The sequence below is a fragment of the Monodelphis domestica genome, chromosome 2 (assembly GCF_027887165.1).
Source record: "Monodelphis domestica isolate mMonDom1 chromosome 2, mMonDom1.pri, whole genome shotgun sequence".
Taxonomy (NCBI): domain Eukaryota; kingdom Metazoa; phylum Chordata; class Mammalia; order Didelphimorphia; family Didelphidae; genus Monodelphis; species Monodelphis domestica.
Window position 1 is genome coordinate 252,998,632 of NC_077228.1, and position 144,179 is coordinate 253,142,810.

The 144,179-nt window shown below is 36.6% G+C and overlaps 1 protein-coding gene across 1 annotated transcript; it reads right to left on the reverse strand.

Moving 5' to 3' along the window:
- Positions 1-39,519: 39,519 nt before the first annotated feature.
- On the reverse strand, positions 39,520-118,418 carry NARF (nuclear prelamin A recognition factor). The gene is made up of 11 exons (XM_001368153.4): positions 118,129-118,418; positions 117,090-117,170; positions 115,943-116,086; positions 86,605-86,737; positions 77,686-77,820; positions 66,114-66,232; positions 62,581-62,710; positions 52,259-52,322; positions 49,632-49,769; positions 48,722-48,879; positions 39,520-42,964 (listed from the first exon to the last, which is right to left on the reverse strand). The coding sequence occupies exons 1-11, from the start codon at positions 118,153-118,155 to the stop codon at positions 42,723-42,725; spliced, it is 1,371 nt and encodes a 456-aa protein (XP_001368190.1). The 5' UTR covers positions 118,156-118,418; the 3' UTR covers positions 39,520-42,722.
- Between the last annotated feature and the right edge of the window lie 25,761 nt (positions 118,419-144,179).

The window sequence follows — 144,179 nt, forward strand, 5'->3', positions numbered from 1 at the left end:
TGGGTAGCTCAGTGGATTGAGAGCCAGGCCTATAGATGGGAGGTCCTAGGTTCAAATCTGCCCTCAGACACTTCTCAGCTGTGTGACCCTGGGCAAGTCACTTGACCCCCTTTGCCTAGCGGCTAGCCCTTATCACTCTTCAGCCTTGGGTTAAAAAATAATAATAATAATAAAAGGATTAGGAAGGGAGGATTAAGAAACAGGGGTTCCCTAACACTATGAATTCTCACTTCCCTCTCCTTCTATGTTTCCTGAATGGGAAAGCTTTTGTTTTTCTGGATGCTCCCTAAGTCCTTTCCTGTCTCTGGCTATTTTCCCCAAGCTCTCTCTATCTATATCTGACTCTAATTAATTCTTCTTGTTGGTTTCACAAGATGTGATAGTTCTCTAAAATGACTAGGAATGAACTCTTGATGACCGAGTTCAACCCAGCTTGGCCAGGACCTGAGGTTGGCCTCAGCCTCATACCAACACTCTTTCTTGATTAGATCAGGCTTGATATTATAAAAGATCGTCTTTGATGTCTCTCTTCTAGTAAGGAAAGGTACTTCCCAGAAATTCCAAAAGTTTCCCTTCAGCCTCACTACTAGATTTGATATCAGCAGAACTCGGTTACCTCCTTTCCTCTCAGCTCCAAGAACCAGGAAGCAAAAGCCCCTTCAGTTGGTCAGTACCCCTTCAAATCCTCTCTCTCTGGACTCTAGAATATCTGGTCATCTGTTTCCTAGCATGCAGCCAGATCAACCTCTGCAAAACCATTCCTCTCTCTGTCATTTCCATCCTAATAGTACTAACAAATAAATATGCTAATATCTATCAATCTCCATTCAACATTGTTGGTTTATTCCTTCTTCTGCTCCATATCCTCTCTACAGAGTCTCATAAAAATTTCCTTTGAAGGCAAAGGGAATTTATGTTGTCTCTTTGAACTATAATTCTTATAAGCCAATGCAGCCATTCTCTGGAACCTAGCAACATTTATTCCAAAGATTTTAAATTGCATAGTTCCTCACAAAATTGAAAATAATTGTAGTTTACTTGACATGGAGTATAGCATCAAAACAAATATCAGCATGTAATATAACAAGGGTGACTAACCCCATGTACTAGGTGCTATTTACAGCAAATATGTATCAATAATAGATGCAACAGATATAGCACAATATAAAGGATTATTCAGTGGGCTGATTAAAAAACTACAGGTCTAAATTATATTCAGGATATAGTACTTGCACAAGCCACAACAATATATATATACATACATACAAAATTAAGGTAATAATACAATCAATAAGCCTACAAAAATATGAAGATATGTATAAAAAGCACTATATGTTGAAATATTTGGGTGTACTGAGGTGTGTGGATGTTGTTATAAGTAAGGCAGATTTGGCCTTAGCACACTAGGGACAGAGCACTAACCAGTCTTCAAAACTTCTTAGTGTAACTTCAAAACAGTAACAGGCTTATTAGTTAAACAAAAGGGTAAGGAGGGAGGATTTAGGAACTCGAATACCCTAATCTCTAAAGTCTCTTACTTCCCTCTTCCCTCTTAGTCCATGGTGAGACGGAGTCTTCTGTTTCTTGATGCTCCTGTTTCTGACTAATTATTCCCAAAGCCCTCTCTATATTACCTGACACTAAAGATCCTCCCTTGTTGGTTTATATAGATGTTATTAGTTTTTCAAGATAGATAAGGATGAACTCCAGGTGACTGAGTTCACCATGGCTGGAGGGGGTCTGTGGTGAAGACTCCAGCCCTCACACAACAACAGATTCTGGATAATACTTCTTCTTAATCAAGGTTGAAAGTATAAAGATCTTCTTTAAGTATGTTTCTTCTGTGAGAAAAGGTACTCCCAAAGAAATTCAAAAGGTTTCCCTTCTCTCCAACAGGCTTGGTTAAACAGGTTCAGCAATAAGCAGCCCCTTCCTCTCAGGCTTCAGGACAGTAAGCCAGTGTAGTTGACTGTTGCACCTCTGTCACTGCATTCCACAATCCTATCTCTAGAGTTCTTAGCATGTGCCCATGTTAGCCTCTGCAAAACCATCTTCAACTTTACTTAAACTCATTTCTATTTCTATTATAACAATATACAATAGTATGCATAAATCAAAACTATACATAATAACTTAATACTTACAGTCCAGATATAATATTAACACCAGAGCAAATAAACATAAACAAGAAAAACAGAAGCGTACTTGACATGTGAATCAATGAACAAATGCATAATGCACATATTGGACATAGGTATGTGGCAAGTACATCTTACATAAACACTATTATTGTCATTTGGTTACAAATAGCCACTTTTTCAGTTTTCCATGAAATATTATAAATTAATCTGGTTATGGTTAGGGTTACGAACCCTAAGAATTTTTATAAGTTGAAGTATTGGGCAGAAAAGATATATTGCCTTTGGGATCAGTTCACTCTCATCATTTGAACTGGCTATTGGGTTTCAGTACTGCTGTATTCACTTGAAATGCCCTTTTCAGGATTAGGCAGTCTTTGTGCATCTGGCAGATAATCTCTCTCGTTGAGTTCATTGAAATGAGTGTCCATTTGTTTCTATCTGCTCAACAAGGAATGAAAATAACTCACTTATTGATGAGATATTATTGAGGTAGATTTTCTTTAAACTGCCTCTGCTAGTCTGTAGTAATAGTTTATGTACAGGCAGGTTTCCCAGTCTCATCTCTCCAATATTAAGGTAAGGAGTAGATTTCCATTACTCTGTGGACTTGTATGTTCTATGAATACCATTATTTCTCAGCAAAATTTTATCACCTTTTTAAGTTTTTATCTATTCATATGGATATTATATTCTTGATAGTTTCTTTTGGTATTTTTCTGAGCTGGAGTTGTAGGTAGGTGCTGTTTCCTTTAGCTTTTCTGTTATGTGAGAGATGGGCTACCAATAGGTTGTGAATGTCTGTAATTTTTCCATCTTCTGAGACTCCAAAACATGTCAATAGGAAAATGTGGCTTATGCCTAAACAGCAGTAAACTCTAAAATCAACAGCATCATTCTTAGAGAAATTGTATTAGTGCACTGGGAAAGCCACATGTTGGCTCATAAAGATATTTGTTCTGGTCTCTATGTCTCTAAAATGCGCATAAATGTGTGGTTGAAACATCCAGATTATGGGTCCCCATGAAAGTGATAAGTTCTTATTCTGGATTGCTTAATGTCAATCAAAGATAGCATTTCTTTGAGCAATGTACTTCCTTTTTTTTTTAAAAACAAAATTCAATTTATTATTTTTTAAACAACCCCTCCCCCAACTTACCAATTGACCAAAAAGAAATGAAGAAATAGAAAACCCTTATCAGTCATAGACAAATAAATCAAATTTCCATATTGACCAGGGGGAAATGCATCATTCTGCATATTGGAGGTGCTCTGAAACCAATTATTTTAGCATTTTCATAACATAATAATTTGGCAAAATATTTTGCTGCCATAATTTGTTTACTTCACAGTGTCCAATTTTTTTGTTATTACAAGAATAGCTGCTATAAATGAACTCCATCTCTGTGTGATCAGGGTGATGTGGAAGAGAAAAATGCTAAAATGAAAGAAAAGACTGGATTTTGCAAAGCTATCTCAGGAAAATATGAGATGGAACTCTGTTGCCATCAGGGTATGGGAATGGAACATTCCAGCTAAGTTAAAGGAGGAGCAGTTGAGAACTAATGGGTTCTTCCCTCGTTGGCTTGAAGAGGGAAGGTACAAAATTCTTACTGAGCAGACAAAGCTATATCCACTAAAATACTTTGTGGAGCCATAGAAGATCCTGATCATTCATCTGATACATTAGTAGGATAAAGACTTTTTCCCTTTGGGGAAGGCAGTAGCCTATCCTGCAGAAGATATATTCAACCATATCTCTGAGACAAGAAGTACCAAGATCTTGAGCCCACAAGCCCACAAAGACATTAACATAGTGTGACATGGAAATCACTTTTAAAAGACTGATATATATTATTTTAAGGTCGCCAAGGAATTCAGCTATGTAATTCCTTAATGAAAACTCAAGTCAGCCGTCAACCTTTTATGGAGTTTTAATTACAAACAGGAGGAAGAAAGGAATTAGAGATAGAGAGATAGAGGGAGAGAGAAAGGGGAGAGAAGGGAATAGGGCTTAAATACCCCTTCTGTTTAGGCTGGGCCAAAAGGCCCAAGCCCTTAGATAGCTGGGGCAATGAAAGGAGATCAGTCCCTATTATTCACGTGACCAAAAATGGAGAAACAGTCTCCGGGGCCCCCACCTTCAGCTTCCTTCAGCGCAAGCTTCTCAGAGCACACCGCAACCACTCCGACAAACTCCTCCCCCTCCTCCAAACCACCTCGAGTCTTCAGACCCCCCTATCCTTAAGGAAACCATCCAAGTTCCCTCCCCTCAGTCCTCACATCTACCAATCACCTGTCCATCAATTTCCCTGTGCCAATGGAGGCTCTAGCTTAACCCAGGACCGCCCAGAGGTCTCTGGCTTTGCACATGTCTGTTGAAGGTCATATTTTCAAATAATTAAATCTTTGATCCTTTGCTACAGCCCTTTCTAAATCCTGTTAACCTGAGTAGAGTAGAGATTGGAATAATTACATTTTGATCTAGGCTGCAGCCCTTACTCAATCCTGTTAGGACTGAATAGGGTGGAGATTGATTCCAAGTATCTCCATTGTATCAATTCTAAAATCAATCATGACTCAAAGAAATTCCTGTTCTATGCTTAAGCATAGGTCAAAGTCCTTTCCATTGTTCAGCAAAAGGTTTCTGTCCTAAAGTAATCTTAAGAAGGGAGGGGGAAGAACCTCCCATGCCAATGGGGTTCACATTCCAATAGACTATCAGTAAGAAATTTTCCAAGTATGAAATTTCCCAATGGTGAAATTTCCAACATTTATAAGTCTAAGGAATTTTAAGGTTTACAATAGTCTGGGACTTATTCCCAGACGTGAGCTTCAAACCCCCTGAACTCATCTATAGGAAGGAAATAGTCAGGGACTTCCCATTTCCTCTATCCTTGTTTATACCTTAACCCTTTACCCAATAAATAGTGATTTTTACTTTATTGAAGATTTTAACATCTTCAAATTTACTAGAAGGGGAATTACAACTACATCAACTAAAGAAGAAAGAGACTGAAGGGGATTCCCTCTTACTTTTCAGCTCTAATCAGATCTGACTCCATTAATCAAATAGCTCTGCCTGGGGGGGAGGGGAGGAGGGAGAATTGGTGTTACTCTTTATCTGTTCCCTCTCTCTCTCAAGTATCTGCAAAACTTTGGTTCCTTTTTTATTTCCCCACTAGTACAGTGGTCCCAGCTCTGGCCTTCCCAAGAGGACTTAGCCCTGTCTTGAGGCCTTTCTGGGCCTTCCTGCTCAGAATGGTGAAAACCCTGGGTCTCATAGACCTCTTAGGGGGGATAGGAGTTTGGAGGAAAAGGGATGTCCCAGGTCCAAGTTGAGGGGGAAGTGAAGGAGCAAGAGGTCTTAAAGAGCTTCCCCTAGGGGCCTGATTAGGCTTGGCCAGCCAGCAATCCATTCTAGAAGAGTGGAAGCATCTGGGTATGATGGGATGTGCTGCTGGAGAACTATAAGAACCTTCTCTCCCTAGAGTTTCCAAATTCCAAGCCAAAGATGATCTCACACCTAGAAGGAGATGTACCATGGAGGGTGAGAAAGATATTCCAAAAAGCGCCTCTCTAGGTCCTCTTGGACAGGAGAGTATGCGAAACCAAAGACTCTGCTCTAAAGTAGAGTGGTAAAATCATCCAAGAAAAGACTCATAGTGAAGAGTAATGAATATAGAAAAGCCTTAAATCATATCAGTGCATCCACTAATCAGATGGGACACCTTCTCATACATCAGAAAATTCATACTGTAGAGAAACTTTTGCAATATAACTAATGTGGAAAAGTCTTCAATTGCAATTCATGTCTTGCACTGGAGAAAAACTTATGTATGTAATGAATGTAAAAATATCTTTAGACATAGGAGGACACTTATTGTATCATTCCAGACATAGCATCTAAGAAATATGATTGATGCATGGATATTGTATTGCCAGGTGCATGGTCAGACCAGTCACTTGGACATGCTGCCTTTGTCCAGGGCAAAATCATTAACATAGTGTGCAGAGCCAAACTCATTTGCAAAGTGCGGGTTGGATTTACCCATGCCTCATTACCATTTCAACCAATGTCAATCAACTATGCTTTGTTACGTATGCATTGAACACCTTCCAATCCACACCTGAATAAAGGTGAGGAAGCCTGCGCTGTTCCTTCTCTTGATTCCTATTCTCCAGCTTGGTCACCTTGATTCTCTTTTCTGAGCCTCATCCCTATCTAGGAATTCTTACTTCCATGTGTTCTCTTGTTTCTCATATTTTCCTTTAACTAATCTCCAAAGGAAAATATTATCAGGGCCAGCGCCACTCCTCATATCAATTTACTTGTCTGTGTGTCTTGATTTATCACCCATTTTTCTCAGACTCCTTTCTCCTTTTCAAGTTACAACCCATTAAGGAAAAACTTTATGTAGCAACCTCTGGTCGGACTGCTATATTTGACACCCCGGCGTGGGAATTTTTTTTTTCCTCTCCAGGTGCTAAAAAATTTCTTGTGTGCACACAACTTGAGAAGAAGTGGTGGACAGAGTTGGGAGCCAGAGCAACGGGACCATCAAGTGGCCATTGAGGTAAGCTGCCACTTGTTCAAGAAAATGGGTCAGACTTCATCCTCTCATACTTGCTATATATAATGTCTTTAATTGAAAAGAGATGTATTAAGATCTCAGAGGCTAAGATCAAAGAATTGCTTAAAGTGATACTGAAAGCCTACCCTGATTTTCCAACAATAGGGGTACTTAATGTGCATGAATGGGATCTAAAAGGACAAAAGCTCAGACAGCATCAGAAAGAGGGACAAAAAATATCACAAGTTAATTGGAACACGTGGAACATTGTAAGGATTGCTTTAACTATGGAGACATTACAGCATTCTGATGATAGGGGAGAAAAAGCTTTACTAATGCAAGAGGCGAAACCTCTTCCTTCAAACCCCATTCCCAAAGCTCTAAAGGGCTCCTAAAATAGGAATCAGCTGAGGTTACCATTCTTCCCCCGCCTTTTACTGAGATAGCTTCTGCTCTCCTATACCCCCCCAGGGCAGATGGCCACAAAAGAACCATCTCCAGAGCAAACACCCTAGCCTAATCTATTTACTATAGCCAATATAACATTAAAGAATCATCCAGATGCGATTGCATCTAATGCATTTGGCTCTCCTCCCCCACCTCCAACATTTAATTTGACTTTCCAAACATATCCTGTTCCTCCCCCCAGACCTCTTTCGCCAGAGGCTACTAAGACTGTACCAATGAGGAAAGAGCTGCAGAGAGACCCCCCAGAGGAAAGCACAGAAATTTTATCTTGCCCTGTAGTATTAAGAGATAATCCAGATAACCCAAATGAACAATTGGCAGAACACAGACTTCTTGATTACAAAACTTTAAAAGCTCTCAGAGATAGTGTGGTTCAGAACGGGAACACAGCTCCATTTACTATAGCATTGATTAAGAATCTCAGTCAGCTAATGCCCAGTGGACTTACGCGTCGGCTATGGGGGGTGGGGGGGAGGAAAAGAAAATGATCTATGTCTTTAACGAATAATGCTTGGAAATGATCAAATAAAATATATTAAAAAAAAAAAAAGAAAAGAAAAAAAAGAAAAAAAAAGAATCTCAGTCAGCAATTTCTTACACCAGATGATTGGAAAGTAATAGCTGAATCTTCGCTTAATGGTGGGGATTATTTAACTTGGAAATTAAAATTTCAGGATTTTTGTCAGGAACAGGCTACTGCGAACAGGTGAGCTGGGTTAGCTATTCCATATGGACAATTAGTGGGACAGGGAGAATTTGAACTCCTTGAGAGGCAAATCACATGCACTGAGCAGATGTATGGGCAGATCACCCTCACGGCAAAAAGAGCTTGGCTAGCTCTACCAAATAAGGACAAGGTAGCTAACTTATACAAACATTATGCAGAAACAAAATGTGAGTTTTGCAGACTTTGTAGATAGTTTGTCAGTTGCGATTAAAGGACAGGTTCCTCACGAAGGAGCCGCAGAAGTACTGTTAAAAGACCTTGCCTATAGAAATTCAAATGCGGATTCAAGAAAGGCATTAGCTCCCATTAAAGCAACTGGTACTTTGACGGATTTTTTTAAGAGCTTGTCAGGACATAGGCACCTTTGAACATCAATCTGTTTTAGTGGCACAAGTCAGAGGGCCTAAGGGTCAGTGTTTCTCATGTGGCCAGACAGATCATTTTCAAAATGCTTGTCCGAATTCAAGAGCTAAGAAAGTCCCAGGAATATGCCCTAGATGCAGAAAAGGTAAACAATGGGCTTCTTCATGCAGAAACAAGGCCCCACAGAATCATATCTATAAAATGGCCTACACACATGGCAAAAAACTAAATTACGGGCACACCTTGAGCCCAGGACAAAATCGAGGCATTAAGCAGACAAACGCTGCCAGCAACTTAGAATCGACTGTAAATTCTTATCCACCCAGCAATCTAGTTTCCCAATCATAGGGATTCTGATTTAGTAGTTACAATGCAAATGGGAGTCTTTCCGATTCCTACAGACTTTGCTTTTTCTGTGCCTCGAGGATACATAGGCTTGGTGTTAGGTAAACATGATTTCCTTGATGAAGGGCTAGAAATCCTGTCCCAGGTACTTGAAAACGAGAATGCAGACAAGCTGCATATCTTAGCTACAGCTAGTTCTACATTTAACATCACAAAGGGAATGGAGATAGCCTCCTTGCTTTTATTAGCTAAAACACCTTGTCTTGAAAAAAGCATTGAGGAGAAACACCAATTTTGATCGCAAACTCGAAGTTTATATTGGACTCAAAAAATCACTAAGGATAGGCTAATCATGTCTCTTTATGTAGAAGAATTCTGGAGCAGACATCTCAGTAATTCCTACTAATGATTGGCCGGAATCTTGGGCAGTTCTTACACTACAACAGCAGTTAATTGGCATTGGAGTACCCAAGAATATTCTACAGTCTGCCAGAGATTTATCGTGGTCTGATGATGAAGGCCACAAGGGAAAATTTAGACCTTATATTTTAGACATCCCCCAATCTCTTTGGGGCAGAGAAGTCATGGCTGATATGAATATAACACTAACTAAATCCAGTCAGGCACAGTCGGCATTTGTGGGTTCTGTGATAGACTCCACAACTAAATGTGCTGACCCAATCACATGGATTGATTCTAAACCTATATGGATCAATCAATGGCCTATATCTAAAGAAAAGCTAATACATTTAGATGAAATAATACAAGAGCAGCTACACTTAGGACACATTAGGAAATCCAATAGCCCATGGAACATGCCTATTTTTCTGGTTCCCAAAAAGTCGGGGAAATGGAGGCTAGTTCATGATTTAAGGAAGGTAAACAAGCAAATACTTGAGATGGGCACCCGCCAACCAGGCATGCCTTCCCCTAGCCCCATTCCCACGAATTGGAGCCTGATAGTAATAGATTTAAAGGATTGGTTTTTCAATATTCAGCTTTCACCACAGGACTGCCAATAGGTTTGCTTTCTCAGCCCCCTCCATAAATTTTAATAGTCCATTCAAAAGATTCAAATGGACCATGTTACCAATGGGAATGAGAGTCAGTTCGTGTTTATGTCAAAAATTTGTGACACAAGCACTTGAAGAAGTCAGGAAAAAATATGAAAATGTATATATCTGCCAATACTTAGATGATATTTTGCTAGCAGCACCATCTAGTGGCAGAGTTCAGGAACTGCTAGCTGACACCACAGCAGCTTTAACAAAAGCACAGCTAGTGATTTCTAATGAGAAGATTCAAATTGAAGCTCCTTACAAATATCTAGGCACGATTGTGTATGATCAGGAAATTAGGCCTCAAAAAATAGAGATTCGTAGGTATTGTTTAAACATGTTAAATGATTTTCAAAAGTTAATGGGAGATATTAACTGGCTTAGACCTTTTCTTAAAATTACAACAGGACAATTAGAAAACTTATTTGCCACTTTAAGGGGAGACCCTTCTCTATCTTCCCCCAGAACGCTTTCACCTGAACTGAAGCTGAAGAGGAATTGCAAGTAGTGGAAGCAGCTTTATCAGCAGCTAGATTATACAGGATTGATCCTTCACTACCTTTAGTAGCATCAGTCATAAGTACTAGATACACACCCACGGGTGCATTACATCAAGGAAAGCATATCATTGAATGGATACATGTAGCCAATCAGCAAACTAAATCACTCACTAGTTACTTAGAACTCATGATATTAATAATCACTCAGATTAGAAAAAGATCCCAGCAATTAGTAGGTGGTGACCCGGACACCATCCATATCCCTATGACATGAGAACAAGTTCAGAAGTTATTTGCACAGTCACTACTATGGCAAATTGCTCTTGTGGATTTTACAGGAAAGACTGATAATCACATTCCTAGTAATAAAATATTGCAATTTGTGAAATTAACTCCTATCATTTTTCCAAAAATAACATCTATGCATCCAATTGTTAATGCTGTGAATGTCTTTATGGATGCATCAAAGTATGGCAAAGCAGGGGCAGTAGTAGATGAGCATGTGCTGTTGCTGCACACTCAGTATGGTTCCCCACAAAAGGCTGAGTTAGCAGGGGGTAGGAGTGTACTTAAAGATGTAACAGAACCTTGCAACATCATATGTGATTCATTGTATGTAGTAAATTTAGTTAACTCTCTGGAAACAGCTAAAATTAAACCTGTCCCTGATGAAGAATTATTTCTTTTATTTCAAACCACCAAATGGTGATACTACAAAGGCAAAACAAATTTTTTATAACACATACTCATTCACATACTAACCTCCCCAGACCTCTGTCTGAGGGAAATTCAGAGGTGGATATATTAGTTGCCTCTGCATTTCAGGAAGCAGTTAATTCACACTCTTTATTGCACCAAAATTCCAAATCTCTCAAATACCAATTTGATATAACCAAAAGACAAGCAAAGGAAATAATCCAGCAATGCAGATCTTGTGCATCTTTCTCTTCAAATCCTCTTCCAGCAGGAGTTAATCCATGATGTTTGAAAGCCAACCAGCTTTGGCAAATCGATGTAACTCAATATGCTCCTTTTGGAAGATGGAAATATATACATGTAATTGTTGATATCTACTCTCATGTCATGTGGGCCACAGCCCAAACTGGAGTAAAGGTATGTCATGTTATTGCACATTTGCTGGAATCAGTTGCACATTTGGGCATTCCTAACCAAATAAAGACTGATAATGGAATTGCATATACCAGTAAAAGATTTGCAGAATTTTGCAAATTATGGAATATAGCCCATAAAACTGGAATTCCAGGCAACTCCACAGGACAAGCTATTGTGGAGAGGGCAAACAGAACTCTTAAAACTCAAATACAAAAACAAAAGGGGAGTACCAAACAATTTATGAAGGCGATATTCTGAAACCTAAGCCTATCATTCCTAACAAATTGTTTAAAATGGTATTCCTAACCATCAATCATTTCTCCATCCCAAAAGGGCTGACTGCTACTCCTATGCAAATGCATTTTGAGTGTCATGAAAAAGTTGGCACAGCTCAGCAGCCCTGGTTTTTTTGGAGATTTCCAGGAGAAAAAGAATATAAGGGACCAAACAGGTTGATAACAATGGGTTGAGGGTTTGCTTGTATCTCTACAGATGATGGAAACATCTGGACTCCCACTAAGCATCTCAAACCATGGAGAGGACCAGATCCAGATGCAGAGGGAGCAGACGAGCAACCAGAGCAGAGCACAACACCATTGGCAGCTCAAGACCAGGAAGAGAAGCAGACAAACAACACTGATGACATCAGTTAGCTACATACCAGCCACACTCCAGCCACACTGGAAGACACCAAAGTTTACACCAAAGACTGACATTACACTACTTTTAATGACATTTACTATTATCATACCAATGGACATTTGTAATGCTGAAGTCTTTTGGTCCATTATACCTAAACCTCCTATATTAAGAATGTTAACTTGGATGGACAAGCCCCCACTTGTATATGTTAATGATACTAAATGACTACTGCACCCAATTCTAGCCAGAAACATTCCTTTGGAATCTGAAGTAGCAAGTTACAATTATTCAGGCTCTACTGTATACCCTCCATCTTGTATGTCTTCTAGACACTCTCAAAAAGGGAATTCATTCTGTGTACCTCATAGGATTCAAGCTTGGATAGTAAAACATGCTAGTGACAACATTTATATAGGAATTGGTATGGGTGTGATAGGAAAAGGAGATGATACAGCTTGTCCACCATTTAAACCTAACCGTCCTGGGAACAAGAAATGATGCCCAAATCAGATAGGAACTTTACACAGGGATTTGTCATGGGCAGATTGTTCTGTCTAGGCTCCTAGAAAGGTTCAGATGCCAGGAAAAGTAAGCTTTGAGGTCTACAATTGGGGACCCAAATTACAGTGTGGACTTCATGATCAATTGACACATTTAAATAGAAATAGGAAATATGAGAAATGGCACATGCTGTGCACAACACAGCATAAGATTGAAGAATTGCTAGAAGTTGATATAGCTGGTCCTAGACTTGCTATTGAGGCAGGTCCCATTCAAAATACTCTCTCTGGTGGCACCTCAAGACTGTAATAATTGTATTTCAGTCTTGCTAGCACAATCAAATCCTGCTCCTACTGCAGCAAGTGTCTTCAATATAGCTCTGCTGTCATTACATTTAACAGCATAAAAAGGAGTCCCTCGAGGAAGAGCTTTGTACCATCTCAGATGTTTTTTTAGGATGTCACCGAGGTCAGCAACATAGAAGGCATCTTTAGAACAACATAGAAGGCATCAGAAGAAGAAACTTCATTAATTTTCTGGTCCAAAATATCCTTAGTAGTAAAGCCTTCATCAAGGAAATTGAAGTCAAATTCATCATTGCTAAAGCTGTTCATGGTTTCTTGATGTTCCTCTAAAGTGCAACAAAAGGGAAAATTAAGAGATGGAATTTAAAAGCAAGCTATTTCCAGCTTTACACCAAAGATGGTTTTCCAGGAAGAGAAAATCCTGTTAAATACAAGGCTATGATTGTGTCAGGAGATTATAATTTGATCTTCACCATAAAGTAAGATCTAATCAGGGTGGAGTAATTTAAAGTTCACAAGACATTCCTGATTTTATTAGACTAAGTATCTTCGTTGTTAAAATCAGAAGATAGCAAAATCTAATCTTCACAGAACCAATATGCAGGTAAAAAAAAAGTGGATCATTTCCTTCCAATCTTGAATCAAGGTATCTGGAAGTTCTGAGTTGCTTGGCCATCTGAGGTAAATGTGAAACATTTGTTTAGTAATATCACAATGTGCTTTTATTTTAAGTGAAAGTCACTGTGGGTTTATAAGAGTTTTGTGTAGTCAAAAATAGCAATAGTTGGTATTTATTATAAAAGATAGATCCATTTATAGGGATTTATAGAGAGATATGGGGATAATCACACCTTAAATCTCTGAAAAGAATGAAACTTTGCCATAGCTAGATGGTCACTCTCTTGCTCTTCTGTCTTCAAGAGGACTGTTGGACTTTGAATTATTTCTTTCTGTTAAACATCAGATATTTTAAATCTTTTGGGGAAGCAGGATGTTTTAAGAGAAAAGTCACTTTCCCTTGTCTCTCTGGAGAAAAAGAATTCTGTCCTAGATCTGGAATCTTTGAAATATTTTTTCCTTTAGGCACCTCTTCCCAATCTAGAACAATCTGATTCTATGGTCAGGCTGAAATAGTTTCTCCCCCAGGCTTTCTAACTAGGTTGGGTCTTCCCTTTTGTTTATATCTTTTTTATTTTATTTTTCTGGGTTATACATGTATTATCACACAAAACATATTTCCATATTATTCATTTTTGTAAGTGAATAATCTTATAAAACCAAAACCATAAAATATATACCCAAATAAACAATGATAAATCATATGTTTTCATCTGTATTCAAAGTCCAACAGTTCTTTCTCTGGAGGTAGATAGCATTCTTTGTCATAAGTCCCTCAGAATTGTCTTGGATCATTGTATTGCTATTAGTAGTGTTATGGTAGAAATTGGTCTTGATATCAATGATTGATATATTAGGGCCAGTTCATATTAGTTGGTATAGATACTACTACAGCTATTAGGGCCTAGTTGATTCTGTTGGTAGGTGAAACTGGTAGGAGACAAACTACTATAAAACCTATTTACTTAAACTATAAGAAGAAGCAGGGACAGGATACAGGATTTAGAAATAGATAGGATAGGAGTTATAGAATCTATTTATCCCTAAAATAATCAATACTGAATAAAACCAAGAACCCCTCTGTCCTGCAAAGGACTGCTTCTTCCCTGATGAAAATCAGGGCTAACAACTCCCTTTCTGTCTATTAAATATAAATATCTTACTAAACTAAGCTAATAATAATTCTTATAAAACTCCTTTAGATATATAATAGGTTTACAGCTTGACTGTATCTCTGTAACTGTCCAGCCTCAGAGATTCCACTCAACTTCGGACAAGTTACAAAGATGCTGCTCTCTCTGTTGTTCTCTACTGTCCCCTCTATTATTCCAAGGAACAATATCACCACTCTCTCCCTTTAGTTGAAAATGTTCTCAAAATCTTTCCAGATATGTTTATCAAAGGCTATCTACCATCAAATCCTCTAAGATTGTTCAGAGCCAAAACCCTAGACACCTACTCTCCATGAGCAAACTCCAGAGTGTGTCAGTTTTTCCAACTGTCCTTGAAAATTCTTCCCTCTGGCTTAAAGTAACCTTCAAACTCTTTCCCTAAACTGAAAACCTTCTTATAAACAGTCTTATTCTCTAATTAATCTAATTAATTAATTCTTATATTAGCAAAGCCTTTTATATTTGATCATTCCACAATATTTCAGTAATGGTGTAATGGTCTTCTAGTTCTGCTTATTTCACTCTGCATCAGTTCCTGTAGGTCTTTCCAGCTCTTTCTGAAATCATCCTGTTCATCATTCCTTATAGCATAATAGTATTCTATCACCTTCATATACCACAATTTGTTCAGTCATATATCATGTCCACATATAAGCTTTGAAAGACAGAAACAAAAAAGGGATCTACACCTTTCCATTCAGGCACTAGTACCTTCTCTCCAAGATTATCTTGTACTTATTTTATTTCATTATCTATAAAACTGTATACATTATTTTTCCCAACTAGACTCCTTAAACCCAGCTAATTCTTTAAGACAGGAACTGTTTGCACTTTTGTCTTTGTATCCCTAAGACTTGCCACAACATTTAGTACTTTTCCCCTTAACTTTAAGACTTTTATTTGCAGAGTAGTTTCTGAATGGCATTAGGAGAAGAGTTTCTTCATTTGGAGATCACTAAAGCCAATAAAGACACAGACTGAAACCACACCCCCTCTCAAACTTGGTACATGGTACTATTATGGGGAATATTGATCTATTATCAATATGTGTTGATAATTATTGATAAGCTATTGCATATCAGGAGATTCTGTTGATGTCAGTTGAGGAACTTAGCTGGAGACCAGTTATAAACAAACCTTATTTATCTAACTATAGAGATTCAGGGAAAGGAAAAGGAAAAAGAAAGGTATGAATTATATTAATTATTGATCTACGTACTCTAAAATCTAAAATACCTATCTACAAACCCCAATTTCTTTTCCCCAAAGAAATTCTTCTCCCCTGAAAATCAGGGCTAACCTCACTTCCTAACTATCTATAAATAATTTCTATCTTACTAGACTAAGCTCATTTAAATTTATAAGTAAATTCCTTTCCTTATATTATTCTTCAAAGAGTTAATGTAACTTCTTCTGTCTCTCCAGCCACAGACTATCAGTTACTGACAAGTTCCCAGAAGCTGCTCTCTTGTGCCCCCTGCTGGCTCCTGCTGCTCCCCTGTCTTCTCACAGGAAACCACTAAGCCAGACTCTCTCACAGAAGATTTGCTTTACAATTTCTCCCAATTTCCAGGTGTTTTCTCAAACCAACCGTCACTAACTCTTCCAAGATTTCCAGAGGAAACTCCAACCATCCACTCTCTGAGCAACAGACCCAAAGAGTGCATAGTTAATTCCCAACTGTCCCTCCTAAGGGAAGCTGGGAATTCTTTTCCCATGATCCCTTGAGAATTTCTCTATCTGAGTTAAAGGAACTCTGTACCAATCAAAACCATCTATCCAGCCCTATTACTTATTCCTAGTTATTCAGAAGCCCTAATTACTTAGCTAATCAACAAATAACATTACAGTACATACTTTTTTATTAAATTGGTATAAGTACAAATATGCAGCCATTAGTAGTCTCTTGGTAACCGAGGATGGCGATTGTCTTTGTACGTTTTCATCTATGGTGTATAGATGAGTGTGCACAAAGACACTTGTGCGTGAATGAGATTTAAGTGGAAAAGTCATTGCACAGAGACAGTCCCACTCTCTCGGCATTGGAAGCCTGGGTCCAGTGGCACGAAAGGTCATTACACCTGGAGACTTCCTCAGCTGCATTGGATGGCCATGTTGTCCTTTGTGCTCCAACACGCCCTAAGCACTCCACAGTGCTTTGCTGCGTTGCCATCTCAGCCATTGAACCTTCTTATTGGTTTCTTCTGTCTGTTCTACCGAAGCAGTCTTCACATGCTGGGTGAGCAAAGCCCTGGTTCACCAGGGGCGACCCGATGGCTACCCTCACAAGGTTTAGCTGGCTTGTTGCCATTGCCCGGGATGTGGCCACTGCCACATGTTGCACAAATATATATAAATATTCAAATGTAGATAGATCCAATCTTTGAAATAGTACAATGGTCATCAAATCTCTAAAACAAATATCTGTAGGTCTTACCTTCTCAAGCAAGGAGACTTACTTAATCATACTTTAATAGTCTTTATAATGGAAGTTGTTCCACCTTGGTATCATACTATAATACTTAGTATTATGGACTCTGTGTCCAGTAATCCAAAGTTTATGACTATTTTTAGGATAAAACAAGATTGGAGTTGCCTGATGTTTATTCTTTTGCATCATATTGGAGGTGTTAAATGAGACCAAGGACAAGTGCTTTGTTTTCTAGAGAATGCAAGGGTCTGAAAAGAGAGTGCATCATAGCTTTAAAGACAGAAAGGATCTTAGAGGTCATCTAGTTTTTATTTTATAGTAATAAATTTTATAGTAAGCATCAGAGGTGTTTTTTGAACTCAGGTTTCCTGAGTTCCTTAAGTTTTACAGTTTGGCTAACGACGTTGGTTGTCACGAAATACCTTCAATATTCTTAACTTTCCTAAAGTTCAGCTTTTAATAGCTACTGCCTAGATTTTTTTTTTAAGCCACATTTCTCCAAGGCTTTTTAGCAAGCCTCTTGGCTCATTTCACTCCTGCTTCCCGGCTCCCGGCTCCAACCCCAGGTCCCAGCTCTGGCTCCTGCTCCTGGCTATTGTGCTCACCTTGTCCTGGCCCTGCCCACCCTGTGGCCTCTCTCTCACTCACCTGGCCCAGCTGATCCCTAACTGACCCTAGCAACTCTGGTCTCCAACCCAGATGGCTCATAGCCCCAAGCCCAGGCTCAGGATCCAGGCTGCTGGTAGCAGACCCAATTTCTTCAGGATCAAAAACCAGCTGGTAAAAAGTGGGAGGGTGATTTTTCCTTAGGCTATGATTAGCCTCCATGTGGCAAGGGGCAGGGGGTACAGGGCGGAGGGGGGGGGAAGAAAGAGGAGAAGGAAGATACTTTTCCAAACAGGAAGTTACAAGCATGGCTACTTTAAAAGGGTATCTTTTGACTGTATTAATTCTTTCACTTAGTTCACCTGGGAGTCGGGAGAGAATTTCAGCTCCCTGCAACTCTTTAACCAAATTTGAGACTCCTAACATCCACCCTTACTGGGGGGGGGGGGGGCAGCAACTCAGTGGCTCAGTGAATTTAGAGCCAGGCCTAGAGACGGGAGTTCCTTGGTTGAAATCTGGCCTCAGACACTTCCTGGTGGTGTGGCCCTGGGCAGGTCATTTAACCTCCATTGCCTACCCCTTTCCAATCTTCTGCCTTCTGACAATAGGCATCTAATTTAAAAAACCCAAGGAATTTTAAAGAGACTAGAGTTTATATTTTTAAGGCATTTCAGACTCCAATGTTTTATAAAAATCTCTGTATTTTATTGCACTTATTGTTTTGTTTAAGATTTAACTTTGTGATTTTAAGATGATATATCAATGTATTCAATACTATTCTGTTACACCGAATCATTTTAATGTACTGGGTTTGAACTACTGTAATATTCTATTGCTTTCCCCCTATAACCATACTGAACAAACATTATTGAGTAAGCCCATATAAAAAACAGCTTTTCTATTTTTGACTTTGTAAATTGTCACATAGAGGATAGATGGACTCCATCAGAAAATTGCTACAATTGTATAACAACCTTTGGAAAATTTAATGAGCTAAATATCTCCAATTGATTTTAAGGGTTCTTTAGACATGATTTTTAGAATTTTTTTCAACAATTCTGGTCATTTTGCCTGCCCCTAACAAGAGGTAAGGTCCATTTTAGTAGCTGAAGTGAAATACAACTATAATCCCCAACTCCCGCATTTATAAAAATGGGAATGGAAGCTGGGAAGTTAATCCCAGGGCATTTTACCCCATGAAGACTCCCCAAAGTGGAGCATCTTTCATTTATAACTCTTCAGCTCATTTTACAGAGGTTTGAGTTTTTCCTAGATTCCTCTGCCACATTTTTGTAATGATATCTAGATTAATTGATGATGTTCTAGACCCAAATAAGTTTTACTTTGTTTAAAAATATGTTTACCAAGGTTGAAAGATTTGCTACATGTGACAAGGAAATCACTTTAAAAGACTGATATATATATTAATTTAAGGTCGCCAAGGAATTCAGCTATGTAATTCCTAAATGAAAACTCAATTCAGCAGTCAATCTTTTATGGAGTTTAATTACAAACAGGAGGAAGAAAGGTATTAGAGAGAGAGAGAGAGAGAGAGAGAGAGTGAGAGAGAGAGAGAGAGAGAAAGGAGAGAGAAGGGAATAGGGCTTAAATACCCCCTCTGTTTAGGCTGGGCCAAAAGGCCCAAGCCCTTAGATAGCTGAGGCAAAGAAAAGAGATCAGTCCCTGTCACTCACGTGACCAAAATGGAGAAACAGTCTCAGGGGCCTCCACTTTCAGCTTCCTTCAGAGCCAGCCTTCTCAGAGCCAAACCTCTCCAACCACCCCCAGTCCTCAGACCCCTCTATCTTTAAGGAAACCATCTCAGTTCCCTCCCCTCAGTCCTCACATCTACCAATCACTGTCCATGTCTTCCCTGTGCCAATGGTGGCTCTACCTTAACCCAGGACCGCCCAGAGGTCTGTGGCTTTGCACATGTCTGTTGAAGGTCATATTCTCAAATAATTAAATTTTAATCTATGCTGCAGCCCTTCCTAAATCCTGTTAGGACTGAGTAGGGTGGATATTGTATCAATTCTAAAATCAATCATGACTCAAAGAACTTCCTGTTCTATGCTTAAGCATAGGTCAAAGCCCTTTCCATTGTTCAGCAAAAGGTTTCTGTCCTAAAGTAATCTTAGGTAGGCAGGAGAAGGACCCTCCCTACCTAATGTTGGAAATGGGGAAATTTCCAACATTCATAAGTCTAAGAAATTTTAAGGTTTACATACATTTGTAAAAAATTGTGACAAATATCCATCAGTTCATAGGCTTTAAAAATGCCATACAGCAACTAATGTGAAAAAACAATAGTGGTTTTGTTTGCTATTGTAATTAACTGGACTATTGAGAATTTTGGGGATATTGATACCTACATATTTGTGATACTATTCTTTATTAAAAAAAACAAAACTGTTTTTGTAAAATTCATTTGCTTGTACTCATGGTGGATCATGGCCAGACATGAAGAGGAAATGGATCTCATTTTTGGTGAGAAAGCCTTGTATTCTATATTTCCTTATCTGACATAGTGTGTCAATGATTATAAGCTATATTTTTATTTTTTAAACTCATTTATTATATTTTTATTGCATTTGCAATATACTGTTTCAGTTTTTTATTTTTCCTCTCCTTTTTATATTTGAAGTGCATGTCACCAGTATTAAGATTTTCTTTAACTTTTTGATTTTGCAGTAATATAAGTTTAAAGTACATTTGCTACAATGCCAATGCATGCCCCCAAAGCTTGAGACTATAAAAATGATGCCACTAATTTTTAAAAAAAAATTATGGGACTTTGCTTAATGATTCTGTCTGATTCCAGGACAAAGAATAATACAAAAGAGCCATTGCACAAGGTCAAAGAAATCAACCCATGAAGGACTGATGCACTTCTAAGCCAATACAAAGGACTTGAACCTAGTGAGAAGACTCAAGGTTGACATGCTTAACATATGTTAAGACATAGACCTTCCTTGTAGGCCTTCCTTCTTTGTGAAAATACTTACAGACAAGTAACCCAAACTTGGCTCCTAACCTGGCTCCTACAATCTAGTCCTTTTTCTGTCTTTCATAGTGTGGCAAACTTTCTGTAGTCCTGGCTACTAACTGGGTAAATGCTTACTTGCTTATATCATTTTAATTGGGCCCTGATTCAAGAACCTGATATAGATTTATTTTTCCTTTTCTTGGAATTTTTAAACATAAGACTTTGATAGTCTATATTTTCATCCAGAAATTATCTTTTTTTAATTGGGATTTCCAATTGATTCATATACCTCATAACTCAGCCATGCATCCCTAAATGATCCCTATGTTTTTCAATCACCCTCTTCAAAAGGGAATGTAAAAATATTATTATTTTAAATTGCAAAGTTTAAATTCCTTTTGAGAAGAATTTTAGGTTATGAAACATGCTACCTCTCTGAATCCAGAAACTGAACTGTTTGGAGAAGACACCATGAAGATGCCTCCAGACCACAAGCTGTACGAGAAGATCAAGAATGAACTTTGGGTGTGGTTGATTGAACATGTATTTGTATGTATACTTTCATGCCAAAGGGGACTGCCCCCTAACTCGTTTTTTGTCAATGCAGCTAGCAATTATTGGTTTTGTTCTTTTCCTCTTATCCTCAAATTATTGTAATCTTTAAGTTGATTATGTTTTCATGATCCTTTTTGGGGAAACCTTTTCCCAATAAGAATCAAATGGAGCAATGTAAAAAATGGAGAATTGAACCCCAGACTTAAATCCCCAGAAGTCCTTGGAACTTCCCAGAATTCCCTAAAATCTCACCTGAGTGCTCACCTGGGCCAACACAATTTGTATTTAAACTGACTCTCCTTCTACTTCGGGTCTCTTCCACTTCTAAGGTCATGCAGGCAAAATGTGAATGGCTGTGAATGGGCTATGTGCCTTAGAACGTGCTTTCTTATTTTTTATTTTCTTTATCCTTGATTTCTAATAATCTTTAATAAACCTCTAAATATAATACTTTTAATAGAGAAACTAATTTAAGATTTAACAGTTATCTGCACATTTTGATTTTTTAATATAGTTCCAAATTTGGTATGTAGGTTCTTTCCTTAGCTGCCTGATTTACAGTAAGAAATTAGTAACTGAGAGTGTTCTTAGTTTAGTGACAGATTATCTTCTCTTGAAATCTGTTTCCCTCATGCTTCTGCCAATTTAAGGTTGTTGACTTTTGAAATGTGTATTCCTTTAAGAATAAAATCTCTAATTATATTCAGTTCACCAGGCTACATTGCAACTTGGCCCAGTTGTTTTTCTTTTTGCATCTTTTATACACTTGACATGTACTATTTTCATAGGATCATAGATTCAGAGGTAGACTGGGTTCCTAGCTCAACCTCATCAAAACCCAGAGAAATTAAGCTATTTATCCAAGGTCACACAGATAGTAAATGGTAGGGTCAGTGTTTAAACTCTGACTCCCCAAGTAATGCTCTTTCCACTATACCACATTGGGGATGGTAGTAGAGGTAAGGGGAGGGAAACAGGGAGAGAAAAAATGAAGAGTGAGTGTGCAGCTATAAGTGTGGGTGCACTATCCCTCCTGACTAGACTGTCAGCTCCAAGAAGGCAAGGGTCTGAGGTATTTAAAATCTGTATTTGTCACAGAAGGCCAATGATCTCACCACAGTAGCATTTAAAAGATGTTCATTGAATTGAATTGTGACAAAATATGGCATGGCATTTCATCTGTTGGTCAACTTCAAGTTTCACTTAAGCACAGTACTCTAGGTTAAAAAAGGAAGGAGATTTCTCCTTTCAAGTTCCAGTCCATGGGTCTGATCTTTTCCTCAATTTTCCACTGATACCCTGCCACTATAGGTAACAATAGGTAATAGGTAACAATAAAAATAGACATGGTAAAAAGATAAGCAAGGAAATTAAAGGCAATGTAGACAACAAAATAATAAAATATATTTGTACCAAACAGCAAAGTGGCTAAATAATTAAAAGAAAAATTCATTGAATTATAGGCAATAAAACTATAATAGCTGAGAACTCCAATGTATTTCTTGTAGCCCTAGACAAATCTAACAAAAAAGATAGAGAAGAAAAAAGTTTAGACTCAAGTAGAATTTTAGAAAAGTTAGATATGATAGATCTCTAGCAGTTATTGAATGAGAATTGAAGGTATAAAGGTATAAAGAACTACAGAAAAGAAGAAATATAAATAATATTATAAATAATAAAGAGCCTTTGAAGAAAGTGTTCAATTTAAATGGAGACTGAATAATTTGTTCTTAGAACTGGATCTTGGAGACGAATCTTAGAGACAACAGTTTCATTTTAAAAATGAGATAACATACAAAACTTTTGGAATGGATCTAAAGTGATTAATTCAGTAAGCAACTTTTAAAAAGTTCATAAAACTCCAAATAAACATAAAAATAGAAATTCTGGAAGTCAAAGAAGAGATAAATTGAAAAAAAATCAAAGTGAATTGATAAATAAAACAATGAACAATTAGGTTTTTTTAAAAAAATAAAATCCCATGGAAAAGTAGAAAACAAAGTCCATTCAAAATAACTAAAAGAGTATATAAAAATCATTATCCATCTATTGAGACAAACTGGAATTCTATTAATATAGCTATGAAAGACTCTTTGCAAAAATTGAAGGAAGACATAAGCAAAGAGGGAGTTCTACCAAACTCCTTTTATGACACAAACATGGTACTGATTCCAAAACCAGGCAGGTCAAAAACCGAGAAAGAAAACTATAGGCCAATCTCCCTAATGAATATAGATGCAAAAATCTTAAATAGGATACTAGCAAAAAGACTCCAGCAAGTGATCAGAAGGATCATTCACCATGATCAAGTAGGATTCATACCAGGGATGCAGGGCTGGTTCAACATTAGGAAAACCATCCACATAATTGACCACATCAATAAGCAAACTAGCAAGAACCACATGATTATCTCAATAGACGCAGAAAAAGCATTTGATAAAATACAACACCCATTCCTATTAAAAACACTAGAAAGCATAGGAATAGAAGGGCCATTCCTAAAAATAATAAACAGTATATATCTAAAACCATCAGCTAATATCATCTGTAATGGGGATAAACTAGATGCATTCCCAATAAGATCAGGAGTGAAACAAGGATGCCCATTATCACCTCTACTATTTGACATTGTACTAGAAACACTAGCAGTAGCAATTAGAGAAGATAAAGGAATTGAAGGCATCAAAATAGGCAAGGAGGAGACCAAGTTATCACTCTTTGCAGATGACATGATGGTCTACTTAAAAAATCCTAGAGATTCAACCAAAAAGCTAATTGAAATAATCAACAACTTTAGCAAAGTTGCAGGATACAAAAGAAACCCACATAAATCATCAGCTTTTCTATATATCTCCAACACAGCTCAGCAGCAAGAACTAGAAAGAGAAATCACATTCAAAATCACCTTAGACAAAATAAAATACCTAGGAATCTACCTCCCAAGACAAACACAGGAACTATATGAACACAACTACAAAACACTCGCCACACAACTAAAACTAGACTTGAACAAATGGAAAAACATTAACTGCTCATGGATAGGACGAGCCAATATAATAAAAATGACCATCCTACCCAAACTTATTTATCTATTTAGTGCCATACCCATTGAACTACCAAAATACTTCTTCACTGATTTAGAAAAAACCATAACAAAGTTCATTTGGAAGAACAAAAGATCAAGGACATCCAGGGAAATAATGAAAAAAAAAACACATATGATGGGGGCCTTGCAGTCCCTGACCTTAAACTATATTACAAAGCAGCAGTCATCAAAACAATTTGGTACTGGCTAAGAAACAGAAAAGAAGATCAGTGGAATAGACTGGGGGAAAGCGACCTCAGCAAGACAGTATACGATAAACCCAAAGATCCCAGCTTTTGGGACAAAAATCCACTATTCGACAAAAACTGCTGGGAAAATTGGAAGACAGTGTGGGAGAGACTAGGAATAGATCAACACCTCACACCCTACACCAAGATAAATTCAAAATGGGTGAGTGACTTAAACATAAAGAAGGAAACCATAAGTAAATTGGGTAAACACAGAATAGTATACATGTCAGACCTTTGGGAGGGGAAAGACTTTAAAACCAAGCAAGACATAGAAAGAATCACAAAATGTAAAATAAATAATTTTGACTACATCAAACTAAAAAGCTTTTGTACAAACAAAACCAATGTAACTAAAATCAGAAGGGAAACAACAAACTGGGAAAAAAATCTTCATAGAAACCTCTGACAAAGGTTTAATTACTCATATTTATAAAGAGCTAAATCAATTGTACAAAAAATCAAGCCATTCTCCAATTGATAAATGGGCAAGGGAAATGGATAGGCAGTTCTCAGATAAAGAAATCAAAACTATTAACAAGCACATGAAGAAGTGTTCTAAATCTCTTATAATCAGAGAGATGCAAATTCAAACAACTCTGAGGTATCACCTCATACCTAGCAGACTGGCTAACATAACAGCAAAGGAAAGTAATGAATGCTGGAGGGGATGTGTCAAAGTAGGGACATTAATTCATTGCTGGTGGAGTTGTGAACTGATCCAACCATTCTGGAGGGCAATTTGGAACTATGCCCAAAGGGCGACAAAAGAATATCTACCCTTTGACCCAGCCATAACACTGCTGGGTCTGTACCCCAAAGAGATAATGGACAAAAAGACTTGTACAAAAATATTCATAGCTGCACTCTTTGTGGTGGCCAAAAACTGGAAAACGAGGGGATGCCCATCAATTGGGGAATGGCTGAGCAAATTGTGGTATATGTTGGTGATGGAGTACTATTGTGCTAAAAGGAATAATAAAGTGGAGGAGTTCCATGGAGACTGGAACAACCTCCAGGAAGTGATGCAGAGCGAGAGGAGCAGAACCAGGAGAACATTGTACACAGAGACTAATACACTGTGGTATAATCGAACGTAATGGACGTCTCCATTAATGGCGGTGTAATGTCCCTGAACAATTTGCAGGGATCCAGGAGAAAAAAAAACACTATTCATAAGCAAAGGATAAACTATGGGAGTGGAAACACCGAGGAAAAGCAACTGCCAGAATACAGCAGTTGAGGGGACATGACAGAGGAGAGACTCTAAATGAACACTAATGCAAATATTATCAACAAAGCAATGGGTTCAAATCAAGAAAACATGTAATGCCCAGTGGATTTACGCGTCAGCTATGGGGGGGGATGGGGGGGAGGAAAAGAAAATGATCTATGTCTTTAACGAATAATGCTTGGAAATGATCAAATAAAATATATTTTAAAAAAATTGAAGGAAGACAATTGAAGAATTGTTCATTGTTGGGCTATACTAAAATAATAAAATAATGCTATATAAATTAATTTACAGATTTAGCACTATGCCAATTCAACTACCAAAGGATTACTTCATTGAATTAAACAAAATAATAAATTTTATCTGGAGCAACAAAAGTTTCTCAAGGGAAATCATAAAAAAAAATTGGAAAGGAAGCAGGCCTTGTAATGCCAAATTTTAAACTATCTTACCAAGCATTAATCATTAAAATAAGTATTTAAAAAAAAGATAATCAGTGCTAGGAATTACAAAGAGTCCAAAGTTACTGGATTACCAGAACATATGGGGAAGAAGAATAAAGTCTAAAAAGACTGGAAAATGAAGTAGACAAGTTTGAAAGGGCTTTGAATGGAAAACACAAAGAATGAGGAGCCACAGAAGCTGATTGAATAATGTTGAGACATAGTCAAGAAAATCATTTTTTCATTTGAATGGAGTATGGACTTGAGTGGGAGAGACTTGTGGCAGGGGCACCAAACAGCAAGCTACTGGAATAATCCAGGTGTGTGGTGATAAGGGCCTGCACCAAGGTGGCTGCAATATCAGAAAGAAGAAAGGGACTTAAGTGTGTGATGTTATGAAGATAAAATGAATAGGACTTGGCAACAAATTGGATAATGGGTGTGAGAGGTACTGAGGAGTAAAGGTTGACACCTAGATTCTGAGCGTGGGTAACTGGGAAGATGATGGTGCCCTTGACAATAATAGAGAAGATGGGAGCAAAGCAGGGTTTGGGGGGCAAAGGTATCAAATTTATTTTTTAATATATTGAGTTTAACATGTCTTTTGGGATATAAGTTTTAGATGTCCATTAGGTAGCTGGGGATATGGAGGCCAAGAGAGGGATTAGGGTTAGATAATATGATTTGAAAACTATTAGCATGAAAATAATAATTGAATGCATGGGAACTTATTAGATGACTAAGTGAAATAGTATAGAGAAGAGAAAATGTAGGACAAAGCCCTGGAAAACACTCATTATTGGCAGGCATGATCCAGACAAGATTTAGTAAAGGAGATTGAGAAGGTGTAGTCATACAGGTAAAAGGACAACCAGGATGGAGTATTATTGTGCTGAAAGTTATAAGTGGGGGAATTCCATGTGAACTGGAAAGACCTCCAGGAATTGATGCAGAGAGAAAGGAGCAGAACCAGGAGAACATTATATATGAGATGGATACACTGTGGCACAATCGAATGTGATAGACTTTTTCTACTAGCAACAATGCAATGATCCAGGACAATCCAGAGGGAATTATGAGAAAGAATGTTATCCACATTCAGAGAAAGAACTGTGGGAGTAGAAATGCAAAAGAAAAACATGATTGATCACATGGTTCAAAGGGAATATGATTGGAGATTCTGACTTTAAATGATCATTCTATTGCAAATATTAATAATATGGAAATAGGTTTTGAACAATGATTCATGTATAACCCAGTGGAATTGCTTGTCAGCTCAGGGAACAGGGAGGGAAGAGGGGAGAGAAAGAACATGAATCATGTAACCATGGGAAAATATTCTAAATAAATAAATTAATCAAAAAATAAAAATAATAAAATAAATAATAAAAGAACAACCAGGATTGAATTATGATGCAAATCTAGAGAAAAGAGAGTATCAAGAAGAAGAGAGTAATTGAGTTTCAGAAACTGCATAAAAGTCAAGAAGTATGAAGATTAAATTTTTTTCTTTTCTTTTTTTCCCTCATTAAAATTTTTTTTTTTGCCTTTTGGTCTTAGAATTGATACTCAGTATCATCAGTTCCAAGGCAGAAGAGCAGTAAGGGCTAGGCAATGGGGGTTAAGTGACTTCCCTGGGGTCACCCAGTGAGGAAGTATCTGAGGTCAAATTTGAACCCAGGACCTTCTGACTCCAGTCTTGGCTCTCTATCCATTGAGCAACCCAGCTGCCCCTATATGAAGATTTTTAAGAGATTAGATTCGGCATTTCAGACATCACTGGTGATTTCTTTTTTTGGAGATAGTTTCAGTTGATGAGGTTGGAAGCCAGACAGTATAGAGTTAATAGAGGAAAGAAACTGAAAGCATTGTTTTTGACAGTAAGGAGTTCATACACTAAAATTCTCTCAAGCTATAGTAAAGCTTAGTTGTGTCCTTAAACCAAGATCTATACTAATATCACTCTTGCCACTTTTGATTTTTTATTTCTTATGAGGCATAATACACAAAGTTTTGATTTCACATGTTGATTTCACATGAATCTGTTTCAAGTGAGTTTCTTTTAAGATGTATGATTGCATTCTGTTTTCAAATCAGTTTGCTACTATTGTTTTATCAATGAATTTATTCTATTCATATTCGTGGTCAAGATGAATAAATGTATTTTTTCCTTCATTGTAGCACAGGCTCTTCCAAACTCAATTCACAATGGCAGACTAGGACAAATTATGTCTCCCCTCATGGTTCTAGAGTTTAAGGGGGTCGGGGATGATTTTTCATTTGAGGGCTGCCTCTCATCACTATTAGTTGAGTTAATTAGTTGGCCAGATGTAATTAGGCTTAATAAGCTCTTAATTACTAAAAAAAAAGCTCTTATAATATATAACATATATTATATATATTATTATATATTAAAATATATATACATATATATCTTAATTTCTAAGGAAATATAGTAAGAACTGTTGGTACAAAACATATCCTAAAGTCTTTGAAACACCCTCTCACAAGTACATACAGACTAGAGGAAAATGGTCTCAATCTTAGAGTACATGTGGCAAAGGGGCAACTCGAGAATTTTGGAAAGCCTTTTGTTGCGGTTCTTTTCTCTCCTCTGTGAGGTCCTCATGAAGTTAACTTTAGGCATGGTAGCTTTCTTCTGGACAGTCGCTTCTGATCTGGCCAGGGTCATTGCTAGAATGCTGATGAGAAACACAAATCCTCCAATACTCTGAAGTTCATAGAATCTCTTTGGTCAAGTCTCAGCTCCCCAACCCCAAGCAATTTCATCTCCATTGTGGGTGATTAGACTGTTCTCTCCTCTACACTGCAAAATGCTAGAATGCCTGGGTTCTGAAATGGTCTGCTATCCACTTCAGCTAGTGGCTTCCAAAGACCTCTCAGTCTAAGGCCCTTGATTTACTGATTCAAAAGAGGTGTTTGGGTCTTTTCCACACCTGGTTCACACATTATTTCTATGTTAAATTTAATATATTTCTTTTTAAAGAATAAGTTTTATTGATCCATTTTGTTTTTACATTCCTTAATTTCCCCTTGTACATCTTCTTTTCATGGTCCTGGAGTATCATGGCAATCTTAAAAAATATATTTAAAAAATTGATCTCTGATCAACACATCAAAAATGTGAGCTGATATGCAGTGTTCCACACCATTTAGCCCTGACCTCTATAAAGGGACAGGCACAGATATCTTCTCCTAGCTCTTCTTTAGGGCCATGCTTGCTCTTTATAACTTTTCTATTTACTTTGTTTTAGTCACCGCAGTGTACAATATATAATTTTCCTGGCTCTATTTTGCATCAGTTTAAATGTGCCTTTCCATGTTTTTCTGCATTAATCTTTTTTTTTTATGTTTCCCAAAAAATGTTTTATTTGTTTCTTTTTCATAAACTGAAAGTTTGGGGCGGGGGGAGGGGGGAGGGAATGACCAACCTCATATAGTTATATGCTAGCAGTTCAAAACAAATGCTAGAGGTTATATTTTAGTTCCATTGCTTAATTATAGGCCCTTAGGAAATTGGCTCTGTTTTTTTTTTTAAACATTATTTTATTTGGTCATTTCCGAGCATTATTCATTGGAGACAAAAATCATTTTCTCCCCCCCACCCCCCATGTATCCCATAGCCCACTTGCTATTCCACTGGGTATCACAAGTGTTCTTGATTCGAACCCATTTCCATGTTGTTGGTGTTTGCACCAGAGTGTTCATTTAGAGTCTCTCCTCAGTCATATCCCCTCAACCCCTGTAGTCTAGCAGTTGGTTTTCCTCGGTGTTTTTACTTCCACAGTTTGTCCTCTGCTTATGGATAGTATTTTTTCTCCTAGATCCCTGCAGATTGTTCAGGATCACTGCATTGATATTAATGGAAAAGTCCATTACGTTTGATTGTACCACAATGTGTCAGTCTCTGTGTACAATGTTTTCCTGGTTCTGCTCCTTTCGCTCTGCATCACTTCCTGGAGGTTGTTCCAGTCTCCATGGAATTCCTCCACTTTATTATTCCTTTGAGCACAATAGTATTCCATCACCAACATATACCACAATTTGTTCAGCCATTCTCCAATTGAAGGGCATCCCTTCATTTTCCAATTTTTGGCCACCACAAAGAGCACTGCTATGAATATTCTTATACAAGTCTTTTTCCTTATTATCTCTTTGGGGTACAAGCCCAGCAGTGTTATGGCTGGATCATAGGGCAAGCAGTCGTTTATTGCCCTTTGGGCATAGTTCCAAATTGCCCTCCAGAATGATTGGATCAGCATTCATTACTTTCCTTTGCTGTTGTTTGGATTTGCATCTCTCTGATTATGAGGGATTGAGAACACTTTCTCATGTGCTTATTAATAGTTTTTGGTTTCTTTATCTGAAAACTGCCTATTCATGACCCTTGCCCATTTATCAATTGGAGAATGGCTTGATTTTTTTGTACAATTGATTTAGCTCTTTGTAAATTTGAGTAATTAAACCTTTGTCTGAGGTCTTTATGAGGATTGTTTCCCAATTTGTTGCTTTCCTTCTGATTTTGGTTACATTGGTTTTGTTTGTACAAAAGCTTTTTAATTTGATGTAGTCCAAATTATTTATTTTGCATTTTGTGAATCTTTCAAGTCTTGCTTGGTTTTAAAACATTTCCCTTCCCAAAGGTCTGACATGTATACTATTCTGTGTTCGCCTAATTTTCTTATAGTTTCCTTCTTTATGTTCAAGTCATTCACCCATTTTGAATTTATCTCGGTGTAGGGTGTGAGGTATTGATCTAAACCTAATCTTTCCCACACTGTCTTCCAATTTTCCCAGCAGTTTTTATGAAATAGTGGATTTTTGTCCCAAAGGCTGGGATCTTTGGGTTTTTCATAGATTGTCTTGCTGAGGTCACTTACCCTGAGTCTATTCCACTGATCCTCCTTTCTGTCTCTTAGCCAGTACCAAATTGTTTTGATGACTGCAGCTTTATTATATAGTCTGAGATCTGGGACTGCAAGGCCCCCTTCCTTTGTATTTTTTTCATTATTTCTCTAGATATCTATGATCCTTTGTTCTTCCAAATGAACTTTGCTATGGATTTTTCTAAATCAGTAAAAAAAAATTTGGAAGTTCAATGGGTATGGCACTAAATAGATAAATAAGTTTGGGTAGGATGTTCATTTTTATTATATTGGCTCATCCTATCCATGAGCAGTTAATGTTTTTTCAATTGTTCAAGTCTAGTTTTAGTTGTGTGGAGAATGTTTTGTAGTTGTGTTCATATAGTTCCTGTGTTTGTCTCAGGAGATATATTCCTAGGTATTTTATTTTGTCTAAGATGATTTTGAATGGGATTTCTCTTTTTAGTTCTTGCTGCTGAGCCATGTTGGAAATATGTACAAATGCTGATGACTTATGCGGGTTTATTTTGTATCCTGCAACTTTGCTAAAGTTGTTGATTATTTCAATTAGCTTTTTGGTTGCTGCAAAGAGTGATAACTTGGTCTCCTCCTTGCCTATTTTAATACCTTCGATTTCTTTTTCTTCTCTAATTGCTCCTGCTAGTGTTTCTAGTACAATGTCAAATAATAGAGGTGATAATGGGCATCCTTGTTTCACTCCTAATCTTATTGGGAATGCATCTAGTTTATCCACATTGCAGATGATATTAGTTGATGGTTTTAGATATATACTGTTTATTATTTTTAGGAACGACCCTTCTATTCGATGATTTCTAGTGTTTTTAATAGGAATGGGTGTTGTATTTTATCAAAGGCTTTTTCTGCATCTATTGAAATAATCATGTGGTTCTTGTTGGTTTGCTTGTTGATGTGGTCAATTATGTGAATGGTTTTCTTGATATTGAAACAGCCCTGCATCCCTGGTATAAATCCTACTTGATCATGGTGAATGACTCTTCTGATCACTTGCTGGAGTCTTTTTGCTAGTATCCTAGTTAAGATTTTTGCATCTATATTCATTAGGGAGATTGGCCTATAATTTTCTTTCTCTGTTTTTGACCTGTCTGGCTTTGGAATCAGTACCATGTTTGTGTCGTAAAAGGAATTTGGTAGAACTCCCTCTTTGCTTATTATGTCAAATAGTTTGTGTAGTACTGGGATTTGCTGTTCTTTAAATGTTTGATAAAATTCACTTGTGAATCCATCAGGCCCTGGGGATTTTTTCTTAGGAAGTTCTTTGATGGCCTGTTGGATTTCTTTTTTCTGATATGGGATTATTTAAGAAATCTATTTCTTCTTCTGTTAGTCTAGGCAATTTATATTTTTGTAAATATTTGTCCATATCACCTAGGTTGGTATATTTATTGCCATATAGTTGGGCAAAGTAGTTTTTAATGATTGCCTTAATTTCCTCTTCATTGGAGGTGAGGTCCCCCTTTTCATCCTTGATGCTGTTAATTTGCCTTTCTTCTTTCCTTTTTTAAAATTAGATTGACCAGTACTTTGTCTATTTTGTCTGTTTTTTCAAAGTACCAGCTTCTAGTCTTGTTTATTAGTTCAATAGTTCTATCACTTTTGATTTTATTAATTTCTCCTCTAATTTTTAGGATCTCTGGTTTGGTTTTCTTCCGGGGGTTTTTAATTTGTTCGCTCTCAAGTTTTTTTATTTGCATTTCCAATTCATTGATCTCTGCCCTCCGTAATTTGTTAATATATGCACTCAAGGCTATGAATTTTCCTTTAAGTACTGCTTTGGCTACATCCCATAACATTTGAAAGGATGTCTCACCATTGTCATTTTCCTCAATGAAATTATTAATTGTTTCTATGATTTCTTCTCTAACCGATTTTGGAGTATCATATTATTTAATTTCCAATTAATTTTTGATTTGGCTCTCCATGTACCCTTACTGAACATTATTTTTATTGCCTTATGATCTGAAAAGGTTGCATTTATTATTTCTGCTTTTCTGCATTTGAATGCCATGTTTCTGTGACCTAGTGTATGATCTATTTTTGTGAATGTGCCATGTGGTGCTGAGAAGAAGCTGTATTCCTTTTTGTCCCTATTTATTTTTCTCCATATGTCTATTAACTCTAATTTTTCTAAGATTTCATTCACCTCTTTTACCTCTTTCTATTTTTTGGTTTGATTTATCTAAATTTGATAGTGGTTGGTTCAAGTCTCCCACTAATATGGTTTTACTGTTTATTTCCTCCTTCAATTCTCCTAGTTTCTCCATTAGAAATTTGGATGCTATACCATTTGGTGCATACATGTTGATTAGTGATATTTCCTCATTGTCTATACTCCCTTTTAACAGAATATATTTACATTCCCTATCCCTTTTGATCAGGTCTATTTTTGCTTTGGCTTTGTCAGACATCATGATTGCAACTCCTGCCTTCTTTCTATCAGTCGAGGCCCAAAAGGTCTTACTCTATCCTTTAATTCTTACCTTGTGAGTATCAACCCGCCTCATATGTTTCTTGAAGACAACATATTTTGGGTTTGGGGTTCTAATCCAATCTGCTATTTGTCTATGTTTTATGGGTGAGTTCATCCCATTCACATTCAAAGTTGATTGTCACTTGTGGATTCCCTGGCATTTTGATATCTTCTCCTAGTTCTGACCTTTCTTCTTTAGCTATAACCTTTTGAACCAGTGATTTACTTTAGGTCAGTCCCCCTAGTCCCCTCCCTTGATATGCTTCCCTTTCTAGCCCCTCCCTTTAAATGCTCCCTTCCCCTCCCCCCTCTCCTTCCCTCCTTTTTTATACTCCCTCCCCCCTCTCTGCATTAATCTTTATTCATTGTTTATCACAATAATATTCCATTACATTCATGTATCAGTCAATATCCATTTCCCAACCCAGTAGATTTTGCTACCATAAAAGTGCTACTATGGAATTTAATGTATAGAAATTCATTATGTAAGTATATTCAAGGATCTTACCAACTGTATGTTCCTGGGCAAGTCCTTTATCTTGTCTATTTCCATCTCCTAGTCTATAAAATGGGAAAAAATAATAGATCTTGCAGGGTTGTGAGAATCAAATGAGATATAATTGTAAAATGCTTAACAAAGTGTCTAGCACATTGTGACAAAAGTAAGTGCTATGAAAATATTAGTTATCTTTCTTGGCTACCCTTCTTCTCTATTTTACTCTTTCTTGGTGTGTCTCTCAGTTCTTGATATTGCTATCAGCCACCAATACTCTAGTTACCAATGGAAACTAGAGATCTCCTTACCTTTAGAAGTTTATAAGGTTATTCCTTGGTCAAAGAGTATATGGGAAGGAGAGAAACTCACCTCTAAGAATCCTTGTTGAATTTGATCATCATTTGATAATATAGCTGGCTGTTTTCATATAATGCCTAACTAAAATGTTTATGATTCTTTTGGACAGTTACAATTTATTTTCTCTGTGGTGTTTTCTCTATGCTTTTATCTAGTGATGATCAGAGCACTTTGTTCCTCTCAATATGATCAAGGACTTGTTCCCTTTTACATTTTGGATTCAAGCTAGCTAGCCCTCTGAAGTAGCTGTGATAAATTAGGATAAACCAGGACACAATTAAATTTTTTTTAAATTTTGTATCCATGCTTTAATTTGATTTTCCTCTAATTTTTTCAAAGAAACATTTTTCAGGTTTATCAGTTTTACACTCTTTTTGGTTTCCAATTTATCTATTTGTCTTCTCATGCCCAAGATTTCCAATTTTGTGCTGAACTGGAGTTTGCTTATTTACTGGTTTTACAATTTTAAAACTGCATATTGTTTATTAACCCTATTTTTCTAGTTAACATGTTTTGAAAATCTTATCCTTTTAAAAACTGCGTTATATCTCACAAATTTTGAAATTTTTTTGTGATAAGCCACAATATTTACCATAATTTCCATTCAACTCAGATTAAACTTATTCCTCTTTTGTTAGATTCATGCCACCTTCTTTTCTTCTTTCACAATGATTAGTTTTTTCCTAAAGAGATAAAGTGATCCCCCCCGAACCTAAATTCTCATCAAAATTGTCACCACTGGACTTAAATCTGATTCCACTTAAGTTGTAAAACAAATGATAATGACTGTAAGAATTTTAATAATAAAACTGGCTTATTTAAAAAAAAACAAGATGAGAAATAAACCCTGAGAATATTGATATCATGGATTTGGGGTGCAGCACTGTGGGAAAAAAGAAAAAAATTGATCCTGGATGAGATCCATACAATGTAACCTTATTGTGTCTGAGGTAAATTTATATGATCAGGCACAGATATACAGCAATTCTGCACTTACAAAATGAGTTGGGCTTATACCTTCATTTAGAGCTTCTCACCCTGTACTACTCTCACCTGAGCAGCACTTAGTGTTCTCTTCTACCCTTGAAATTTTGGGTGATTTTTTTTTTTTATTCGCTCATCACTTATTCTATGCCTCCTTTACTTGTATTTGTATGTATATCTCTGAAGATGAACTGCATTAGGTGATAAAAAGCTTGCTGGATTGTAACTCTTGGGATGCAAGACGATCCAATCCAGGCTTCAATGTTTCTAACTTGAGTCCTAATGCAGTTATACATGCTCTTCCCAGCCTTAATTCCTCCTTTAACTCCCCACCTTCCCTTTTCTTGGCTAGGTGGAATTAATATCTGCTTGTTGCGAGTGGGGCAAGTGTGGGAAAACTGTTTTAGGCCCCCTAACATAAGGCTGCCCACCCCTCACACCCCTGCTCAAAAGGGCAGATTGATTATACTTAACCAACTGAGAAGGAAGAGCTGGAGCAATGGGCAAGATATGGGGTGAATACCAAGATGGACCTCCTGCCAGTTTTATGTTCAGGTCAGAAGTCTGATTGCTCATTGTTATCTGGTGTTAATTTCTTCTTATGGGATTCTCAGCAATTATAAAGGTCTGCCATCTTCCTAGTCATGTGAACTGAAACTTTCCCCTTCCCCCCATTTTTGAGTTCAAAAGTCAAAGAATAACACAGTCCAAAGATCAGAGAAGGTAGACAGAAATAGAAAGTATTTGGCTAGCGGTGCTAAGTCCTCTTGTGGGCTATTCAAGGTAAATTTGTTTATATTAGTTGGTAGATGGAATTTCATGCCAGGTAGTAGTCAGAGACAGTAGAAGAGCCAGGACTAAAACTTTTATATTTTGATTTCAAGTCCTGTTCCAATTCTATTACACCTCCCATAAAAGTCCAAAGGGCATGTTAAATTCTTGCTCCTTAATTGCTCTTGCATCTTAATTACATACCCAAGAAAAAAAATTTCATGATGTAAAAATGGACCCAAGGGTTGTTGTAATAAAGGGTCTTGTTTACTGGATGAGATAGTATGCCAGTAAAATATTGAGTGGAATATGAGAGCAGGAACAGGATGTGAAAGAATGACAGCTCCTTCTCTCTCTCCTTTGATAACTGGCTGGCAGTTATCACTCAGAGCCCTTTGAGGAAATGGCTGAGAGGATGTGATATCTCTCCCCAGTCAGCCCACTTGTAAATGGTTTCAATGTCCTTCCCTCATGGGGAAGGCCTTAGTCTGGACCTTATCACAGAGGGACTAGTCTTAGGCCTGAGACCTTTCCCCAATTTCTTGAAGCACCCTTCCTACTATGATTAAAAACCAATACAAAAATCTGACTGCTATTGAAGGATTTATTATTGGGGTTAGGTAATTGGTTGAGGGGAGAGGGTATAGGTAGTCCTGTCAAATTTCTATGCGGTCTGTGGTCTCATGGGCCTGTAACAGTGCCCATAGACATCTCTGCCCTTCCTAGGTAAATAGGCCATTCTATTGACTTACATACTAGTATGTCCTAAAGAAATAAGTAAGAAATATATCAGGGAGGCAGAGAGCTGTGCTCTGCTTTGAGAGTCCAATCAGCCCCCCTCAGGAGTCTGAGATGGTTTGCTGCAGGTGGAGAGAAGCAACAGTTATGTATCTGGTGAGAGAACAGCAACAAGCTTGGAGAAAGAAGTAGGGTCTTTTCAGGTAGCTTCAGTGATCCTTCTGTGAACTTTAGATTACTCCACCCTACTTAGTCTAACAAAATCAGGAATGTCCACACCCAGGATTAAGTATTTAGGAGGATGGCCTATGACAGACATGTGCTAGCAAATGACAAATCAGAAACAACTGACAGACCCCTGGACTGTCCTAAGTAACGCTTAAGATATCATTGGTACATTTGAGACACAGGAAAGTGATGTAAAACCATCTATATATTTCATGTAACTTCCTCTCTTGGGCCTCTTTGACAGCAGAGAGGTGGCTGGTGGCAGCTTGCTAAGCGAGTAGGCATCTTGGCATGGCAGCTGCTACTGTCAGGGTTTAGCAGTGAATTTTCCTTGATACCATATTGGAGGAAGCCTAGAAACCTAGTTTGGTGAGGCTATTCTCTGAGATCTCTGAGTTTAGGCTGATTTTTCTCTCCTTTACCTTCCAAATACTATCCTCTTAGAGAAGCCTCTAATCTTCAAGGACCTTGTGGCTCTCCTGGCACAGGCCAGGCGGGAGAAATTCTATACCTTTTCCCTCTCTCTTCTCCATGATTTCTTCCCTATATATTGATTAAACCACCATTATTTTATTTGGGATATCCCCTGGTGACCAAAAATCAAATTTAGATTAGGTCACAACCCTAAATTATCCTTACAGTCACACTAGGATTATTTCTCTGAAAGACAAATTTTATCCTATTTTTGCATGGAATGACAGTGCAATACCTTAAACCCAGCACGAAAAGCTCCAGCTTCTATCCTCCTTGAGTTTGGATCTGGGGTCTTATGCTTTGTAAAAGCATAAGAAAAAGTAAAAGAATCAACTCCTGTCCACAAGGCACAAATATTTCCAGAAAGTTAACATCAAAGATGATTGTTGTTTAGCCTTTGGGTTCTACTAACCATCAGTGGGAGGGGGGCTAGGTCAGAGGAGATCATGAAGTTGGGGTATGTGCTAGCTGTTGTGAAGAGGATTTATTCTAAGTCAGTCCATTTTCATCCCCTGACATTAATTATTAAAAATAGCCTCCTTGATTTGTTTAAAAACAATAGAAGCATTGCTACATTGCATGAAGGCACAACTAGGTCAACTGCATATTCTTGGGTGGACACTCCTCCCTGCCACAAACTTTGACTATCAAATGTCCATCTTAATTTTTTCCCCTCCCCACAGGAGGAAGAATGGGGTTTGAAAGTCATTGGGAGGAAGTCAAACTTCCATGGCTTAGCAGCTGTTTTCCAGTGAATAGCCAGTTCTTTCCTTGGGAACTGGCAATTTACTAAGGGTGCATTTATGAATCCTGAATAAATTCTATAATAAATTTATTATATAAATAATAGAAATATTAGCAGCCTTTTGAACTTCTGACTCCTACCTACAGCTTAGCTCCTACTTCACTTAACGGCAATACTAAATGGATGGGGTGGTATAATTCTTCCCAATGTGAATAATTTCAGAAATTCAGTGTTGTGGTTTTCTCAATAGTAGATAAACAGAAGTAACATAATTATAAAAACTCAAAAATATTGGCTGTTTCCACTGGTAACTAGAAAAGGGATAAGTGTCTTTCTGGCTTTCCTCTAAGAGGTAGAAGAGTTTACCAGCTTCCAGGAGGGTAGCTTCTAGGGAAAAAGGAACAAGTAAGTTCCACTAATCTGGGAACATTTCTTACCACTCCAGGGGCTGCAGGTCACTGGCTCACTCCTCTTTCTAGCACCTAGTCAGTCACAAAAGTCCTTGCACTGCTCTGTTTCACTGGAGGCCCACTGAACAGCTGTGCTTCATGACTTCTCCCCTTAGCTGCCATCATCAGCTCTTTCCCAGAAAATTATCTCATAGCCAAAGGTAGAATTCATTGGAACTTAGAGAAAAGGAATATAGACTTTCTAAGATCTTTTTGGGGTTACATTTCAAATCTCAAACTAAAGTCTCAGAATACTAATTATATGCTGCTTTATATAATACCTATGAGGAGATTTAGGGGTCAACTATGAAGTTCTAACCTATGGACCCTAGTGGTGAAGATAGTTGATCAAAGGGCCTCCTTCACATTACATTAACAAATAGGCACAAAGCATAAAGTAGGATTGGAGAGATTCTAACTAGAATTGGGAATTCTGAGTTCTTTGCCTAGCAAAGCAATGTAATTACAGAGCAATGTAAAATAAAGTTCTCCAGAGGAATCACTCTCTTCTATCACAAGAGTGGTGTAAAGCTGAACATCTTGGCCAAAGGTAGCAGGGAAGAGTCAACTAAGATAATGAATATGAAAGGATATGTCATTATAATGTAATCATATAAGGTAGCTTATGGGGGCAATACCCTGGGCTAAGTGATATATAAGTTATCGGTCACAATTAAATGTATTATTCAACATACCTCTCATCCATTTAGATAAAGCATCAGAATTCAAAGAACAGTATATACAATACCCATCAGAGGCTACTAGAAATGTCTGATAGCACAGGTCTAAGTTTATTTTGCCTTTTTATACAATATACTACAAACACCAAAGTATACATAGGTTGTCCAGGAATCTGTAGGAAGTTACCTCTATACTCCTTTCTAAAAGATGATAAAAGTCTCCTCAATAGCTTTGCCCTACCTCTTTATGAAATGATCACAGAATATATTGAAAGTAGCACTACCAAGAATACATTATAATATAGAGGACCACTTATCTTCAAAATAATAAAATCAAAGGGGAGAAAAGCTCTATTTTTACTTTATCCTTTGTACCTAGATTTCTGTTATTCAAACAGAAGCAACAGAACATATAAAGGCAGGATTAACAATGTGGCAAAAATCATTCTACACCCCTCAAGAGATGAAAATGGAGAGGCTCTAAGCCCACTGGGCCACAACACGTTGTCTTTACCTTAGGCACCTCTATGAGGAGTAGGAAGTTGGGATATGTGCTAGCTGTTGTGAAGAAGATTTATTCTAAGTCAGTCCATTTTCATCCCTTGACATTAATTATTAAAAATAGCCTCCTTGATTTGTTTAAAAACAATAGCATTAGGAACAATATGAAGATGTTGACATGTATAACCAGTGCTGGGTTTTGATATTCCAGGACTGCTGAGAAGAGTTTACTAAACAGTTTCTTTGTCTGCTGGTCCTCTTCATCTTGTTTCCAGGCTATAGTTCTGCATGGAGAAGTCATTTGGGCCTGAATTTAAAAGATGTGAAATGCCATAGATCTGTTTTTGCTTTTCTTTTTCTTCATAATCATAGGTACTTAGAAAAGTACCTGGCAAAAAGTAAGTACTTAATAATATTTGTTGATTTGTTTGTTAAATCTGGTTCCAGGTTCCAACCTCTGCTGAGAAGAATTATATCTAAATTCAATTAAGTTCTCCAAATTTATCCCTTAAGTTTTATTAGAGAGTTGCGCTCAGAGGAAAAAAAAAATAGGACAAAACAAAAACCACGCATGTAATAGGTCCAAAATATATAATTTATCACTATATATAATCACCCATCATATGAAGAAATGCAGGTGCATAAAACATATGGATAATCTAATATCTAATCATAGAAGGTTGTAGTTATACTGAGGGTCTACAGGATCACCATAAATATAAGGATTGAAAGCAAAAGTATTTTGACAATCTTAAAAAGGCTGGTTCAGGAAATTTAGGTTTATTCATAGGTCTGGTTGTTTTACATAATTTACTGAGTCCAGTTAAAAGATTATTTGAATTGTGTATTTCCAGACTACTTTCTTGCAACTAACTCCTTAGAGCTATTATCTCCCCCCACTCCCACCCCCTGGTCTCTAAATTTCTCTTTGGGAAGAGAAAGGCCATAACCATCAGTACTTGGAGTGGATGAGAACAAAACTATGCTTATACAAATAGCATATGGAGCATGAGTAGGCAGATAAATTAATTTCACTTGCTTGAAAGAGATAAAAAAAACTTTTGATTTGGAGCCAATGGAGTGGTGGAGAGGAAGGAAGGCAAAGATGAGACTTAAAAAAAAAGTGGGACTGTGAAATAGAATCAAAATTGTTGGAGTTGAAAGGGATTTCTGAGATCAACTAATTTAATTCCATCATTTTATTGATAAGGAAATGGAGGTGAAAATGATTTGCTCATTGTCATACAGCAGCAGTCAAAACTAAGACCAAGGTTTCCTTATTCCCATACCAATGCTCTTTTCCATTTTCAACAATTGCTTCTTATTCTGACTATAGATTCTGATGGGCATTTCTTTGTGGAGGGCCTTATAGAGTATTTTAATTAAAACATAAAATTGGGAGTATTTCTAAGTAGAAAATCTAAGTTACTTTTATAGGTCCAATTATGATTACAAAGCTTTGTCCAAGTACTTTGGAGAAGCACATCTTTGCTAAAAGATAGTCAACATCTGTCTTAAATTCATATTTATTCTTTCATTTCAACCCCCATTGTCTTCTACTGAAATCCTGAGGACATTTAATTTAAGCAATCCTGCTTATTTAGTGTCTCAAAGATTATAGTGGAACCCAGGTTATTCTCCTTAAGTTATAGGATTATTGATATTTCCACTCTCTTTCACCAACATAGTCAAATGCAATGTTGACTTCGATAACTGGTTTCATGAATTATTCATTGGAACTGTAACTGCCCTCAACTTCCTCAGGGTCCTACACAGAGGCTATGTACCAAAATGGAGGCTAGGAGGTAGGTTTCGAGAGGGCCCCCAACCTCTTGGATTCTCTCCCAGTCTGTGTGTCTTCACTTTCTATGAGGTCCTTAGGCTCCTGCTCTATGTCAGTAATGCACAGCCCTATGCACAGGACCCAGGAGCCTAAACATCCTCAAACCCCATTTGCCTATTTATGACAATTCCTTTCCATACTACCCACCCCCTTTAAAAGATTTTCTACTGTGGGCACTTGGCTGAGCTACACTTTTCCTTTTCTCTGACCAATGATGTCTTCTGCCCTTTAAAAGTTGTATCTCTTCCCTTTTCAATACAATGACTTCAGAAGCCCCATATTGCCCCATCCCCTCCACCTACAGGCCCTTAGCAGCCTCTGTCCTAATTCCCACAAGCTTTCATTGTGGGCCCTCCACCTCTTTATTCCCTCTAGTCCTTGATTCCTCGGAGAAGCTCTAAGCCCCTATACTCACATCCTGTTTTCTCTTCTGCCTCATTCCCCAATGAGAGAAAATTCTTTGCCCTTCAAGTATTTGTTAATGATGCAGTTTTGGATCTGAAAATCCATTTCATTTGATAGTAAAACCACCTCTTTTATTCCTGGCATTGCATTAGATTATTCATCTTTGGGTTAAGGATTTTGCAGGGGATTACATGGAGCATTTTCAATCATTTCTCTTTAACACATTATAAGCTTCATGTTACAAAAAAAAAAAAATTTAAATTTTGGTCTTGGCTAAGGGAGCACCATTCAATGCCCTTTTATCTTGGATCTTTAATCCTTAGGACAGCACCAAGCTAATTAAGTAAGAAAATACAGGACATAAGGGACCATAGGCTTTTCAGAAACAAAACACAACAATATTTGGAATTTAAGAGAGAGAAAAAAAGCTTCTTCATACTTAAGGAAATGTACTTCCCTGTTCAAAGAAAGTGTTCCTGATTGCATAGAATTTTTCCAGTGTCACAAAAGTCCTACTGAGTAAGTTCTTTTACCAACTTCGTTGTCACCACTTGATATCCACGTTGTCTGTGGGGGGTTCAGCAGCACTGTAAGTGGTGTGTAAGGCTTCCAGGACCTTTGGGGAGTCTATACCATCTAGCCATTCTTGATATAGCCTCTGCACATGTGTGTTAGTTTCTGGGAGCTGCACAGGGATCTCAGCATATACTTCTTCCATTCGTCTCAGCAGTGCCTTATCTGGTTTTCCATCTTCAGTTTGAGTTTGGCCTTTGCCATTTAAGCATCCTTTCGAACACAAACACATACACTTGTCATGTTAGGTAAGCGCATACTATTTAAACAAACAATTTTAGCTTACAAGGGAAGGCTACTTGCTAGGATAAGGGAAGGATATAGTATCCCTCACTCCTGTACTCTGAACATAAATATAGGTGCAGATATTTAGTTTCATAGAATCCCAAATTCTTAGGGAGAAAGAGGGGGTTCTCAGGGTTATTTAACTCTTTTCTGAAACATGAATCCATTCTATATCACTTTTAGCAAATTATTTCTTTCCTATACTTGAAAGTTACCAGTGATATGGAACTTATTACTTCCCAAGGCAGCCCTTTTCACTTTGAGGAAATTATAGTTAGAAAGATCATTCTTATTATCAGAAACTTACGTCCTAATTTCCTAGGTCTATTCTTGGAGGTTAAGTAGGTAAATTTGGTCTATTTTCCACAAGTTTATTCCAAAGTTAATTATTCAGTTTCAAAAATGATTTATATAAGGAAGGTTATAAAGGATAATGGAAAGGTAAGTGTTGATTGTAAACTGGCTTATAATATATTGGCAACTATTATTTGGCATCATAAAACGACTGTTCATAAAATAAAAGCAAAGGATAACAATCAGTCAACTTGAATGTTAAAGTGGTATCTATCCAATATTAAAAAACAAAACAAAACATTAGAAGGCCTCCAGCATATTGAATAAATCTTCTTTGAAGAATTTATAGAATGACACAGACAAGAATTACACAGAATAGGGGGCAGCTGTGTAGCTCAGTGGATTGAGAGCCAGGCCCAGAGATGGGAGGTTCTAGGTTCAAATCTGGCCTCAGACACTCCCTAGCTGTGTGACCCTGGGCAAGTCACTTGACCCCCATTGCCTAGCCCTTACCACTCTTCTGCCTTAGAACCAATATACAGAATTGATTCTAAGACAGAAGGTAAGGGTTTAAAAAAAATTACACAGAATACAAAGCTTTAAAATAGAAAAGTGGCAGTCTTTAGAGGTGGAGGGAATACAATGAGATAATAGCTTGATCACGGTCAAAGTCAGATGCCATCAGGTCGAATGCAGGAGCTATTCTCTACTGGGGCACCAACTCTTTCTGGGGCATATCAAAATGCAGAAGACCATTCCTGTAGTAAGTCATTAAGCCCACGCTATCTCACATGGTAACGCGTGAGTTCTAGAGTGGAAAAGTGACTTTCTAGAAAAAAAGGCACCCACAGAACCCCCGTCTGTGTGACTTCTCTCTCTAATGGAATTGTTATGATTATTGTTCTCTCCCCAATATAGGAGAAATAATGAGGGCAAATACTTATAGGGTTAACATACATATATCCCACCTTAATCCCCCCAGATTATTACCCTAAAAGAAAATATTCACAGAATTAAAACCTAAAGATTATTACCCATTACCCCCCTCCTTTCCCTCTCCACAGAGTTACATTCACTCCCATTACAAGCCAGGTAAGCCAAGAACATCAATCACCTTCAAGCCCAGGTTGACAGGACATACTTCGCTGGTTTATGATGATGTTACAAAAGCCAGAGCAATATCTCCAAGTACCCGAGTGAAACACAAGAAAAATGTGACTTGGAAATTGAGGAAAACTCCAAATCTGGTCTGTCATTAAACTGCCCTCTGACCATGTACCTAGCTACAAAATGTTTTGTTACCTATCTCCTAAGTAACTGTGATTGATTGTGAAAGCTGAACAAAAGTTACAATGATTCTCCTAATTGGTCATCCCCTAGGTCAAGAGGGACTAACCTCCAAATCACCCTGTTTATGTCATTCATCTATTTTTGTCATAGCAACAATGTTTCATTGACTATATCCTTAGGCTTTGTGTCTTTTGTTAAGTTCTATGGAAACATGTATGTGGAAAATTGACTGTGTACCAGAAAAGCACGTACTCACTGAACCTATAAAATAAACCAACCTTGTACCATGGCAGAACACTATGTGATGCCTATGCATGTGGGACTGAACACATAGTGCTTCTCACTCCATTATTTGACCAAAATCATCACACCTGGACAGAGTGGACTCCGGACCCTCAGAAAGATCGCTGGATGGCTCTCTAAATATTCCTTCTTCCTTTTTCTACTAGTGTCAACAACTGATTGAGTTGTCAAGATGTGGCATGGAGACAGGCAGCTATTCAACTGGTTGTTAAACTACACTAAACTGGACTGATGCTAAGTGACTGCTAAGTCAGCAAGGCATAGTAGCCAATTCGACACATGAAAGAGGACATAGGTAGTATTTAGAGGTCACAAAATATGCCCTCGTGTTCTGGGAATAAAAGCACTATGGTAGATACCACTGAATTCTCAGACTACTCTTACATAAGTTTTTTTCTAGGTTCCTTAAAAGTAAGTAAGTGCTGGGGGCAGCTAGGCGGCTCAGTGGATTGAGAGCTATGCCCAAAGACAGGAGGTCCTGGGTTCAGACCTGGCCTCAAACACTTCCTAGCTATGTGACCCTGGGCAAGTCACTTAACCCCCATTGCCCTAATGCTTCCCTTAGAACCAATACACAATATTGATTCTAAAATGGAAGATAAGGGTTTTTTAAAAAAAAGGGAGCGCTGGAAATACTTTTCAATTGGGGTATAGGTAACCCAAACCACAAAGTACGCTCATAGCTCTGAGTTCAATAGCTATGGGTACTATATTTCCTGAATCAGGTAATCTGACATAAGATATTCTTCTTGTAAAGCTTTAATTAAAGTTCTTTGTCTTATGAGAAGCATTATATGAAGCTAATGCAGGATAAAGAAAATAGAATCAAAATAATAAATCACAATTTAAAAATGTAAATAAAGTTAGCTTTGAAAGGCAACAAAACTGGTCAAATACAAAACTTGATGTTAGTATTATACTGTCAAAGTTAAGAGACATAACCGTTCCGTCAATTAATAACTGAGAAATGGATTGGGGGGGGGTGTTCTTTGTTAAGAAGTTTGTGGGGAATTTTTTTTAAACTTTTACCTTCGGTCTTAGAATCAATACTATTTGTTGGTTCTAAGGCAGAAGAGTGATAAGGGCTAGGCAAGGGGAGTTAAGTGACTTACTTGCCCAGGGTCACACAGCTAGGAAGTATCGGAGGTCAGATTTGAAACTAGGTCTCTAGACCTGGCTTTCAATACACTGCATCACCTAGTAGCCCCAGGGAATATTTTTGTTAAAGTACCTGCAATGTTGACATTTTTTAAATCAATTTTCAATTTAAAAATAAAGTATATTTTCTTTTCTTGAAATTTAAACTGTTTCAAAAAATTAGGGAAATTTGGTCCTTTTATAGTTTTATAAACTACATGATAACATACCATATTTCCCCCCCAAAGGAGGGTAGGTATAAGGTGGAAGGGCCATATAGCAGCAGGAAGGGCTATGGTAAGGTCATTATTCATTTTTAATGACTTTATTAGACAGAAGAGCTAGATAGGCAGAAATATGGAGAGATAGAGCATTTATCTTATCCTTTGCCAGGAACTGTGCTAAATGCTGGGGGATACAAATTTAAGCAAAGAAGGTAGTATCTATTTTCAAGGAGTTTAAAATTCAAATAGGAGAAATTACCTATCAGAGATCTATGGATAGAAGAAGAGTTTATGGCCAAAAAAGATATAGAGAAATTCAAGAGGTAAAATAGGGTGAGGAGAGAATCACTGTAGTAACTTTTCTCTAAGGTTTAATTACTAAAACATACAGAGAACTGAGTAAAAATTAAATGAAAAGCCATTACTCAATTGATAAACTGTCAAAGGTTATGAAAAGGTAAGTCAGGAGATATCAAAGCTATCTATATAAGTTATATGAAAAAATGCTCTAAATCACAATTAATTAGAGAAATGCAAATTAAAACAACCCTGAGGTACTACCTAGCTAATATGGCAGAAAAGGAAAATGACAAATGTTGGAGGAGACATAGAAAAATTGGGACACTAATGCAATGTTGGTGGACTTGGTGTAGACCAACTATTCTAGAATGCAATGTGGAACTTCTCTCCAAGAAAGTACTAACTTTATATCCTTTTTTTACCCTGCAATATCTCTCTTAAATTTTACCTGATCAAAGATGATCAAAAAAAGAGAAAAAAGGACTCATCAGTACAAAAATATTTATGCCAGCATTTTTGTGGTAGTGAAGAATTGAAAATTGAAGGGATGTTTATTGTGTATATGGTACATACCAAATTGGTATATGAATGTGATGGAATACTATTGTATTCACAAAGAATCCATCATAAAGAAATAATGGAGGGGATAGTTTCAGAAAAAAAAATGAGAAGACTTGTATGAACTGCTACAAAGTGAACAGAGCAACTATGCATGCAGTAATAGCAATATTGCAATGATTATCAACTCCGAAAGACTTAGTAACTCTGATCCACACAATGATTCACCACAATTCTAAAGGAGTTATGATGAAACATGGTATTCATTTCCAGATAGAGAACTGACAGACTCAGGGTGCAAATTGCAGTATATAGTTTTTTATCTTTATCTTGTCCATTCCTCAGCTTTTTAACATGGTTAAAGTAGAAATTCATTTTGTATGATTGTACAATGAGTTTTGGGTCCCCTCCCCCCTTTAATGGGACATAAGTGAATTTGGAACTTAAAAAATAAAGAATAAAAAAGTCTGTGTAATAGCAAAAAAATTTTGATGGTGGAAGACAATGCATAAATAAAGGGGAACTTGGGCAGCTACAAGCAGGCTGATGTGGTGATAGAGAAGTCCAATGAGTTGAGCAGGGAATGAAGTGAGCATGAAATGGTAATCTGGGGTAGGAAGTGACCGATCAGGAGAGTGAGCAGTATGGCAGAAGTTTCTCCAGGGAGGAAGAGGGTTAAGTGAGAAGGTAAAGAAACCAAAAGGATGGGGGCAGCTGAGTGGCTTTCAGGTCTAGAGTCTGGAGATCCTGTTTTCAAATTTGATCTCAGTGGCATGACCTTAGGCAAGTCACTTAACCACCATTGCCTAGCCTTTACCACTCTTCTGCGTTGGAACCAATACACAATATTGATTCTAAGACAGAAGATAAAGAATTTTTGCTTTCTAAGGTCCAAAGTTAAAAGTTCCTGCTATAGAATAAAATTCTCCTATATTTGGTTTTGTTAATCTTAAGAATGTTTTATCAGGTATAAGGAAAGATTAATTTTCAAGGAGCTTCATATATAAAAATAATTATGGCAGAACTTTTTATGGTAACAAGGAATTGGAGATATAAGTACTCATCAATTGGTCAAACTAACTGTTATATGTGAATGTAATGTAAATTCTCTAAGAAAGTTGACTAGGAAAACAGAAGCATGGAAAGACTTCTTTGAATTAATTCAAAGTGAAGCAGAAGCAAGAACAGAGACTACCCAAATGTAAATGGAAAAATAACAAAACAATCAGAACTAAATGGTGTGAAATAATGACCATGCTTGATCCCAAAAAGCAAAAACATAGAAGACACTTGTCCTTGCTTCTTTACAGAAGTGGGAGACCGTGGGTTGGTTTGGTTACTTCTTCAGTTTTCTTTTTGCCTCTTTCTAAATTCTTTGTTATAAGAGATGTACCCCTGTGAGGAAGGTGAAGGGAGTAAAATAAAATAAAAACTTATTTTGAAAAATGTCAAGTCTTCCATGAAACTGAGAATATTCCTTATTTCATACATAGATACACTTCACAAGCAGAATCTTTAGCATAAGAGAATGCACATTGTAGAGATAGGGAGAGCTTATCCTATTTTATTTCATTCTTACCTCCAGGACAGGCCAGGACCTCTACAAAATGATAGGGGAACTTCCCCTTTTTAAGTTTTAGGACCATGTTCTGGATATTTCGAAAACCATAAGCAGCAGCAAATCGTAGCACTATTTCCCCATTTTTTTCCAGAGAGATCTCCTGGAAGTCCTTGTTTCTATACAACAGATAAAATACATTAGTTTACCCAATTTCCCCTCCTGCAATAGTGGGCCACATAATCAAAAATTTACATGGTATGGGGTACATTTGCATGATTACAACTAGTGACTGACCAGAGCCTGCTAGCATTTAATGAACATTTCTCAAATATATGCAGTATAAAAATCCCACACTCTGCAGCAAGTAAACACCAAGAACAATCTGTTTCTGTGTTGGGGGCATGGTCTCTATCCTCAAGGACCTCATGTAGTAAAGAAATGCAAAGGGCTACATTCATGTTAAATAAGATGTGAAAGTTATAAAATATAACCTCTGAGGATAGTTATTTAATAGTGGCAGTGACTTGGTGGTCAGGTCCTAATCAGGTTTAAATAGCTTACTTATTTAAAAAAAATTTTTTTTGGACAAGAAATGTGGCCAAACTGACTGCATGCTAGACAGTTGAGGATTGAGTCCTTTATTAATGTTTTTTTGGGGAAATGGCTTCTTGTACAGTTGGCAGAAGAGTGATTTTGCCACTTTATTTCATGATTCTCATCAAAGAAAAATATCTCAAACAATTATTTTGTTTAGTGGCAAATTATAGGAAGTATATTTTCATTTTATAAAAAAATCTGACTTTGGGGTGATTGAAGGCTTCATATTTGAATATCAATTGCCTTTCAAAACCACCAGGTTTTTTTGCTACCATGAGTGCTATAGAAACACTAATTAGGGAAATTCCCTATCTACTCAAACTGTACTTACTTCAGTGCTTTGTAAGTGATTTCCTTGATGTCCATATCAAATAGTTCTTTGGCTGCATATTTAAAGATGTGTTCCAAATAACCATCTGACCTGGTCCGACCATCTTGCACTATGTCTCCCTCCTTTATCTCACCAAATCTTGAGAAACAGATAGAAACAGTTCCAAAATGAGGTCAAAACAATCAATCTTACAACTCATCCAAAAAAGGGAAAGTAAATGGCAAAAAAATGAAGTTAAATAATGTTTAGATGGCAGGTGGTCTCTTCTTTATTTCTGAAAAAAAATTAGATTTTTAAAAGTTGTAGCCCCAAACTTACTCACCATTATGCGGGAGAATCTCACTTTATTAGTTTTGGGTCAGATCTATTGTGATAGTGTATTCTGAACCTCAGGTTATTTACAGGAATAATATTCATGCTTCCTACTAGAAATAATTATGAGGCCTAAAAAAGCATGGGCATTTAAGAGGTAGAATACATCTTGGAATTAAATGTTTTCATATGATCGATCATGTAGTTCGATAGGGATGTGATTAGGGTTTTGAGGTTAAAAGATTACTCTAATTCAAATATGAGTAACATGGAAATAGGTTTTGAACAATGATACACGTATAAGCTAGTGGAATTGCTTGTCAGCTCAGGAATGGGGGAGGGAAGAGAGTGGGGAAAATCATGAATTATGTAATCATGGAAAAATATTCTAAATTAAAAAAAAAAGAATTCAATGTTTTCCCTTTATAGATAAGGTCCAGATACCTAGTTATGCCAGCAAAAACCAAAACCCTAAGTCTCATACCATATTGTTTACAAAAACAGAGAAGAACATATCAGGTTTTTTGAAGACACTTGCAGTTTTCCCAACATTAATTATTTATGATTGCTTAACTCTAAAAGTGAGAAAGCATGGGTAGTTTGCAGCTAGCTATTCTTTTACTTATTTCAGTTGTTTTTAATAACTAAAGGAAAATGGACCTTCTCACAGGCAAATAAAGAGTTTCTATTCTCTTCTTCATATCATATGAAGGCAATGCTTCCTTTATTGGGTTTTCTGCACGCTGTTTTTGAATAAAGTGAAACCACATAGCCAAATCTCATCTACTGAAAGTTTAACAGGTGAAAAAACATCATCAGCCTTCATGTGATTAATAGAATTGAAACTTGCCAAACTATAACAAACCATCTGCATACTATTAAGAGTAGTCAGCAAGAATAATGCCATCAATATCTAGCGGCAACTGTCAATGCTAAACCAAAAACTGCTAGAACTTGTAGTTCAGCATAGTCTTATATTTCAACTTTCCATCCTTTATTGAGATAATAGAAAAAAGTCCTTCTGCTAGGAATCTGTGATCAGGGATAGGGAGTGCTCAGAAGAAAAGTTCTAAGAATGAGAACAAAATCACCCACTTTCATAGGTGGCACATTATTCCCTATAATTTCAGAAAAAAAGACTACTTTTTTGTTTCTTTTCCTTTTCTAGAAGTTGGGTAGGAAATAGCAATGTCTAAAATCTTTACTAACTAGGGTGGTGTCCCAAATAGATAGCACTGCTATCCCTAAATACTATAGGAATAGCCTGTTTTAAACTAGTTTTCATCTCAAAGTCTACAAATCTGCAACTCATATTCTTGATATTACTATTATGGACTTCTGCTGCTTAGAGGAGGTTCCTCAGACTGGGCTAATACAGCTAAACTATGTCAGCTATCATTATCTTTCACCTGACCTCATGAAAATTTCATCTTAAGTGTTCTAACCTAGTTGCAAGCAGATCCAGTTTGATTTTCCACTCTGAGAAATTGCTCAGAATCATAAGGAATACCTTAGTAAATAAACATTTCCCAAATAGGAGGTAGAGTCACAGACAATCTTCTTTCCCTTGTAAAAACCTAGACTCATACCCAAATCAGACAGACTAGCAGGAATTGTCTTTTTTCACCTTGCCCCTGCCCTAAGGTAATTATTCCTAATGCTTTCCCAGAGCCTGTTTTACCACTCTCTGCTCACTGTCAACATCCAAGGACTTCAGGGTTTAAAAGGTCTCTACAACAGGAAAAAGAAATCTTTATTGTCTGAATGACAGTACAGGATGGACAGATCCTCAATTGGCTCACTGAGTTTCTGTTACTCTCCATATAGCCAGCACTAAAATTATCCCCCCTTTGAGGATTAGTCCTTGATTAACTATTATGCATGCGTGTCGTTAACTTATGAGGTAACCAATAAAAGACTGAATGTTTTGTCTTCTGTTTCCCACTGACACCCTGGACCTGTTCAATCCCATGCTTCAAATTAATTTAAGCTGACTGTAGTTAATTTCCACTACTACCTCATTATTTCTTAAAGTTTTTTATATGTAATAAAGTTTTCACTTAATATGGTCAAATAATAATAACAATAGCCAACATAGTCCTTACTATGTGCCAGGCTAAGCACTTTAAAATTATAATCTCACTTAATCCTCACAACAACCACAGTTGAGCAAATGAAGGCAAATAAAGATGAAATACCTTGTCCAAAGGCCACAAAGTAAGTGTTTGAGGACACATCTGAACTCAGATTATCTATGACTCTGCCGAGCACTCTATACACTGGACTACTTGTACTTCAAAATGAAAGCTACTCACAGATTGTCTACTGCAGCTTCTTTCACCAATTCTTTTTTTTGCTCCATAATCTGGATAATTTCACCTGTAGATAAATGGGAGACAGATACTTAAACAACAATTGTGACATGATATAAGAGTCAACCATTGTTTGAAGGCTGAAGCTTGAGATTTCTCTAGACCATGTCCACTCATTCATACTTCATTTCCTCTCACAATCAATGAATGAATCAAGCATTTATTAATAAGCTCTATGATAGGCTACAGAGATACAAAGACAAAGACTTTGCCCTCGAAGAGTTTATTTTACTGGAAGGTTCATTCACACAATATTCTAACTAGAGGCAACTCTGAATACATTCTCTATAATAAAAGGCTTTTAATTACATGGTATGGAGCATGTCACATCACAGCTCCAAGTGCAATTATTTAATCAGGTTTTAGTCTTACTTCATGTCTCAGAGATAAGAGATACAAGATAAATCATCATGTCACTGAAGCCTAGCAGTTTTCTTAATATGTCCAGATCTAATTTTTTTCTCCTGAGCTATAGTCCTGAATCATCAAATTGCCTATTAGACACTTCACAATAGATAGACAGTAAGCATTTCAAACTCAAAAAATCCAAAAGGAAACAAACTACCTTTCCTCACAATCCCATTCCTTTTCTGAATCTCTACCCATTAATGCCAGTGATACTAGTAAAAGAACAATTAGGGTTTTTCTCTGTTGACACTCTTTTCCACAACATTGATTATGCTAATTTTTGCCAAAAAGGCAACAAAGCTGCCTTGACTGGCCTGGTGGTAGAACCAGGTTCAAAGCTGTCCCTCTCTTGAAAGTTTCTTGGAGTTTCTTGCTATACTGACATGATTTCCCGGTCACTTAAGGCCCATAAGGAGTCAGGACCCTTCAGATTTTGTGGATGTCTTGAGACCATGTGAGTACTTGTACCTTTCCCTGATAACCAGATGGATGGGAGTTGTGTCTATCCCTTCTATTTTATGGCTAAGTAACCTTCCTTTTGTTAACTGTTGAATTATCTCAGTAAGCTTTGCTTTATCCCAACACTGAACTTGAACTAAAAGGGTGCTGGACTGAGTAACCCTGCATGCCACTGTAAAATGAAAGTGACTATGCCTGTCATGTAAATTTAAAGATATAACAAGTTTTGGCTACACGGCCAAAAAGGTAGGAGAATAAAGATTGTCTCCTAGAAGAAGGTCTTCCCCTATCAAAGTGCCATTACATGAACTTTAAGAGGTCTAAGAGGCAGGTTCATTGGCATCCTAGAATTTCAGTGTGGCAGACAATCCAGCACTCCCCAAGAAGCAAGGAGATCCAGGTTAGCAGAAGCTGGGATAAGAATCCATCCAGTACTTAAACTGTACTACAAAGCAGTAATCATCAAAACAGTCTGGTACCAGCTAAGAAATAGATGGGTGGATCAATGGACTAGACTAGGGTTAAATAACCTCAGCAAGCTAGTATTCGATAAACCCAAAGATTCCGGCTTTTGGGACAAGAACTCACTATTTGACAAGAAATGCTGGGAAAATTGGAAAACAGTATAGGAAAAATTAATTAGGTTTAGATCAACAGCTCACACCAAGACAAATTCAAAATAGATAAATGACTTAAACTTTAAGAGTGAAATAATAATTAAATTAGGAATGTGGGAGTTAAGCTAAATTGAACTAATTTCTCATTCTCTACTCCCAGACCAAGTTGGTCCAGGGGAGAATATATCCCCTACATATTGGGGAAAATGTTTGTTCTTTTTATATCTTTGAATTAATTATCCCTTTGTAAAAGATGAATCCCTTGGGGGTAAACTTAAATTCTGGGAGAATGAAGCCAGAGTGCAGTTTGTAACTATACCATATAATTTTTTTTTCCTTTTCTGAGAAGTGATATCAGAGGGTTTATAATTCTCTCTCTCTCTCAGATCTACCTCCCCCATTACTACCCTGGTGAAGTACCTTTGTAACATCTGAGATGCTTATCCTTAAATCAAAGAGGTAATCAATAAAATTTTAGGCTTCCTCAGGAGAACCCAAGGTGGAAAAAACAATACAAGATTACTGAAGGGGTTATAGAATGATTATTTCAGCAACACTATTTTTGCACCAGGGACTTCAGAGGTAATATTAGGGTCAGGAACATAGCTTCCATTCTGACACTTCTTGTGTCTCATTTGCCTAAGTAAAATTGCTCATAGAATCCTGATACCTTCTTTTATGGCAGCTTCCTCTGCCCAAGTTTTGGTTCTCCAAGCTCATGGTGGCTTTTCAGAGGCTCTTTTACTTCCAGCTACATGTGTCATCAGTAATGGGGGTTCCCTTTAAGAAGTCCAGCTTAAACTTATTAAACTGAACTTTAAAGGTCACTTGACAAGTCCAAAGATCCAAGATTTTGGGACAAGAAATCACTGTTTGACAAAAACCGCTGGGAAAGCTGGAAAGTAGTTTGGCAGAAACTAGACATAGACCAACATCACACACCCATATATTAAAGTAAGGTTAAAATGGGTACATGATTTAGACATAAAGGGTGGTATCATAACCAAATATGGGGAGCATAGAATATTGTACTTGTCAGATTTATGGATAAGGCAAGAATTTATGACCAAACATAGAAAACATTACCAGATATAAAGATTACATCAAATTAAAAGGGTATTACACAAACAAAACCAATACATCCAAAATTATAAGGAAAGTTGAAAATTAGGGAAAACATTTTTATAGCAAGTCTACAAGAGCCTCATCTCTCAACTATATAGAGATGTAAGTAAAATTTGTAATGATAGAAATCATTCCCTAACTGATAGAGAATATAAACAGGCAGTATTCAGAAGAAGTTATCTATAAGTAATATAAAAAATTTCTCTAAATCAATACTGATTAGAGAAATGTAAATAAAAACAACTTTGAGATACCAACTCACACCTATCAGATTGGCTACTATGACAGAAAAGGAAAATGACAAACAGAGATGTGGAAAAATAGAGACACTAAAAGTACTATTGGTGGAGTTGTGATCTGGTCTAATCATTCTAGACAATAATTTGGAACTGTGCCTGAAGGCCTTTAAAAACTGTGAAGCTACTAGGCCTATATACCACAGAGATCACAGTAAAAATAAAAATGCATATGTATAAAAATATTTATAGCAGCTCTTTTTATAGTAGCAATGAATTAGAAACTTAGGCAATGCCCATCAATTGGATGTCCAAACAAGTTAAAGAGTATGTGTGCGTAAAATAGAATATTATTGAGTATATATACATTTAATATATACTAGCATGTGTATATATGCATATATGCACATATATGTAAAATTAATATAATACTATTGTACTATATGAAAAGATGAAGAGAATGGCTTCAGAAAAACTTTAGAAGAATTATATGAACTGATATAAAGTTAAGTGAGCAGAACCAGGGGTAAAATGTACACAGGAAAAGCAATATTGTAAAGATAATCTTCTCTGATAGATTTAATAACTATGATCAGTACAACCCCAATAGACACAGGAATTCTTTCTGGAGAGAAAATTGATGGCCTTAAAACTATAGATTGAACCATATTTTTTTCCCTTTGTTTTCTTGCCTTTTTTTTGCCCATAAGAAAGCTAATGTAGAAATGTCTTACATAATTTCCTATGTACAATGAGTAACATGTTTCTTGTGATTTCAATGGGTGAGAAAGAATCTGGAACTGGAAATTAAAAATGAAATTTAAAAAATAATTAATAAATGATTAATGCTATGAAAAACTATGATTCCAGAGGACCAACTATGAATTATGTTATCTCTAAACATATCTCTAAACTCTCTAAACAGAGGGGTTGATCAATATGAGATGCAAGGTGAGATAAATATTTTTGGACCTAGCCAATGCAAGAATTTGTTTTGCTTCATTGTGCATGTTTGTTAAAAAAGATTATGTTTTGCTTTCTGAAAGAGAGGCACGATGAGAGAGTAAATAAATGTTTGTCATTTGAAAAAAAATTAAATAAGAAGAATCAACATAGTTCCACCAAAAAATTGCCTTTAAAATGTTTTCAGGATGACTTTTTCCTCCCAACTGGTATCTGAGATCAGGAGAACACTGCATTCTTTCTGTTTAACTTTTCATTTGCTACAAGGGGAAGATGACAGTGATATTAAAAAAACAAAACAGAACAACCTTCTACAACACATTAAAAAAGAAACACATGAGCTTTTTATCTGATCAACTCAGTCTAAATATTTTCCTGCTATTATATCAGTCTCTATTTTCCATTTCTTTAGTACATTAAGGCTGAAGAATAGTAGTCTTTAAAGAGGAAGTTTTGGTTCCTTGGGGGATACTGGCCTAACTACAAGGGATGAGTGGTTGTAATCAACTAAGGAGGGTAGAATGATGGGCCTACTCTTATCTCCCAATGGTTTGCTACTTGGTGCTCTTTCCCCTTAATCCTTGCTTCTTTCTATATTTTGCTTTGATATTCTAAATCTTTTGTTTTTCAAATGAATTTTGTTATTATTTTGTCAAGCTCTGCAAAGTATCCACTTAGTAATTTGATTGGTATGACATTAAAAGTACAAATTTTGGTTAACACTGTCATTTTTATGATATTGGCATGGCCTAGCCATGAACACTCAATATTCCTCTGGCTATTTAGGTTGTTCTTTAATTCTTTTAAGGAATGCTTTGTAATTGAATTCATTCATTCATTTATTTATTTGTTTGTTTTGGGGGGCCCTTACTTTTTGTCTTAGAATTAATACCATGTATTGGTTCCAAGGCAGAAGAGCACTAAGGGCTAGTATGGGTCTTAAATAATTTGCCCAGGGTCATACAGCTAGGAATTGTCTGAGGCCAGATTTGAACCTAGGAACTCCCATCTCTAGGCTTGGTTCTCAATCCACTGAGCTACTCAGTTGCGCCCCACCCCCCACCTCCCAAATGAATTTAAATGAGACTTTTTTTTAAACCCTTGCCTTCTAGCTTAGATAGATACAAGTATTGGTTCTAAGGCAGAAGAGTGGAAAGGACTAAGCAACTGGGGTTAAGAGACTTGCCCAGAGTCACACAGCTAAGAGTCTGATGTTAAATTTGAATGGAGGAACTCCCATCTCCAAGCCTGGCTTTCAGTCCACATCCCCACATTTATGATATCTTGTATCTGTTCCCTTCTCTATATTTTCCCTGGTTCAGACTTTCATAACCTCTCTCCTATATTATTACAAAGGTTTCCTTACCTCTAGTCTCTTCCTTTTCCAATCCATTCTCCACACAACTGTAAAAATGGTTTCCCTAAAATGCTGATGGGACCATATCACTTTCCTATTCAATAAATTTGTATGGCTCTTTATCACTCTAAGCTCAAATATTACTTCGTTAATTCAATTTTTTAAAATGTCCATTTTTCAATGTATATACAATTATTTTATTAGTACACGTTTATAATTTATATTTAGCAAGCTAACAATGTTACACATATTTTAAAAAATATCCTCAAAAAGGTTTTATTAATGGAAGAGCATAAGCAAAAATATCTGGGGACCTTTGGTGTAAAAGAACTGTCAAACATAAAGTGAAACAGGACACATTTTATGATAATATTGTTCACTTTCCTGTTTACCATGTTAGCTCATCTTTTTCCCTCTCTCTAGATGAATGTCTATGTGGGATTTCATTACTTTCAAATAAACAAAAAAGTACAGGCTCTTAAATCTGAAAATTGGCTAAAAGGTTCAGAACTAGGTCCAGAATATGTTCAGAACTAATGTCCAGAATGAATAAAATGTGAAACAATAGCAGAAAAGGAAGATAACTTATAACTTGTGATTCTATTTGCCATATTTATCTACTAAAATTATTTTCATTTAGTTTCAGGAAATGATTCCCAGAGAGAGGCTGGGAGACTAGGTTCTGAAGATTTCTTGACAACTCCAGTTAATCCATCCCACTCCCAACCCTCTCCCTTCACCCAAGGATCATGACTGAAAGTCAGTTTGTTAGTATTACGATATGATAGTGTCCCCTTTTCACTTCCTGTCCTTTTTCCTGTGGCTTTTGAGATTTAGACCTCTAAGATAAAAGATAGAGGAGCAGCTAATTACTGGAGCCCAGGGAGAGGTATAAACACCACCCCCATATAAGGGTTAAAATAGGGGTTTGGGTTAAAGGGTTAAAATAAAAGAGCAGCTTTTAACAGTTTTATTAAAATAGAGATAGAAAGGAATATTGTAAAGGAGGAAACTATATGAAAGAGGTAGAGAAAGAAAATTTCCAAATGTCTATACTAGTTATCCTATAATGCCTATAATTACTACCTAAAACTGCCTATGTCTTCCTATAGCTGCCTATAACTCTCTCTAATAACAACAATCCCACACAAAGTTCAAACCCAATCCACCCCAAACAAAACCAACCCAACCAGTGGTTAATCCAACCCCAATTCGGTCTGTCAACAAAGACCAACCACCTCCCAGAAAAGTTCAAGAAATAAAAAAATCCCTAAGAGCCCAAACAAAAAGCCAAAAACCCCAAAGGCAAAAGCCCTCTAAAGGCTAAAGTCAAAAAGTTCTATCAGTAAGCTCAGGCTTACCTTTTATATTCCAGCAACTAAATGCCAATCACCAATCAAACAAACTCCCAGTACCCAACTTCCCTGCAACTGCCAGCACCTAACCCACTGACCAAATGATGCTGGCCCCTTTTATACCCTTTTCCTACCTCACTTCCTGTCTTTATGGTTCCTCCTTCCTGTATCTATGTTTTCTACTTCCTGTCACTGTGGGCTGGTTAATCACTACACATCTCTATATTAAGAGGACCTCCAGGTCCCCCGTTAGATTAAAAAAGGAATAAAGAATTCCTTTTTACACCCAGCAATAGCCAGATGCATCTGCACAATGAGGCAACCAGAAGTCAGTGTAGCTCTGAGTGCTTTAAAGCCTGAAGCAGAGAGAGTTGCCATAAGCCACAAAGAGAAAAGATTCACAGCTGCAAAGATTCAAAGAAAAAATTCACTGTGAATTCTTTTTTTTTTTTAAACTCTTACCTTCCATATTGGAGTCAATACTGTGTATTGGCTCCAAGGCAGAAGAATGGTAAGGGCTAGGCAATGGGGGTCAAGTGACTTGTCCAGGGTCACATAGCTGGAAAGTGTCTGAGGCCAGATTTGAACCTAGGACCTCCCATCTCTAGGCCTGGCTCTCAATCCACTGAGCTACCCAGTTGCCCCCTTCACAGTGAATTCTAATGAGAAGGTAAGCTGGAAAAATTTATTTCCCTCACCATATTCCTTGTTTTTTTTTCTTATTTTTAGCTTGTGATCTTGACACAGGAAGTAAAGGACCCTCTCTTATTCCTTTCCCACAATCTAAAGGTGAGTGTGAATAGTATTTCCCTTAACTGTGCCCACAGACCTGAAAGGACAAGAAGAAGAAGGTGGACTATGAGATAGGAAGAGGAGTCTATTTGCTATTTCATTTTGTAGTTCATTTTATTTTTCATTATATAGTTCAGTAAACTATATACTTTATATATATAAATGAAGATATATATGTACACACACACACACACACACACACACATACACATATATATCATACTAAGTCTCTGAATTCAGAAAATATAGTAAACACTGAGGAACTAGAGCCCAGAGGAGGTATGGGCTGATGAGTAGAAGATTTGGTATTTCAATATTTTGAGCAATATCCCATTTTTCCCTCGAAATTAATTTGGAAGCTAGCCAGGGAGAGGTTAATAAAGAGTACTTAGCAACAAGGTTGCAGGGAGTCTATGATGGGAAAAGCACTGGGAATATTGCAGCCTTTTAGGAAAGAGATATTTTATGCAGACACCAGATAAAGTAATTTAGAAAGTTGGTCTGGCACCTTAAATAATGCACCATTTGGTGAGCAACTTAGATATTGCTCCTACTTAATTAAATTCTCTTATTGGATAATTATTTAAGTCACAAGTCATCAACACAGGAAGTGTTGGAGCTACACAATCTACACAATTCAATCTAAAATTAAAGAACACTAAATCTATTTAGTTTATGAAGTTTTCTAGAAGTTTCCATTTTGGTATGATTTAAATTAGTTGGTTTTTTTTTTTTTTGAGATAGATGCACATGCATTCACATGCTAGTGGTTTTCATTTTAAGTGTTTATTAACAAAAAATATAGTCAGTGGAAACTATGTGGATTGGGAGGTCTTGGGTTCAAATCTGGATTCAGATACTTCCTACCTGTGTGACCCTGGACGAAACACTTAACCCTAGACCTTACCTTTCTTTCTATTTGACTGACATCAAGATTAGGGAACTATGTATATTATTGTATTATATGGAAATAAACTCTATAAATATTGTATATACTATAATTAGGTTAGTAACAGTGATAGAGTCTGTAAATATTTAGCATAGAATGTACATATATTGTATATAAAATTAGGTTATAGATTAGACTAGGGACTTAGAGAATAGTTATAATAAATAGGGAATAGATTAGGAGTAAGTTAAATTAAACATAGCACAGACAATTAATTATACTTAGAAATAGACTTAAGCTGCATTTGCAGATAGTAATATTTTAATTGTTTATTGTAAAGCTGATGCTGAAATTGTGTTTAATGAAAATATATATATATAGATAAAATAGTTTGCAAATAATTATAGATATATAAAAGAGGAAAAATGCTTATATTAGTTTAATTTAGCAAGAGTAAGTAGTATTAGCACTAAAATTTAAATTTCTTTGTAATGGTTTTGTTCAAACATTTATTGTACTGAATTTATTGTAAAACCCTAAAACTACCCTTACCCAAACTTTCCTACATAGAATTCCTTAGAGTAGATAAAGTTAGCATAGAATAGTGATAGAGTAATTGAGGGAAGTTTATTATTTGGGGGGAAGTAGTTAAGAAATTAGATTTAGTAGATTGGTAACTATAATGAAAATAAGTGACCTTGAAGGTCACAACAAAAAAAGGGGACGATTGTGGAAAGGAAAACTAAAGCAAGTTTTGGACTTTCTGCCAATCAGGTGGAACAAACAGCAGTTGGAATGTTAGAGAGAAGATATTGAAAAGGGGAGGGGGCAACTGGGAGTGGCAGTTGGTTTCCTGACTCTCTCTCTTCCTGGCCCTCGGACTGGAAGGAGCCTCTCTCCCTATCTCAGAATAGAAGTGCCTTTATTCCCAATTTTCCCAACTGTGTGCCCTACCTGGATTCCTGTGATCGTGTCTTCGAACAAAAGGACTTAAGAGAAGCAGTTTGAACTGTAAGGACAGTCTTTAGGAGCATCAGCCCAAAGAGACAGGCCCAACCAGCTCTGAAGATCAGAATTTTTCTTCCTCTTGCAGTCTACTGCTAAGATTTTGAACTTAAGAAAACTAGCACAGATTAGCACAGACAGGAATAAAAGAAACCCTCCACTAGCCTGCGAGGCCCGGCCTCAGCTCAAAAGCTGAGAGACTCAAACCCAATCTAGGGAAATCCCTCTTCCCTGATACCTCCCCAATCCAAACTTGTTATTAAAATTCATCTTTATTTAAATAACCACAGTCAGATAAGAGGACTATTATTTCAGGGGACATAGAGAGAGCTGAACCTTAAGACAGTAATTCAACTATAAATGGTCCTTATTGGACCCCTGCTGGCAACCCTGGTCAGGGGAGACTTGTTCCTCAGAGGGTCCGTGCTTACCTGCTCTAGGGTATCTTCAACATCAATCAATAGAGAAGACATCCCCTCAGGCTATCTTAGTTGGCCCATTTCTTGGGAACCCCATTTTTCAAAAATAGCCTCTTGGCAGGGGGCATATCTCTCCTTTTACTTCACCAGCAGTCATATTCCCTCTCTCTCTCTTCTACTCCTCCATTCCCTGTTACAAAACCTTCCATATCCCCTGTTCTTCAATCCCCAACACATTTTTCCTATAAATATTACAGGTTCAAATCTGGACTCGGATACTTCCTTACCTGTGTGACCCTGGACAAGACACTTAACCCTAGACCTTACCTTTCTTCTGCCTAGGGAACCAATGTTTAGTATTGATTCTAAGACAGAAGGTAAGGGTTTAAAAAAAATTCATATAGACAGGGGTGTAAAAATACCATCCTTGGTTAAGAACAACTGGTCTATCTTATAAACTTTATAGACTTAGCATTCTTCAAGTGAAGTTCTATTTCTTATATACAATAAAGATAGTATCTCTTCTATACTAGCCAATATCAAACACATTTCTTAACACTAATTACAAAAAACAGACAAAAACAAAGTGTTTTTAGGTTAGCAACAAATTATAATGACGTACACAGAAAAATAATTTTACCTGATGTTAACACACAATCAACATCATGAGAATTATATGAAGCAGTGTAAAAATCTTCTCTAAGTGCTTCCAGTTTCTTGTCATAACAAGGGGCCACAATGATGTGGAAAATTTTAGCTGGAGACAAGTTCTGCAGAGAAAAAGTAAATCATCATTTCAGGACTGGTTTAGAACTAACAATGGCACCGTAGAAATGACAAGTAAGAAAGAAAGTGTCATGAGCTAATGTAAAAACAAATGCAGCAGCCTATTTACTTCTGTCCTGCCACTCAATTTAAATCACATCTCCTATGACTAACAGAAGTCAACCTGGCATAATGGGAAAACTAGCCAACAAGGGTCCAGTCCTCAGAGAATGTGCAATATCTCTGCCCCCTGCCAAATCAATCCACTGGAGACCTGGAGTTTCTCCTTCTGGACATGTATAATGGAGAGGCCTTACTCCTGCTAAGCATTCTACTTTCTGTTCGCTTATCAGTGCTTATGCAGGGATGAAGCCTTAAAACTGGCCACTGAACTAGAACTGAGTGTGTATAAAAAAAGCTTTAACAGATGAAAGTTTTCTCTCTTCTAAGGAGGACGAAATGCTGTCAGGCTTCAATTGGAGAGGCCTGATGCTGCCAGGCTGATGACTCTCCCTACTCAGTCACCATGTGGCTATGAATCCATGATGCCACCTCCATGTGGTTTCCTGATTCTAATGAGTATCAGAGATGGAACTAAATAGGCCCTTGAGAACTTTGAGAGGTTAGAAGAGCCACTGAAAGTCAAGAAAATTAAGCCTATTTTATTGAAGGTTTCACCAGTAATCAGTTCTGAGAAACAATTTGTTTGACCCAGCCTAGCATCAGATTAACTTGGCAACTGAGACATCATGTTCTGCAAGCAAGGGAGCAACTAATCCACTGACTATTTTTTAATTAAAACCCCTTACCCCGTCTTGGAGAAGAGTGGTAAGGGCTAGGCAATTGGGGTTAAGCAACTTGCCCAGGGTCACACAGCTGGGAAGTGTCTGAGGCCAGATTTGAACCTAGGACCTCCCATCTCTAGGCCTGACTCTCAATCCACTGAGCCACCAGCTGACTATTTTGACTGAGAAATGAACCTGACTGGGAATGGGTATAGCAAACACTTTTACTGAGTTTGAGCTCATTGTCCCAAGAACCAAATGGATATGTAGAAGAGAGATATATATGGACCCTTATTCAGGAGCGTATGGGTTTATACTTATTATACTTGCTCAGTAAATATCCTTTGTAAAAGCTAAGTGATATTAATTGGTTATTTGATATTGAGGAGAGATTAACTGGTCAAATAAATATTGGAGTAAAAACAAGTTATTAATATAGGGGGGCCCAGATCTGCCAGTACGGTTTGGGGGAGTGATCCTACAACACTTTATGCTATAATGGAACACACAGCAAGTGGGTATTTTTAGAAGGAAGAACAGACCATTAAAAGGGCATATGGTCTAATAGGCTGACACCTCCAACAAAATTAATCTCTAAATAGATAAGTACAAAAAACTAAGGGAAATCCTGAGGTCTTTTCCCTAGGAGTCTACAAAAAGAATGCCAAGTTTAAGCTTTCCTCAAGGACAGTTAACCTAGCCTTGTCACAAAATTCTATCCCTCAGTTAACATTTATCTTCAAAGATGTCACATTTATTCCTACTTCTGTGCCTTCCTTCATGTTCTTTCCCTACTCTGAAATGTTCTTCCTATTCCTCTCTGACAGTCCCCCTCTTGCTCCAGAGAAAAAGAAATAGATTAAAAAGAGAAATGGAAATGCAAGTTCTTTTGAGTTTCTCTAGCCCTTTCTTGAACTTATACAGCAAGGGAACAACAAGATTCAGCACCTGATCAATATCTTGTGCCATAATTTAATTCAGTTCTCAAAAGCACTATAAGGGCTTATAAAACCACCTGACAACCATCTTGTTAGATAAGGACTGAAAATATTTTCATTCTCATTTTATACATAAAATTGGAGGGAGGGGAAAGACAGACAGACAGACAGACACACACACACACACACATGAAAGGGATGGGGGGAGGAGAAAAGTGTGCCTCTGAAGGAGTTGGTGGGGAGTGGGTGGTAGGATAAAGAGTGAAGGACTCTGAAGATAAAAGAGCTCAAACACAGGTTTTCTCATTCCTGGATTTTTCTACTGTGTTTAGTTACCACCCAATTCGATTATAAATTCCCCTAAAGTACAGAAATGCTGAGACTTTCTTTTTTGGTTTCTCTTGTAGCTATTTAAAAGAGAGTAGTTAAAAAACCTGGGGAGATTATTTAAAAGATTATTTTAAGTGGTGCTGAGAAATGGTTATCTCTATATTCCACTGGTACTCAAGAGACTACTATTAAACTACCCAAGCAGCAAAGATTTACTGAACCCCCTATGTGTGTGCTAGGGCTTGCAGGGTGATACAACTGAGATATTACCTTCCTTCTAAAATTCCCTTCAATTTATCCTATATATTTCTTATCTGTACACATCATTGCTCACATGCTATCTCTCCCTATTAGATTGTGATCTCTTTGAAGGCAAGGGCTGTTATGAATTTCTTTGTATTACCAGTGCTTAGCAGTGCTGGCACACAGCAGGCATTTAATAAATGCTTGCTGAGTTGACATATATGAGAAGCACATGGTACGATGCCTGGCACATAGTAGGTGTTTAATAAATATTTATTGGGGGCAGGTGGTAACTCAGTGGATTGAGAGTCAGGCCTAGAGATGGGAGGTCCTAGGTTCAAATCTGACCTCAGACACTTCCCAGCCGTGTGACCCTGGGCAAGTCACTTGACCCCATTGCCTAGCCCTTACCACTCTTCTGCCTTGGAGCCAATACACAGTATTGACTCCAAGACGGAAGGTAAGGGTTTAAAAAAATATATTTATTGATTTGATTTATTGAAGCAGACAGGTAGCATAGGGGATAGTGTTGGACTTGGAAGTTAAGGAGACCTGAGTTCAAAACCTGCCTCTGACACTTAACAGAAGTGTGCCCCTGGGCAAGTCACTTAATCTTACTAAGCCTCAGTTTCTTCATCTATAAAATTGAGATAATAATAGCACCTATCTCACAGTAAAGATCAAATGAGATAAGATATAAAGTGCTTTGCAAGCCTTAAAATTCTCTATAAAGGCTAGCTATTATGATTATTGTATAACACACATATATGGCATAGTAACGGGAAAAGTGACACTTTGGATTAGCCATTTATTATAGTAGCTTGGTGTTAGTGCCTTTTCTCTCTAAAAGAAGAAGAAGGAGAAAAAAGAACGGGAGTGAAAGAAGAAAACAAAAATATGTATAATCCCTAGAGGCAGAGTCCCATGGTTAGCTGCCCTTGGTATTGCTGCAAACTCTTCCTCTATAGATTTAGAGGGAGGCTATAGGACCTGGAATCATTGTGAGAGACTAAACATCCAAAACATAAAGCTGACTTTAGATCGTAAGCATTACAAACAGAAAAAAATCCAAAACTATCAGGTAAATAAGAGACATAGAAAAAAGAAATTACCTGCTGTCTGGCAAAGTAGTCCTTCACTAGTGATCCCATGATCTGTTGGGGGGATTTTGCAGTACATATATGTGGTGTAACTGGATTACCCAACACTCTTTCTGCATACCGGATCCAACCTAAAATGATGTCATTAAGTTACCATTAGATTAATCTTTAATGCTTCTTCTACATTCCTAACCTTTAAAAATTCCTTATTCACATAAAATGAAGCTGTTTCCCCTTTAATGTAAAATGGTTACATGAAATGTTATAAACTAAAAAAAAATCCTTCTCTTTTAGTTCAAAAGGAGCTAAAATCAGACTCCTTTATTCATATATTTTTTTCATTAATGATAGTAAGCTCATATTTTATCAACTTTAAATTTACATAGCAAGAACAAACTACGTGTAAGTCCATACTCTGGATAGAGGAGGGACATTAAGAGATAAAAGGACATCTCATTGGGTACTCTTCTTCAAAAGAGCCACCTGATAATCATCTAAACTATGTCAATCATCGAGGGATTTTGTGGAAGAACAACTAAAATTGGAATAATTGATAAGAGATTTGCTGAGCCACCAAGAATGGATGAAATTGAAGGGTAGCAGAAAGGAAGGAATAAATACAAAACAGAACATTCATCTTTCACACAAAGCAGGCTTCAGGGCTCTATTTCTGGATTCCACCCTCATGTAAGGAGTGACATCAGAAAATTGCTAAGCATTTTATTAGCCATTCAATCAATTGATAAACATTTATTAAGCACCCATGTGTCAGGGAATGGGCTAAGTGCTGGGGATACAAAAAGAGACAAAAAGTCAGTCCGTGTCCTCAGTCCTTGTCTTCAAGCAGTTCACAATATAATGTCTAAAGTCAACATGTAAACAAATATATACAAACAAGCTATATAAAGGATAAATAGGAAATGATAACAGAGGAAAGATATTAGAATTAAGAGAAGCTGGGAAAGGTTTTCTGACACAGATGGAATTTTGGACGGGACTTAAAGGAAGACAGGGAAGGTAGGAGTTGGAGATGAGAAAGGAAACTGTTCCAGGCATAGAGACTAGTCAGAAAAAAAACATCTGGAACTGAGAGATAAAACTGTCTTGTTTGTGGAACAGTCAGGAGACCAATGTCACTGGACTGAAGTGTATGTGGCAGAGAATAAAGTATAAGAAGATTGGAAAGGTGAAAGTAGTAGGGGTGGGAAGTACCCTAAGATATGAGGGGATATGAATGTCAAAAAAGATTTTGTATTTGATCCTAAAAGTGCTAGGGAACTCTTGGAGTTTACTGAGTAGGGGTAGGGTGACATGATTGGATCTGTGCTTTAGGAAAATCACTTTGATAGCTGAATGGAAGATGAATTGGAATAGAGAGACTTGAGACAAGCAAATGCCACAGGATAGCATAGGTGAGAGGAGATGAGGACCTGCACCAGAGTGGTCACAATGTCAGAAGAGAGAAGGGGGAATATTATACAGATGCTGTGAAATCACCAGGCCTTGGTGACAGTTCAGATATGGGGGTGAGATGACTCCTAGGTTGTAAGACTGAGGAACTGAGAAGTGTTCCTTTCCTCAATAATAGGGAAGGCAGGAGGGGAGTAAGATTTAATGGGGGAATGATATTGAGTTATATTTTGGACATGTTTAAATTAATATGTCTAACGAAGTTTGAGATGTCTAAAAAGAAAGTTGAGGATGTGGGAACAGAGGTTAGTAAGATGCAGAGGTGGATTTGAGACTCATCAGCATAGATGATAATTCATGGCAGTTGATGAAATCACCAAGTGAAGTAGAAAGACAAAACTCTGAAGGACAGTTAGCAAAGGAGACAGACAGAACCATGAAATAGATAGGAGAACCAGGTGATTTTAGGTATCCTGAAAACATAGAGAAGAGTGTCCAAAAGGAAAGGGCAATCAACAGTGTCAAAGACTACAAAGAAATCTAAATGAATGAGGACTGAGAAAAAGGCATTGGATTTGGCAACCAAGAAATCATTGTTAACTTTGGAGAGATCAGTTTCAGTGGAATGATAGTCACAAGTTGGATTGTAAGTGGTTAAGAAGAGAGTAAGAAAAAAAGAAAGTAGAAGCCTTTTAATTTTAGCTACCAAGGACAACAGAGATATAGGAAAATAATTAGCAGTAATAGAATAATCAAATGAAGGGTTTTTTTTTTTCCCAGAGTGGGGGAGAAAAGGGCATATTTGTTAGGCAGAAGGGAAAGAATCTGTAAACAGGGAGAGACTGAAAATTAGTGATAAAAATGGGGATGGCTGAGAGGGGGCAAAGGAGTTGGGAAAGAATGGGATCCCAAGGAGAAGCTGAGAGCTAAGTCTCGGTAAGGGATAAGGTCACCTCTTCATGTGAAAACAGGGGAAGGAGGAGCTGGTGGCAGAAGGCATCTGAGCGACAGGAGTTAAGGAAGAAGGAAGGCATAGTGAATGGACTCAATTTTTTCTGTAAAATATGAAATGAGGTTCTCAGCTGAGAAGGGAGGGAGAGTCATGGAGTTTGAGGAGGAATGAAAAGATTTGGAAGAGCAGGACAGTGAACTGATAAGGTAGTAGAGAAAGATTGCCTAGCAGCTAACCAGGGCTCGGTTGAAACACATGTAGAATCCTGGCAGTGTTTCATTCTAGATACAAGGGGATCGATCATAAGAACATATCATGGCAGAGCTGGAATTACTCTTATTCTAATACATTAATTTAAAAACACAATTGTGTGTTCTCTTAAGAATACAAGAGAGATAGGAAAAGGGACTAAGCCTATGCTTCCCTTAGTGCAAGGAGCTCCTGGTAAGGAACTTACCATTATACGGTGGCACCTTTTACTGCAACTTATAGTCTTTTTTTTTTTAAACCTTTAACTTCCAACTTAGAAGGGTAAGGCAATGGGGGTTAAGTGACTTGCCCAGGGTCACAGAGCTAGGAAGTATCTGAAGCCACATTTGAACCCAGGACCTCCTGGCTCTAAATCCATGGAGTCATCTCGCTGCCTCCAACATATATCATCTTTAAGATAATGCTCACTAAGAGGTTAAGTGACTTTACTGGTGTCACACAAAAAGATGTATAGTAGAATAATTAAAAACTGATAACTGTCTTGGAGAAGAGAGAATGAGTATATGTCTTCTCCCTAAGGCAAGGAGACATGGCAAGATGTTCTGTAAATTGTCAGGTTCAGTCACTTTAGTATTAGGTGGTTTTGATTGCTTTTCATTGTTTCAAAAAGAGAATTCAATCTGGAGGGGTAAAGGTTTCTATCTCCCCCTCATCTCTTAAATGAGCTTTTGAAATGAAAAAGTTTCCCAATTAAATTGTTATAATGGTATAATAATAAATTCATTTGGACTTCCCTGAAGTCAACTGTCTAGCTCTGTGATCTGTTTGGCCTATCTGATGAGCAATTCATGAATTATTATAAATATAAAAATATAGTATGTTGGAACTAGAAGGGACCTTAGAGATCTTTTTACCAGGTTGTAAGCTCCAAAGGGTAGGGACCACACACAGTGCTTTGAGCAGACTATCCTGTACATAACCATCATCTAAATACCACTTTATTTTTGATTGAATTAGAAATCAGGTCAATAATCTTTTGTAGGCCAGAAAACTGAAGCCAAGTAAATCAAATTGAACTGGTAGAACCAAGTCTACCAATTTTGCCAGGCTTCTGGGAACTTACTACTTTACTTTTTACACTGTCTTTTTCCCTATATAATACGCCAAAGCTATTAAACCTAGACTAATAGGCAAAACATGAAAGGTCTTTAGAGAGCATCGTGGCCAATCCTCCTCATTGTAGATAGGAGAAAATTAAACCTCAAAAAAGGAAACATACTAATCCAAAGTCATCTATTTGGATAACTATACCTGGATTAATACTCAGGCTTTATTTCCCTACAATAACTATAATCTAACATGACAATGATTTTACCCAAGGAACCTCATAAGAAACAAAATTGCTACAACTTTTGTACACAAATAAAGATGCCTAAATTTTTGACATTGCTACTGATTTGTTGGTCCATTTAGTCTACTTGGGCCTCAGTAAAATACACATGATAATCAGCTGCCTAACTATAAGAAGCATTGTTCTAAATATCTAATAATTAAAGCCATGGAATTTAAAACAATTATGAAGGTTCCTCTGATAATCAGCAAACTGGTAATGACATGGATGGAAATAACTACATGTAATTGAACATTATTACATAGAAAGAAACATCAAATTGAGGAGTTCATGGAAACATGGAAAGATCTATTAAGAATTGATGCAAAATTAAGAAAGAACCAGGAAAATTATATGCACAATTTTAACAACATCAACAGAATAAAATGAATCATATAAATAACAAAATGAAACTGAATGCTATGAAAAATGAGCTAAATAATTTTTTTGCATAAATAATTCAATACAGATAAGATTAGAAGGGAAACAATTCACTGGGGAATAAAATCTCTGCAGAAACTTTCTTGGGAAAAAGATCTTATATACAAGATATATAAGGAACTGATTAAAATTTATAGGAAAAAGAGCCATTCTCCAATTGAAAAATGGTATACAGGCTCCTTTTCAAGGGAAAAAAACCAAAGCCATATTAAAAAAATAACTATAGGAATTCAAATACAAGTAACTATAAGGTTCTACCTCAATCCTATCAGATGTAAAGCTGTTGTGAAACAAAAATGAAAATTAGAGGGGTTATTTGAAAAAGATAAGAATGATGCTTTTTTGGTGAAGTATAGTTTCCAGTTTATTCTGGAAAGCAAAGTGGAACAATACTCAAAAAGACACTAAACTGTACCAGATTTACCACTACACGGCCTCTACTCCAAAGAAATCAAAGAAAGAGGAAACAATTTCATATGTAAAAAGTATTTGTGACAGCAATTTTTGTAATGGCAATGACCTGAAAACCAAGGAGTTGTCCATCAACTAAGGAATACCTGAACAAATTATGGTATATGACTATGACAAAATACTATTGTGATGTAAGAAATAAAGATATGGTTTTGGAAAGACCTAGTAAAACTTGTATGAACTACTGTAGACTGAAGTGAGCAGAATACGGGAGAACAATTTATATGAAAAGATCAATAATGTAAAAACAGGGAATTCTAGGAAGTCATAGACAGATGGCAGAAGAGCAAGAAAATGCATTTAGCAAACTCCCAACCCAAAACTATTCTGAACAGATTTTTAAAAAACACATCAAGTCTTGATGAGGAAATCCAAGAAAGTCACAGCAAGTCACTTTTCTTCATGAGATAGAGAGGTCTGCAGACAATGGGAATGGGGTTTGGAAAACAACTATCCCTGTGGATAATTCTGGTGCAAGAGTGAAGCCATTCATGGAGGCAAAAGGAGAGCCAAATTCATACTGGAGCGTCAACAATGAGAAGGAAGAGCTACCAATTAGCAGTTTTGTTGTCCCCTACCTATTCCAATCACAGATCCAAGATAGACTGAGGAGAAGAACTGTGGCTGATGATAGCATTCCTGGGGAGAGAAGCAGTAGAAACTCCTAAGCTATGTGGGAAGAACAATTTCAAAAGCTGTATAAGCTTAGACCTCAGTAGTGGAACAAGGTCTTAGTTCCAACTTCTCATCTAATTTGAAACACGCATACTAGGCAGGCTTCATTAGTCCCAAACTAAGGAATCCAAGACCAAAGAGAAGCTTGCAGTTCTGTCACTGAGCCAGCAGTTCCCAGATGGCTGAGTAGGATGGAGTTCAGCAGTGGTTTAGTGTTGCTCAGACCTAAACCTAGGTGAAAAACTTATATAGCTCCAATCAGAGGGGAAACAATCAGACTTTACCCTGGATTAGACCACTTTGAGAGCACTGAAAACTTGCAGGTTCTTGGCCTGATCTGTCTCTGAGATGCTGGAACAATAAAACACTCCAAATCCAAGGAAAGCAGCAACAGGAGCAGCCTAAACATTCCCTATTAGGAGTGTACAGAGATGAACCCTAATATCAAATCTAAAGTTGGGCAGTATGTCAGAGAATGAGCAAAAAAATAAAGAACTCAGGGGCAGTTATGTGACTAAGTTCTTAGGTTCAAATCAGGCCTCAGACATTTTGTAGCTATGTGACCCTAAGCAAGTCAATTAACCCCAAATGCAAAACCCTTGCCACTCTTCTACCTTGAAACTGATACTTGTATTGATTCTAAGACAGAAGGTAAAGGTTAAAAATAATAATAATTTAACCACAAAAAAGCTATTAAGAGCCCCTCAAGACACAAAACCTAGAAAAGGATGTCTCCAAAGCAGCTATAAATCAAACTTCAACTAAAAAAAACAAACAAACTACAGTATGTAGACAAATTCAACTTTAATTCCTTTAAGAGATAAAGCAAGAGTTTTTGAAAGAGTTTAAAATATGTGTGTGCCCAAAGATCCCAGCTTTTGGGACCAAAATCCACTATTTGATAAAAACTGTTGGGAAAATTGGAAGACAGTATGGGAGAGTTTGGACTAACATCTCACACCCTACACCAAGATAAACATAGAATGGGTGAATGACTTGAATATAAAGAAGAAACTATAAGCAAATTAGGTGAACACAGAATAGTATACTTGTCAGATCTTTGGGAAAGGAAAGACTTTAAAACCAAGCAAGAACTAGAAAAAAATCACAAAATGTAAAATTAATAATTTTGATTACATCAAATTAAAAAGGTTTTGTTACAAACAAAACCAATATAACCAAAATTAGAAGGGAAGCAACCAATTGGGAAATAATCTTTATAACAGAAACCTCTGACAAAGGTATAATTACTCAAATTTATAAAGATCTAAACCAATTGTACAAAAAAATCAAGCCATTCTCCAATAGATAAATGGGCAAGGGACAAGAATAGGCAGTTTTCAGTTAAAGAAATCAAAGCTTTTAATACACACATGAGAAAGTGTTCTCAATCTCTTATAATCAGAGAGATGCAAATCAAAACAACTCTGAGGTATCATCTCACACCTAGCAGATTGACTAACATGACAGCAAAGGAAAGCAATGAATGCTGGAGGGGATGTGGCAAAGTAGGGACATGAATTCATTGATGGTGGAGTTGTGAATTGATCCAACCATTCTGGAGGGCAATTTGGAACCATGCCCAAAGGGTGCTAAAAGACTGTCTGCCCTTTGATCCAGCTCAGTTTGTACCCCAAAGTAATAATAAGGAAAAAGTCTTGTACAAGAATATTCATAGCTGTGCTCTTTGTGGTGGCAAAAAATTGGAAAATGAGGGGATGCCCTTCAATTGGAGAATGGCTGAACAAATTGTGGTATACATTGGTGATGGGATACTACTGTGCCCAAAGGAATAATAAAGTGGAAGAATTCCATGGGAACTGGAATGACCTCCAGGTATTGATGCAGAGTGAGAGGAGCAGAACCAGGAGAACATTGTACACAGAGATCGATACACTGTGGTACAATCGAATGTAATGGACTTCTCCATTAGTGACAATGCAATGATCTGAACAACTTGGAGGGATCTACGAGAAAAAACACTATCCACATTCAGAGGAAAAACTGTGGGAGTAGAAACAGAAGAAAAAACAATGGCTTCAATACATGGGTTATGGGGATATGGTTGGTTATGTAGACTCTAAATGAACATCCTAATGCAAACACCAACAACATGGAAATAAGTTTTGATCAAGGACACATGTAATATCCAATGAAATTGCACGTAGGCTGCAGGAATGGCAGAGGGAGGGAGGGAAATAATTCTTGTAATGATGGAATAATGTTCTAAATTGACTAAATAAATTAACTTAAATTAAAAAAAATGTGTGTATATGTATGTATATATACACACATATTTGTAGTAGCAAAAAGTATATATACACAGATTAACTGCTCTAGTAAAAGAAATGAGAGCCAAAGAAGATAAAATTGGAAAGGGAATTAACAGCTTGGTTTAATTTACTTGAGCAAATACTCCCTAAAAATACAAATGGACCAAACAGGACCTAATTAATTTATGAGACAGTAAGAAATATTAAAACAATGTCAAAACTGGAAAAAAGAAAAGAAAATATAAGGTTATCTCATAGAAAAATAACATAGAAAACAAACTGAGAAGAGGTAACATAAAAATCAGCAGACTGACTGAAAATCATGACCAAAAAAAAAGAGCATAGACATCATATTTCAAAAAATTTTAAAAGAAAATAACCCAGATCTCTTGAAATCAGAAGGCAAAGTCAACACAGAAAGTATCTCAGTCACCTCTTGAAAAGAAACATCCAAATAATGAAAACTCTCAAGATCACTAAAATCCAGAGTTTTCAGGTCAAAGAAAAAATACCACAACCAATCAGAAAGAATTCAAATATGGAGGCACCAGTCAGGATCACATATTATTTAGCTGCCACCTAAAAAGGAGCAGAGAACTTGGCATATAATATTCCAAAAGGCAAAGGATATGGGCTTACAACCAAGAGAAATTTATCCAGCAAAACAGTATAATTCTACAGTAGAAAAGAATTAACCTTTAATGAAATAGAGGATTAGAAGTTTTCTCAATGAAAAAAGCCAAAACTATGCAGAAACCATGAAATTTAAACACAGTAGTCAAGAAAGTATAAAAAGGTAAATATTATTTAAAAAAACTAAAGGAAAATATTGTTTATATTGAAATATGGCAAGATGATACATATGCTCCATCTGTACCCCATCATCAGGAATCATAGAGGAAAAAATAATGAAAGTCTTAAAGTGGTCCTATGATGCCTGGAAGATCCTGAGGAGAAAATGGAAAGATTGGGGAAGCCTACAATGGGAGGAAGATTAGGAAGAAAGTTAGGGGAAATTATCTCATGCAATCATAATGTGCAAGTGGACATATATACAAAGAGAGGAACTAGAATACAGAAATACATTTCACTCAGCAGGGAAAAATGAAGAAAGAAAAGAAAAGGGAGAATTAGGAGGAGGTAGATTAAAAGAGCAATTAGTACTAAGCAAAACAAGTTCTAAGTAAGGATGTATAAAAATATTTATAGCTCTTTTTGAAATGGCAAAGAATGGGAATGTGAGTGATGAGCAAATTATGTATTTATGTTGGAAGAAATGATGAAGAGAATGGTTTCTAGGAAACCTGGGAAAATTTGTATAGATTGATTGAGAGAGACCAATATATTTCATTTCAATTTGATGGTAAAAATAAAGAACTCTAAAGCAATTGGGAACTCTGATCCACAACAATTCCAAAGGACTTATGATGATATATACTACTCCTAATATGAAGGTGAAGAAAGAAACCTATTTTTTTTTTTTGGACATGGCCAATGAAAAAATGTGTTTTCCTTGACCATGTGTTTGCAACAGAAAAGGTAAGAATTTAAAAAAAGAAGTCAGTATAGAAGGCCAAATTGACTGGAAAAAAGTCTAAATCTGAGCAAGGAGCTCAATTATTCAGTGAGGGGAGGATTTTTTCTTTCTGGTGCTTAAAAAAAATCATTCTTGAGAATACAGAGAGAAAAGAGAATGAGCTAATAGATCTCAGCAATACTATGTTTATTGATACAATTTGTGATTCTTAATGTTTCACAAACAGAGCTTCAAGTTTTTTAATTTGAAAACAAAAGGATATTATTATCATTATTTGGCCAAGATTGCTGCTAATGTTGATAATCAATAAAGGGTTATTAAGCACCTGCCAAGTGGCAGGAACTTTTCCTCTTCAAATTACCTTGAATTTATTTATCAGCTCTTTTTGTGGTAGCAAAGAATTGGAAATAAATTGGGTACCTGTCAACTGGAGAATGTTTGAATAAATTGTGGTATACAAATATAATGGAATATTATTATGCATAAGAAATGATAAATTCAAAGAACTGATGGCAAGATTTGTATGAACTGATGCCAGGTGCTGGGGACACGTGTACAAAAAATGAAATGATCTTACATTCATAAGAAACAGTGGTCAAATCCCAACAAACATATTAAGAAGCTTTTGAAATCAGGAAAAAGGTGATAGATAACCAATTCATCCTGTAAGATTCTATCATGAGATATTGAACTTCCTAGAAAAAGCTTTTTCCATTTCAAATACAGCTTCTGAGGAAGTCATTGTTGAACTTGATTAAATAAAGAAACAGACAAGCATAGCACAATATTAATGCAATTATTTTGAAATAACTTGACACTGGAAATTAGACACCCAAGAAGCTGAAGCTGATGATTAAAGGTGGGGAGAATTAGTCATCCAAATGTTGTCTACCATATAAAATTTATACAATAGATTCATGTCCTTCATGTTACACCAAAAAGAATTTTTATGATTTAAACTTTTTTGTTACCTCTATTTGAATTTCAGTATTTCTACATGGCTCTGATATTTAATATTAGAGGAGGAGTAGTTACCTTTTGGGGATTTGTCTGTTTTCATCTGAAGAGGTCAATATAGGGATATGGAATTTTTACACACAATTTTAGTTATCTGGCATATTATTTTGGGTGTACTACGATTTTATAAGAGAAGAGTTAAGAAAGCTTAAATATTTGAGCAAAAAAATATCTACTTATATAATTAGGAATTAGGGGTAGGAAATCTATTGCAGTTTTAGCTAAAGGTATAGTTATTATAAGTATTTTAGGACTGGAGCACTGCTGGCTATGATAGAAAAAGATAGCATTTATATACTACATATCAAAACATATCTATCTGTAGAACAGTCTTAAAAGTATGTGTTCATTTTATGATAGAGCTAACAAAAGAGGACCTCAAAACACAAGTAAACCCAGTTAATTTGTTCTGGAGAAGGGCAGAAACGTGTTCATGTTCTATTATTTGTAAAGTTTCCTGTTGCTGCCTGTTATGCCTGTGCTATTAAAATGGGGAAATAACCTGAGATGATGGCTAGTTTTGCTTAATGTCTTAGGAAATTTCCATGAAAAAAATCAAGTATAATTGTTTTAAAAAATGCATTAAGTTGATCTAAATGGAATAAACATTTTATGAATGAACTTAAAAAAAAAAAGAAATGTGAAAATAAAAGCCATCAACATAATTTTTTTTTAAGATGGGAAGAAATAGCCAGTGGGAAATCTTGAGAAAGGATATAAAAGAGATGCAGAAATGCCCCTATGTTATAGAAAAGCTTATGAAGTAATCGTTGATAAAAAGATGCTACATATATACATATTACCTAATCTCAATTAGGCCCCAATTCTTTTTATTCTTCCTTAATTAATTCTATCATGCTCACTTAATTATTCCAAAACTTCTTCCTACAAGCTCCTCTAAACTTTCCGCAGCCCCCTATCTCTTAGCAGATGACCTCACTTTCTACTTCACTGAGGAGTTAAGTCCATACATTATAAATTCCCCCATATTCCCTTACTATACGTCTCAAAGCTAACGAAAGGTATTCATCATCTGTCCCTCCCTCCAACTTCCTGCTTTGTTCCACTAGAGAAATAGGTGGCCTTTCCCCATGCTCAAGTCTATTTGTGTTCCAGGAGTTTGTTGCAACAATCATTATAATATTCAGTAAATATGGAATTTTGCACATCTTTGGATTACTGTTTAAATTGACATTTGGGATGCTGACCTGGGCAGGCAGAGGCAAACATGGGTAAAGAATGTTCCTTTTGGTTCTGCTGGCGATATCGATATACAAATTCTTTCTGACTTTCCAGGATACTGAAATCAGCAGCTATTGCTGAATCAAAAACATAATGAACACCTGAAGAGAAAAAATAATTAAAGCATTATTTTCAAAACATGAGATAATTTTTTCTAGGACACACTGCCACTATTATTCTTCCTCAAATAATTTATCTCTATTAAATATCACTTTTTAAAAATGTTTACAGAACAGGAACTCCCATTTTCTATCTACACTGAAGGCAGACTGCCAAGTTCTCCCAAACTAACAGAAGCAAAACCTGAAGTTCATAGGAGACTGAATAATGACCAAAAAAATCCAATGAGAAACTACAGTGATTTTTTTTTGCTCTAGAATTGCAGAACTCATCACTATTCTGAGCCCTACTGTGTAAGCTGTAAGGCTGTGTTGAGAGTGGAGACCTCTCCCTTAAGAAATTTACAGTTATCAGAAAGTTCTAGAGAGGAAACATTGGGAGCTCCTAGAAGTGGTAATCAGCAGCAAACAGTGCTCTCCCCTAGCACTCAGTCTAGGCCAACTCAGAGTGCCTGGACTAATTGATAGTTCCCACTAACAGTGCATTAATGTGCTGCTCTTCCTGCATCCCCTCCAACATTTGTCATTTTCCTATTTTGTCACCTTTGCTAAAATGTTGTGTGAGGAACTTCAGAATTGTCTTAATTAATTTGCATTTCTCTAATTATTAGTGATTTGGAGCATTTTTTCATACAGATTTAACAGCTTGCATTTCTCCTCTTACAGTTGTTAACATCTTTGATCCTTTAACTATTAGAAATGCCTTTGCTCTTAAAAATTTGAAAAAAATGCCCTCTACACCTTCAATATAATTTATTAGTTTTTTATTGAATAAATTAGTTTATTAGTTTGTCACAAAGATTCTTTCCCAAATTGACTATTTCTCTTCTATCTGAATTGATTTTGTTTGTGCAAAAACTTTTCAGCTGTATGTGTTCAAAACTGCCCATTTTATTTCCTTATTTGGTAAAAAAAACTGGGACATAGGAGACACATCTTTTCTGTTTCTTAGCTGTTTACAAAAAGGCCTTTTATTTCAAAGTCATGTATCCATTTGGAGCCTACAGGGGTATGTAATGTGAGATGTTGGTCTAATTTCTGCCAAACTGCTTTTCGGCCTTCCCAGAAGTTTTTGTCAAATGGTGAGTCATTTTCCTAGTAGTTGATTGTATTTCAGTTTAGCAAACACTATACTACCACTGTTTGTTTGCTTCTGTACCTTTTGTACCTAATATATTACACTAATCAGTTTTTCTATTCTTTAACTATTTTGAAATAGTTTTGATAATTTTGGCTAGGTATACATTTCTTCATTATATCCCTTGACATTCTTGACCTTTTGTTCTTCTAGAGAGATCAAAATCTGTTATGTTGCATAGTTAAATAAAGTAGTGCTTTGGCAGTTTATTGTGGCATTGATTGTGTAAACTAATTCAGTCAAAACATTTTTATTATATGGGCATAGCTTGACTATGAGTAACTAATTATCTTTCCAATTACTCAAATTCATATTTTTGTAAAGAGTGTATGATATATATATTTATCTATATACATTCATTTATAGTTATATTCATATATCTTCTGGGTGGGTGAATTCCCAGAAATTTTAAACACTTTACAGTTTATTTTTAATGAAATTTCTTTTTTTTTTTCTATCTTATATTACTAGGTTCACTTGGTAACATACAAAAAGGTTAACAACTTTTGTGAGTTTATGTAGTGATATTTTATTGAAGTGATTATTTTAGGGATCTCTAAGTAAACAGATGTATGTATACTCTGAAAAAAGCAATAAATCTGTTTTCTCTTTGTCTATTCTTATTCCCTCAATTTCTTAAAAACCAACAGTGGTAATAATAAATATCTTGTTTTACTTATTAGAAAATTCTCCAGTGTTTCTGTATCATGGAAAACACTAAATCTTGTTTTGGAACAGACACTATTTACCCTATAAAGCAATGGTCCATTTTAATGGATCGAACACAAATTACATTTTAAAAAAATTTAAAGCATCTTTGATATAACTGAAATTTTTATTATTTTTGTTGATATGGTCTATTATGTTTATAATTTTCCTAATATTGAACTGATCCTGCATTCCTGATATAAATCCATTTTGATCAGAGGTACATTTTAAATATTTTACTGTAGCCTTTGCTAACATTTCATTCAATATTTTTCATCAATACTAATTTTCTTTCAGGGCTTTGTTTCTCCCTGGTTTAGGTATCAAGATGATATTCATAAAAGGAATTTGAAAGTATACCTTCTTTTCCTCTCCTTGCAAATAATTTGTAATGCTGAATTAAATCTGGGATATTTTTCTTTGAGTCAGACAGAATTAACTTGCATTTCCCTTGGATGCTGATTTGTTGCCTCACCCACCCCACACTATCTGCTTTTGGATGTTTATTTATGGCTTCTGAAATATTTTCTTCCCCCATTTATTTAACTTTTTCTCATTCCATCAAATCTGTAAATATTCCTTCATTGAATTTATTAGCTTTATTTGTATATAATTAGTCAAAATAGTTCCTAATAATTTCTTGTATTTCCTCTTCATTTATTTCTCCTCTTTCATTTTTGGTAGAGCAATTTGATTCTATTATCAAATTACATCAATGTAATTTTTTTAAAGAGCAAATCTATTTATTTTTTAAATTAAAAATATTTTTAAACATTATTTTATTTGGTCATTTCCAAACATTATTCATTGGAAACAAAGATCATTTTCCTTTCCTCGCTCCCCTCCCACCACCTCTCCCATGGCCAACGCGCAATTCCACTGGGTATCACATGTGTCCTTGATTGGAACCCATTTCCATGTTGTTGGCATTAGAGTGTTCATTTAGAGTCTCTCCCCAGTCATATCCCCTCAACCCCTGTAGTCAAACAGTTGCTTTTCCTTGGTGTTTTTACTCCCACAGTTTGTCCTCTGCTTGTGGATAATGTTTTTTCTCCTAGATCCCTGCAGATTGTTCAGAGACATTGCATTGACACTAATGGAGAAGTCCATTGCATTCTATTGTACCACAGAGTATCAGTCTCTGTGTACAATGTTTTCCTGGTTCTGCTCCTTTTGCTCTGCGTCACTTCCTGGAGGTTGTTCCAGTCTCCATGGAATTCCTCCACTTTATTATTCCTTTTAGCACAATAGTATTCCATCACCAACATATAGCACAATTTGTTCAGCCATTCTCCAACTGAAGGGCATCCCCTCATTTTCCAATTTTTTGCCACGACAAAGAGTGCAGCTATGAATATCTTTTTACATGTCTTTTTCCTTGGGGTACAAACCCAGCAGTGATATGGCTGGATCGAGGGACACACAGTCTTTTAGAACCCTTTGGGCATGGTTCCAAATTGCCCTCCAGAATAGTTGGATCAATTCACAACCCCATGAGCAATGAATTAATGTCCCTACTTTGCCACATACCCTCCAACATTCATTACTTTCCATAGCTGTCATGTTAGCCAATTTGCTAGGTGTGAGGTGATACCTCAGAGTTGTTTTGATTTGCATCTCTCTGATTATAAGAGATTTAGAGTACTTTTTCATGTACTTATTAATAGTTTTGATTTCTTTATCTGAAAACTGCCTATTCATGTCCCTTGCCCATTTATCAATTGGAGAATGGTTTGATTTTTTGTACAATTGATTTAGCTCTTTGTAAATCTGAGTAATTAAACCTTTGTCAGAGGTTTTTATGAAGATTGTTTCCCAATTTATTGCTTCCCTTCTGATTTTAGTTACATTGGTTTTGTTTGTACAAAAGCTTTTTAATTTGATGTAATCAAAATCATTGATTTTACATTTTGTGACACTTTCTAAGTCTTGCTTGGTGTTAAAATCTTTCCCTTCCCAAAGGTCTAACATATATACTATTCTGTGCTCTCCTAATTTACTTATAGTTTCCTTCTTTATATTCAAGTCATTCACCCATTATGAATTTATCTTGGTGTAGGGTGTGAGGTGTTGGTCCAAAACTTATCTCTCCCATACTGTCTTCCAATTTTCCCAGCAGTTTTTATCAAATAGTGGATTTTTGTTCCAAAAGCTGGGGGTCGTTGGGTTTGTCATAGACAGTCTTGCTGAGGTCATTTACGCCAAGTCTATTCCACTGATCCACCTTTCTGTCACTTAGCCAGTACAAAACTGTTTTGATGACCAATGCTTTATAGTATAGTTTGAGAATTGGGACTGCAAGTACTCCTTCCTTTGCATTTTTTTTTCATGATTTCCCTGGATATCCTTGATCTTTTGTTCTTCTAAATGAACTTTGTTAAGGTTTTTTCTAATTCAGTAAAAAAGTTTTTTGGTAGTTCAATGAGCATGGCACTAAATAAGGAAATTAATTTGGGCAGGATTGTCATTTTTATTATGTTAGTTCGTCCTACCCATGAGAATTCAATGTTTCTCCATCTGTTTAGATCTTGTTTTAATTGTGTGGAGAGTATTCTGTAGTTGTGTTCATATAGTTCTTGTGTTTTTCTCAGCAGATAGATTCCTAAGTATTTTATATTATCTAGGGTGATTTTAAATGGTATTTCTCTTTCTAATTCTTGCTGCTGAAATGGGTTAGAGATATATAGAAATGCTGATGACTTATGCGGGTTTATTTTGTATCCTGTAACTTTGCTAAAGTTGTTGATTATTTCGAATAACTTTTTGGTTGATTCTCTAGGATTCCTTAAGTAAACCATCATATCATCCACAAAGAGTGACAGCTTGGTCTCCTCATTGCCAATTTTAATTCCTTCAATTTCTTTTTCTTCTCTAATTGCTACTGCTAGTGTTTCTAATACAATGTTAAATAATAGAGGTGATAATGGGCATCCTTGATTTACTCCTCATCTCATTGGGAAGGCTTCTAGTTTATCCCCATTGCAGATGATGTTTGCTGATGGTTTTAGATATATACTGTTTATAATTTTTAGGAAAGGCCCTTCTATTCCTATGCTTTCTAGTGTTTTCAATAGGAATGGGTGTTGTATTTTATCAAAGGCTTTTTCTACATCTATTGAGATAATCATGTGATTTTTGTCAGTTTGCTTGTTAATATGGTCAATTATGTGGATGGTTTTCCTAATATTGAACCATCCTTGCATTCCTGGTATGAATCCTGCCTGGTCATAGCGAATGACCCTTGTGATGACTTGCCGGAACTTTTGCTGCTTCTAAGCAGCCATATTCACTCCGCCTCCCTCAATGTAATTTTTTAAAGCTACTAGTTTTACATATACATTTAATTATTGCTTTCAATTTTGTTTCTTTTTACTCTAATTTTAGGAATTTCAACTTTGCTTGAAATTTGGTAAGGTTTTTATTTTACATCCCTCTGATCTGTTGTTTCCCTTTTGTTTACTAAAATGTCTGGAAATTAAGTTTGAAACTTCCTCCATGTGTCATTTATTTACCATAATTTTTATTTCATTGTGGTTGTAAGGGATATGTTCAATATTACTACTATTCTCATTGGTATTTGAATTTTTTTTTTACACAGCATGTGATCACTTTGCAGAGGTACCATGTACAAATAAGAGACTTCACATTAATATGTGTGAGTGCATATGTATATATATGTGTGTATATGTGTAAGTAAATACACTTATATACACACGAATACAAAATTTTTCTTTTAGCCCATTCAGGGTCTGCGATCTACCATATGCAACTTTTCTAAAATTCTACTCATGTCTTTAATAACTTTCTTGTTTTCTTTTTGTTAGATGTTTAGGGATAAAAGGGATACATTGAGGACTCCAGCTATTACAGTTTTACTTTCTACTTCTCCCAGTAGTTTTAACTTTTCCTAAAAAGCATTTAAAATGCTATGCCATTGATATTTCTTTTATCATATTTATTTTTACTGTAGCCTTATCTGAAATCACAATTGCTATTCTTGCTTTTTTTTTTAGTTCACCTAAAGCACAATAAATAAATTCTGCTCTAGTCCTTTCATTTTAATTGTATGGATCTTTTCTCTTTTCAACATATTGTTGGATTGTACTTTCTAATGTATTTCTCTATCCTCCTCCATTTTATAGATGAATGCTTCCCCTTCCCATTTTTGGTCATCATTGCTATTTTGTGTGTTTCCTTTCATTATGAAATAATACTTTTATTTTTCTTACCACTCCCTTTCCCATCCTTTAGAAAGGAAAAGATAGTGAAATGGAATGTGATGAATACTGATAGTGACTCCATTGTCTTTCTTGTTTTGTCATCCAGACCCTAATCACTGGTTCTTATATTTTTTCTTTTCTTTTAACTCCTTTATGATCCACCCTCTCAAACTGAAATTAGTCTTGCTGCTTTCTATTCCTTTTCTCTTAAACCTCTCTCTTCATTCTCCCTGACCCTGCTTTATAGTTTTCTATTGATTTCAATGTATTTCTCTATCCAACTCCTTTGTTCAGTTCATACAAGTAGAGTTCATAAACTACCTGATCGCTCTACCCCATCCTCCATGCATGTGTACTATTTTCACATACTCTAAAGTTCATCCACTATTCAACCCTATTATTATCCTTTTCTACCTTTGCTTTTCTTTCTTTACTTAATACCATCAAGTCAGAACGAAAAAAAAATTAAACCTACAACCCTAGTTTGTTTTGACTTCCTTTGTGATTTTTGAAGAGAGTTGTCTCCTCTCTCCCTATTAGGATAGAAGTATTTGATCAACATTTATTCATTTTCATTCCTCTAATGAACTTAGATTATTAATTTTCAAAGTTTTTTAAAAGTCTTTTATTTTATTGAGGGCCCAATTCCCTATTCTATTACCCCAAGGATGATACTATCTTGAAAGCTAAAACTTTTGGAATATCATACTCCAAGATTTTCTCTCCTATTTTTATAGCATAGCTTTACTTGATCTTTATTGTGGTTACTTGGCATTTGAACTCTTCCTTTCTCATTGTTTACAATATACTTTTTCTTGCAAGATTTGGATTTTTGCCATGATAAGTCTTTTCAATTTGGCATTTCTAGATTTTATTTTATTTTAAATTAATTCATTTAGAGTATTTTTCTATGGTTATGATTCATGTTCTTTTCCTTCCTTCTTTCCTCCCCCATTCTGGAAATAATTCCACTGGGTTATACATGTATCATTGTAGATTTTATTTTTCATTTTTCTTTCTGGTCCTAACAATATTTTCTTAGAATTTTTAGAAATATATTACCCAGGTTTCTTATTAGATCATGTTTTTCAGAGAATCTGATGATTTTCCAAATCATTTCTCTTTAGGGGCAGTTAGGTAGCATAGTGGATAGAGCACCTGGCTTGGAGTCAAAAGGATCTGAGTTAAAAACTGACCTCAGACACTTCCTAGCCATGTTACTGTGGCCAAGTCACAACCCCAGTACTTAGTATCAATTCTAAGACAATATGTTTAAAAAAATGATTTTTTCCTTGACCAACATCATTAATCAATTCCTTTTGATAATATCTTATCCTTCCCTCCAATCTTTTTATTTCCCTCCCTCACCCCAATAGTTCTTATTTTTTTCCAGAGTCAGATTTCTAATTTCACTTTTCTATTTTTTTTTTCAGTTAGCTACTGGGGAACTTTGCCTTCCATCTTCAGCCCTAAATTATATATTTTCCTTCCTTTTTTCTACATTGCTTATTTCATTTGATAATTCTCATCTTATGGATTTATCTCTCAGGAGTCTCTCAACATGAGTTTCTACGTTGTACTCAGGCTTTTCTTTTCTCTTCTCTTCTCTTCTCTTCTCTTCTCTTCTCTTCTCTTCTCTTCTTTTCTCTTCTTTTCTTTTCTTTTCTTTTCTTTTCTTTCTTAAAGTCATCTCTAGCTTCACTTCCTGGTTTACTACTTTGTGCTTCAGGGCTAGGCTCTACTCTTTATTCTCTTTGGATGAAATGCATAAAGTCTATTTTGGACCCTGTTCTGATTGCTGGTGCTCCTGCTGTTTGTTTTCACCTCCCCTTCCACATCTGTGCTCAGAATATTATGAGTCCCTGGCCTGTAGCATTTGCTGATTTTTAAGGTGCTGAAAATTTAACAATTTGTTTCCTGGAATTTGGTACAAGTTAGCTTCCCCTTCCTCTGAGTAGCAGAATATGTCAATATGTCAACTTAATGCTGACAGCTTCCAGGCCCTCTAGAATGACCTTTATCAGAGCACAGGTTTCAGCTCTCTTTCAGTGAGTTTATACTAGTTTCCTGAAAGAACTCCTCTCTCAGTGCCTCCTATATTTATGTTCAAACCTGAACTAAAAAGAGATACTTAGCATTGTTTTCTTCTGAATTTCCTGATCATTATTCCTCTTTATATCTTTGTTGGAGAATATATGGGAGATTCCTTTATAGCCTTTCTTATTGTTCTCTTAACCACAAATCCCCACCCACTGATGTAACTTATTACACTATGGTCAAATAAATAGTAACTTCATTTCCTTGCTTTAAGGAAAACAATGTTGGCACTACAGATCACTATAGTAACAACAAAAACCATTCTGTGCATGTGAGTCAGTAAATGAAGCAGCCTAAGAATTAGGTTTTAATTTAAAACATCCAAAAAACTAACCTCATTTTTCTTAGCTAAGAGATAAGTACTTCCTATATTCTTTAAGCATGAGTATCTAGTTTTCATCTCCCTTACCCACTCTCCTGCCATTCAAAAAAATGTCAAGAAGAAAATAAAACACAGTCCTGTCCCCAAATATCATGATAGGCTTAAGATACAAATATAGACAGAATTATGACAAGGAGAATAAAGGACAAAGATTAAAATTAAAGTACCAAATGCATCTTTTCCTCCCACCTCAGAAACTATAATTAGGAAAATCAACTTACCAAGACTTTTTAGGAAACCACAGAGTCTTTTTGATGCATCAGTTATACTAAGATTGAACTTAGCAGCAAAATAAGGCAAAGACTGAGGGCATATAGACACTGCCAACACTTTGTGGTGTGAAGAATCACATTTCTAAAAAAAAATAAACAAAATATAAATAAAATGTCCCATATTTATATATAATATCTCTCCAAAGAACCTCAAAGATGTGTTACTAATATTCATTAAATCTTCAGACTATCTAATTGAGAAACAAAATCCTATTATTTCTATTTAAATTTTTTTTAAAAGGCAGTGAAGTTGAATAAGTTGACTAAAACATCACACAATGAGTTAGGGAAAGAACAGGGAACAGAACCTATAACTGAATGTCAACCAACAATCTGCAATGCCACACATCAACCGAAAAGTTTTACTTCATTTTTTACAGTCTTTCCATGCAATGGATACATAGTTCCACAAGACATTTACTTTGTTTATATAATGCATACTCTTTTTCAACCCTAAATAAGCACTTGAGTTATTAATCATTTAAAAAACTTAATTTAATAAAACAATAGATACACTTCTGATTTAATGCTGAGAGGAAATTTATGATACATTGGAAACTTCAGAGAGGCAGAACAACATAGCTGAAAAAATTCTATATTGCGGTCAGGCAAAACTTCAGTTTAAATTTGGCAACCTATACATGCTAACTATTGTGACATCAGTCAAGTCATTTAATCTCTCTAATACCCATTTCTTCATCTGAAAAAGGAGGATTATAGTAATTATCTCTACAGGGTGATTATGAAAATCAAATGAAATATTTCTATAATGTTTTAAATGGTCTTAAAATGTAATGGCCTTAAGATGCCACATAAATATTAGTTATTATTATTTTCATAGCTACTAGCCTTCAACCAGCTAGAATAATCAAATAGCCACCAAGAAGACTGTGAAGCATAAAACATAGATGTTATGTCAGTAAATACAAATTTACCAAACATCTTCTAACTGGGTTGATTACAAAAAAAAAAAAAGAGGCAAAATACAGTCCCAGCTCCTCAGAAGGAGTTCATAATCTAATGGAGGGGACAACAAGTAAACAAATATGTATTGTGACAAGGGAATCACTTTAAAAGACTGATATATATTAATTTAAGGTCGCCAAGGAATTCAGCTATGTAATTCCTAAATGAAAAACTCAAGTCAACCGTCAGCCTTTTTTGGAGTTTAATTACAATAGGAGCAAGAAAGGAATTAGAGAGAGAGAGAGAGAAAAAGGGAGAGAAGGGAATAGGGCTTAAATACCCCTTCTGTTTAGGCTGGGCCAAAAGGCCCAAGCCCTTAGATAGCTGGGGCAAAGAAAAGAGATCAGTCCCTATCACTCACGTGACCAAAATGGAGAAACAGTCTCAGAGGCCCCCACCTTCAGCTTCCTTCAGCGCAAGCTTCTCCGAGTCCCCGCAATCACCCCGACCAAATTCCTCAACCCCCCCCTCAAGTCTCCAGACCCTCCTATCTTTAAGGAAACCATCCAAGTTCCTCCTCTCAGTTCTCACATCTACCAATCACTGTCCATCTATTTCCCTGTGCCAATGGAGGCTCTAGCTTAACCCAGGACCGCCCAGAGGTTTCTGGCTTTTGCCCATGTCTGTTGAAGGTCATATTTTCAAATGATTAAATCTTTGATCTAGGCTGCAGCCCTTACTCAATCCTGTTAGGACTGAATAGGGTGGAGATTTATTCCAAGTATCTCCATTGTATCAATTCTAAAATCAATCATGATTCAAAGAAATTCCTGTTCTATGCTTAAGCATAGGTCAAAGTCCTTTCCATTGTTCAGCAAAAGGTTTCTGTCCTAAAGTAATCTGAAGAAGGGAAGAGAAGGAACCTCCCATGCCAATGGGGTTCCCATTCCAATAGACTATCAGTAAGAAATTTTCCAAGTATGAAATATCCCAATGGTGAAATTTCCAACATTTTTAAGTCTAAGGAATTTTGAGGTTTACAGTATAGAGAGGATAAGGAAGAAACGATGAAGAAAGAAAGGCACCAAGATTAAGAGGGGTTGGGAAAGACTTCCTACAAAAAGTGGGATTTTAATAGACTTGAAGTAAGTCAAGAGACAGAGATGAGGACAGAGAACATTGCAGGCTTGTAAGACTGCCAGAGAAAACACCTGGAAACAAGATGGTGTGTTTTGTTTGTAGAACAGTTAGAAGAGTATGTGGCATAGAAAACGGTAAGAACCTAGAAAGATGGGAGGAAGGGAAAGAAGGGACTAAGCTATGAAGGGATTTGAATGCCAAACCAAGGATTTTGTAACGTGGAGGAGATTGGGAACCACTGGAGTTTATGGATTAGATGAGAAGGACATGGTCAGACCTGAACTTTAGGAAAATCACTTTGGTGGCTGAATGATGAATGAATCAGAGTGGGGAGAGACCCACCAGCAGACTAGCATAATAGTTTAAGTATAAAATGATATGGGCCAAGACCAGGCTAGCGGCAATAGCAGAGAAAAAAAGGAGACATATTTGAGAGATGTTGAAAAGGTAAAATTGGCAGGTCTTGGCATCAGAATAAATAAATGAATAAAGCTAGATAGTAAGGCATGAAGGATTATAGACTGCTAGCCTAGGGGAAGGATGGATGGCAATACTCTTGTCAGTAAAGGGAAACTGAGAAAGGGAAGACTTGAAGGGGGAAATGAGTTTATTTTGGGTCTGTTAATTTTAAAATGTCTACTGGACATCCAATATGGACAGGTAGATGAGGTAGTGTTTAGTGTTCGATCTGGAATCAGCCTCAGATACTTACTAGTTGTGCGATCCTAAGCAAGTCACTTAACCAACCACTGCTTCCTGTTTCCTTTTTTTTTTTAATGGGGATAATAATAGTATCCAATTCCCACTGTTGTTGTGAGGATCAAAGGAAATTATAATTGTAAAGCACTTAGCATAACACCTGTACATAATAAGAGCTATATAGATATTAGATATCATTTTTATATCCGAAAGGCAGTTAGAAAGCAATGCAAGCCTGGAGGTGGTTAGGCTAGGACTAGGCAAAATGAAGAATCATCAGCCTAGAGACAGTAATAATCCATGGGAACTGATTGAGATCACAAAGTTGAATAGTATAAAGGGAAGAAAGGGCTCAGGATAGACTGTGACCTGAATAAGGATCCAGCAAAGAGAACTGAGAAGCTGAATCAGAAAGGAGAACCAAGAGAGAATGGTTTTCCAGATACCTCCAGAGAAGAAAGTATATCAAGAGGAAGGCAGAGAAATCAACAGTGTCAAGTGCCACAAAGATATCAAGAAAACTCAGTATTGAGAAAAGTCTTCTGATTTTGGTAGTAATCATTGGTAACTTTTGGGGGAGCAGTTTTTGAGGATGGTAGAGGCATGAGTATGCTTATAGGTAGTGAGGAAGAAACCAGTAGACAGGGATAGACTGAAGAAAAGTGAGAGTGTACTAAGGAGGCAATTTATTGAAGGAGATGGGAAGGAATGGAATTGCTTATGCAGGGAGGGGTTTGTCTTAGTAAGGAATGAGGCTACCTTTTTGTATAAAACAGGGATAACCTGGATAAACTATAGTTATCAACGGCTGTTCAGAAGAAATAATAAGTTATTAATTAATAAGCCTCTCTGTCATATAAACCAGTAACCTGATGATTGTTGATTCATATTCAAAGAGGACTCAAATGACATCACAAGTTGGGGTCAACTTACAGTGTGTCTGACCATGGCTCATTAGACCAACATGAGCTCAGAAGGCTCTATCATAGGTCAGGCGTAAATACCTTTTTGTGAACATTTGGGTTGGAGGTGTCTCTAAATTTATATATCTCATTTCTTTTGAGTTATATAATTCTTCTTTACTCATAGAGCAGTGTCACCCATGCCTCACAACACCAAAGAGAGACTTCTGCTTCTGGCAGCCAAAATGGTAGAGAAAGGAATGCCCGACACCACCCACATACACAAAACCACACTTCAAAACAAATTTTAGAGCAACAGAACCAACAAAAGACAGGGTGAAGTAGGGTGTCAGCCAAAGAAAACATAGAGAAATAGCAGGAATACCCCATCAAGCTGAAGTAAGAAAGGAGAGCAGTGGAACTGGCAGCATGAGAAGCAGCCCAGTGCATGCACAGAAGCAATCCAGCACACTCTAAGAAGTGACCCCATGCACACTTGTAGAAACCCTCAACAGAAAGCAGCAACATGACACTTCTGACACCCAGGGGAGTTGGCAGCTGAGGAGCAGAAACCAGCTCAATCCAATGTAGGTGGCACTGAAGGGAACCCAGGGAGTGTGGTCCCTCCACCCTAGCAGTATAGCTGAGCTTCTATATATAAGCAAGGTCACAAAAAAGTCTCCCAAAATGAGTAAAATACAAAAGAAAAAGCCTGACCCTGGAAAGTTATTTTAACAACAAATCAAATTCAACATTCAAGAGATGGATAAAAAGGCAAACAGGAAAAGAAAAAATCCAAGGTATTCAATGGGGTCAAACTAATCACTTTCCCACATGGGAAATTTATAGCCAGAATACTTAAGAGCTTTGATTTAGAACTATTTAGGTACTTAAAGTACTTAAGATAATTAAGGTAATCAAGGGAAAAAATGGGGTTAAACTTCTATTACTACATAGGAAGGTGATAACTAAGATACTTAAGAAAATTGATACTTGAAGTGCCTAAGGAACTTAATATTAAGATACTCTGGAAATCAATGGTATCAAACTGGATTACATTATTACATAGGAAGGTGATGATAAAGATATTTAAGATTCTCAATGATAACTGAGATATGTAACTATCTAAAGTACCTGGTAGACTTCTGGGTAAGCATGGTGGCAGTCTAGACATGGGGGATGCTTCCTCTCCTCAGACCCACCTATATAGACTACCTCAAAAGACCCCAAAAACCATTTTCATAAGAATGAAGGGACTCTACAGTAGGGCGCAGCATTGAAGGTACGTGGGATTTGGGCATTTCCACACTATATGGGGATGAAAAAGCTCCCACCCTAATGTGAGTTGATCTACCCTCCCCCACCCCACCTACAGAGCCAGAGTCAGAGCCAGTGAGCGCCAGAATCAGTGAGCGAGCAAGGGACACCTCTGGAGTGAGCAAGGGGCACCTCTAGGTCCTTGGGGGCTGACTTAAAATACCAAGGACCTACCCCTGAAACCCCGGCAGGCTGGGGAGCGCAGACTGTGGGCTCTCTTAGCAAGGAGGAGCAGAGAAGGGCAGCAAACAGCAGAAACTGTTGACATTTGAGAGCTTGCCTCAGGCAAAATCCTTGCTGCTTGAATTCATACACAGAGAGCCTGCCCATCTCACTCAGATCTCTTACTAAAAAGGGAAGGAAAAACCCCCACAATGATGGCAAATTGCGCCCAGGAGCCACAACCTCCATCCACAACCAAAAAAAAAATTATTAAAAGGCATCAACGCTCAAAAATTTTAATGGAGGAAAAACCCAGGCTACAGAGGAAATACAGAAGGAAATTCAAACAATGCCAAAATCCTCAAAAAAAAAATGGAAATTGTCCACAAGCTCTTGAAGAATTTAAATTGGAGCTTATCAAAAAGATGGAAGCCTTCTGGCAAGAAAAGTGGGAAATAGTTCAAAGAGAAAATAACAGTTTGAGGGACAAGAACTCCCAATTGGAAAAACAGCTGGAAGCCATGAAAAGCAGGATAGGCCAAATCAAAAAGGAAATTCAAAAGATTAAAGCAGAAAACCAAAAGATTATAACAGAAAACCAGGCCTTAAGGACCAGATTTGGGCAACTGGAAACCAATGACCTTGCAAAACAGCAAGAATTAATAGAGCAAAGTCAAAAGACTGACAAAATAGAAGAAAAGATAAAATATCTCACTGACAAGATGACAGATCAAGAAAACAGATCACGATGAGACAATTTGAGAATCATTGGTCTACCGAAAAAGCCAGAAATAAACAGAAAGCTTGACATCATACTATAAGAAATCATCCAAGAAAACTGCCCTGATGTTCTTGAACAAGGGGGTAAAATAGACATTGAAAGAGTTCATAGAACACCCTCTACACTAAATCCCCAAAAGACAACTCCCAGGAATGTAATCGCCGAATTCCAAAGCTTTCAAGCTAAGGAGAAAATTCTACAAGAAGCCAAAAAGAGACAATTCAGATATTATGGAGCACCAATCAGGATTACACAAGACCTGCCATCTTCCACACTAAAGGACCGCAAGGCCTGGAACATGATTTTCGGAAAGGCAGGAGAACTAGGTCTTTAACCAAAGATCACCTATCCATCAAAACTGACTATATCTTTCCAGGGGAAAGTATGGGCATTGAACAAAATAGAAGATTTCCAAGTATTTGTAAAGAAAAGATCAGAAATAAGTGCAAAGTTTGATATCCAAACACAAAGATCAAGAGAAACATGAAAAGATGAAAAAGAAAGAGATAGAAAAGGGGGGAAAAGTTGTTTTTTTTAATTCAAACTCTCTTCTTTAAGGGCTCCAATTAGATCAAATTATTTATATTAGTGTATGGGGAAAATGTTATTTGTAACTCTCAAAAATTGTATTCATTATTATAGTAATTAGAAGAACCACTCATAAGAAAAGATTGGGGCATTAAGGACATAAGACAATATACAAAAAAAGAAAAAGGGTTGGGGGAATTTAAGATGGTACCCAGAGATACTTGAAGAAATAAAATAAATAAGATAATCTTTATCACACAAAGATACACATGGGAAGGGGAGGGGAAGAATACTCTTATAAGAAGGAGAGGAAGAGGATGCTAATAGGTAATACATAAACCTTACTCGCAGTGAAATCAATTCTGAGAGGGAAGAGCATCTAGATCCATTGGGATCTTGAATTCTACCTTATCCTAAAGGGTAAGTGAGAAGGGAAAACTAAGGGGGGTGGGGGAGGAGTATAAAAAGGGAGGGAAGAAGGGGGAGGGAACTTAACAAACTCGAAAAAAAACAAGATGGGAACAAAAAGGGAGTGACCAGAAAGGGAAGCATATTAAGGGAGGGGATTAGGGAGATTGATTAAAAGTAAACCACTGGTTTAAAAGCTAGTGGAAATAATCAACAACTTTAGCAAAGTTGCAGGATACAAAATAAACCCACATAAGTCATCAGCATTTCTATATATCTCCAACACATCTCAGCAGCAGGAATTAGAAAGAGAAATTCCATTTAAAATCACCCCAGACAATATAAAATACTTAGGAATCTATCTCCTGAGACAAACACAGGAACTATATGAACACAAATACAAAACATCCTCCACACAACTAAAACTAGATCTGAGCAACTGGAAAAACATTAACTGCTCATGGGTAGGATGAGCTAACATAATAAAAATGACCATCCTACCCAAACTTATCTATTTATTTAGTGCCATAACCATCAAACTTCCAAAAAATGTTTTTACTGAATTAGAAAAAATAACGAAGTTCATTTGGAAGAACAAAAGATCATGGATATCAAGGGAAATAAAAAAAAGGCAAAGGAAGGTGGCCTTGTAGTCCCAGATCTCAAACTATACTATAAAGCAGTGGTCATCAAAATAATTTGGTACTGGCTAAGAGACAGAAAGGAGGATCAGTGGAATAGACTTGGGGTAAGTGAACTCAGCAAGACAGTCTATGACAAACTCAACGACCCCCATCTTTTGGGACAAAAATCCACTATTTGATAAAAACTGAAAAAACTGAAATTGGAAGACAGTGTGGGAGAGATTAGGCTTGGATCAACACCTCACAACCTATATCAAGATAAACTAAGAATGGGTGAATGACTTGAACATAAAGAAGGAAACTATAAGTAAACTATGTGAACACAAAATAGTATATGTAATATACTAGTAATAGTAAATGTCAGACCTTTGGGAAAGGAAAGATTTAAAAACAAAGCAAGACATAGAAAGAGTCACAAAATGTAAAATCAATAATTTTGATTACATCAATTTAAAAAGGTTTTGTACAAACAAAACCAATGTAGCCAAAATTAGAAGGGAAATAACAAACTGGGAAACAATCTTCATAACAAACACCTCTGACAAAGGTTTAATTACTCAAATTTATAAAGAGCTAAACCAGTTGTACAAAAAAATCAAGCCATTCGTCAATTGATAAATGGGAAAGGGACATGAATGGGCAGTTTTCAGATAAAGAAATCAAAACTATTAATAAGCACATGAAAAAGTGCTCTAAATCTCTTATAATCAGAGAGATGCAAATCAAAACAACTCTGAGCTATCATCTCACACCTAGAAGACTGGCTAACATGATAGCAACAGAAAGTAATAAATGCTGGAGGGGATTTGGCAAAGTAGAGACATTAATTCATTGCTGGTGGAGTTGTGAATTGATCCAATCATTCTGGAGGGCAATTTGGAACTATGCCCAAAGCGCACTAAAAGACTATCTGCCTTTTGACCCAATCATAGCACTGCTAGGTTTGTACCCCAAAGAGATAAGGAAAAAGACATGTACAAAAATATTCATAGCTGAGCTCTTTGTGGTGGCAAAAATTTGGAAAATGAGGGGATACCCTTCAATTGGGGAATGGTTGAACAAATTGTGGTATATGTTGGAGATGGAATACTATTGTGCTCAAAGGAATAATAAAGTGGAGGAATTCCATGGGGACTGGAACAACCTCCAGGAAGTGATACAGAGTGAGAGGAGCAGAACCAGGAAAACATTGTACACAGTGACTGGTACACTGTGGTACAATCAAATGTAATGGACTTCTCCATTGGTGGCAATGCAGTGATCCTGAACAACTTGGAGGAATCCAAGAGAAAAACCACTATCCACATTCAGAGGAAACACCGTGGGAGTAAAAACACCAAAGAAAAACAATTGCTTGAATATATGGGTCGAAGGCATATGGTTGGGGATGTGCAAACACCAACAACATGGAAATGGGTTCTGATCAAGGACACATGCAATACCCAGTGGATGGGTTTTGGGAGTGGAATTCACAAGAAAATTCTACCAAGCATTCTAATACCATATAAACTATTTTGAAAAACAGCTGAGAAAGGAACTCTACCAAATTATTTTTATGACACAAATATGGTTTTGATTGATTTGATTGATACTTAAACCAAGAAAAGAAAAAAGAGAGAAAGAAAACTTTATAGACCGATCTCAATATTGAAGCAAACATTTTAAATAAAATACTAATAAGATTACAGCAGTACATCATAAGGATTATGCTATGATCAGGTAGGTTTTATACCAGGAAAGCAGGGATGGCTCAATATTAGTAAAACTATCAATATAACTGATCATCTCATCTCAATAGCAAAACTAATAGAAACCATGATTATTTCAATAGATATTTAAAAGGCTTTTAACAAAATACAACACTCCTTCCTATTAAAAACACTAGAAAACATAGGATAAGTGGAGCATTTCTTAAAATAATAAATAGTATCTACCTAAAACCATCAGCAAGCATTATTTGTAATGAGGAAGATCAGGAGTGAAGGAAGGATGCCTATTATCATTACTATTATTCAACATTATACTAGAAATGCTAGTTATAGCAATCAAAGGCAACAAGAAAAAAAAGTTAGCATTTTTTGCAGATGATATGATGGTATACATAGAGAATCCTAGAGAATCAACCAAAAAACTAATCAGTTAACATCTTTAGCAAAATTTCAGGATATAAAATATACATAAATCACCAACAATTTTATACTACTAATATAAAGACCAATAAAGTGCAACACTAAGAGACAGAAAAAGAAATTATTTAAAATATGTAGCAGTCCACCCCTGGCTATAGGCAAGGGGAACAGTTGGTATGTACAGATTGCCTTAGAAGAGAGGATGCTCAGTCTTGAGCATGCTCAGTATTGCATATGGCTGGGAAGGCCTCTGACCCTTGACCCAGCTTCTCCCAGGTTAGGCAGGAACACAGGTTTCTTTGTGCTCACCTGGTTAAGAGAAACCACACCTATACATTGTCATTAACCAATGAGAATCATCCCTATGTACTGTGTATATTTGCATATCAAAAACTATATTTAGCCCAGCAAGCTCCACCTCTCTCTCTCTCTCTCTTTCAGGAGCTGATGGCTGTCCTGGCAGGAGCTTGGCCTCTGGTCAAGCTCCATCTTTAAATCTTCTCTATCTCTCTTTCATCTCTCCGACCTGTGTGGTATTAAATGTGGATCTCTGGACTGGTAAAAAGCCTACGGAAGGGTCCTTTGATCAGAGCTTAGCTGTGGCTCATGGAAAATTAATAAAGACTCATTCCTGCCACCTCATATCTCTAATTTGACTCCGTCATCCCCCTTGTGGTATTTAAAACTTCTATCCTGTCTCTATCTTCCTACCTTAAAGCTTCTCTCCCCTCTGAGGATGCTTTATATGGTGCCCAACGTGTCAGGACCTGCACCTGGTACTTTCTCGTGGCATTCAACCCTTTTATTTCGCACAGCTGGTGGGAGGACGCGTCCCTTCACGCGAGGGTGAGTAGGCTGGTGATGGCGGCAATCTGAGGGAGTTTTCAGGTTCTCTTGGCCAAGAACGGTAAGTCTTCCTCTGCTCGAGGTGGGTCACTCCTCTGACCCCTGCTCGACTCTTAATGTCGTTGCTTGACGGGGGGAGGAATGGAAGTCTCAAGAGCTTAACTGCCTGAGACTAAGATTGGATCAGGATGAGGAAAGCACATGGTCGGTCAGAGCATGATTCTCAAACTATCTCTGTGGGGGCGTGCCATTCCCCTCCCCCACCTGGGCCTGCTAGTACAATGCTATGCCATGGCCGCCTCTCCCCGACCTGGATCTCCAGAGATTAAGAAACACCTGAGGAGCGGTCTGAGGGGGAGGGGAAGAAGAGAAAAAAAAAATCTGACCTAGCAAAACCCTCACCAGGGGCGATTGAGAACTTGGGAAATCTAGGTCTGAAACAGACAGTTGCTAGAGCATAGTGAATTTCGAAAGGAGCAACTGGGAAAAGAAAAAGCAGGAGTTAAGATTTCATCAGGAAAGTGCAAAGTCAAATTTACTGGCTCCTAAGAAAAAAGCTCGGAGAGCCAGGCTTGTATTCAATATGGAAAAACAGGCAGTTTAGCCCAAGTGGGAAAAACTAGCGAAAAGAAGCAAGGAGCAAGCTAATCTTCACAGGAAGATTCCTGAGCCTTTTCAGGAGAGGTCTGACTCATTTGAAAGGCTTATCAGGAAGTGGTTGCTTTGACTCAAAGCAGGGCACTTAAAGGATCAGAATCACTTGGCAAAAGGGATAAAAAACAAAAAACTTTTTCTAATAAAACCATAGGTCTCAGCAAAATTAATGAATCAAGGTAATAATCCTGAATTAGGTTAAAGTCAGAACAGCCTAGGTTGTAAAGATATATTGCCATCCTGTAACCAAAGACAGAAGATTTTTTTTTTTTAAAAAAAAAGCAAGCCTCTACACTTGTTTAGCATTTGAAAAAGGTCCTAGGAACTCTTTTGTTTGAGGTCCAGCCAGGTAAAGGCAGGCTTTACCTGGATGATTGCAAATGATAAGAAGCACAGTGAAGTGAGATCTGGGAATTTGAATCGTTTTAATTTAGGTTGGATATAGGCAAAATTATAAAGGAATGTCTGCTTATATTTTTTGATGAAGGAAGTTAAAAAAGAGAATTAGAAATCTTTCTCTTACTGTTGTCATATGCCACAGAATATCAGGACTAGAGATGTTTTATCTGTAGAGAAATTTTGGTATAAATCACAAGGTAGTTAAGGTGCTTACAGAAATTTTTAAGGTTTGGGCTTAGATCTGAAGCTGCTTGAATTTTTTCTCTCTACCGGCCACGTAGCTTGAACCACCTGGAAGATAGCATCATAGCAACTGAGGTTCCAAGTTTTATCACTAACGCTGTAATTGGCTAGAAGGAAAATTTAATACTAAGGTATAATAAGCATGAATTGGAATATGATTTAAAGGAATTTATAAGGCTTTCTAATTTTAACTATGGAGGAATTATTAACACTTTTCTAAGCAGGAAATAAAAGCAACAATATTGAGCAGAGATTATTCAAGCTACCTGTATGCAGTTCAGAAACTTTTTAGTGGGCATATTAATATACCTGTATCCAGAAAGCAAATGATTTATAACTAGAATAGCTTTTACTATGGAAAAATAAGACACATGCTCATCAGAGTGATAGCATGATTAGAAGGATTCAATCTGTTTACCAGTGGTTAACTATTAAAGTTATCAAGTACTTTGTTAATTCAGTACAGTGATTCATTAATGATTTGAAAGAGGCAATACTATCATTTATTCAAATTATAGATGTTGAAGCTGATCATGATATTGAAAAGAGACCTATGATAATAATGCAAATTCAAAGGTTACTGGCACAATTTGATTTATTTCTGCAGTGAAGATTTGCAGAGTTAGCAGATGAAAGTAATGATTTTAGTCACAGTATCAAGATCTTTTCAGTTATGAAGTTAATTGCAGTAGTTCAGAAATAACAACTCCTGTGCAACTGTTTGAAAATTCTGTGCATATTTTTACAGCATAAGACAATGCTATTATTTTAATAACTGCACAATGTGAATTTTTTCAAAAAGCAAAAATTGTGTGCAGACAAAGGTTTAAGATCCCAGCACACATGGGTCAAATCATAAGTGATTTATGGAGTGATGTTTTTATGATTATGGGTTTGAAAAAGCAAATATTTAAGCATCTATACATGCTGTTTTGAACAAACAGCTGCTAGCATTCTCTGCTCTAGCAGAGGGCCAAATCTATTCTACATCTATATCCTGTACAAGCATGTGATATTGCTTATCAATGCACACTGTTGTGGATTAATTTCACCCCTGAGAGATATCCACTACATATTTTGGAGCAAAGGATGCATTTCAACATGCTCCTGGCATAAAGGTTGAACTGTGAAAAGTGATGGGAGATACTTACTCTCCTGGTTTATGGGTTCAAGCTCAAATGAAGAAGTGAGCAAAGTGATGTCAAATCTTGTAAACACTTATGCACAACTGTCTATTCCAAACAGCTTGGAATAACAGGGCTTTTAACAGCAATGCAAGGGCTAAATTGCATAGCTCATGGCTTACATGCAAGCTATGGTAAATGGAGCTGAAAGGAATTCATGAGCCCCAAGGTTCAAAAACTGAAGCTATATATGTTCTGTCACTTTCTAACTTTCTAAGACCCAATGAGGCTTTCATTTGGGGTCGAGGTTTTCTGTTTACTTTCTCAGATACATGAAGTCCATGGAAGATGACCAAGAGCATCTGATGGCAAGAAAAGCTGCCCAGAAGGAGGACAGATGGCAGAGGTGTCTGGCACAGGACACCTGAAAAGCAGCACATGCACTGTAAAGGCAGTAACACTGCCCTACAGGCAGGTTTAACACAATATCCACACAAATGTACTTGAATGAAAAACAATGTACATGCAGAAGAGTATCATTAAGTCATGGACAGATATTCTGTTCTATGAATATATGGGTATTTGGCATAAGATCTGACTTTATTACATGCCTGAAAATTTTGAATGGTGTTGATACAATGTGTAACTTGCAATCATTTTGTTGGAATTGTTCCATGTTAGCCAAATTTGATCAAATATCAAAGGGTACAATTGGGAATGTTATGACAGTAGAATGAATGCTGTCCACTTGCAGCACAAAAGGGTATTACTATCCAAAATGTAATTATGATTATTGTCTTAAAGGGTACATTATATTTGCAAACAATATGTTTTTGCTAGAATCAGACTTATATGGAAGTCAATTTTGTTAAGCTGTGACTGTTCCACTTTCATAAGAAAAAAGGGTGGATATGGTATCACTAATCATCTATCTCTTCTACACCCCAAAAGGAATATAAGTTCAAGCTATGCAATAATCTGTATTGAATGTAATGATAAAGATTACATTGTGTGAGATACCTGAATTGGGTTGAATATCATCAAGATATTAAGACTGTAAGGGACCCAAGGGGATGATAACGTTGGGTCGAGGTCTTGTTTGTATGTTCACAGATAATGAAAACATCTGGTCACCCACGTCATGCTTCATGCCAGCTGACACAGACCAGGAAGAGAAGCAGATGGACGGTGATGGCATCAGCTACATACATGCCAGCCACAATCCAGACTCGCTGGAAGGACACTTCTTTGGTGACTAATATCACTCTAGAACAATGACATTACACTATTAGAGACATTGGCTATTAGACCACTGATGGACACTTGTCATGCTGACATCCATTGAGATGTGGTACCCAGAGCAACATCAAGTATGCTAACTCAGAAGGACTAAATCACACTTGTGTCTGTACAAGACACCAGATACATCCCACACTCCAAAGACTTTGCTATGGGATTGAGATGAAATAGCTACAATTGTTTAGCTACTAAAGTATACCTTGTATTTTGTATATGATACTGTCAAAGGGAATTTTGTATGCATTATGAATTGTATGCATTGTGAATCTACCACTTGTATTGTAAGAAATACTGTTATCAACAAGGGTATAGACCTTGGTATGACTCTCCAAAGAGTAGGAGATAGAAAACTTTCATTCATAGAATAGATCTGATATCTCTGACAACAAACTGAGGTGATAAGCAGAAAATGCTGCACAGGCATGTCTAATGGACAGATGACAGTGATGTTACTCTCAAGAAAGGATGAGAGATCAGGCAAAAGACACTAGGAAATCTTTAATCAGGAACCTGAGTCATTGTAATAGATCATTGACATCCAGGCAAAGATTATGTTCCTGACAATACCAGGATGGACATTACGTACTGACTACCATAGACGTAGTTAAGTGTTAATACCATTGTTAACCATTACTCCTGATTACTCTTTGTGGGTAAAATCTTAATAGGAAAATTTTCTTGCTCTCTCCCAATAGTCCCAGAATTCAGATGGCCGCTGGATTCGGGGTCTATTGGCTTCCCTTTCATATACTGGAAGACGTTCTGGCATATGGAAGTAAGACCTCAGGAGCAAACTGAGGAATCTAGGTTTGACAATTTCTGTGGACGCGCAGTCATTGTCTCTCCTAGGTGGAAAAAATTATTATTACACAAATGCATGGAGCAAGGTCAAAGTATAATCTAAGTCTTACTGTTTTGGAGTATGGATTGAAATCATGACACAATAGGCACAGATAAGCTTGTAGAAAAAGCACATTGAATATTACACACTGACAACTAGGAATGAAAAAGCTATGTCAAATTCTATTGGTACAAGAAACTGTAGAAATTGTTTCTACATGAAATAGGTACAAGACACATTAGAAATTGTTTCTACATGGAAAACAACTTAAGCTTTGATCTACCCAAACATTGGTTTGGTAGAATGAATTTTGCAAATATTGGTAATGGTATATGCTTGGTTATCACATTGATGGGTTTATTTATACAAGCAGAGATTTAAATAAGAATGACACAAGGAATATACAGTCAGAACTTGAAATATTACTTCATTATCACCATCATGGTTATTTAAGCTACAATTGAGAATGTAAAGTGTATGGGAATATTGGTATTTGTTAAAAATTGCACTGTGGTTGTTGTATTAATGTTTTTGCAAGGTCTGTACTGGTGCAAAATTATGTTCATATACAAGGCGAATTTTGATCTATTTAGATCAGGAATTAGGAATCATTGGGAATATAAATTCTGATATTTCACATTGGCTCAGTTTCAAAGATACCACATAGACAGTGAGCCAAGAGAATTTTGCATTACTTTTGGGATCAGGTTCCCAGGATCAATTTTCTAAGACCATTTGGCATGTGATAACATGATCCTCCAGAATTGGTCAGAGAGGATGTTTTTCTTTGAAGGGATCTCTCCCAACACACAAACAAAAAGAAAAGGGAGAGGAATCTTACAGAGATCAGTATTTCTAAGGAATCTTACAGAGATCAGTATTTTACTCTAAGATCAGTATTTATATTTTTAGAGGACATTTTTTAAAGTCACTTTTGATTAATCAATCTTGATTTTTTCTTTTGCACTATCAATGCCAGAAATTTGAGTACAAGGAAAGTACTAGTGATGCTCTGATCCAAAATTACAGAGATGCAAGTCTGTAACTTTCAGCCACAGGGGTCTGAGACTGCGAGAATTATGACAGCAATTGTTAATTTTCAGATGACCATACTGGAGAGTGATGTCTGATTGCATGTAAGGGGAATCATAATGAATCTTTCATTATGGACCAGAGAGCCTCAGCCACGGCGATGCGTTTTCCATGTGAAATGGATGTTTGAGGTTGGGAAATGCAGAGACATGGCGTACTGACACCCTCAGTCGCTGGATGTCCTGGCATCGAGCTACCAACCAGTTTCCTATGTGGCAGGCATCTGGCAGTGAGCACGGATAGATCCCCAAGATGCAGTATCAGTACAAGAGAAAGGAAGGACTTATCCTTCATCTCCAGAGATAGTATTTTGCTAACTGTTGAAAAGACTGACAACTTCTGATAGTCCAAACTGTGAATGGTGGCATGTTTGATTATTGTACCTGTCATGTGAGCCATAGAATTCTACCTCATTAAACCAGGATCAGTAGTGTGGAAATTATTTTCTTAACATTTTTATATCTACTAAGACTGTTGCATTGATTGTGAAATGCAGACAGGCAGATAGAAAAATCAGTTTGGGATTTTAAGATTGATCACTGAATCAGTTTATACTGCTGGTTCACTCTTGATTGGTATATCTAAGTTATACAATCTGGTTTGGGTTTTTCATCTCTGTATCAGAATATGATTATGCACCAGAGTGTTTGTATTTGTTAATGCTGTAATGTTGTTACATTTTGATATTGCACTATTTATTGTTATGTCAAAAAAAAAGGCACCCCTGGCTATGGGCAAGGGGAACAGTTGGTATGTACAGATTGCCTTAGAAGAGAGGATGCTCAGTCTTGAGCATGTTCAGTATTGCATATGGCTGGGAAGGCCTCTGACCCTTGACCCCAGCTTCTCCCAGGTTAGGCAGGAACACAGGTTTCTTTGTGCTCACCTGGTTAAGAGAAACCACACCTATACATTGTCATTAACCAATGAGAATCATCCCTATGTACTATGTATATTTGCATATCAAAAACTATATTTAGCCCAGCAAGCTCCACCTCTCTCTCTCTCTCTCTTTCAGGAGCTGATGGCTGTCCTGGCAGGAGCTTGGCCTCTGGTCAAGCTCCATCTTTAAATCTTCTCTATCTCTCTTTCATCTCTCCGACCTGTGTGGTATTAAATGTGGATCTCTGGACTGGTAAAAAGCCTATGGAAGGGTCCTTTGATCAGAGCTTAGCTGTGGCTCATGGAAAATTAATAAAGACTCATTCCTGCCACCTCATGTCTCTAATTTGACTCCGTCATCCCCCTCGTGGTATTTAAAACTTCTATCCTGTCTCTATCTTCCTACCTTAAAGCTTCTCTCCCCTCTGAGGAAGCTTTAAAATAATTGTAGACAATATAAAATACCTGCCAAGACAAAACCAAAAATTCTGTGACCACAACTACAAAACACTTTTCACATATACCTATTTTTTACCTATTACTTTTTAAATTAATTTACCTATTCAGTGCCATATCAATCAAAATACCAAAAAAAAAATTTCATAGAGCTAGAAAAAAAATCATCTGGAAGAATTTAAAAGGCCAATATTGTCAAGGGAATTAATGAAAAAAGAAAAAAAGAAGATGGCTTAGTTGTACCAGATCTCAAACTATTATAAAGCAGCAACCATCAAAACAATCTGGTACTGGCTAAAAATTAGAGTAGTAGAGCAATGGAATAGATTTGGTCCTCAACACAGTAGTAAATGACCATAGTAACCTAGTATTTGACAATCCTAAAGATTTAAGATATTGGAAAAAGAATTCACTGTTTGAAAAAAACCATTAGAGAAACTGGAAAACTGGAAAAGAACATGGCAGGGACTAGACATAGACCTACACCTCGCACTTCACATTAAGGAATGAATACATGATTTAGAAATAAAATGTGATACCATAAACAAATTAGGGTCTGCTTGTCAGATTTATGGATAAGGAAAGAGTTTATGGCCAAGTAAGACACAGAGAACATTATGAGATGTAAAATAGACAACTTTGCTACATTAAATTAAAAAGGTTTTGCACAAACAACGCAATCAAGGTTAGAAGGGAAAAAACAGGGAAAACATTTTATAGCAAATGTCTTTGACAAAGGTCTCATTTTTCATATTTAGAGAAGTGACTCAAATTTATAAAAATACAAAGTATTCCTCAATTGACAAATTATCAAAGGTTATGAACAGGCAATTCTCAGATGAAAGAATTAAAACTATCTTTAGTTACATGAAAAAAAACATTCCTAATCACTATTAATTAGAGAAATATACATTAAAATAATTCTGTAATACCATTCCACATAGATCAGATTGCCTAATATGACAAGAGGAAAACGTTGGAGGGAATGTTGGAAAACTGGTACACTAATGTACTGTTGGTGGAACTGTGAACTGATACAACCACTCTGGAGATTAGTTTGGAACTATGCCCAAAGGGTCATAAAACTGTACATATTATTTGACTTAGCAATACCACTACTAAGTATGTATCCCAAAGAGATCAAAGATAAGGGAAAGGAATCTACTTGTATAAAAATATTTATAGCATCTCTTTTTTGTGGTAGAAAAGAGTTGGAAACACAAGGGATGTTTATCAACTGGTGAATGGCTGAACAAATGTGGTATTGATTGTAATGGAAAACTATTGTGCCATAAGAAATGACAAATAAAATGATCACAAAAAAACCCTAGAAAGACTTACATGAAGTGATGCAAAGTAAGTATTGTACACAGTAACAGTAATGATGTAAAATGATCAACTATAAATGACAACTAATATCAGCAATGCAAAGAGCCAGGACAACTCCAAAGGACTTGTGACCAAAAAGGCTATCCACTGCCATAGAAGGAACTGCTGGAGACTGAACGCAGATTGAAGCAATACCATTCTATAGTTTATTTCCTCCATTAATTTTTCTCTACTGTAAGATATGTATCTTCTTTCACAATATGACAAACATGGAATCATATGCTGTATGACAGCACATTTACAACCTATACCAGACCTTCAGTATGATATGCCACCTAATACAACTCTCCTACACTTTCTTTCAGTCGCCCAAACAATAAGCTAGCTCTGACAATGCATGCAGCAAATTCATCATTTACGTGGACCTCCCTGGAAATTATACTGTCAAGGCAAGTGAACTTATTCTCAGCATTCAAAATTTCTCCACTGGGGAAACTGATGGTCCCAAGTACGGATGGTACAATGCTGGCTGGTAGAGATTTTATTTCCTTAGTGATAATTATAAAGTCAAAATTTGCACAAGCAACAGAGAGTCAATCCATGTTCTGTTTGATCTCAGTCTCAGGGCTTGTGTGGATGCGCAATCAGATTTGAATAGAAAGTTGTGCATGGCTTGTGGCCTTCTCAAGTTAAAATAATTTAATATCATTGCAGCAGCTGACTTTGATGCTATTTTCATTCTCACCAAAGGCATACAACATCACTGAAAATAACACGCTAAAAAGCCAGGGAGCAAGCACACAGCCCCACTTCACTCCACTGGTGACTGAGGAAAGGTCCAGAGCACTGTCCACTGTCCAGAACATGTGCAAGCATGCCAAAATAGCTGTTGTACAATATTGATGGACTTCTCTGGGCAATCAAATTTTACCATGATCTTTCACAAGCCCTCATGACTGGCATAAATATCAAAGGCCTTGACTGGATCAACAAACATTATGTTTAGACCTCTGTCTTACAACCAATACTGAGTTCTAAAGCAGAAGAGTGATAAGGACTAGGCGATGGGGATTAAGTGACTTGCCCAGGGTCACATAGCGAGGAAGTATCTGAGGCCAGATTGGAACAAAGATGTCCCCCCCCCCCATAGTTTTTTTATATACATATGTCTTTTTGTCAAATGATGCCTTCCCAAATGGGGCGGGAGGAGGGAGAGAATTACTTGGGTATTTTAATGTAACAAATTTAAAAATTTTTAATAAAATAAAACTTCCTCTGTGCTTTATATCTATTTAACTATATTTTACACAGAAACAAAGATGATATAAAAACATATCCTATATAAATATATAGTTGAGTCAGAAGTCTTTTTTTCTTCCTTTTGCATTTTTTTCTCTTCCTGTATTGGCTACTTTATCTTCAAAGGAAACTTATCATTAGAAAATGCCATTATTAAATTACTTTAATATATCATTTGATTTAATTTAAAAGTATTTGTTGAATTGAATTTTAAAGAAAAAGTCCATAAATAACAGATACATTTAGAATCATATTGGACATTATATCTAATTTGTTTCTATATTAAGCCATTAAAAATTGGCTTAAATATTTGTGTTCTAATTTTCTCAAATCCATTTAAAAATCCTATTTAATAAATTATCTTATATTAGAGTTTATACATACCAAATACTTAAACATATCAGCACGTATTTGTAATAAATATATATATATATGTATATACATATATATATATATTTTTTTAAATAAACCTTTACCTTCCATCTTGGAGTCAATATTGTGTATTGGCTCCAAGGCAGAAGAGTGGTAAGGGCTAGGCAATGGGGGTCAAGTGACTTGCCCAGGGTCACACAGCTGGGAAGTGTCTGAGGTCTGATTTGAACCCAGGACCTCCCATCTCTAGGTTTGGCTCTCAATCCACTGAGCTACCCAGCTGCCCCCTGTAATAAATATTTTTTGATGCTACTGAAGTAATGAAAATAAAAGACTTACTTCATAGTTATCAGCTCAGGAACAGAGTTCAAAGCTGCTAGGGTCATGAAATGTTCCCAAATAGTAAATCAATGTCAACATCCACAGTTCAGATTACTTACATAATTGGTAGATGGACAACGTATACAACAGAACATCAAAATAGCCAGTATACACAAAACATCATCAATGAAATAAATTAAAGATACTCTAAAAGAATTATAAACCTAATAACTAGCCCTAACTTTTAAAAATATATAGAATATACCAAAACCTAGGGCACAAAGTTTACACTCATTTCTTTCACTATCTACTCAAGATTTCCTATGAAGTCTAAAATTACTGAAACAAAAATCTACTGATAACAAGAAATGGAAAGATGCCATTTTGTGTACAAATTTTAGATTATCTTGGATTTTCAATAAATCATGATTTGTAGCAATTTAACAATAATAACACCATACTGACAAAATGTTACAGCCTGTAAACCTTAAAATTTCTTAGACTTATAAATGTTGGAAATTTCACCATTGGGAAATTTCATACTTGGAAAATTTCTTACTGATAGTCTATTGGAATGTGAACCCCATTGGCATGGGAGGTTCCTTCTCCTCCCTACTTAAGATTACTTTAGGACAGAAACCTTTTGCTGAACAATGCAAAGGGCTTTGACCTATGCTTAAGCATAGAACAGGAAGTTCTTTGAGTCATGATTGATTTTAGAATCGATACAATAGAGATACTTGGAATGACAGAACCAGGTCTTGGAACTTCCAATCTCCACCCTGCTCAGGGTAACAGGATTTAGGAAGGGCTGCAGCAAAGGATCAAGATTTAATTATTTGAGAATATGACCTTCATCAGACATGTGCAAAGCCACAGACCTCTGGGCGGTCCTGGGTTAAGCTAGAGCCACCATTGGCACAGGGAAGAGATGGACAGTGATTGGTAGATGTGAGAACTGAGGAGAGGGAACTTGGATGGTTTCCTTAAAGATAGCGGGGTCTGAGGACTGAGAGGGTGGTTGGAGAGGTTTTGCTCTGAGAGGTTGTGCTCTGAGAAGCTTACTCTGAAGGAAGCTGGAGGTGGAGGCCACTGAGACTGTTTCTCCATTTTGGTCACGTGAGTGATAGGGACTGATCTCTTTTCTTTGCCTCAGCTATCTAAGGGCTTGGGCCTTTTGGCCCAGCCTAAACAGAAGGGGTATTTAAGCCCTATTCCCTTCTCTCCCCTTTCTCTCTCCCTCTCTCTCTCTCTCTCTCTCTCTCTCTAATACCTTTCTTCCTCCTGTTTGTAATTAAACTCCATAAAACGTTGACTGCTGATTTGAGTTTTCATTTAGGAATTACATAGCTGAATTCCTTGGCAACCTTAAATTAATATATATCAGTCTTTTAAAGTGATTTCCTTGTCACAAGCCTTAGAGGCCCTCATTATGGCACTAATTAAAAATAAACTGGTCATCTTGAAGGGTTAAAGTTCTGGTGGTGGTTATCTATCAACATAACTGGCATTTTCCATTTTTTCCTCAATGAATTCAGTACCTAACTTACAGTCTCTCTGCTGCAGCATCTAGCCTTATACTAGGACACTTCAATATACTTATTGATACTCCCTTACCTTCTAGTTCCATAATCTGTTCATTTCTCATGACCTATTCCTCCATTCTATCTCAATTACATACAGAGTAAGTCATAGTGTTGATCTTGTCATCAATCATAAATATTCCACTTCCATGTTTATAAACTCAGAAATTCCTTTATCTGGTCACAGTCTTTTAAAAAAAAATTGTTATAATCGGCTAGATCTGTCTTCTCACCTGTCCATCCCCATTGCCACCCCACTTCCCCCAAAACCAAAATGAGACCACAAAAAAAACAGAAAACACATAACAAATATGTAGAAATCATCAATTTCTACATTGGGCAAGTAAAAAAAAATTATCTCATTCCTTCACCTATCAAGTGATAGGTAGCATGTTTCGTTATTAGTCCTCTGGTATCCTGGTTGGTCACTGGTAAGAATTTGGTACAAACATATTCAATCACATTTATATACCATAACTTGTTCATCCATTCCCCAATTTATGAGCAGCCCTTCAGATTCTCATTTTTTGCCTTTCCAAAAGGGGTCTAAATATTTTTGTACATCCTTAAAGTTTGTTTTTCTTAGGTCTAATCCCTTCCTTTAAATATATCTTCTCTGTAATTCCCTTTTCCTTATTTCCCCTTCCCTTTGTTAAGTAAAAAGTATTTGCTCCCATGATAGAGTGAGATTGAAGCACCAATGTTCCCCACTACCTCTTCCCCCTTGTTTGGATAGATTTCTATTTGTGCAACCTGATTAAATGTAGGCTAGTTTTCCTTAACCTTTCCCCATTACCCCACCCCCCAGTATATTCTCTCTCCATTCTTTTCTTAAGATCAAGACAGGACACTTTATCTAATTGGACTCTCTCTATAAGTACTCATGATGATAGGGTTCAGAGGTGATACTTGTATCATCTTCCCATATTTGAACATAAAACTGATTATCCTCATTTAGCCCTTATCACTGTTCCCTTATAGTTATCTTTTTAGTTTTCAATTCACCCCTGTATTTTGAACTTCAAAGTTTCTTCACAGCTCTGGTCTTTTCATCAAGAATACTTGGAAGGCCTCTATTTCAGTAAAGGTTCATTTTTTCAGCTGTAGTTTTATACTTGGTTTTGTTGAGTAAGTTATTTTGACTCTTACTCATTGGTGTTTGAATTTTTCCTGGCTACCTGCAATATTTTTCTTTAACATAGAAACTCTGGATTTGGGCTAAAATATTCCTGGGAATTTTCATATGGGGGCTTCTTTCAGGAAGTGACTGGAGAATTTTTTCTATCTCCACTTTGTTCTTTGGATCTAACAGATCTGAGCAAGTTTAAGCTTTCTAGAAATAGGCTATCTAGATTCTTTTTTTGTGTCTAATGGTTTCTATTTTTTCTCCTTAATATTTTCTAGGTGAGTTGTTTTTACTTACAAGATACCTTATGTTGTTTTTTCCCCCAACCTTTTGATTTTAATATTTCTTCTTGTCTCATGGAATATTTAACTTCTATTTTTTTCTATTCTAATTTTCACGAAGTTTGTTGCTTTGGCAACATTTTATATCTCTTATACCAAGCTGCTATTTCCCTTTTCAATTCTTTCTTCCATTGCTCTAATTTATTTTTTTCATGTTTTTCCTCAAGCTCTTTCATTCCATTTACAAAAATGTTTTTAACTTATCCTTTCATCTCTTGCTTCATCTTTTACAAGAATCCTTGTTGAGTTTTTCCCCAAGTTGTATTATTTGTAAACATTTTGGAGTTATTCTCCTCTTCTGTTATGTATTCAGCATTCCTGTCACCACAATAGTTCATTATATTGGATGTTTTTTCTTATTTGTCCATTTTTCCTACCTAATTCCTCATTTTGGACTTGATGTTAGGGTTAGCATCTGTTGTACTTCTGGTGGGGAAGGCCTGGAGTGTTCCTTGGGGTACTGAGCGTTATGTTCATAAGGGACAGGCAAGAGATCTGTAGATTTCAGAGAGGCAGGGGCCCTGCAAGCTTTTAGAGCTTCCCAAATGATCTGGTCCAGGGCAAAGTCTAATTGTCACTCCCCTTTTCTGAGCTCTGCAAGTTCCTGACCTGGGTCTGGATCTATACAAGAATAGACTATTGCTGGATATGATACCTGTCAGCCAGCTGGAAAGCTCTATAGGTTCAGATTGGCAGAACTATAGATTTCCCTTTGATCTAGGATTCTTGCTCTGGTTGTTCCTTTGCAGACTGGACAGGTGCTAGAAATGAGGCCCTCCTCTACACTTGGGGTCTGAACTATACTGCTGCTACTGTCTTTGAACTTTCTCCTTTCTCTGTATAGGACCTAGGAACTACCACCTACCTACTTGGTCCCTTTCTAAGTTGATTCTGTGGAAAGATGAACAGAGTATAAAAAGACCAGGAAAGTAGGAGGCGGGCTAGTTTATGCAAGGATTTGAATGCCAAACAGAGGATTTTTTCATTTGATCCTGGAGGTGGTAGGGAGCTGCAGGAGTAAGAAGGTAGAGGGAGGGGGTGACAGAGACCTGTGGGGATGGTTGAGTGCATTAGGACAGAGCAAGAGAAGACTGGGAGGAACATAGCTAAGAACATAATCCCTTCAGCATCTCATAGAAAAAAAATAACAAGAAAAAGATATGATCCAGGAGAAAAGCAAAAAACAAAACATGGGGCAGGCCAAGAAAAGCTTCTAGTACTTGCTTTCCAAGAAGTATAGACTGTTAGAGAATCTTGCCTGAAGAGATCTTAGGATCACAAGAGGAATGATCTGGTAATAGCGAGAAAATAGGGTCAGTTTATAGTGCTTTCAAAGACAATACAAAGTGCTGGGACTACAAAGAACAAAAAGGTTTTTCTCTCAGGGAGCTCAGTAGAATAAAGAAAACATGAAAACAACAATGTACACATGCAAGCTATATGCAGGATAAACTGGAAATAATCCAGGAGGGAAGGTACCAGTAAGATTAAGGATTACTGGGAAAGGATTCTTGCAGAAGGTGGGATTTTAGCTGAGACTTGAGGAAAGCCAGAAGGCAGAAATTAGAAAGAAGAGAATGCCAAGCATAGCAGAAAGACAGAAAAGTATGCAATGGCAAATAAGGTATAAGAAGATTGGAAAGGTAGGAAGGGATCAGGTTGTGAATGACTTTAAAAGACTAATAGAGAATTTTATATTTGATCCTAGAGGCAAAAGAAAGCCACTGAAGTTTACTGATTGGGAAGATAGGGAAGAACACATGGTCATATCTATATAAGGGATAGAGTTGAACCAGAACTTCTTTCAAGAGAGAAATATGTGGTCCTAGAGATTTTTCAGGAAAGATGTGGAAAAGGAGAGATTTTGGAAACATTAAACATATGGGGAAAAGCTGGCTCCTCAGCATGTCGGTGATTTTCACCTTACTTCCCTAGAGACTTTGGAGAATTTCCCTTGAATGAGATCAGGCCCTCTTCTCTTTTTCCCCTAGGCTATCTCATTTGCTAATCTTATTAACTGCCATGGGTTCAACTGTCATCGCTATGCAGATGATTCTCAAAGCTACATATCCAGCCCCAGGTTCTCTCTCAATCTAAGGTCATATACCACCAACTTTACATTTTCCTCTCTTGAACTAGTTAACCTGTAGTAAAGCAGTCAAATAGCATTTATTAAATGACTCCCACATGCCAAGCACTATGCTAAACACTGGGAATACAAAGAAAGGTCAAAAACAAAAACAAAAACAATTCCTGTTTTCAAGGAGCTCACAGACTAATGGAAGAGATAACCTTCAAACAATTATGTTCAAATAAAATACGCTGGGTCTGTGGGGGTGGGGGAGGTGGGGGGGGGGAGGTACAGGTAGGTAGTTCAGTGGACTGAAAGCTAGGCCCAGAGACAGGAGGTCATAGGCTCAAATCTGTCTTCATACACTTCCTAACTGTGTGATCCTGAGAAAGTCACTTAACCCCAATGCCTAGTCCTTATCATTCTTCTGCCTTAAAACCAATATACAGTACTGATTCTAAGACAGAAGGTAGGGGTTTAAGATAAATTGGGGGTAATTTCAGAGGGAAGGCATTAAGACTAAGGAGGATTGATAAAGGCTTCTTGCAGAAGATGCCTCGAGGGGAGCCAAAAAAATCTAAAGCAGGGTTGGCAAACCTTTTAGAGACCTCATACCACGTTCACCCACTGAGTGCTGGGGACACCCCTTTACCCCACACAGGGGAGGGAGAAAATGCTCCCATTGGGCTGCTGGGCAGAGGGGTGGGTGAAATGAAAAAATGTCATCAGATATGGTGGAGAAGGGGAACAGAGAAGCTCCACCCAAGTCCCTCTGCCTTTCTGGTTATGAACTAGGGAGGAGGGGAGGAAATGCAGGGATGGAAAGACACAGACATGTACCCACAGAGAGTGCTCTGCGTGCCATCTTTGCCATGTGTGCTACAGGTTCACCATCATGGATCTAGAAGACAGAAATGAGGAGAGAAAGAGTTCCAGGCATGGGGGACAAGTAGTGAAAATGTTGGAAGTAGAGAGACAGAAATGTTGTGTCCAAGGAGACCAGTGTCACTGGATACAGTTACATAGCTGGGAGAAAGGCAAGATTGAAAACATAAGAAAGACTCATCTCGTGGAAGGTTTTAGAAGTGAAAGAGAGGATTTTATATTTGATCCTGGAAGTTCTTGAGAGTCAGTAGAGGAGTGATATGTCTGTAATTTGGAAACAACAATCTGACACAATTTGACAGCTGAGTGGAAAACAGCATGCAGTAGGGAAACCAGCCACCAGGTCATTGCAATAGTGGATATAGAAGGTGAGGAGAGCTTGCCCCAGGGTGGTGGCAGATTCAAAGGACAGAAGGAGGCAAAAATAAGAGTTGTTATAAAGGATGTGGCAAATGACTAGATATAGGCTAGGATAGAGAGAATGTAGAATCAAAGATAACACCATACAAAACAGAACCCATCTTACCCCAACACTTTCTGCTCTTTAACTTTTCTTAGTATCCTCAAGGTTACAACTTCCAGTCATTCAAGCTTGCAACCTAAATGTCATTCTCAGTCACTCCACATATTATCTTCTTCTCTCCCTCCCTAACATATCCACTATCCTAGTTCAGACTTTGATCATCTCTTTCATGGACTATTATAATAGTCATCTAATTGGGTCACCCTACTTTAAGTCTCTTCCCATTTCAATCCATCTTCCACACAGCTCCAAAAGTGACTATCCTAAAGCAGAGGTTTGACCCTAAAATCACATTCAATAAATTTCAGTAGTTCCTTTTAACCTCTATAGGGATCAAATAATAAATACTCCATTTAAGAAGTACAGCTCTTCATAACTTGGCCCTTTCTGACCTTTCCCATCTTCTCACACTTTACTTTTCTCTCCACACTCTCTATTTATCCAGCTATAGTGGCCTACTTGCTTTTTTCTTGCACATGAAGCTCCATGTTCCACTGCTTTGTCTATCCAATACAGCTGGAATGTTCTCCCTCCTCACTTCTGCCTCTCAGTTTTCTGACTTCTAGCAATACTGAGTTCAAATTCTACCCCTATCCCTTCAGCGGCTAGTACCTTTCCCTCTTATACTACCTTCCATTTACCATGAATTTATCTTGTGTAGTTAAGTTATTCACATGCTGTTTTTCCTTGGAGCATGAGCTCCTTGAGGGTAGGAATTGTTTTCCCCTTGTATCCTTAGGGCTTATCACAGTTCCTGGCACATAAGAAACGTTTAATAAATCCTTTTTAACTGATTGAAGATGATGCAGATTTGGGGATAGGACTCTTTTAAGAGGTCAGAGGTAGAGATATAGATTTGTGTGTCATGAGCATAGAATGAAGTTAAAACTCATAAACAAGATCAATGAGATAAAATTCCAGCAAGAACAGGCGAAAGAAGAAGAAAATCCAGCTTGGGAGATAGAAAATGAGAAATCACAGAGATAGGAAAACCAGAAAAAGTCTAATTTATAATAAGTCAAAGGGGAAGAATATTCAGAAGAAGAGGTCAAGAATAAGAAATGACACATAATAATAATAGCTATCATTTATACATAGCATTTTACCATTTGCAAAGTGCTATACATATTATCTCACTTTGATTGCAGGTTCTTGTGTGCCAATGTGATATAGGCATATATCTGTGATTAAGCAGGTAGAGAAAGAAAGTCATCCTGAAAATGCTGTCTTGAATCAGTTCAAGAGTTAATAATAACAAGTATATTACATTAACATGTCAAACAAACTATACCTATTCTTTAACTAAACACATAAGATTAATGAAAGTTTTATATTGAAATTGATATTTTTAGATTGAGCTTTCTATTCAGATGAAATGGAAGTCAGGAAGAAATTACTACCTCAACTCTAGTTATTTTAGAAAGATTTCATGAAGGAAGGAAGGTATTTTTTGAGTGTTTTTTTTTTTAGCTCTCTAAGGTGAAATGGCTGAAGCCAGAGGAGCCACAAGCAAGATGCCTTTGAAGCTGGAGGACTCTACTTATTCCTAGATTAGTACAAGAAGTATCAGTCAAAATAGATTTCATATTGCTTGTTTAACATGCAAGACCAAGTTCAAATTTTAGCAGCTTTTCCTCAGGGAAGCTTAACCAGGTAACTTAAATGTTTTTCCTGAGCTTTATATCAAGCAAAACTAGATATAAACAGAATTACAGAATTCTAAAATTTTTTACTCAACTCAATTAATAGAAAGAAAAAAAGTTTCCTGAAAATGCTGTATTGTGCTTATATCTGTTGGAGTAAAATCTGTCCTAACTTTAAGTCTCTCTTTTCCATTAATTTTATTGTAAAGGTTATAGCATTACAGAGATGTTACTGATTTCATACAATTCCTTCTATCATAAGCACCCACTTTAATGGGATGGGCTCTAAATGTCCGAAGTATCTAATAGTTTTTTACACTAAATGTTTTGAAGACATATTACCTTATTAAGGTTCAGTATTCGAAAAAACTCCTTCTGATTCTGCTGGAAAACTCTTATTCCTTCCTCAGCTGTAACACAAGTGTCTGATGCCAGGCAATCACTGAGAAATATTTTAGCATCAGCCAACTTATGGAATTCACTTTTCTGCAAAAGTAAAGAAATAAATTACAAAAGGAGTAATCTGACCACCTCAAATTTAATTTCTTCCAAGATGTAACACTGTGAAATCAATATATAGGAAAATGTTAAGGAATGAACTGCTATACTACTAAAATACAAATGAGGAATAGCTCCTCTAACTATAGTACTTTAAAATTTAGAACAGCTTTGTGAAGGAGGAAGTTAGATGCATATCCTAATTTTCCAGATGACAAAATTATATCTTAGGTTAAATAATTTGCCCAAGGTCCCAAAGAAACAGAACCTAAACTCGGGTTTTCCGACTTCTGTCTTTAAGTGAAAGACAGCAAGAATCATTTTAGTGAGATGACTGAAAATTTAAGGAAATTTCATCTTGCAATTAATTCATTTATCATCACGGTAGAAGAAAAAACTTTTAAAATTAGTATGTAGAACTTCCATAAGGGTTTTGACACACAACTAAGTTCTTAAGTTACTAATTTACCATCCCTACATTATCATTTCTCTATTTACAAATCATCTTTAGAAATTTATGATAAAGAAATAACTTACAGAGAACAAAGCTAATAGCTAAATCAGAGTAGAAATTTTTGTATCAAAATCAGAGTAAGAAAAATAAAATTTTTTTCCAAGAATTTTACCAATAAGTAAATTTCCCAAATATAGAAATGGGAGCTGTTTCTTATCTGGAGTTATTTCAGTAATTATCAATTTAAATTGTGATTATAAGGTAGCTAAATTTTTTTTCAAATTCAAAAGGCAGTTCCTTTTGGTTTGATGCATATTGCTGTTTTATTTTGTTTTTTTAATCACACTATTTTCTTGGAGGAACTTTGGGTATACAAAAAAAAAATTGCAGACATTTATGAAAGCCATTTTTTCAATCCTTAAGGTTTTTATTTGTATCTTTTTGAAAGAAATTACTTCTAGTGCACTTGACATGAGCCTCCAATGAGGAGAACAGTACTAGGTTTGGGAACAACAAAAAGTTTTAAAATACACTCACCTCTTCATGTTCACTATAAAAGTTCAGTGTATCAACTGATATACTCTGATGGTCGTCAATTTTTGTTTTTTTAATACATTCCTTAAAAAAAAGAGAAAAGAGAAAATAAGTGTCAACAACATTAGTGCCATCACATATATTTCTATCAGAACTATTTCTCTTATAATTGGAAGGTGAATCATGAGGAAATTTGTTATTTGGCCTACAGCAGGTCAAAAAAATACTTTCAGTTCATAAGCAATGATAATAATTAACCTTAAGATTTGCAAAGCTTTATAAACATGCATTCGCATTTGAGTCTCACAACAATTCTCTCAGTCTTAAAGGCCAAACAAATGAACTAAAAACTACAAAAACTATTTGGCTCTCCCAAAATACTATGTCTATAATGATCTAAAAAGTAATAAAAATTTTAAAATCAGGAACACCAAATAATTTGTTTTCAGGAACACAAATTAGTAAGATTAAATGCAATTTGTTTATAGTACTTAATATAAAATCCTATCCTCACAAAAATTAAGTCAAATAAATAACATGCATTTGTTTGGAGATACAAATAAAAAGAATGAAAAATTCCGAATTGCAATGACCTGACATTCTAATGGGTAATGCACACAATACCTACATACCATGTATAAATATAGAAAGAATATAAAGAGAAATGAATCAATGTACTTTTTAAAGGCAGAGAAGGCGGCAGTTAAAACACGTTTTTCAAATTAATGGCTTACATTGGGGACAGAGGAAGAATTCTGAGCCTTGGTTTGGCTGTCATTGATATATTTTGACTTAAAAGACATTTTTATTATCTGATATTTCATTCCTAGATTCACTCATCCGAAACCCTTTAAAGTTCAAAACCACAAAACACATACTAAAGTTTCTCAACAACCCACTATCCAGCCAACTTATCTATCTTTCCTTCTGCGGCTGTGCAGTATGCTTATGGAAAATGGGCACCTTTATAAACAAGCAAATCCATTCCGTAGCAGGTTATGGAATACTGAGAAGTCAAATAGAAATTCATGTAAACACTTACCTTCTTTGTGCAATTTTCACACTTCATTTGGAGAGTTGTTTTTAATTGCTGTACAAATATCGGAAAGGTAGGTTCAGTCTGATCTTCGTGTGTTCTTCGGGACAGACTGACCAGGAAGAATGAAAAAAACAGACGTATTCAGGAAGTGTTTCTTTCTGCTCTCAGAAATAATGCCTCACAAAGAACATACATCACAGCAGTTTTCCAAACCCACTCAAATCATTTTCAGTTCCTGCTGCCCTTTGTTAGCATAGCCCAAGCTCCCCTTTCTTCAGTAGGCTCCCCCTTGATTGGCACTTTTTAATGGCCAATGAGCATTCAAAGAATATGGGGGTAGAAACAGAAGAACCAATCTAAACGTCGGAGAGGCTGCTCTTCCAACTCTATGTCCTGCAGCTGTGCTGTGAGCTAAAAATTGTTAGCGATTATTACGTCCTAATTTTCAATCACCTTTAGATACAAATTACCAGGAATTATACTTCCAACACTACGTCCTGTGCGCTGTGGGTGAAAAATGTTAAAAATCTACCCCATCTTCATGCAAATATAAAAGATTAAAACAGGAATAGTTTTGTGTATAACTTTAGGAATTGAAACATGTTAATTTTATCTTTACGTAGAAAACGAGAACCTGCAACGTTTGAACCTGGAAGGAAAACTAGCGTTGCAGAAAGCAGAGAATTTTTTTTTAATTAAGAGCATCGGCTATTACAAAAATTCAAACGTAGGGGAGGGGCTTTAGAGAAGGAAAGGAACCCAAAACTGTAGAATATCTAATCCTCCCCATCTCTTTTTACAGTTTAGCTCTCAAGAAAAAAGAAACGGGTGGGTCTTTAATGGATTTTTTTTTTTTTTAAAGGAGGAAACTCGAGATAGAGCTCTCGGAAAGGGCCGGGCTCGTAAGACATTATGTCACCTTTATCCATAGGATTAAGGGTAAGAAATAACGAGAGACTTCTTAAACTGAGGTTCTTAAGATCTATGTAATTTTGTTTTGAGCCTTCTTCCCCTCTTTAATACTTTCTTTATCCCACTTATTATAGAACCCAGTCGGTTTAAACCTTGTATCGTTATCATGTGCAAAAATCCCCTCACGTCACGGGGAATTCTTCCAAAATTCCACTAAAAAGAGGGTAATTAAGATCCCAGTTTCAAAACTCTTTACCTTTGCCAGATGTATTTGGGTGACTGGGAGGGTTGGGAGGAGGGGAGGCGGGCATTATTGTTGGATCATTAAAAAAAAAAAAAACACGTAGATGAGCACTAGGGTAGGAACAAATTACAAGAGGACAGAGAAATCATTAAGCTGGGGAGGGAGTTGATTTTACTTCATTTTAATTACAACATATAAGAGCACCAGTAAAAATAACAAACTAGAGGCTTAAAGTTTCATTTCCCTTTAATATCATCTTCAATTGAAAAGCGGAAATCTTCGCTGGCAAAAATAAAAATGGAACAGTTTTCTGAAATCACCGTTTTCACTATTTTATTTAAAATGCATTTTGCGCTTCCCTTCTTCCTGCTCGAAAAATATTCATAGTAAACCTGACAGGTGTCACGTACACGGACTGGGTTTTGCTAAAGAGCCGCAGTGCCTCCTTGCTGCAGAATGTGAAATCAAACCCCATAGCTAGCTCCTAGCTCTTTTTATAAAGCAATTGAACCTGGCCTCCAGCTTAACGTGATTCACTCCTTTCCATTCCTTCCCAGATATATGGGTGTTAACCTAGAAAAACACAGAACCACTAAAGTAGTTTCAAAGAACACATCTTGGAGACAATGCTCTTATGGCCACCAGACAGAGTCATAAATATACACACCACCGCACAGACCTGAGCTCTGGGACTCTGGTAACATCTTCAGAAAACTAAACCTCCAGTGGGAATTCTTCGGTGAAATTTAAGAATTTGGGGTCTTATATGATATTTATGTAGTATAAGAGAAAGACGACTTGATTGGCTAGGGAAGGAGAATTCTAAGGGCTGGAATAACCTAGGGCCTAAATACATTGGGAGAAACTTTTAAAACAAAGGAGTATTTAAAATTTGATTATATCTGCTGATCCTATCTAGAGTGAGATCAATGGGTACTTGAAAGTTTATTGTTCAGTCTAAGCCAAACCTACTAATTCCATCTATAGAGTGACCCAGGAGTCCTTGAGGGTTTCATAAAACAAGGTTGTCAAAGAGTAAAAGAGAGTGAAACACTTCTTTGCAGGGTTATTTTCTTTAAGGATTAATCAATCCACTTATTCTATACAGCAGTAGTCCTCAAACTTTGGTCTTAGGATCTCTTTAAACTCTTAAAAATTATTGAAAACTTCTTTGCAGTCTTAAAAATTATTGAAGACCCATTGAAATTTATTATATCTAATTTATCTATACATATTAGAAATTAAAATTTATCATTTTAAATGCTTAAAAATAAGATCATTCTATGTTAATATAAATCATTTAAAAATGAAAAATAGTTTTATTTTTTAAAATACTGAGAAAATGGCATTATTTTACATATTTTTGCAAATATTTTTAATGTCTGACAATAGAAAACAGGTGAATTCTCACATCTGCTTCTGCATTTGATTTGTTGTGATATGTTGTTTTAATTGAATTACAATGAAGAAAATCTTGCTTCACATACATATAGTTGAGAAAGGGAGAATTGTAATAGGCAAATAACACCTTAGCGTTATTTAGGAAATACGTTTAACTTGGTTAACTCCTTTGAAAAGGTCTAGGGAAACCCATGGATCATATTTGAGAATTATACAATAGTCAGTATTTCACTTTTGGGATATAGCACTGGGCCCAAGAGTCAGGAAGACCTGAGTTCAAATTCATCTTTGCCTGCTTACTATTTGTGTGACCAGGGGCAACTCACTTAAACTCTGTTTGCCTTAATCCACTGGAGAAGGGAATGGCAAACCTACCCTAGAATCTTTGCCAAGAAAATTCCACAGACAGAGCATGCTATTGTCATGGGGCCACAAAGAGCAGATGTGGCTGAATAATAATAAGGAAAATAGTTTAAGTTGCCTAGCTTATACTCCTTTTTAAGGTTGCAAGTGTAAAAATTAGATTTATGATTTATGACTGAATATATTAATTAAAGGTCACCAAGGATTTTACTTATGAAAATCCTAAATGAAACACTCAAGTCAGAATGGAGTTTTATGGTAATTTAATTATAACAAGAGTAAGAAAGAAGGAGAGGGAGAAAAGGAAAGAAGGAGAGAAGGAAAGAGGTTAACTCAACCTTCTGGCAGAGGGAGAGAAAAAAAAGAAGGAAAGAAGGAAGAGGCTTTTCCAAATAGGAACTTACAAGCATGGGGCATTTAAAAGGATATCTTTTGACTGTACTGATAATTTCATTTATTTCACCTGCATGCCAGGGGAAAAAATCAGCTCTCTGCAACTCTTTAGCCAAATTTGAGATTCCTCACTATGGTGAAGCAGCTCAGCGGCTCAGTGAATTGAGAGCCAGGCATAGAGACGAGAGGTACTTGGTTGAAATCTGGCCTTAGACACTTCCTAGCGGTGTGGCCCTGAGCAGGTCATTTAACACCCATTGCCTACTAGCCCTTACCAATCTTCTGCCTTCTGACAATAGGCATGTAAATGGATAAAAAAAAATTTTTTTTTAATTTAAAAAACCCCAAGGAACTTTAAAGAGACTGGAGGTTTTATTTTTAAGGCATTTCAGACTCCAATGTTTTATAAAAATCTCTGTATTCTATTGCATTTTACTGATTGTTTTGTTTAAGGTTTACCTTTGTGATTTTAAGTTCATATATTATTGCATTCAATACTATTCTGTTTCACTGGATCATTTTAAAATACTGGGTTTTAACTACTGTTAAATTCTCTTGCTATTCCCCAATAACTATACTGAACAAACATTATTGAGTAATCCCATATAAAAACAGCTTTTCTATTTTTGACTTTGTAAATTGTCACATAGAGGATAGATGGACTCCATCAGAAAATTGCTACAACAACCTTTGGAAAATTTAACAAGCTAAATATCTCAAATTGATTTTAAGGGTTCTTTAGACATGATTTTTAGAATTTTTTCTTAACAATCTCTGGTCATTTTGCCTGCCCCTGACAGGAGGTAAGGCCCATTTTAGTAGCTAAAGTGAAATACAACTATAATCCCCAACTCCTGCATTTATAAAAATGTGAATGAAAGTTGGGAAATTAATCCCAGTGCATATAGTACCACTAAAAAGCCTCCCACAAAAAAAGGGAGCATCTCTCATTTATTCTCTTCAGTTCACTACTTTACTTCCACCAGAATGATATCTAGATTTCTTGATGATGTTCAAAACCCAAAATAAGTTTTACTTTGTTTAAAAATATGTTTACCAAAGTTGAAAGATTTTCTACGTTTGTAAAAAGTTGTCACAAATATCCATCAGTTTATAGGCTTTTAAAAATGCCATACAGCAACTTATGTGAAAAATGATAGTGTGTTTGTTTGTTATTGTAATTAATTGGGCTATTGAGAATTTTGGGGATATTGATAACTACATATTTGTACTACTGTTCAATTCATTTGCTTGTTCTCACAGTGGATCATGGCCAGATATGAAGAGGAAATGGATCTCATTTTTGGTGAGAAAGCCTTGTATTCTATATTTTCTTAGCTGACACAGTGTGTCAATGATTATAAGCTACATTTTTGAATTTTTAAAACTCTTATATTTTTCTTGCACATGCAATACACTATTTCAGTATTTTTTCTCTCCTTTTTATATTTGAAGCACGTCAGCAGTTTTAAGATTTTCTTTAACTTTTTTGATTTTGCAGTAATATAAGTTTAAAATACATTTGCTATAATGTCAATGCATGCCCCAAAAGCTTGAGACTATAAAAATGATGCCACTAATTGTTTAAAAAAAATTATGGGACTTTGCTTAATGATTCTGTCTGATTCCAGAACAAGATACACAAAAGAGCTATTAAGATAAACCAAAAGCCATAAAGATAAACCAATCCAGGATGGATTGATGCACTTCTAAGCCAATACAAAAGACTTGATCCTAGTGTGAAGACTCAAGGTTGCGACGCTTAACATACGTAAAGACATAGGCCTTCTTTGTATCCACATTCACTCTGAAAATGCTTACAGGCAAGTATCCCAAAGTTGGCTCCTACTTGGCTTCTATAATCTAGTCCCTTTTTCTGTCTTTTCTAGTGTGTGGCAACTTTCTGCAGTCCTAGCTACCGACTGGGTAAATGCTTACTTGCTTTAATCATTTTAATTGGGCCCTGATTCAAGGACCTGTTATATACTTTTCCTTTACTTGGAATTTTTACACATAAGACTTTGATAGTCTATATTTTCATCCAGAAATTATCTTTTTTATTGGGATTTTTCTGATTTTTTTAAATATCTCTTGCCATTTGATTCATATACCTCATAACTCAGCCATGCATCCCTAATTGATCCTGTGTTTTTCAATCACCCTCTTCACGGGGAAATGTAAAAAAAAAATTATTATTTTAAATTGCAAAGTTTAAATTCCTTTTAAGAAGAATTTTAGGTTAAGAAACATGAAAATCCAGAAACTGAACTGTTTGGAGAAGACACCATGAAGATGCCTCCAGACCACAAGCTGCATGAGAAGATCAAGAATGAACTCTGGGTGTGGTTGATTGAACATCTATTTGTATGTATACTTTCATGCCAAAAGGGACTGCCCCCTAATTGGCTTTCATCAATGCATCTAGCAATTATTGGTTTTGTTCTTTTTTCCTCGTATCCTCAAATTATTGTAATCTTTAAGTTGATTATGTTTTCATGATCCTTTGGGGGAAAATCTTTTTCCAACAGGATCAAATGGATATATGTAAAAATGGAGATTTGAACCCCAGACTTCAATTCCCAGATGTCCTTGGCCACTTCCCAGAATGCTTTGTAACCTTACCTGAATTCCCACCTGGGCGGAGAACAGAAATTGTATTTAAGCTGACTCTCCACCTACTTGGTCTCTCGGCTTCCACTTCTAGGAACGCATGGCCCTCTACCTTGCCGGCAAAATGTAGGTTGCACATGCTTTCTTATTTTATATTTTCTTTATTTCTTAATCTTTAATAAACTTCTAAAATTATAATACCTTTAGCAGAGAAACTAAAATTTTAATCATAACACAAGGATGAAATAAGTAATATGTGTCTTAAGGGAACTTGGCACATCTGTATATCACCTAAAAGAGAGGTAACCATGTGTCAAAGTAGAATCTAAGAGAACCCCAAGTTTAGTCAGCTAGAAAGCTGGAGACCCCAAGGCTGTCCTTGTTCCCTTGATAATCCACCCTGAAGGGAATCTCAGACTAGCAGTTTCAGACTGAACAATAGACCTTAATATATTTAATGAACTTAGCTAGGTGGAGTTAACAGATTTTAATCAAATAATAAAACATTATTTTATCCCAATAGCTTCTCCCATTGTTTCAGAGATCCTTTCCCAAGATGACCCACACCTGGGCAGAGAGCATCCTTTTGGTATTCATTGTAAGGTAGGCTCCCCTAGCCTCTGACTATGGTTTCTTTCCCCAGCCTGTCAGCTAGTTTGAACACTCCCATTTCCTTATAGCCATGGTAATGTCAATCAATCATATTTCCCTGTCCCTTGGTTTCACAAAAGGGTATATAAGTTTCCCAAATTCTCTTGTCCTTCGGAGCTGTCACTTAGCACAATGACACTCCCAGGGATATTGTCCCCAGAGTATAGACCCTGTAAAAATTTTGGTGCTGGGCTCTGAGTAAAGGGCCAAATATTGGACTTATCCCTTTTCTGATTAAAGACCTGGTTTTTCTGATTACTTTAGTAGTTCTGTATTATTTCTGACTACTTTAGTAGTTCTGTATTATTAACACATGTGAAAGACCCAGGTGACCTGCTTCCTTTTAGCAATAAAAGGACTGGTGCATGCATATATATTTTGGATTGGTCTTACAACCCCTGGCTAGAATTGTCTGTCTTTAGACCTACCTCACTAAATACAGTTTCTTTTTTTTCTGGTATTGTACCCAAACATGAAGGTCTCATTTACTCACTGACGTTAATACCACAGCAATAAGGGTGGAAGGAGGACCTGTGAGGGCTTTTTACTCACCTCAGACTGTGGTGGTACTGAGCCAGCTTAGGGTTTGGGTTTGTTTCTCTTTTCCATTTGTTCTTTAAGGGTGTAGGGAGTAGGTGTATGGGAATCCCCTGACCTAGGAGCTCAAATAATGGCAATCTTAGAGCCCATATTAAAAAAAACAGAAGTTGCATCTTGGCCCAGCCTTGATTTGAAGAACAAAGAATCTACTAGGGTTTTGGATTTGAACTTGATGGTGCAAATACTACTTAGGAAATGGTTAAACTGTAAGCCAATTCCTCTCAAAAGAGACCTGCGTGAAGTAGGGGGGAATCATGTTCTCAATGTGTTGGGAAGGGAAATATTTGTATATTTGCTCTTATTATGCCTTTAAAGTAAATAAATATTACTTTGTAAAAGCTAATCTTAGTCCCAATTAAATGGAACTGGGGTGCTAGTCCTGGAGAAAAGGAGAAATATAACAGAACTGATCCTCAGAAAGTGGAGCCAAAACATATTAAATGAATAAAACACTTTACAAAAACTGGAAATTTAGGAACTGCTTACTTATTCGGGAATGGCTAAACAAAGTATTGGGACAGATAGGAAATACAGGAGGATTTGGGTCTGGATAAGTTCATAAAAGGCATTTACCAGTTATGTGTCACTTAAGATTGTTTGCCTTAGTTCCTCATCTGTAAAATGAGCTAGAGAAGGAAATGGCAAACCACACTGCTATTTTTGCCAAGAAAACCCCAAATAGGGTCACAAAGAGTTAGACATGGTTGAAAAATGACTAAACCACCACAAACAAACTGAACTGTATGAATATAATAAAATATTATCGTGACATGAAAAATTACAAAATAAGCCTTTTCAAAAGGTAACTTGGGGGTGGGGCAGCTGGGTGGCTCAGTGGACTGAGAGCCAGTCTCAGAGATGGGAAGTCCTGGGTTCAAATCTGGCCTCAGACACTCCCTGGCTGTGTGACCCTGGGTAAGTCACTTAACCCCTATTGCGTAGCCCTTACAACTCTTCTGCCTTGGCACCAGGGTTCCAATATTGATAAGACAGAAGGTAAGGGTTTTTATTTTTTTAAAAAGGTATCTTGAGAAGACCTCAGATCTGATGCAGAATTAAACAGAACTAGAATATTTATACAATGACATTATAAAGAAAAATGAGGATAGTTCATTATCTTTATTATTATTGTGTGGAATGGAAATTGAGGGGATGCTGAAAATATCAAAGTGCACCCTCTTTAACCACTATTAAAAAATATGACCAAGGAAATCTATCACTTAAAATATAATGCTTTAGTGAGAGAGAAAGAGAGAGAGAGAGAAGTGGGCTGGAGCGTGTGGGGGATACCTGTCTCAAGTTATTGACCTAAGACAAATGCCCAAAATTCACAGAAAAATCCTTTATTTATAGGAGAATCCTGATGTAATCAAGACTTCCTGAAAGGATTATAACATTTTTACAATGGTTGGAAACAGAATGTTGAATAGCTTTACAATGAACAGATTCAAGCTAATAAGCTAATAACTTATTAGTTATGAGCTAATAAACATTTTAAAGAAATGATCTGAGAAGCTGGAGACAGAAACAAAGAGGAGGAGTTCAGGACTGGATTGTCTGGGAGGGGCTGATGTTATCATTCCAACCATTGGGTTTGATACAATGGGAAGTTTCTAAGACAAAAGGGTACATTGAGGAACTAAGACCATCAGCCTGTGACTCCTGCCCCAGGCAAATCCTCAGACAAATTCACTTAAGGCTTTAAGGCCTTTGTAAGGATATAGGTGGGATCTTTAAGGTAGATATGGATGGGGGGCGGGGCAGAGAACCAGTTTCTACTAACTTTTTGGAGATATTAATAATACTTAATAGTTTGAGAATAACACACAAATTTCTTACTCCACACATTATTAAATCTAGAAAATAAAACTGGTAAATCAGACTTCTCACCATCATTTTTCTCTCTCTTTTATCTTGAAGTCCTAATTTTCCATGGTCCACACATTATCCCACATTTTAATTACTCCTCTATACATGTCACTTAATATACCAAATACAGAATGGCACACCTTTCCAACCAAACCATGAGCTACCACACAAATTATAATAGGAGGTAGTTCATTTAAAAAAATTCATCTCAAACTACATTATATTAAAATACCCTCTTGATAGCTCAGTGTCATTTTTTAAAACTACATTAAAAATTAAACTTTGTATTTATTTTCTTCCCTCCCTCATCACCCCTCTGAAAAAATGAAAACAAAACCTTAGCAACAAATACATAGTCAAGCAAAACAAATTCCCATATTAGCCATGTCCAAAAATGTTTATCTCATTCTGCATATTTGGTTATTTCCATCAGAAAGAATAATCATTATCTTTCAAAATTGTTTGTTTTTATAATGTCATTGTAAAAATTAAAATTAAATCTCAAATAATAAAATATTATATTTTAGGAGGTTTATTAATGATCATTAGAAACCAAGGAATAAAGAGGATACAAAATAAACACCATGAGCACATGGCTGATCAGCCAGTTCAAAAGTCCACCTTACCACCACCAAGCTTGGAACAGGAAGTCAAGAGGCTTCTGGGAAATGTAGTTCTTTTTTAGGGTAACAGATTTTCAATTATATATCCTCCCCCCCCCCACTGAGATCTGTGGAAGACTAGTCTCTCCAATGGATCTTATAAACATAACCAACTTTGAAATTACAATAATTTGAGGATAAGAGAAAAAAGAACAAACCCATGGTTGCTAGGTACATTGACAAAAAGCCAATTAGGGGGAAGTCCCCCTTGGCATAAGAGTATGCATACAAAACCAAAATGCATTCAACCCCATACAGTTCAAATCACCACATCCCAAAGTTCACTCTGGATCTTCTGGTGCAGAGTGTGGTCTACAGAGGTATCTTCATGGTGCCTTCTTCAAACAGTTCACTTTCTGGATTTGGAGAGGTAGCATGTTTCTTATCCTAAAATTACTCTCAAAAGAATTTAAATTTGCAATTTAGAATAATAATAATAATAATAATACATTCCCCCCTGAATTGGCAAGATAAATAAAAAACATTTTAAAAAATCCAAATAAAAGAAAATAATTAGTGGATGAAATATAGATTATCAAAGTCTTATGTGTAAAAATTCTAAGTAAAGGAAAAAAAAAACTATAACAGGTCCTTGAATCAGGGCCCAATTAAAGTGATTTAAGCAATTATGCATTTACCCAGTCAGCAACCAGAACTACAGAAAGTTTTGCCACACAATGAAAGACAAAAAAGGGACCAGATTATAGGAGCCAGGTAGGAGCCAAATTTGAGATACCCAGTAGAAGGTCTAAAGGAAGACCTGCCTTTGACAGATGTCAAAACAAGCACAACCTCAAACCCCAAACAAGTTCAAGTTCTCTTGTCTTGGGTCAAAATTTCATCAATCTCATTGGGATTGGTTGATCTCTTCGACCTTGTGCTCCATTGGTACTATGCAATTTAGCTTTGTGCTTCTTTGGCACTGTACAATGGCTCTTTTTGTATTCTCTTCTCCTGGAATCAGACAAAATCATTAATCAAAGTCTCATCATTTTTTAAACAATCAATGGCATCATTTTTATAGTCTAAAGATTTTTGGGTATGCATTACTATTAGAACAAATGTATTTTAAACTTATATTACTGCAAAATCAAAAAAATTAAAGAAAAATCTTCTCAATACTGTTGACATTTGCTTCAAATACAAAAAGGAGAGAAAAAATAAAACTCAGATACTATATTGCACATGCAAGGAAAAGCAATAATAAAAAAAGAGTTTTTAAAATAAAAAATATATAGCTTACAATGAGTGACACACTGTTTCAGCCAATGAGAGGTAGACTACAAAGGTTTCTCACCAAAAAAATGAGTTCCATTTCATTTTTAACTTAACCACTGTGTGAGTAGAAATGGTTTTCAGAATAAAACAGTAATACACTAGAAAATGCACATTCAAGGAAGTTCCAAAGTCCCCAAAATTCACAATAGCCCAGTTAACTACAATAGCAAGCAAACCCACTATCATATTTCATATAAGTTGCTGTATGATAAAAAAAAAAAACAACCTATGAACTGAAGGATATATGTCACAATTTTTACAGACATAGAAAATCTTTCAACCTTGGCAAATATATTTTTAAACAAAGTAAAACTTATTTGGGTGTAGAACATCACCAAGAAATCTAGATTGTTCTGGTGAAAGTAAATTAAACTGAAGAGTTTGGAAGGAGCTCTTTTTTTCTTCCTACTTCATAGAAACACCTTGGTAGGAACATTTCTTTGTTTCTCTACCTTTAATACAACATTCTTTATAATATGAATATTTTTTAAAATCATCCATTCAGAAACCACTAGTTAATTAAAATTATTTCTGAAGACCCCTTAGAATTACCATTTAAATTCTTATCTCATTAAATTTTTCAAAGGTTGTTAGCCAGGTTGAGTCCATTCATCATTTATGTGACAATTAACAAATGTAAAATGGGGGGGGGGGGAGCTGTTTATGGGCTTTTACAATATTTTACAATATTTTGTTCAGAGTCATAGGGGAAAGGTAAAAGAATACATCTAATAGTTAAAACACAGTAGATTGAACTGATTCAGTGTAACAGAATAGTATTGAATACATTGATATATGAACTTAAAACAACAAAATTAAATCCTAAACAAAATAATCAGCAAAATACAATAAAATACAAAGACTTTCAAAAAACAATGGAGTCTGAAAAGTCTTAAAATCTTCAACTCCAGTCTCTTTAAAGTTCCTTCCCTGGAATCTCCCATAGTGAGGGAGAACATGATTTTGAGGAATTCCAAACAGGATGAATCTTAGCCACTGGGCAGGCCCAAATGGCAAAGGGTTTTAGGGGGATTAATTTCTCCCCTGAATCTTAGGCAAGATAAGTGAAAAGATCAGTGCACTCATGAATGGTAGAAACTGTTTGAAATAGGCAAGGTACTGCTCTTTAGAAGAGTATGCCATGCTTGTAACTTACTTCCTGTTTGGATGAGTAACTTCCTACTTCCCTTCTCCCCCCCTCCCCCGAGGTAAAATGCTAGGGAACAGTTTGTTTCCCCAGTCACATGGAGAGGGAGTTAGAAGGCTAATCATTGCCTAAGAAAAATACTCCCCAGTTTTTACCAGTTGCCAGGAGATCTGCTCCAAGTTTGTGAGTTCCAAAGACACATCCATAGCTACCAGCAGTCCAGCAGGACCAACAACAGCAGTCGGCGTTGGGGCTGGAGATCAGGAGGAGGATTTAGCAGTAGGAGCATAAAGCTTCCTCAGAGGGGAGAGAAGCTTTAAGGTAGGAAGATAGAGACAGGATAGAAGTTTTAGATACCACGAGGGGGATGATGGAGTCAAATTAGAGATATGAGGTGGCAGGAATGAGTCTTTATTAATTATCCATAAGCCACAGCCAAGCTTTGATCAAAGGACCACTCTGAAGGCTTATACCAGTCCAGAGATCCACATTTAATACCACACAGGTCGGAGAGATGAAAGAGAGATAGAGAAGGTTTAAAGATGGAGCTTGGCCAGAGGCCAAGCTCCTGCCAGGACAGCCATCAGCTAGCCTGAAAGAGAGACAGAGAGAGAGAGAGATGGAGCTTGCTGGGCTATATATAATCTTTGATATGCAAATATACACAGTACACAGGGATGATCATTATTGGTTAATGACAAGGTATAGGTGTGGTTTCTCTTAAGCAGGTGAGCACAAAGAAACCTGTGTTCCCACCTAACCTGGGGGAAGCAGGGGTCAAGGGTCAAAGACTTTCCCAGCCATGTGCAATACTGAGCATGCTCAAGACTGAGCATGCTCTCTTCTAAGACAATCTGTACATACCAACTGTTCCCCTTGCCCATAGCTAGGGGTGGACTGCTACATCTCCCCCTTTTTGTTTGACATAACAATAAATAGTGCAATATCAAAATGTAACAACATTACAGCATTAACAAATACAAACACTCTGGTGCATAATCATATTCTGATACAGAGATGAAAAACCCAAACCAGATTGTATAACTTAGATATACCAATCAAGAGTGAACAGCAGTATAAACTGATTCAGTGATCAATCTTAAAATCCCAAACTGATCTTTCTATCTGCCTGTCTGCATTTCACAATCAATGCAAAAGTCTTAGTAGATATAAAAATGTTAAGAAAATAATTTCCACGCTACTGATCCTGGTTTAATGAGGAAGAATTCTGTGGCTCATATGACAGGTGCAATAATCAAACATGCCACCATTCACAGTCTGGACTATCAGAAGTTGTCAGTCTTTTCAACAGTTAGCGAAATACTATCTCTGGAGATGAAGGATGAATCCTTCCTTTCTCTCGTACTGATACTGCATCTTAGGGATCTATCCGTGCTCACTGCCAGATGCCTGACACATAGGAAACCGGTTGGTAGCTCGATGCCAGGACATCCAGCGACTGAGGGTGTCAGTACGCCATGTCCCTGCATTTTCCAATCTCAAACATCCATTTCATATGGAAAGTGTATAATCGTGGCTGAGGCTGTCTGGTCCATAATGAAAGATTCATTATGATTCCCCTTACATGCAATCAGACATCACTCTCCAGAATGGTCATCTGAAAATTAACAATTGCTGTCATAATTCTCGCAGTCTCAGACTCCCCTGTGGCTGAAACAGTTATATACTTGCACCTCTGTAATTCTCGATCAGAGCATCAATAGTACTTTCCCTGTACTTAAAAATTCTGGCAATAATTGTGCAACAGAAAAATCAAAGTTGAATACTTGAAAATGAATCAAAAGTGTTCTCTCAAATGAACATACTGATATCTATAAGATTCCTCTCCCTTTTCTTTTTGTTTGTGTGTTGGGAGAGATCCCTTCAAAGAAAAACATCCTCTCTGAACAATTCTGGAGGATCATGTTATCACATGTCAAATGAACTTAGAAAATGATCCTGAGAAACTGATCCCAAAATTAATACAAAATTCTAGACTCTTGGCTCACTGTCTATGTGGTATCTTTGAAACTGAGCCAATGTGTAATATCAGAACTTATATTCCAAATGATTTCTAATTCCTGATCTAAATAGATCAAAATTCGCCTTGTATATGAACATAATTTTTCACCAGTACAGGCCTTGCAAAAACATTAATACAACAATCACAGTGCAATTTTTAACAAATACCAATATTCCCATACACTTTACATTCTCAATTGTAGCTTAAATAACCATGATGGTGATAATGAAGTAATATTTCAAGTTCTGACTGCATATTTCTTATATCATCCTTATTTAAATCTGTTTTTGTATAAATAAAAACCCATCAATATGATAACCAAGCATATACCATTACCAAGATTAGCAAAATTCATTCTACCAAACCAGTGTTTGGGTAGATAGAAGCTTAAGTTGTTGTTCACGTAGAAACAATTTCTACAGTTTCTTGTACCTATAGAATTTGACATAGCTTTTTCATTCCTAGTTGTCAGTGTATAATATTCAATGTGCTCTTTCTACAAGCTTATCTGTGCATATTGTGTCATGTTTTCAATCCATACTTCAAAACTTAGATCATACTTTGCCCTTGCTCCATGCATTTGTGTAATAATAATTTGTTCCACCTAGGAGAGACAATGACTGCGCGTCCACAGAAATTGTCAAACCTAGAGCCCTCAGTGTTTTCCTGAGGTCTTACTTCCATATACCAGAACGTCTTCCAGTATATGAAAGGGAAGCCAATAGACCCCGAATCCAGCGGCCGTCTGAATTCTGGGACTGTTGGGAGAGAGCAAGAAATTTTTGCTATCAAGATATTACCCACAAAGACAGGGTATCAGGAGTAATGGTTAACAATGGTATTAACACTTAACTACGTCTATGGTAGTCAGTACGTAATGTCCATCCTGGTATTGTCAGGAACATAATCTTTGCCTGGATGTCAATGATCTATTACAATGACTCAGGTTCCTGATTAAAGATTTCCTAGTGTCTTTTGCCTGATCTCTCATCCTTTCTTGAGAGTAACATCACTGTCATCTGTCCATTAGACATGCCTGTGCAGCATTTTCTGCTTATCACCTCAGTTTGTTGTCAGAGATATCAGATCTATTCTATGAATGAAAGTTTTCTATCTCCTACTCTTTGGAGAGTCATACCAAGGTCTATACCCTTGTTGATAACAGCATTTCTTACAATACAAGTGGTAGATTCACAATGCATACAATTCATAATGCATACAAAATTCCCTTTGACAGTATCATATACAAAATACAAGGTATACTTTAGTAGCTAAACAATTGTAGCTATTTCATCTCAATCCCATAGTAAAGTCTTTGGAGTGTGGGACATATCTGGTGTCTTGTACAGACACAAGTATGATTTAGTCCTTCTGAGTTAGCATACTTGATGTTGTAGCACATCTCAATGGATGTCAGCATGGTCCATCAGTGGCCTAATAGCAAATATCTCTAATAATGTAATGTCATTGTTCTGGAGTGATATTAGTCACCAGAGAAGTGTCCTTCCAGCGTGTCTGGATTGTGGCTGGCATGTAGAGTTAGCTGATGCCATCACCGTCCGTCTGCTTCTCTTTCTGGTCTGTGTCAGCTGGCATGAAGCATGACATGGGTGACCAGATGTTTTCATTATCTGTGAACATACAAACAAGACCTTGACCCAACGTTATCATCCCCTTGGGTTTCTTAGAGTCTTAATATCTTGATGATACTCAACCCAATTCAGGTATGTATATCATACCATGTAATCTTTATCATTACATTCAATACTGATTATTGCATAGCTTTAACTTCTATTTCTTCTGGGGTGTGGAAAAAATAGATGATTGGTGATACCATATCCACCATTTTTCCTTATGAGAGTGGAACAATCACAGCTTAACAACATTGACTTCTATATAAGTCTGATTCTAATAAAGACATGTTGTTTGCAAATATAATGTACCCTTTAAGACAATAATCATAATTACATTTTGGATTGTAATACCCTTTTGTGCTACAAGTGGACAGTATTCATTATACTGTTGTAACATTTCCAATTGTACCCTTTGGTATTTGATCAAATTTGGCTAACATGGAACAATTTCAATAATATGATTGCAAGTTACAAATTGTACATACCATTCAAAATTTTCAGGCATGTAATAAAGTTAGATCTTGTAGCAAATACCCATATATTCATAGAACAGAATATCTGTCCATGACTTAATGATATTCTTCCACATGTAAATTGTTTTTCATTCAAGTACATTTGTGTGGATAGTGTGTTAGACCTGCCTATAAGGCTATGTTATTGCCTTTACAGTGCATGTGCTGCATTTCTGGTGTCCTGTGCCAGACACCTCTGCCATCTGTCCTTCTTCTAGGCAGATTTTCTTGCCATCAGATGCTCTTGGTCATCTTCCATGGACTTCATGTATCTGAGAAAATAAACAGAAAACCTCGACCCCAAATGAAAGCCTCATTGGGTCTTAGAAAGTTAGAAAGTGACAGAACATATGTACCTTCAGTTTTTGAAACTTGGGGCTCATGAATTCCTTTGAGTTCCATTTACCATAGCTTGCATGTAAGCCATGAGCTATGCAATTCAGCCCTTGCATTGCTGTTAAAAGCCCTGTTATTCCAAGCTGTTTGGAATAGACAGTAGTGCACAGATATTTATAGAATCTGTATTCACTTTGCTCACTTCTTCATTTGATCTTGAACCCATAAACCAGGAGAGTAAGTATCTCCCATCACTTTTCATAGTTCAACCTTTATGCCAGGAGCATGTTGAAATGCATCCTTTGCTCCAAAATATGTAGTGGATATCTCTCAGGGGTGAAATTAATCCCCAACAGTTTGCATTGATAAGCAATATCACATGCTTGTAAGGGATAGATGTACAACAGATCTGGCCCTCTGCTAGAGCAGAAAATGCTAGCAGCTGTTTGCTCAAAACAGCAGTTTTACCTTTGACTTTGCAAAACGGCATGTATAGATGCTTAAATATTTGCTTTTTCAAACCCATAATCATAAAAACATCATACTATAAATCACTTATGATTTGACTCATGTGTGCTGTGATCTCAAGCATTTGTCTGACTGCACACAATTTTTGCTTTTTGAAAAAAAAATTCACATTGTGCAGTTATTAAAATTATAGCATTGTCTTATGCTGTAAAAATATGCACAGAATTATCAAACAGTTGCACAGGAGTTGTTATTTCTGAACTACTGCAATTAACTTCATAACTGAAAAGATCTTGATACTGTGACTAAAATTATTACTTTCATCTGCTAATTCTGCAAATCTTCACTGCAGAAATAAATCAAATTGTGCCAGTAACCTTTGAATTTGCATTATTATCATAGGTCTCTTTTCAATATCATGATCAGCTTCAATATCTGTAATTTGAATAAATGATAGTATTGCCTCTTTCAAATCCTTAATAAATCACTGTACTGAGTAACAGATTTCTTGATAACTTTAAGAATTAACCACTGGTAAACAGCTTGAAGCCTTCTAACCATGCTTTCACTCTGCTGAGCATGTGTCTTATATTTCCATAGTAAAAGCTATTCTAGTTATAAATCATTTGCTTTCTGGATACAGGTATATTAATATGCCTCAGAAAAAGTTTCTGAACTGCATACAGGTAGCTTGAAAAATCTCTGCTCAATATTTATCTTGTTGCTTTATGTCCTGCTTAGAAAAGTGTTAATAATTCCTCCATAGTTAAAATTAGAAAGCCTTATAAATTCCTTTAAATCATATTCTAATTCATGCTTATTATATCTTAGTATTAAATTTTCCTTCCAGCCAATTACAGCATTAGTGATAAAAACTTGGAACCTCAGTTGCTATGATGCTATCTTCCACGTGGCTCAAGCCATGTGGCCCATAGAGAGAAAAAATTCAAGGAGCTTCAGATTTAAGCCCAAACCTTGAAATTTTTGTAAGCACCTTAACTACCTTGTGATTTATACCAAAATTTCTCTACAGATAAAACATTTCTAGTCCTGATATTCTGTGGCATATAGCAAAAGTCATAGAAAGATTTTTAATTCTCTTTTTTAACTTCCTCTATCAAGAAATATAAGCAGACAATCTTTTATAATTTTGCCTATATCCAACCCAAATTAAAACGATTCAAATTCCCAGATCTCACCTCACTGTGCTTCTTATCATTTGCAACCATCCAGGTAAAGCCTGCATTTACCTGGCCTGACCTCAAACAAAAGAGTTCCTAGGACCTTTTTCAAATGCTAAACGAGTGTAGAGGCTTGCTTTTTTAAAAAAAAAAATCTTCTGTCTTTGGTTACAGAATGGCAATATATCTTTACAACCTAGGCTGTTCTGAATTTAACCTAATTCAGGATTATTACCTTGATTCATTAATTTTGCTGAGACCTGTGGTTTTATTAGAAAAACTTTTTAGAAATTATCTCTGTTCCCAAGTGATTCTGATACCCAAAGTGCCCTGCTTTGAGTCAAAGCAACCGCTTCCTGCTAAGCCTTTCAAATGCATCCGAGTCAGACCTCTTCTGAAAAGGCACAGGGATTTTCTTGTGAATATTAGCTTGCTCCCTGCAGAACTTTTGAAATAAACAGTGTTTAAGAAAGAACTCCTGCCTTGCTTTTTCACTAGCCTTTCCCACTTTTGCTAAACTGCCTGTTTTTGCCTATGAAAGAAGCCTGGCTCTCTGAGCTTTTGTCTCAGAAGCCTGTAAATTTGACTTTGCACTTTCCTAATGAAATCTTAACTCCTGCTTTTTCTTTGCCCAGTTGCTCCTTTCAAAATTCACTATGCTCTAGCAACTGTCTGTTTCAGACCAAGATTTCCCAAGTTATCAATCGCCCCTGGTGAGAGATTTTTGATCTCCCCCTCCCCCTCAGACCACTCCTCAGGTTTTCTCTTAACCTCCAGAGATCCAGGTAGGGGAGAGGCGGCCACGGCATAGCATTGTACTAGTGGGCCCTGGTAGGGGAGGGGAACGGCACTCCCCCAAAGAGATAGTTTGAGAATTATGCTCTGACCGACCATGTGCTTACCTCATCCTGATATTTTTTCAATCTTAGTCTCAGGCAGTTAAGCTCTTGAGACTTCCCTTCCTCCTCCGTCAAGTAATGACATTAAGAGTCGAGCAGGGTTTAGAGGAACTAATCAACCACCTCGAGCAGAGGAAGACTTACCATTCTGGCCAAAAGAAACGTGCAAACTCCCTCAGACCCTCGTCACCACCAGACTTCCTTTGTGCCCTCGTGTCTGGGGAGAGCCCTGCCGACCAGCTGTGAGAAACAAAGGTTGAATGCCACAAGAAAGTGCCAGCTGTGAGTCCTGGTCATGTGGGCGCCATATAAAGCTTCCTCAGAAGGGAGAGAAGCTTTAAGGTAGGAAGATAGAGACAGGATAGAAGTTTTAGATACCATGAGGGGGATGATGGAGTCAAATTAGAGATATGAGGTGGCAGGAATGAGTCTTTATTAATTATCCATAAGCCACAGCCAAGCTTTGATCAAAGGACCACTCTGAAGGCTTATACCAGTCCAGAGATCCACATTTAATACCACACAGGTCGGAGAGATGAAAGAGAGATAGAGAAGGTTTAAAGATGGAGCTTGGCCAGAGGCCAAGCTCCTGCCAGGACAGCCATCAGCTAGCCTGAAAGAGAGACAGAGAGAGATGGAGCTTGCTGGGCTATATATAATCTTTGATATGCAAATATACACAGTACACAGGGATGATCATTATTGGTTAATGACAAGGTATAGGTGTGGTTTCTCTTAACCAGGTGAGCACAAAGAAACCTGTGTTCCCACCTAACCTGGGGGAAGCTGGGGTCAAGGGTCAAAGGCTTTCCCAGCCATGTGCAATACTGAGCATGCTCAAGACTGAGCATGCTCTCTTCTAAGGCAATCTGTACATACCAACTGTTCCCCTTGCCCATAGCTAGGGGTGGACTGCTACAGAGCAGGAAGAGGAGCAGGCAGTATCAGCAGCAGCAATGCCAGCGGCAGCAGTGAGGAACTGAGGAACATGGGCTCAAGCAGATGGGTGAGAGAAGTGGCTTATCTCCTCTTCACCAAGAGTCCCTCAACTAAAAATAGCCTAGTCAGTAGGGAGAGCAACTGGGCAAAAAGTAGGGAAAGAAAAGGGCAGCAGCTCCAAAGAGAGTTCAGAGTTCTCTTGGAGTTTGCAAGGGGAAAAGCCTCGGCAAGAGAAATATGGTTTAAAAATTTATCTAGGCTATCTTAAAAAATTGAGAGTTTTTCCTCCAGCTTCAGGTTGCCATCAATGTAAAAGTTAAAATTAAATCTCAAATATAAAATGTTATATTTTAGGAGGTTTATTAATGATCATTAGAAATCAAGGAACAAAGAGAATACAAAATAAACACCATGTTCCCATGGCTGATCAGCCAGTTTAAAAGCCCTCCTTACCACCACCAAGCTTGGGACAGGAAGTCAAGAGGCTCTTGGGAAATGTAGTTCTTTTTTAGGGTAACAGATTTTCAATTATACTCTATTGCATAAAATGCTCACTTCACTTTGCATTAGTTCATTTGTCTTCCAAGGTTTCTCTAAAACCATTTCACCATTTCTTACAGCACAATAGTGTTCCATTATATTCATATGCTATCAGTCATTCCCCACTTGATCTGGACCTTCTGGTTCTAATTTTTTTGCCACCACAAAAAAGAGTAACTATAAATATATCTGCACATGGAGATATAACTGGGTCAAAGGGCATGATTACACAGTATAGTGACTTTTGGTGCATGGTTCCAAATGACAACCCAGTATCTTTTTAAAGTGCCTCAGGAAGTTTTTAAAGAACAAGTAATATAAAACATTTTCAAAGAAATTTGTGATGGTTTATATAAAATGATCCAGAATGAAAAAATGAAAAAAAACATTTCCTTGTACGATCTTTTCAAGTTATCACACTATATTTCTACTCCCCTTTATCATACAAATTCCTAAGGGGGGGGGGGAAGCTACAAGTTACCTTCATTTGCTGCCTCTCCTCTTACTACGTCCTCAACCCTTTGTTTCTAATCTGGCTTCTGACTTTATCACTCAACTGAAATTACTCTCTGCAAAATTACTAACAATCTTAGTTGCTAATTTTAATGGCCTTTCTAAGCCACCATCCTTCTTGCATTTTAGTATTGTTGTCTGCCCCTTTCTTCCTCATCATTTTCTCTTTGTGTTTTCCCGACCCTACTGTCTCCTGGTTCTTTGCTTACCTATCTGACCATTCCTTCTCTGGCTCCTTTGCTGTCTCATCATGCATATGATACCCCCTAACTGTGCCCATATTTTTCTTCATACTTTCTCTTCATAACTTCATTAATTTCCATTAATTTAATTATCATCTCTACACAGATGACTCACATACATATGTGAATTTGTGTATGTATATATGTATAGATAGCCTCAGTCTCTCCTCTGAACCAGAGTCCAGCATTAGATTATCTATTGATTCTTTCAAACTAGATGTCCCAGAGACATCTCAAATTCAAAATATTGAAAACTTAACTCATTATCTTTCCTTTCCTCTCTTTTAAATTTCCCTATTTCATTCAAAGGCACTGCTCTGTTTGTAGAATCTGAGGTTCATGACTTTGACTTCTCATTCAACATATCCAATCAATTACAAAATCTTGCACTTGTAACCTTCACAGTGTCTTACATCTGAGCTACTGGCATGAGATTCAGGGTTTTCTCTAGACATCCCCAAACCTCAGAGGTATCCTAAGCCTTTTCCTCTTGTGCCAAAGGAAGGTAAGTTTGAGCTAAAGGGGACATTCTCTTTGGCCTCTCCCCTCAGCTTTTTGATGAGCACAAATAGGCACCTCCAGTTTATATCTCAGATATCTAATCATCCTCTGAACTGCCCAGTTTACACCCTTTTGTCTTCAAGGCACAACACATCGCCCCATCCCTGGTCACATAGTAACATCACCCCATCAACCCATCTCTGGTCACCTAGCCCCTGTTGTTAAAATGGAAAACTTCAACTCTTCTAGGAGGCAGGTGCTTTCCACACCTACCTCCCAATCATTCAACTTGCATTCAACTTAATAAACTTCTCTATTTTTAAGATAATCATTGGAGCCTGTAATTCTTGAGGTTATAACATTTCCTGGCCTAGATTAATCTCTAGCTCTCCCACAATACTACCACCATTGTTTAGGTTTCTTTAACCTTGTTGCATATATTATAACAATAGTCTCATAATTAGTCTCCTTTCTTCAGGTCTCTCCCTGCTCCATTTTATTTAATTAACACACTATTGCCAAAGTGATGTCCTTTAAGTACATATGTGACCATTTTGTTCCCTTCTTTAGTCAACTCTCATGGCTATTGCCTCTAAGTTAAAAAATAAATTCCTTTAACTTTTAAAGCCTTTCACAACCTTACTCTAACTCTATCTTTTTAGCCTCACAGTGCATTGCTATACTCTACAAACCAACGAAACCAGCCTTCTCTCTGTTCCTTTTTTTCCCCTGTTTTTCATCCCTTTGCATTTTTTGTTACACCTCACCTACATCTCATAGAATCCCTTTTTTTAAGATGCAATGCAAACACTATTTTTTTTTACATTTAAGGTCCAGAATGTAAGCGGTAAGTATAAAAGGTTGGACTAAGTTATTTAAGAGTATGGTCACCGGGAATTTAATCAATTCCAAATGATTTTTTTAGCAATTTATTTCTAAAATATAGAAAGAATGAAAGTAAGAAAAATCAGAGAGGATAGGGTAATATGTTTAACCTAACACATTAAGTATTTTTCTCCAACCCCTTGGCTCAACCCAGGCAGGGCTAATTAGTCCTTAGACTCAGCCTTGAGCCAAGGACCTGGGGATGTAGAAAGCCTCTCTCAAGAGTTCAGAAGGTCTCTCCTGAGGCTGGTCCCTTTAGAAAATCCTGGAAAGGAGTCAGCCTTTTTCACTCACCCAAGTGGTAGTTCTAAAGCTGGAGCTCCTTCAAGATCAATTTCAAGGTGAAAGACCTCTTCACAGAGAGTTCTTGGCATTTTTAAAGACTTTTCATCACTTCCTGTGACTTCCTTCCATGTTATGTGCACCAATTATAGCTAAAGCTTTGCTTAAGACTGCCCAGGGGGCAATCAGTCAATTCTGATAGGTTACCCACTATTGCACACGTGGGTCACAGACCTCCCCCACTCAAGTGTAAGTGGGGTATATAAGATTTTGGTGACTAAATCTAAAAATGGGCAAGTGAGACTTAATCCCATCTTCACATACATCCTTTCCTTCTTTTGCTGATACCTTCCTTCCCAAACTATCCTATATTTAACTACCTTGCATTTATTTATATATTCTCTTCATCTTTTTTTGGTATTTATTTACAATGTATAAAATATGCAATTCCATAAAAATAAGGTTGGAGAGAGATAGCTCTGTGCTATATACTCAGAGGGAAGACATGACTTCTGATTTGCCAAGAGAATGTTGAATGCAGCACTGTAAGAGTTGTACCTAAGTTATAGACATTTTGAGAAAAATCTTGGGTGACATGGATTAAATAATATATGAGATCTGATATAGACCACCCTGTTTTGAAAGGAGATTGTCTTTTCTTCTTTGTGGAGAGTGTAATGAACAAAAGATAAAATGACTGAAGAAACAAAGGCCTTTTGTATCAGTCTTTTGTCTTTAGTCTTCCAAACATAGCTATTTATTAAGAAATGAACGGCAATTGCTTAACAAATTGGGATTAAGCCCCTTCCTCAGCTTGGCTGGAGACCAAATATGGGGGGAGCCAGACTTATATACATTAAAAATAATTAATAACATAAGACCAATTAATTAAAATGAAACAATACAACATTAGGTAATCTGGTTTCTAAGGAATGATTAAGGACATTCCAAATTGGGAGGGGGAGAATAAAGAGGTACAATTCCCTGAATTTAAGAAAAAAGGTGGCCTATTCCTCCCTAAGTATCTGTGATTAATCAAAGAATAATGGAAAAAATAACTGAATGATTCATCTGGGACAAGTTTTCAGATAAGACATAGGCTGCTTGAGATTTATAATCATGAGAAAACTCCTTACATCAATCTTAGTATCTGACTGCGTTTCTGGTCAAAGAAGTTTAGTTTCCCAGCCATGCAGGGCTAGGTTCAAACAATGCAATAAGATTTTCTCCCAATTTTTACAAATGAATAAAATTTTCTGACAGGACAGAAATTGAACTAGGCTCATTATTGAAAAGAGAGGGAACTGTTACCTCTTGTAATAAGCCACAAGATGGAGTCAGTGTGGTTCACTCAATTTCTACAATAAACCACTGGCTTTCCTAATCTTCTCCATCTCCTCACAATTTTCCCTCTTTTGATTCTGGAAAGTACCTACTCCCCCCTCCCCTCCTTGGAACATATCCATAAGCCAAAATCTCTAAGATTTTTTTCATATAATCATAAACAGATTATATAAATTAGGTTACAGATCAATCTACTTAGAGGGCTCACAATAAACTAATTTTGAAAAGGAAGATTTAATTGTCACCATAGTAACCAAGAAACTGTAAGTATGAATAGGAGCACCAAGAAATAAAGGGGGAAAAAAAGAAAAAGAAGCAAAGAGTCAAAGCAATATAATAATGATCATAATTATTAACTAACATCAAATTTCCTTATAGACTAGCAACCCATCTCTAGTCTTCATTTAAGCAGTACATTTTGAGTCCCAGATGTCTCATGCAGTCATCTGGTTCCTGGATATTTTCTTTTGTACATTCTGGAATAGGCTTCATCCTCAGGACTGCTTCTCTTGTTTCAAATCACTTGTAGAAGTTCCTATATTAAAATCTGCCCAAATCTGCCAATAACTAGACTTAACACAATTTAGTATAATTTCTTAAATTTAGTTTTCCAAATCCTGACAGAGAATTTCTTGTAGAATACAGGAACTTGTAGACGTTCCTATATTAAAATCTGCCCAAATCTGCCAATAACTAGATTTAACAAAATTTAGTATAATTTCTTAAATTTAGTTCTAAATCCTGACAGAGAATTTTAGTTTTTGTATACCACTATCTGTTTTATTCTTTATCTAAATTTTATACCTGAATCTGATATGTCTTAAAGAAGTCTCATGAGTAACATAAAATGAACTCTTTTGTCTTTTAAAAGTATGAGGAAATTAATGAGAAATTAATTACTTTAGAATGAAATTTTTTCACTTTTTTTAATAATCAATATAATATAAAATCCTTAATCAATTAAAAAAAACTTATTTCTGAAAATACACCAAGCTTGAATTTCTATACTAGACATATTTGGAAGCCAATCATATACGTATGTATAATTCTTAGGGAAAAGTGTCTAATACTATTAATTTTCTCAAAATTTATTATTCCTTTTAATTAGAAAACTTTTACATTATACTTTAATCCCCACCCCAATCAGGGATAGCCTCCCTATTTTATAATTTGGCCATAGATTCAGATTAAAATTGTAAAATGTTTAATACTTATATCTTAATATAACTCAGAGGTGTTCCAGTATTAATCTATTAATTAATAGATTTAGTACTGTTGTAAAATGGAGATTTGGACCCCGGACTTCAATTCCCAGAAGTCTTTGGTAGTTCCCAGAATTCCCTGAAATCTCACCAGAGGTCCTCACCTGGTCCGAGAGCAAAAGGGGTACTTAAACTGACTGTACTGCCTGCATCTCCCTCTCCCTGCTTCTGCTTCTAAGCACACACATCTCTCAAGATGTAGAGTAAGTGGGGCCTTCTGGGTAAACATGGCTGCAATCTAGACGTGAATTGCTTCCTCTCCCCTGGCAGTGAATGAAATAGACTACCTCAAAATAGTATAAAAATCATCTTTGGAAGAACGGAGGGACTCTAAAGTAGGACACAGCAATGAAGGTATGTGGG

Bases quoted from the DNA above. Each gene is read 5' to 3' on its own strand.
- NARF (XM_001368153.4), bottom strand. From the start codon at position 118,155: ATGAAGTGTGAAAATTGCACAAAGAAG. The intron at 62,711-66,113 runs GTAATTTCTTTT...TTTTCTCTGCAG, and splicing joins ACTACTTTGCCAGACAGCAG to AACTTGTCTCCAGCTAAAAT. The intron at 42,965-48,721 runs GTAAGAATGAAA...TGTGTTCGAAAG, and splicing joins GGTCCTGGCCTGTCCTGGAG to GATGCTTAAATGGCAAAGGC.